General features: G+C 47.6%; 14 protein-coding genes and 2 long non-coding RNA genes across 42 annotated transcripts in view; 6 read left to right on the top strand and 10 right to left on the bottom strand.

Annotated features, from left to right (window-relative positions):
* spata20 (spermatogenesis associated 20) overlaps positions 1–8923 on the bottom strand; it is a 20172-nt gene extending 11249 nt beyond the window's left edge. For 2 of the 5 annotated variants that reach the window (XM_037277575.1, XM_037277579.1), the window contains exons 1-14: positions 8660–8923; positions 7614–7724; positions 7477–7541; positions 7110–7264; positions 6900–7043; positions 6638–6839; positions 6425–6555; positions 6260–6364; positions 5861–5935; positions 5243–5455; positions 4933–5158; positions 4289–4457; positions 2659–2867; positions 639–838 (exon numbers count right to left, since the gene is read on the bottom strand). In XM_037277575.1, coding sequence (XP_037133470.1) covers positions 639–838; positions 2659–2867; positions 4289–4457; positions 4933–5158; positions 5243–5455; positions 5861–5935; positions 6260–6364; positions 6425–6555; positions 6638–6839; positions 6900–7043; positions 7110–7264; positions 7477–7541; positions 7614–7724; positions 8660–8856 — 2202 coding nt within the window. In that variant the 5' untranslated portion in view covers positions 8857–8923. The remainder of the gene's footprint in view (positions 1–638; positions 839–2658; positions 2868–4288; positions 4458–4932; positions 5159–5242; positions 5456–5860; positions 5936–6259; positions 6365–6424; positions 6556–6637; positions 6840–6899; positions 7044–7109; positions 7265–7476; positions 7542–7613; positions 7725–8659) is intronic. The other 3 variants (XM_037277578.1, XM_037277577.1, XM_037277580.1) reach the window with 3 other exon arrangements.
* Positions 8924–9379: 456 nt separating this feature from the next.
* pkd1b (polycystic kidney disease 1b) lies at positions 9380–23532 on the bottom strand. Of its 2 annotated transcripts, none has more exons than XM_037277689.1 (34): positions 23361–23532; positions 22923–23053; positions 19963–22859; positions 19715–19849; positions 19468–19581; positions 18358–18640; positions 18186–18282; positions 17901–18029; positions 17693–17834; positions 17448–17585; positions 17219–17369; positions 16424–17080; positions 15832–15970; positions 15496–15748; positions 15158–15353; positions 14925–15092; positions 14714–14854; positions 14432–14642; positions 14228–14351; positions 14015–14158; positions 13636–13942; positions 13451–13571; positions 13139–13353; positions 12871–13073; positions 12615–12812; positions 12373–12527; positions 12102–12299; positions 11851–12019; positions 11590–11772; positions 11380–11484; positions 11180–11314; positions 10908–11113; positions 10696–10807; positions 9380–10515 (listed from the first exon to the last, which is right to left on the bottom strand). In XM_037277689.1, the coding sequence occupies exons 1-34, from the start codon at positions 23474–23476 to the stop codon at positions 9685–9687; spliced, it is 9504 nt and encodes a 3167-aa protein (XP_037133584.1). In that variant the 5' UTR covers positions 23477–23532; the 3' UTR covers positions 9380–9684. The 2 variants fall into 2 exon arrangements, with proteins under 2 accessions (XP_037133584.1, XP_037133585.1); XM_037277690.1 differs by having other exon boundaries at positions 12373–12473.
* On the top strand, positions 15917–16304 carry LOC119138020. The gene is made up of 2 exons (XR_005101069.1): positions 15917–15996; positions 16220–16304. It is a non-coding gene; the product is annotated as an uncharacterized LOC119138020 (long non-coding RNA).
* Positions 23533–25651, bottom strand: LOC119138429. The gene is made up of 8 exons (XM_037278438.1): positions 25575–25651; positions 25331–25508; positions 25055–25266; positions 24871–24989; positions 24664–24811; positions 24324–24592; positions 23786–24220; positions 23533–23727 (listed from the first exon to the last, which is right to left on the bottom strand). Exons 1-8 carry the CDS (start codon positions 25612–25614, stop codon positions 23533–23535), a joined length of 1596 nt encoding a protein of 531 aa, XP_037134333.1. The 5' UTR covers positions 25615–25651.
* Positions 25652–26771: 1120 nt separating this feature from the next.
* Positions 26772–28410, top strand: LOC119137971 (ankyrin repeat and SOCS box protein 12-like). 2 transcript variants are annotated; one of them, XM_037277554.1, is made up of 3 exons: positions 26772–26879; positions 27268–28036; positions 28169–28410. In XM_037277554.1, the coding sequence occupies exons 2-3, from the start codon at positions 27277–27279 to the stop codon at positions 28318–28320; spliced, it is 912 nt and encodes a 303-aa protein (XP_037133449.1). In that variant the 5' UTR covers positions 26772–26879; positions 27268–27276; the 3' UTR covers positions 28321–28410. The 2 variants fall into 2 exon arrangements, with proteins under 2 accessions (XP_037133449.1, XP_037133448.1); XM_037277553.1 differs by having other exon boundaries at positions 26783–26888; positions 27272–28036.
* A 170-nt stretch (positions 28411–28580) lies between these two features.
* slc39a11 (solute carrier family 39, member 11) lies at positions 28581–44133 on the bottom strand. Of its 3 annotated transcripts, none has more exons than XM_037277549.1 (10): positions 44033–44133; positions 43292–43409; positions 43182–43220; positions 40294–40452; positions 36138–36270; positions 32441–32599; positions 30680–30749; positions 29997–30095; positions 29766–29924; positions 28581–29566 (listed from the first exon to the last, which is right to left on the bottom strand). In XM_037277549.1, exons 2-10 carry the CDS (start codon positions 43397–43399, stop codon positions 29488–29490), a joined length of 1005 nt encoding a protein of 334 aa, XP_037133444.1. In that variant the 5' UTR covers positions 43400–43409; positions 44033–44133; the 3' UTR covers positions 28581–29487. The 3 variants fall into 3 exon arrangements, with proteins under 3 accessions (XP_037133444.1, XP_037133443.1, XP_037133445.1); XM_037277548.1 differs by lacking the exon at positions 44033–44133 and adding an exon at positions 43834–43980; XM_037277550.1 differs by lacking the exon at positions 44033–44133 and adding an exon at positions 43834–43979 and having other exon boundaries at positions 36159–36270.
* A 2677-nt stretch (positions 44134–46810) lies between these two features.
* LOC119137970 (somatostatin receptor type 5) lies at positions 46811–48168 on the top strand. Of its 2 annotated transcripts, none has more exons than XM_037277551.1 (2): positions 46811–47763; positions 47794–48168. In XM_037277551.1, exons 1-2 carry the CDS (start codon positions 47114–47116, stop codon positions 48149–48151), a joined length of 1008 nt encoding a protein of 335 aa, XP_037133446.1. In that variant the 5' UTR covers positions 46811–47113; the 3' UTR covers positions 48152–48168. The 2 variants fall into 2 exon arrangements, with proteins under 2 accessions (XP_037133446.1, XP_037133447.1); XM_037277552.1 differs by having other exon boundaries at positions 46868–47760; positions 47791–48168.
* Positions 48169–57979: 9811 nt separating this feature from the next.
* Positions 57980–62068, top strand: sstr2a (somatostatin receptor 2a). Of its 3 annotated transcripts, none has more exons than XM_037278400.1 (5): positions 57980–58330; positions 59026–59135; positions 59466–59923; positions 60622–60947; positions 61223–62067. In XM_037278400.1, the coding sequence occupies exons 3-5, from the start codon at positions 59533–59535 to the stop codon at positions 61667–61669; spliced, it is 1164 nt and encodes a 387-aa protein (XP_037134295.1). In that variant the 5' UTR covers positions 57980–58330; positions 59026–59135; positions 59466–59532; the 3' UTR covers positions 61670–62067. The 3 variants fall into 3 exon arrangements, with proteins under 3 accessions (XP_037134295.1, XP_037134296.1, XP_037134297.1); XM_037278401.1 differs by having other exon boundaries at positions 58973–59135; XM_037278402.1 differs by lacking the exon at positions 59026–59135 and having other exon boundaries at positions 61223–62068.
* Positions 62069–69503: 7435 nt separating this feature from the next.
* usp22 (ubiquitin specific peptidase 22) lies at positions 69504–76841 on the bottom strand. 2 transcript variants are annotated; one of them, XM_037277555.1, is made up of 13 exons: positions 76656–76841; positions 75679–75811; positions 73130–73243; positions 72850–72951; positions 71922–72088; positions 71672–71819; positions 71405–71507; positions 71040–71201; positions 70830–70956; positions 70637–70728; positions 70504–70566; positions 70019–70168; positions 69504–69930 (listed from the first exon to the last, which is right to left on the bottom strand). In XM_037277555.1, the coding sequence occupies exons 1-13, from the start codon at positions 76773–76775 to the stop codon at positions 69888–69890; spliced, it is 1524 nt and encodes a 507-aa protein (XP_037133450.1). In that variant the 5' UTR covers positions 76776–76841; the 3' UTR covers positions 69504–69887. The 2 variants fall into 2 exon arrangements, with proteins under 2 accessions (XP_037133450.1, XP_037133451.1); XM_037277556.1 differs by lacking the exons at positions 72850–72951; positions 73130–73243.
* An 810-nt stretch (positions 76842–77651) lies between these two features.
* On the bottom strand, positions 77652–81982 carry cops3 (COP9 signalosome subunit 3). 2 transcript variants are annotated; one of them, XM_037277559.1, is made up of 12 exons: positions 81909–81982; positions 80729–80858; positions 80338–80450; positions 80033–80082; positions 79718–79810; positions 79359–79538; positions 79085–79225; positions 78831–79004; positions 78626–78712; positions 78412–78525; positions 78253–78333; positions 77652–78092 (listed from the first exon to the last, which is right to left on the bottom strand). In XM_037277559.1, the coding sequence occupies exons 2-12, from the start codon at positions 80851–80853 to the stop codon at positions 78039–78041; spliced, it is 1212 nt and encodes a 403-aa protein (XP_037133454.1). In that variant the 5' UTR covers positions 80854–80858; positions 81909–81982; the 3' UTR covers positions 77652–78038. The 2 variants fall into 2 exon arrangements, with proteins under 2 accessions (XP_037133454.1, XP_037133452.1); XM_037277557.1 differs by lacking the exon at positions 81909–81982 and adding an exon at positions 81565–81766.
* A 468-nt stretch (positions 81983–82450) lies between these two features.
* LOC119137982 (5'(3')-deoxyribonucleotidase, mitochondrial-like) lies at positions 82451–85315 on the top strand. The gene is made up of 6 exons (XM_037277570.1): positions 82451–83119; positions 83628–83728; positions 83891–83951; positions 84028–84142; positions 84227–84404; positions 84557–85315. Exons 1-5 carry the CDS (start codon positions 82814–82816, stop codon positions 84364–84366), a joined length of 723 nt encoding a protein of 240 aa, XP_037133465.1. The 5' UTR covers positions 82451–82813; the 3' UTR covers positions 84367–84404; positions 84557–85315.
* Positions 84411–96426, bottom strand: rasd1 (RAS, dexamethasone-induced 1). Of its 4 annotated transcripts, none has more exons than XM_037277562.1 (4): positions 96067–96423; positions 95414–95973; positions 87859–87861; positions 84414–84434 (listed from the first exon to the last, which is right to left on the bottom strand). In XM_037277562.1, exons 1-2 carry the CDS (start codon positions 96335–96337, stop codon positions 95432–95434), a joined length of 813 nt encoding a protein of 270 aa, XP_037133457.1. In that variant the 5' UTR covers positions 96338–96423; the 3' UTR covers positions 84414–84434; positions 87859–87861; positions 95414–95431. The 4 variants fall into 4 exon arrangements, with proteins under 4 accessions (XP_037133458.1, XP_037133457.1, XP_037133456.1 ...); XM_037277561.1 differs by lacking the exon at positions 84414–84434 and adding an exon at positions 84488–84511; XM_037277563.1 differs by lacking the exon at positions 87859–87861 and having other exon boundaries at positions 84411–84435; positions 95417–95973.
* Positions 92936–110218, bottom strand: pemt (phosphatidylethanolamine N-methyltransferase). 4 transcript variants are annotated; one of them, XM_037277568.1, is made up of 7 exons: positions 109786–110218; positions 109275–109382; positions 105957–106072; positions 102294–102439; positions 101217–101328; positions 99021–99095; positions 92936–93015 (listed from the first exon to the last, which is right to left on the bottom strand). In XM_037277568.1, exons 1-7 carry the CDS (start codon positions 109885–109887, stop codon positions 93006–93008), a joined length of 669 nt encoding a protein of 222 aa, XP_037133463.1. In that variant the 5' UTR covers positions 109888–110218; the 3' UTR covers positions 92936–93005. The 4 variants fall into 4 exon arrangements, with proteins under 4 accessions (XP_037133463.1, XP_037133461.1, XP_037133462.1 ...); XM_037277566.1 differs by lacking the exon at positions 92936–93015 and adding an exon at positions 93720–93792; XM_037277567.1 differs by lacking the exon at positions 92936–93015 and adding an exon at positions 98024–98304.
* Positions 110219–111810: 1592 nt separating this feature from the next.
* On the bottom strand, positions 111811–112959 carry LOC119138750. Of its 2 annotated transcripts, none has more exons than XR_005101201.1 (2): positions 112706–112959; positions 111811–112507 (listed from the first exon to the last, which is right to left on the bottom strand). It is a non-coding gene; the product is annotated as an uncharacterized LOC119138750 (long non-coding RNA). The 2 variants fall into 2 exon arrangements; XR_005101202.1 differs by having other exon boundaries at positions 111811–112484.
* Positions 112960–112973: 14 nt separating this feature from the next.
* LOC119138579 (transcription factor COE1-like) lies at positions 112974–131176 on the bottom strand. 4 transcript variants are annotated; one of them, XR_005101166.1, is made up of 22 exons: positions 131094–131176; positions 129143–129234; positions 128778–129053; positions 127422–127578; positions 127280–127343; positions 127158–127213; positions 126893–126966; positions 126743–126811; positions 126582–126663; positions 126306–126423; positions 125814–125947; positions 125621–125747; positions 125466–125554; positions 125188–125253; positions 124974–125118; positions 124723–124890; positions 124474–124647; positions 119404–119534; positions 119181–119297; positions 115672–115721; positions 113826–114000; positions 112974–113582 (listed from the first exon to the last, which is right to left on the bottom strand). XR_005101166.1 is itself a non-coding variant. In XM_037278810.1 (19 exons), the coding sequence occupies exons 2-19, from the start codon at positions 129232–129234 to the stop codon at positions 124241–124243; spliced, it is 2034 nt and encodes a 677-aa protein (XP_037134705.1). In that variant the 5' UTR covers positions 131094–131176; the 3' UTR covers positions 123882–124240. The 4 variants fall into 4 exon arrangements, 1 of the variants encoding a protein (XP_037134705.1); XR_005101167.1 differs by lacking the exons at positions 129143–129234; positions 131094–131176 and adding an exon at positions 127725–127972 and having other exon boundaries at positions 128778–128794; XR_005101168.1 differs by lacking the exons at positions 129143–129234; positions 131094–131176 and having other exon boundaries at positions 128279–128909.
* Positions 129266–133641, top strand: LOC119138559 (rho GTPase-activating protein SYDE1). Of its 4 annotated transcripts, none has more exons than XM_037278762.1 (13): positions 129266–129730; positions 130019–130182; positions 130240–130525; positions 130608–130850; positions 131070–131205; positions 131279–131523; positions 131598–131686; positions 131772–131909; positions 131979–132105; positions 132173–132336; positions 132461–132689; positions 132753–133027; positions 133129–133641. In XM_037278762.1, exons 1-13 carry the CDS (start codon positions 129646–129648, stop codon positions 133264–133266), a joined length of 2319 nt encoding a protein of 772 aa, XP_037134657.1. In that variant the 5' UTR covers positions 129266–129645; the 3' UTR covers positions 133267–133641. The 4 variants fall into 4 exon arrangements, with proteins under 4 accessions (XP_037134657.1, XP_037134656.1, XP_037134655.1 ...); XM_037278761.1 differs by having other exon boundaries at positions 132753–133033; XM_037278760.1 differs by having other exon boundaries at positions 129271–129730; positions 130611–130850; positions 132753–132998.
* The last annotated feature ends 601 nt before the right edge of the window (positions 133642–134242 follow it).

Raw genomic sequence — 134242 nt, 5'->3', positions numbered from 1 at the left:
GTGGCCTAGTGGTAGAGTGTCCGCCCTGAGACTGGAAGGTTGTGGGTTCAAACCCCGGCCGGGTCATACCAAAGACTATAAAAATGGGACCCATTGCGTCCCTGCTTGGCACTCAGCATTAAGGGTTGGAATTGGGGGGTTAGATCACCAACTGATTCCCGAGCCCGGCGGCACCGCTGCTGCTCACTGCTCCCCTCTCCCTCAGGGGATGGATTAAAATCACACGGGGATGGGTTAAATGCAGAGGACAAATTTCACCACACCCAGGTGTGTGTGTGACGATCATTGGGACTTTAACTTTAACTTTAAATTTCGTTATTCTACTCTAATTTCTACATTTTTCAACCGATTCAACTCGTTTCAACATCATTCTTCAGCATTCCCCAAGTATTTATTCAACTTCTTCACCTTCACACGCAATTTCTTCAGGAATTGCAAATTCTAGTTATTATTATTATTATTATTATTATTATATGTTGAACAGAGGGTGTGTTTTACCGAAGTCAAATTCCTTGTTTGGCACGCTCAAACATGGCGAATAAAAACTCTTGAATCTTGAATCTTGAAATGACTTTTTGAAAAGCATTTTGGGGGGCGACAAAACTTCTTGTGTGTGTGCGCGCTTTTGTGAAACCAACCTGCTGAAGCATGTGATGCTGTGCCATAAGGGCCCGGACCATCTCGGGTAGAGCGATGGGGAGCTTGGTAAGACGCTCAGAGAAGGCTGCCAGTAGCTTTTGGCACCGCTGGAGCCATTCCTGCCTTCCCGTATACTGGGACAGACGCAACACATTCCAGGCTGACACCGAGTTAGCGCTGGGCTCAGCTCCATCCTGATCTGAAAGACACAAAAGGAAATAAGATAAGATACATACGTACATGATATTGCATCCTGCTGTGGGTGGGCGGCAAAATTCAAATGCTTTCAATCGTGATCGGTTCTTCTCTTTTATCAGTCAGTGTCCAAAGACAGCGGCTTTTAAAAACGGACTGCCCAAACTTGACATTGAAAGGTCAAAGAAAAGCAAAGAGTGGAGCGGAGAAAAGGAGTGGTGTCAATTGCGGCTGGCAAAGAGGCAATCCGTCTTGCAGAGACAGGCAGGCGACGCAGGCGGGCAGACGCAGGCGGGCAGACGCAGGCGGGCAGACGCAGGCGGGCAGACGCAGGCTATTGGGCTCGACGCAGGCGGGCAGACGCAGGCGGGCAGACGCAGGCGGGCAGACGCAGGCGGGCAGACGCAGGCGGGCAGACGCAGGCTATTGGGCTCGACGCAGGCGGGCAGACGCAGGCTATTGGGCTCGACGCAGGCGGGCAGACGCAGGCGGGCAGACGCAGGCGGGCAGACGCGCAGACGCAGGCTATTGGGCTCAACGCAGGTGGGCAGACGCAGGCTATTGGGCTCGACGCAGGCGGGCAGACGCAGGCTATTGGGCTCGACGCAGGCGGGCAGACGCAGGCTATGGGGCTCGACGCAGGCGGGCAGACGCAGGCTATGGGGCTCGACGCAGGCGGGCAGACGCAGGCTATGGGGCTCGACGCAGGCGGGCAGACGCAGGCTATTGGGCTCGACGCAGGCGGGCAGACGCAGGCGGGCAGACGCAGGCGGGCAGACGCAGGCGGGCAGACGCAGGCTATTGGGCTCGACGCAGGCGGGCAGACGCAGGCGGGCAGACGCAGGCGGGCAGACGCAGGCGGGCAGACGCAGGCTATTGGGCTCGACGCAGGCTATTGGGCTCGACGCAGGCGGGCAGACGCAGGCTATTGGGCTCGACGCAGGCGGGCAGACGCAGGCTATTGGGCTCGACGCAGGCGGGCAGACGCAGGCTATTGGGCTCGACGCAGGCGGGCAGACGCAGGCGGGCAGACGCAGGCGGGCAGACGCAGGCGGGCAGACGCAGGCGGGCAGACGCAGGCGGGCAGACGCTGCCGTAGCCTCACCGATGGACTCCAGCGCATTCCGGTACGGTCACATTCAATTCTTTCAGATGTCCACTTCAATCCATAACACAGACATGCAGGTGTTACTGACAGGCATGGGAACCCCGAGCGACACGCGCGCAAGCACAATTCCATCACTGGTCTGACAGCAGTTCACAACCTTTTTTGAACCATCAGCTTTTCCCCATTTTTCAGTGGAGATTAGACCCCTCCACCACCAACTATAGCTAAAAAGCTGCTGTAAGAAAAATGTTTGGCTCGATAGAAATATAAAGGTCATTTGAAATGGCTCATGTAAATCTTCTAATGTAGTAAAAGTAACCCGACATGGCTTTAAAACTTTGCTAAAACCACAAAGCATTATTTTACATTTAATGGAAAATGAATGTGTATTTCATGACGTTAGCCTCTCCGTTTATTAATGACTATTTTGTTTGCCAGTTAATTATTGAAAGAAAATATGTGCACAAAAGGTTTTCATCAAAAGTGACTCACTCCAGCACCCTTGCAGGCATTTCCTCAAACAGTCATTCAATTTGTCACGTCACAGCCACCAACAGCATTGATTTTTTTTTTTTTTTTTTAGAAAACCATTTGCTTTGTTTGGCAACTCCAACTGGCAATGCATAAAACATTTCAACTGAGCTAGTATATGATGAAAGCCTTTACGTTTGAATGATTTGATTTCACCCGAGTGTCAGTGTTATACTCCTTCTCACCTTCTTTGAGTTGCAGTAGAACAGTGGTGTCACTTGGATCACAAGAAAAGTAGCCTCCGCCCGCCGAATCCCAGAAGAGCACATCCTGTCTGAGCTGAAGCTCCTCGGCCCATTGCAGCCACTCGATCTGCAGCGTGGCCTCGTAGAGATCCAGCAAGCCGCAAACGATGAACGCGTAATCGTCCAGGAAGCCGGAAATCGGCGTAGATCTGTAAAACGGGAATTTGGATGGATGAATTGTCATGCATTTTAAAATGGGTCCTGACTAATTGCCGTCCTCCCTCAGTGACACCATGTGTGGGTGAGTGCAAACAGATGGACAATGACAAGGGGGTCAAGATAGCGTTGTGTTGGGAAAGATATTGCATCCACATTTGGAATAAATGTACAACATTGGACTAAAAGGACTACAGTGCAGGGTGGCCTCGTATAAAGCCACACAATGATCCTGAAAATGACCCCACATTATCAGAGCGACATAAAAGCGACCACGTCACAATGGCAGTTTGCCTCAGATAATCAGGTCTCCTTCACACAAAGGCCCGTCAGTTGGTCGAGGTGACCAGTTAAATGGACGACGGGCCCTTAAGAGATTAAAGCGGGATGGAAACATTCAAGGGGCTGGCTGGGCTTTTTATTGGCAGGCACCCTTCTACTTGAAAGCAGAATTTGGAAAACAAACGAAGAGGAACAGGACAGTCAGTTGTGTTGCTTCTCTCTACTTAAACACTTGAGTGATACTCACACACAAAGCGATAGATAAGAAGGTACTCCTCATCTCCCCCTTGTTGGCCAAATATACTGTCAAACCTCCAGAACCAGGAAATGTGAGGTCCTTACAAAATCGAGAGCATCAGCTCATCAAACTACATATTAACCCAGGTGGCCATGGTAGCAACCATTGCTCCTGCTAAATTAGTACGTGCCTCATATAGAAAAGCTCCATGGAGCCATGATGGCCACGATAAGCTGCATTCTCCGTGCTGACACACAAGCAAGCCAAGATGACAATTACGAATGAGTGGGTCGGGATTCAAGGCCAGAGTGTTGCGGTGCTCGCGTGCGTGCGTGCTCGCGTGCGTGTAGCTCTTCATGTGTGTTTAAAAATGAATGCGTTTCATCTTGGGCGTTGTGGGACATATTTGTTTTTCTGCTGAGGCGCTTGCTTTCTACACTCACTCAGTCATTCACATTAACTAGGGCACAGAGCTGGGCAACAGAACCAGGACACCTGCTGCGGCGGCGGCGGCGGCGGCGCTTGCCGTAGAAGAGTCACGCAAAAACGTGTTCATCTTTGCTTGCTTTGGAAAACTATGCATTGTAAGAGAAGGAAGAAGAAAAAAAAAAAGGCTCTGACCTGGAAATGTCTTGGAGATCATATTGGTGCAACAGGCTTACATAATCGGTTTAAAAAACGGGCAACCTCGTTTCAACGGTGCGGTATGACGAGACTGCCGAGCGCTAACGTCATTACGGGCTGCTCCGTGCAAATGCACAGTTGACTGTAATCAGGTTATTGTTTTTGGATTTCCCATGACTGATTTGATTTCTGCCAATATATTAGTTTCCCTTTCTCATTTATGCATAAGCTATTTCTTTTGCTGGAACCAACAGACATACACACACTTACATCTGCTGCACCTCCATCTGGTCTCCACGGTAACAAGATCGCAGAAGGGTCTGCCTCTCCGCATCCCACAGGTGTTCCTTGAGGAAGTGGCCAGCCCGCAGCGCCCTCTCCAGCAGGGACTCGTCCCCAAGCGCGGCTCCGACACGGGCGTAGGCCGACACCATCAGACCTGCCACCGTGATGAAAAGCATGCTCAGAATAGCACGTGCTCAACACTAGGTCTTTTCAACCACTTATTATTCGGATTATACTCTTCCGATTTTTCTTTCCCTTTCATGCAAGTGTATCAAAGCCGAGGGAGGGCGGGAGGGAAAGCACAGTCTGCTCTCCAAAGTGTTGCAGTCGAGGACAGGTGACTAATGGGGGGGGGGGGGGGGGGGGGCGTCTTCATTAGAGAAGATGGGGGGGTAAGTATTCCGTCTAATTGGAACATTCCGAGGAATGCAAGGCTCACTATTACAATCTGTCCTGTGATAGATACTGAGTGGGAGGCAACAATAGAAATGAGTCTTACGCAACTTTGTCCCACCACCAAGCAATCCATGTACGTATTTAGTATGGCAAAATATGGAACAATGATAAGGTATTTGACTTTTTGAAAAACGGCTACGCAGTTGGGATACACGTATGTATGATGTGGTCACCGTTCCAGGAGGCCAGCATCTTGGTGTCCAGATGCGGGCGTGGCCGAAGCTTCCTCACTTCTGCCATTTTGGCTAGTGTCCCAGCCAAAAGCTCATTGAGCGTCTCCACGCTAATGCCAAAGCGCGCAGCTGTTAACTCTGCGGAGTAGCGCACAATCAGCACATTTTGGCCCCGCAGCTCCCCGTGAGGGTCCTGGCAAAAGACACCCACCGCAGTTAAGACCGACTGCTCATGTCATTTTCATTCAAAGGTTGGCACAAGGGGCGCTTGAAATGTCAAAAGAAGATGAGCAATTGGAAATAGCGTCACCTGTTCAGGGGCAACATTGCCTTGCTCCTTCACTCCATAATGGTGCATGAAAACCTCTGCTAGCGTGGCGGAGCCACTCGCACCCACTGCCACATCACCCAGCAGTCGTTCAACCTCCGAGGCCGTCCACACGCAAAAAGCTCCCTCGCGTTTTTCAGCGCCGCCTGATGTCGGGACAGAGTCGGCATCCTCGGCACTGTAAAAGCCGCCGGACTGTTGAAAGAGGTCAAAGTCAACCGCCGACTAAATCATAGCCAGTCATAAACGCCAGCAAAAAGCAATCGACGTGTTGTGCGTTTGATTCATCATTAATATTGGCCAACCTAATCAGTGCAGCGGGTGTGGGCTTCATCTCCTGGCCTATTTGTTGTAAACTCATTCATCAAGAAGAGAGGAAGGGGAAAAAAAAAAAAAAAAAAAGCTTGACCCCTTCCTTTATGAGGATATTTGTATGGTCACATAGTTTGTATGCGACTCCTTGTGGGATGATTTGGTAGCTTAATCAGCAGAAGGCATTGCTCTATTTTTACAAAAAGAAATGATTTGGCGCAAAGCATGTTACGTAACACGCATACTTTATAAGCCCCCTGAGAATGAGAAGAACGAGCCATGATTCACCTTGTCGCTCAAGTCTCTGGAGACATAAAGCAGTATGTCCTTGGCCACATCGGCAAAGATCTGCTCACCTGATACCTGCGGAGAAAGAAAGGGAAAGGAAAAAAAAAAAAAAGCAAACAGATGCTCAGAGTGGTGATTCGGCATTAAGGTAACCTTCCAGCTGCTGTCAGGTGATTCATAGGCGCTGGCAATGCTGAGCTGGCAGCTAGAGCCTCATTATATGGACACGGCGGCCATGTGTGAGTCGCTTCATATACGTGTGCCCTAATTCACTTTTGATTTGCACGCTGGGGAAATGAGGGCAAAGCAGCTACGGTGTCAAAACAATGGGATGACTTCTCTTTTTGAAATCAATTTCCACCATTGCCACAAGGATTCTGGACAAAAATGGTCACACACCTGAAAGGCAGTTACGTAGGCCACGGCAAGCTGGGCCTGGTCGTAGAGCATTTTCTCAAAATGCGGAAGGTGCCAAGAAGAATCAGTGGAGTAGCGATGAAAGCCCTGCTTTCAAACGTCAGTCAGTGTTTCTCAAGCGTTTTCAAAGCTTTCAAGTGATCAAACCTGGCCAACGTGGTCGTGGATGCCACCGCGCGCCATCATGCGCAGCGTATGCAAAGCCATTCGCAGAGCCTCCAGACCCTCCGAGGTGGAGCCATTCACAGACCAGTAAGACATGAGGAACATCAGATTCACTGGAAGAAGAAGAAGAAGCAGCAGCAGGTGAGAGCAAATAAGAACAAACACGACTCCGCGTCATAGGTGGTGGGTGGTTACCCGGTGTGGGGAACTTGGGCGCCTCCCTGAAGCCTCCATACTCTTCCTCATAAGACTGGGCCAGCTCTTGAAAACAGCGTTGAGCCACACTTGGAGCCAGAGGAGGACTCGCTCCTGCTTTCCCAGCCACAGCGCTGCCTTTTTTCAGCGCCTCCAGAATCCTGTTCCCGCTTGACTCCAAGTTGGAACGGTTATTCTGCCACTGAGAACAACAAGCGACATGGCAGCAGGTTGAGCGTTGGAAATGGATGACCTACCGCACCTGCTGCGTGATTCGGCCGAGGATTGTTTTGAAGCCAGGTCGTCTCCCTTGGTCTCTGGGTGGGAAGTAGGTGCCACCGATGAAAGGGCGGAGATCAGGAGTTAACCACACACTCATCGGCCATCCTCCACCTCCGCTTGTTGCCTGGAGGCAGCGGAACCCCGTCAACAGCGTTTACAAGAAGACAAACCTGTCCGTGTGTTGGGATACCTGCACAAAGGCCATGTATACTTGATCCACATCCGGTCTCTCTTCTCGGTCGACTTTAACGCAGACAAAGTTGACATTGAGCAGTTGGGCAATTTCCTCGTCCTCAAACGACTCCCTCTCCATGACATGGCACCAGTGACATGTTGAGTAGCCCACTGATGGGAAAAAGGTTCCCGATATTTGGATTTTCAAAACAGACTTTATGATTTGTGCAGAAGAATAAAAAAAAAAAAAAACAACAACCAATCATTGATGTGGGATAGTGGGAACGTAATTTCGATTTCTTTGTGTCTTGGCATGTGAAGAAATTGACAATAAAGCTGACTTTGACTTGACTCGATTTTCTTTGAAGTTAAAAACAACCCACCTGATAAAAATATAGGTTTGTCCTGAATCCGTGCTTGGTCGAAGGCATCTTGTCCCCACGGATACCTGAGACGAGCGAGTCCGTCTTAAAAAGCCATCCCAACTGGTGGTGGTGGTGGTGAAAGTGCACGCACTTACCAGTCAACGGGGTTGTGTGCATGTTGTAGCAGGTAGGGTGACCTTTCCTTGGCTAGCCTGTTGCTGTGTCTGGGAGGTGTCGCTGGTGGCCCTTCTCCCCCTGATGCCATGCTGGGAAAAGGAATTGCTCACCATTTCTCCATTTTCTCGAGCACACAGGCACAACTCGCAAGGAAACTGCCTTGAAGTCAAGGAAATCTCGGATCTAGCAATCAGTCTTCAACGCAGCCCAAAGTGAGCAGCGTAACGCCATCAAGAAACTGATGTGGCGGTACACCGGATTTCCATGGAGTCATTGGCCATATTAGAATCCTTCTTCCTTCACACAGTGAACGATGATTTCAACGCCCAAATTGGATGATTGCGCTTCCGATCGTTCCTCTTCATTCGGCCACTGTCAGGCTTCGGAGTGGAGAAATGGAGCAGGACGACCAAATGCAGATTGGACCAGGGTGTATTGCAGCAAACGCAAAGGACTCGGCAAACTGACGTGACTAAACAACAAACTAACAGGACTAACCGACCAAAACGTGAACCAAAAGACAGGAACCAAACAAACCGCATGACAGTGAGACATGCATTGTCCACATCTCATGCAATGCTCCGACGGCGAGTGACACACAAACAGAACTTAAATACAACACAGGTAACGAGAGGCAGGTGCGTGTGATTGCACTGCTCATGGGTACACAGGAAGGGAGGGAGGGGCGAGCACACAGACACACTGCCAAACTATGGACATGATCAGGGACACATAGCAAAAGGGGGGACGAGACATGACAGAACCCCAACAGAAACCATGGCAACCTGAACACCTAACAAAACTGGGGACGAGACATGACAGCCACATTTCAACTCATGTTGTTATTGTTTTGGGGCTTTGCAACAGCGGTCCCGTCACCATGACTTGGCATATCTTGACGACAACAAGCCAATCATGCAACACACTCGATTTCGGTTGGTTGTTCATGACAATGCAATTATTATTATATATTATAAGGCACTGAGATGAAAGCTGAACGTGTTACGCGTCGTTTTTCTTTTACCTGAGGAAGCAGCACGGTGTTGACCTGACGTTTGGTGGGGGCGGCGGCGGCGGCGACGGCAACGGCGGCTTGTGGTGTCCGAAGGACTTTTGTCTCTTGTTGTGAGGAGGAGGCGGGACTGTGCACTTGAACGCTGCTGCAGTGACAAGACGCGCTTGCTCCACGGGCTTAGATTTGCACGCCAGTCTGAGCAACATCGTCCGGCGGCCACAATGTGTGTGCGTGTGTGTGTGTGTGGCAAGCTAGCCGTTCAATGTTGTTGTAATACCGTCAACGGACACGGGGTGTCGCGCGCGCAATAGCGCTCAACGCAAATGAGCATTCAAAAAGACTGAGCGTGCAACGTCAACATTTTGTTTACCTTTTAAAAGTAAAACATGTTTTGACATTTTATGGAAGTAATAATAACTTGGAACACTTTTGTCTTAAGCTGTTATTGAAAATTCAACATTTAAAAAAACTATCAACGTGTTCATATTATTTGGCAACAAAAACGATATACACATTTTCACATGTATTACTTCACCACATGTCAAATTATTTCCATTTAAAAGCACTGAAATATAATCAATCAAAATCGTAACTCTCCCGAGATATTACAGGGTTTTTGAATGTTTAGAAAAAAAAGGTCAAAAAAAAAAAAAGTTCGACACTACTTTTTTGAATGAAAAGAAGAACATCTACATTTTGAATATAAAATAACAACAAAGCAATAATAGTTCAGTATTGCTCCATGTCATCTTTTAATATTGTCTGACTAAGTGAATGCTAGCAAAAATGAGCAAATATGCGTTAAGCAAGCTACTGAAGAAGGGAAAAAAATTCCCGCAAAAATATAAGCTACTAATTTGAGACCCTGTTATCTCTCGTCTTTTCTCAGCATGAATTTGTATGCAACGCCATGGAATCTTAGCGTGTTTGACTTCTCCAAACATGAAATGCACTCCACCCTCTTGAAAATGGTGGACTATAAAGGCATTAGATATGTTCAAAGAAAGACCCAGGTCATTTGAAAGTACAAATGTTTACAAAGGTCCCTCAGAGATCCAAGCCTTCCTTTTTTTCGGCGCCCCTACACTAATACGTCTCCCGCCCTCTTCGCTATTTGGTCTGACGAAAGCGCGAAAGGCAGAATTCCCATATGGTGCAACTCCACCTTGTTTTAGCCACAGTCTTTGAGCTGCATCGGCCGAGTGTGAACTTCCAGAGTGCCACGCTCTCCTCTTGGGAAAACCAGAGGAATTTATGGGATGCAAACTGGAGCTTCCTGTCGCCGCCGCTTCAGTTGCGTCACGAGGCATATGCGACAGTGGATATAGCCACCCGGATTCTGAGTAGGAGCTCCGTGTACGTGGGAAGAGGTGGACCGGTGCCGCTGGGGGCCGCTGAATTGTGGAAGGAGTGAAAGGGAACATTGGCGAAATGGATCTTGGCGGATTGGTGTAAAGCAGACCTGTCCTCCTGCGTCTAGTTCTCCCATCAGGCTCCTGATTTGATGATTTGGGCAATCTGTCCTCACATTTTTCCTTGTTACTGATTTGACTTTTCTTTCGCCTGGACACAATGTCTTCAAGTTCAATCTCCAGGCGCTCGGAATCCTCACTTATCTGAGTGAGCCGATCGAATTGAGAAAGCAACGCGTTCACGCACGGCAGCAGGTGCTCCAGGAAGGGCCGGACGTCAAATCCCGGTTCGGAAAGCGTCGAGTCCTCCGATAGAACAGACAAAGGGCGTGGAGATGGAATGGTGGACGGTGAATGAGAAGATGGAAGGGAGGAAAAGAGAGTGGAAAGGCGGGATTCCTGGGAGGCTCTGGAAGGAACGTCCATGCCGTCGAACTTCACCCTGTGCCTGAACTAGAACACAAATGCATTGGTTACACAAAATCACAACTTTTTTTTTTTTTTTTTTTACACATATATAAACAAGTTCTATTGGGAAAAAAATTCTCCAATCATTTCCCATCAATCACACAAGCATGGGCAGATAAGCCGCTAAGCGCTAACACACAGTGCTAATCCTTATCCAATCCTCACTTCTTTCGCCTTGGTGAGTCCAATCCATAACTTGAGTCTCTTGATGAAGAAGTCCACCATCTCATAATCTTGAGGTTCTGTGGTTGGACGATAAATGTCTGCTTTCTCAGCCCTTCAAATTTTGCAAGGGGGGGGGGGGGGGGGGGGGGCAATCAATCATTTTTCGTTCACGGTTGATAAAACACACGAAAGCAAAGAGAACTAGTATGCACCTGTAGGCACGGATGAGGACGGCCCCAAAGAGTTTGGCCAAAAGCCAGACACTCGCCCCCATCAGCAGTATTCCGTACAAAGGGCCGAGGACAGGGTGGACCCTGCGTAGTCTTTGCAGACCGATGCGGCCGCCGCGCACAACGGACATCAGCGAGGGCAAAATCTCACGCGTGGACAAAAAGCCTTCCACTGACTGCGAGAAAAGCTGAAACCAGAGCAGAGATGTCAAATCCAATTTGTTTGGATGGTGGATTCTCATTTCCTTTTGTACCGTATTCCCGAGATGAGTCATGAACAAAAGCAGGAGCAGCGAGAGGAAACTTAAGGTCCACAACTCCTTCCGAGCTCTGTTCAGCACTCTGATGATCACAACCCATCTGCGTACAAATCGTAATGTTCCCAACAGCTGCAAACCAAAGCAAAAGAAGGTTTAGTGGAATGCAAAAGCACAGGCCGGTTGGATGAGGTTACCTTTAGGACCAGTAAAGTGAGTAACACAGCGGCACATTGAGAAGACCTTTGAGTCAGTTCAGCACAGCCGTGGAAGTTGATGAATCGGTCAGCTTGGGATTTCAGCTAAATCACATTGAATGACATCAAGTATCATCATATGCATATCAATAGAGAAGTCCAAGTCATAGTCCGAATTGCCTTCTGGTCATTGTTTGCCCCATATTGTACCTGGGAAACACAGGAAGTGGCCTGGGAGCGAAACGAGAGGTGAAGCACGCTCGCCGCCAACGACAACGCAACCGACAGGAGCTGGAGCCAGTGTTTGCCTCCACACACGTACCCCGCACGCTCGTTCGCCATCGAGCGCAATTCCCCAATCAATATGAGCAGAGCACAGGCCAAAAGGAAAAGCTGTCAAATCAAGAAGACACCGTGTTCTTGTACTGACATCCGTCCGTTAGCCGTGACGAAGGTAAGGCTCGCTTTTACCATGAGGACCAGATGGAGGTCCAAGCCGTCGTGCCGTGATGGAATGAGGAGCGGGTAGATGGAGAGGAATGAAGTGAACCGTTGGGTCCAATCGAGTCGGATGGAGAGACAGAGAAATAAACCAGACTCTCTGTGGTACTGTGTCGAATCCACAAAGAGTGTTTGGAACCTAACGGAGGAAAAAATGACATTGAGCACAATTCGAATCAAAGGAGAGAGATGGCTTTCTATTTTGCAGGAAAGGATCTTACCGATGAATGCAAAAGCCTCCCGTACGAAGGTCGGCCAGGACTTGATGTGTCGTCATGCTAGAGTTTCCCAGAATGACCTCCCCCCGACCCCCTGAGTGTGCGTAGAGGAGCCGCGGTGAGCCCGCGAGATGGAGTAGAGCGTTTCGGTGCAGGTAGGTCACCAAGGTGCCGTTCATCCATCGCTCGGCATCCAAGCAGCTGTGAACGATGACAGCCGTAGGTCTTTGGCCGGGCCAAGCTATGACACAAACATTTGCAATTGCGTGCTCACTTTCGGATGGATGTTAAGCTCGGGCCCACCAAGGGAGCAGTGTGAAGCTGGCGTCGGACAGCAGAGTGCAAAAGCCTTCCTTGGCTTTTTTCCACACTGTCCTGGTAGTTCACCATGAGCACCAGCAACAGAAAGAGCAGCTGTGACACGCAATGCTGCTTCCAAAAGAGAGAGAGAGAGAGAGCGAGAGAGAGACGTCCTTAGTACAAAGACAAACGAGCTGCAAGCTTTTGTTTTCTTACCCTCATAAGCGAGCCGAGTGCACGGACTTTCCGAGCTTCCTCTTTAGCCCGCAGCAGTCCGTAGCCGCACGGAGGTCGAACCTTCCCGCCGTGTTCTCCAAATGCTCTCGTGGTGGTGGTCCCCAGGCCTAGTTGGTCCTCCACTTCCGGATCCACGGGCCGCCAAACGACAGTGTAGATCAAGGCTTGAAGGCACACCTAACGGAATAGAAGATCGACTCAAGTTCAAAAAGGCCATGACGGTGAGGAAACTGACCTTGAGAGGTTCCAGCAGGAGAAGGGAAGTGAGAAAGGCGGACAGTGTGGAGATGAGCCACATGAGGACGACTGTTCTGGAGAAGAAGCGGCCGTAGATTGCGACAAGAGCAAGACATGCTCCCATCAACGTGGCCACCAGAGGGTAGATCACGCAAAACATCCAGGGAGGAAAAAGCCAGCCGGGCCGACCTCGAGCGATGCCTAAAGACAAGGACGTAAGTAGGCTAAAAATGCTTTCAAACACATTTCAATGGATTTTTTTCTACCAATGCGTGTGGTGGAGGAACAGCTCGTCAAGTCGGGAGAAGGACTCGGCAGGAAGGTGCTGGCCACCGAGTCCACGGAAAGTACAGATGGACATCTGAAGAGTTGTGTCTGGCATTGGGAAGGAGCTGAATGTGCCTCCAATTGAAGGCGCTCTGCCTCATGGAGGTATTTATCATCCGAGTTATCTGACCAACTGCTGCAGGAGGTGCTCTGGCTAAGAAAACACCCAAAAGAAATCCTTCCAAAAAGAAGAAAGAAAGAAATCCAAGAATCCAATAAAAATCTTCACTCAAGTCAGATGTAGGCCTTACGTGTTTGAGAATGACGAGTTTGTCGTAGGCGAGTCCCGACCGCTGTCGGAGTTGTTTTTGGCCAAACGCAAAGTGTCGTCTGTTGCTGCTGCTTCTTCTATTGACATCAGGAGATTCTCCTCTGAAAGCCACAGTGACATTCATTGACTTGCTCACTCTTCTCAAATACGTATGTTCTGACTTACCAGACAGAGTCAAACAGGTTTTCATATTGGGCTTGTGCTTCGCACTTTCTTGATCCTTTTGGCCAGCGGGGGTCAGGTGGAGCTGCATGGGAGCTTTTTTCCTCCTCAGCTGGCCTGTTGCGCACAAAGCAAGCGAGGCCTCACATTGGTCCAAATCCTCGGGCTCTGTGAGCAGACTGTCGCACGAAGCCCAGGAAGCCGCCGCAGTCTCCTCCTGGCACGTGTCGTCCTCATTGGTCTGGGGCGCCAAACCAGAGGCGGCCCAGAAGTCCACCATGCTAGAGTCAAAAGCTTTGCTCTCCAATAACTAACACAAGAATATGCGATCGATCATTAATAACACGTCACGCGACCTCAAAGCGTGCTTGTGTATTCTCACGGATGAGGGACTATCTCCAAGTCGGCTGGAGGCTCCAAATAAGGATAAGAAAGATGGCCCGGAAAGTTCCGATTGGCCCAGGTAGACGTCCATCTCCACGGAGTAACAAACCGGTGAAGAAGGAAGTGACGTGTCCACGATTACCTGGATCGCAAACCGCATTGAATCCACAAGGAAGACCGTTGCAGAAGAAAGAGGGAGCAATCATCTGACCTGATTGTGGCTTTTTCCAAACAAAAAGCAGATGAAACACTGGAGCGGAAACAGCACAAGTGCAACCACCATTCCCACAGCAAGCGTTTCCATAGTGACCGGCAGTTTGGCTGACACTGGCCCACTTGCAGGAGGAACACATCAAATGCTTGAGCGAATGCTGTTCCGGAATTGAAACTTTGAAGCGTTGGTGCTTTTACGTACCTGCGCCCCTGGGAAGCCACAGCCCCGTACCACAGCGCGCCCGATGCCAGATAGAGATGCAGCATCAGAGCGCTGCAGGTAACTCTCTGCGCTCGAGTAAAAAGACTATGGATGGGGCGTTGCCATAGCGACAGCCACAGGTGGCGCTCCACCATTCCAAAAAGCAACTGCGAGCACAGGATTCGCCCAAATTGGGAAAGCTCTTCAGGACCTGGCAGGAAGGAGTCGCACTTGACTTGATGTTATTCTGTCGCTAGGCGGAAGGAAGTCAAATCAGCTTACATGAGGCCAGGATTTCTTTCTCCACTGTCCCATTCTTTGGATTTTCCACAGAGAGCCAGTCATCGACTAAGAAGAAGAACATGTGGTCTGTTACGGGGTCCCAGACAACCACGTGTTGAACATACCAGGATGGATCCGAGCCTTCAAATGAAAAAAGAAATGTCAAAAATATCGGCAAAGAAGCTCAAGATGCAAAATCCATCCATTCAACCTGTGTTGTCATGCCAGATCCGAATTTTCCAAAGTTCCCCTAAGCTGACGTCCGTTTCCAAGTGAAAGTGGTCCAGGCTGCCACGTTGAAAAGCGCCAGGCCTTTGCAGATGACGAGAGCCGCTCTTGTTGACGCCGTACAAACTGATGGCGACGTGCGCCGTGGTGCCTGATGGAATAAAGCTCTGTCTGCATTGGAATTGGCCATCCAGACTTGTGATCCATTTTGCTCACCTGCTCCATGCCTCCAGCCCGTCTTGACCAGCACTCTGTATTGATAGAGTCCGGCTGGACCGCACAGGGGCACTTGGCTCACTCTCAGGCTGTCCAGGTGGTCCATTTTATGGCCAATGAGTCCCACCAGCAGGTGAAGCAGGAGCAGAGCAACACATACAATCCCCACCACCGCATTAAGGCTGGGACCAGTTGCCTGGAAAGAGTAGACGTCATTCCAAAGGCTTCTCTTGAGTCAGTGATCGACTTGCGCGTGCGTGCGTGAGTGAGTGCCTGAGTGTGAGTGCCTGAGTGTGAGTGCCTGAGTGTGTGCCTGAGTGAGTGCGCTGACCACGTACAGGCGGCAGTAGCACAACGGCCCCGGGATGAAGAAACAAAGAGGCCCCAAACATGGTAAGGTGGTGCGTCAGGCAATGCACCGTTTGGAGTGTGGTGCCCTCCAGTGACTTGAGACCCTCACTACTCCAAGTCATCTCCTTGAGGCTGAAGTACTGGCACAGAGAGCTGAACACACATAATGACACTGCAACGGGAGCGCCTTCCACAAATGAGCTCAGACTGACACACAGAGTCTTTGCTGTGTCATTGAAACTGTCACGGAGAGAGAGAAGGAGAAAATCAATCAAGTCCATTTAAGACAGGAATGCATGATGTCAGAGGAGGAGCGTACTCACAGCGGCGAAAGAAATACCGTTTTCTCAGTGAAGGTATTCAAAGCCGAATGATTGATAAGCCACTCTTTAGTGAAGGAATCCTGAAATCCATTTGTTATTTCCATTTGAACACGGCCCACAGTCTCGGGAGGAGTAACTCCTAGAGGTAGGTGCATGATTCAGACAGTAGATCAGGGGTCTCAAAGTCCAGTCCTCGGGGGGGGGCCGCATCCCTACATGTTTTCCAAGTTTCCCTGGTTCAGCACACCTGATTCAAATGATCAGGTGTGCTGAACCTCACGTTCTGCAGGAGCCTGATCATTGAATCAGGTGTGTTGAACGAGGGAATCTTGGAAAACATGTAGGAATGCGGCCCCCTCCCGAGGACTGGACTTTGAGACCCCTGCAGTAGATGTACCAGGAGTACTCAAACGGTGACTCGAGTCACTGATAGCGCTGGTCATTTCTACAGAAAATGTCCCCGTCATTTTGAAGTTTAACCTACACAGTATATTGGCTGTATCCATTTTCTTTCAAATGACATCCAATTATTGATGACTTACTTGATCATTATGAGTCTGAGAATGACCACAAAAGGTACACGTCGATTTACCTGCTAACAGGCTGAAGTTGAAGGAGATGTATAAACCTGCATTTTCATCCAGGCCAGCCACACTTTGTATTGTAAAGTTCAGACGTCCCTCGAGCGGAAGCGTAACGGTCGGACATGTACCGTTAGCGTGTCCGTCCGCGCTCTCGTCCGAACGTCTCATCTCGGCGGGTAGCCTGCCATTGCTACGCAGGGTGACTCGAATCGCCTGCTCCGGCTCCAGATCCTGGATGGCTAGCGGCTCGCCCTGAGGGGTGCTGATCTCCATGGCGACCAGAGTGGTGGAAATTGGAGGGTCAGCTGCAGCTAGCAGAGAATGAGATCCATCCAGAGCTAAAAGCACCTGCACCAGCTCTGAACGTTGACTCTTAAGGCGAGTGCTGAGTGAGGTTGGAATTTGAAACGGGCATGGCGGCGGAGTTGAAGGAACCGTGGAAGGTTGCTTGGACCGCACGGAGCAGAGAAGCTCGGCGGGGTCGCCGTAGAAACCGGTTGTACTGATATAAGGTGTGACCAACGAAAGGGGCATCTCCCAAGGATCGGGGGAGCGCATCAGGGAGCGCATTAAGGCTCCTGCTTGGCTAAGTGCCGAGAGGAACTGCTGAGTTGTGGAGTCGTCGTGTTGGGAGGCTGAGGCTGAGGAAGAAGCCAGAGAGCTACCTGTAAATAATCACAAAATGTTGATTATGATGTCTGTATCCAACACGTCCCGTCCCGTTCCTGTCAGGAAATGTACATACAAACGTTTGATGAAGTAAGGCAAAGACGATTTGGCGTAGCATTTGCAACCCTACCTACCTACAACGCTAAGGATGTTCTTCCCTGTGTCAAATGCTGAAACTCGGCCACCACCAGAACGTTTGTGATCCTCCAGTATACGAATCATCTTCTCAGCAGCTTCCAGAACCTTCTCCTGACACTTTGCACAGGTGAACTCATCAGGAAAAGCCTGGGGAATGGAATAAAAAGAGTGGTTAGAAACTGGCAAATGATTGATGAAATGAATGATGCAATGCTGCATTCTTACAGTGGACTGGGCTAGAGCTGAGCTGATTTGATCAACATCCATCATGGAGGAAATGGGAAGGGAGACCAAAGCTTTGGTAACATTTTCTCTTATCTCCTTCTTCATTGGGAGCTCTCTGGTATTTGGTCCCGACTCCATCTGTGGCTCAAAGGATGAAAAAGATGTGGTGAGATGGGTTGGTTTATTTGATGGGATTGGATTGGATTGGACTGAGGAAGCCTTTCTCACACAATCCTGGATTTTACCTGGTTGAGCTGACTGGTGAGCGCAATGGAATATGGGATGATTTCCTGAGGGTTGCCATGTTGGACTAAGGCCCACATATCTTTCTGGCTCTTTGTTCCGAGCCACTCGCTGGTGTTGACATGAGACTGGACACTCAGAGTTCTGAAAAGTAAGGGAAAGTCGGAATACGGATACGACAATGGAAATGTAACTCGTGCTGGCTTTCACCTGTTAAGAGCAACGACACTTGAGCCCAAATTGTCTTCGATGAGCAAAGTAACTGTGATCAGTGACTTGTTTTGTCCTCGCACGGGACTCCCCGCTGGAACCAGGCTGCCAAAAGTGGCTCGAGTGCCCCTTGAGAAGGAAAGAAGGAAAGAAGGAAAGAAAAAGCCCTCACAAAGTGCACAGACAAGCTCCATATATTTTTCACAGCTCCCCCACCTGTGACGATATACTATCAAATGGATGGATGGATGGATGGAAATGTTCTCTTTGTGACCTTCAACTTACCGGTAAAGAGTTAGAAGAGGGCACATGACGGGATGGCACGGTGCAACCTGGAAGGTATAGATGAGCTCAGAGGATGTGTTGCCTTCATCCCGCCATCCTGAACATCCAAGTGCATATGTGATGAAAACGTCATCAATAATAGAAGCGCGACAGTGTTGCGTGCGTTGATTACCCGAGCAGTTGAAGTGAACCACCGTCCCCAGCGGATGGATGTGGGACTCGGGCTCCAGTTGGCACAAACCCCCAGAAGGGGCTTGATTGAGTACAAGCGTCTGACTGGCACTGCCCCACCTTCCAGCCACACTCACATTAAGAGTGAAGGTATAAATGTTCCCCGGAAGAAGAGCATGCGAACGCAACACCAATCTGGATGTGGAGCGTCTTCCTGTAGAGATGGCGGCCTGGAGCAGGTCGAGTGTCGCGCCTGACTCGGCATCCTGGGCGCTCCAAGTGTGCTGTGGTGACATTAGCAACAGTTAGCTCAGTGGCCTAGTGGTAGAGCAGGGGTGCTCAATACGTCGATCGCGATCGACCGGTCGATCGCCAAGCCACTATTGGTCGATCGCGTGATATTAAAATGTTTTGGGGTTTTTTCGCACTTGACGCGTGTACAAACAACGGCGCTAACAACACAACACAAACACGCTAGCTCGCAAGTTCCCTCCAATTGTCAGAACCCTGTTTTTTCTCTTAAACTTAAGAAAGGGTATAAAAATGAGTGGGGCAGCTGGCCAAAGTAAGAAGTATCACTTTGATAGGGAATGGAAGTAGGACTTTTTTTCACGATGACATATATAAATATATATATATATATATATATATATATATATATATATATATATATATATATAAACATTTTTTTTTTTTTTAGTGGGTAGATCTTTGTGACTTGGTCATTTCAAAAGTAGCTCGCGAGCTGAGAAAGTTTGGGCACCCCTGTGGTAGAGTGTCGGCCCTGAGACTGGAAGGTTGTGGGTTCAAACCCACTTGTTTGCCGGCCGGCCAAAGACTATAAAAATGGGAGCCATTGCCTCCCTGCTTGGCACTCAGCATTAAGGGTTGGAATTGGGGTGTTCGATCACCAAATGATTCCCGAGCGCGGCGGCACCGCTGCTGCTCACTGCTCCCCCAAATCACATGGGGATGGGTTCAATGCAGAGGACCAATTTCACCACAGCCAGATGTGTGTGTGACCATCATTGGGACTTTAACTTTAGTTCCGTACAAAATTCAAGGGGAGACTACAGTCAATTGAAGATGCTCTTCCGACATCGACTCTTACCTGAGCTCGCTCATCGCACTCTCCACAATGCCCGGACAGGATGAGGGGGGCGTGGCCTGGACAGGAAACACACTCCACAAATACGGGAAGTTGGGCTGCTTCGCACACACTTACCTAAACAAAGGGTGGAAGAAAGTGCTGCTACACTTCAAATCAAATCATCATCATCAAGGGTTAAATACAGGTAGTCGGAAAGCGACCGTATGAAATGGGAAATACAAATGACATTCGTAGAGTGAAAACTGACTGTCTGCGTGAAGGATACGGGTGTCCTTCCCGCCTTAGTTACGGTGAGGGTGAAAGTATAAAGGGTGTCTGGATGTAACTGTTTGCTGGCTATGGTCACAATACTGCTGTTGCTCTCAATGGGGATGGTGGAATTCTGCAAAGCACAGAGGAAGGGAGGGAGGGAGGCAAAGGAGTAAGAGCAAAGTCCAATACTCATTTTGCAATCCAATAACCCCATGAATAATGCTCGGATCGAGAGGTACACACCTTTATCGTGAAGGTCCATTGATACCGTAGCGCATCCTCGCCTTGCTTCGCATCAGGATCTCGTGACCCCCTTCCGTCCAGAACCAGGTCACGGGTGCTTGGCCACAGTCTATGCGAGCCTCCCTTGATGACAGCCACCAACGGGGAGCAGACCACCGTAACTTTGGTTTTTCGTCGCACCCACAGGGGTGTCCCTTGGAGCGAAACGCTAAACCAAAGGCAGTAGCGTCCCACATCCAGAGAGTTCTTTGGTAGATGGAGAAAAGGTGATGTCGTTCCATTGAGAAGGACTCCGTTCCCGCTCTCGTGGGTACAATCCAGCGCTCGGAACATCTCCCACCGATACGTCGTCTCGTAGGCAGAGCAGTTCAGATCCACGCGCGCTTCAAAGAAATTGGCCCGAGATCGGAAGATAGTCGGCTGGCTCTGGATGAGTGAGGCTTGCGGCTCGGCGCACTCCAACTCCAACACGTCCACGCGTAGTTGCGCGGACGTGTGGCTGACATGGTTGGACACGTTGACCGTAACCAGGTATTCGCCGGCCCTACCAAACGTATGATTAACCCAAGTGACGTGCGTAGGCCATTTCTTGAGGGAGTTTCCAAATGTCCACACATATTTCAAGTTGCTCAATTCAATAGTCGTAGCGGAAAAGAACGCAGCATGTCCAGCAAATATGGCTTCTGACTGACAGATGAGCTGGACCTCCTGAACGGGCCATTCCACCGTCAGAGTCTTGTTTAGCATCTCGGAGCAGACGCCGTTGTTTGCTAGCGCGGTCAACGACAAGGAACCGTTTGTGGGTGGAGTGAAGATGACTTCCTTCCCTTTCAGCCACAAAGGTTGAGCATCCTCAAAGTGAAAAATCCAAGTGTAGTTGACTGCAAACTCATTTTGCTCATCCACCTCAAAACGAATCTCCTTCAGAGCTTCGACGGCATGATGGCTAGGGCTCAACAATCGGATGCCTTGGATCTTCTCCAAGATCTGAACTTGGGTTGACATCTGTGCACTGCTCACCTGATTCCAAGCTTTCAGTTGAACTTTGTGCAGTCCCGCTGGAAGCTTGGACGTGCTAAACGATCCCTCAAGCACATCCTGACTATGCATCCGGCCTTGAGTTTCAAACATCAAAACAAAAGTGGCATTGGTTCCTTTGGTGATTGTTGGCACGAAGGTAACTTCCTCCTCAGTACAGAGCCAATCTTTGCTCATGTTTAGAGCGAGGCCTTCGATTGGATCCTGGATGACCACGTCGTGTGTGACTTCCTGCCACGTAATTGCATTGGAGACATTCAAAGACACGCTGTAAATCCCTTCAAGGGGAAAAGTGTAGGCAAGGGCGTGGTGACTTTGGCAAAATAGCTTGGCGGCATCACTCATTTTCCACTCCCAGTGGAGATCACTGCCTTTGCGGACAAAGCCTTGGAATGACACAAGAGTATTGGTGCTCATATCAAACGGAAACATCTTGCCAGCGATTGTAAAATCCGCCTCTTCTACTTCCTCTTGGACGCTCACATTTTTATTGTCATCACTTTGGCTGATGGCGTTGTGGACAACAACTTGAACGAGAAAATTCCCAGACTTTGTGAAGTTGTGAAGAATAAAAGGGGCATCTGTTTGGACCAGATTGCTATCCACGTGCCAGATGTAGTTCAAGTCAGAACCAGTCAGGACCGAGACGGAAAGATTGCAAGACTTCCCCGCTGGCAGGATTTGCCTCGGCGTGGTTATTTGTGCACCACTCACACGTTCCAAAGCCACAACGGAAACAAGGCTCGTGCGTTCACCCAACTTGTTTGAAGCATTGACTCGAATTGTAAAACCAGCAGGAGACTCAACTCCAAAGTGCAAACGTTCTCCATCTGCCTCAACCTGATGTTTGATGTTATTTGGCGCGACAAGCCACTCATACGTCACGTTGGAGCCTTTCGCCATGGATGCCACAAACACCACGTCTTCACGGGTGGGCAAGTAGGTCCTATTGATCAAGCTGGGAGAATCAATGCGAAGCGCCTCCATTGGCTCAAAGACTTCCACTAAAATCAAAGCTTCTCTTCTGCTCTCCAAGTGGCGGGCTGTACTTCGGACTTGATACTGTCCCGCTTTTGGAAAAATGAAGATCAACTGGCGACTTCCCTTTTGTGTTGGAAGCAAACCATCCACTGTCCAATAGTAGGTGGCGTTCAAGTCCTCGCTGCTAACTGCCGTGAATTTGGTTTCTTCTCCGACAACAGCGAACGGCTGCTCGCTTTGAAGGCTAAAGTCGGAAACGGGATCGGAGACGTTCACCTTGACGCTGACAGATTCTCGACTTATTGCGTTAAATGCGGTGGCTGTGAATTCACCAACTTGGGTAAAAACGTGCGACACCTTTTCTTTGGGCTCTACCGGGGAGCCATCGCCAAAATCCCAAATCACAGACACGTTGCTGCCAGTGCCACTCGCCGCCCAAAATGATGCTGACGTATTGACAGTGACACTTTGGAAGCGGCACGCCAAAGAGAGATTGTTGACGGGTTGGAGTCCATTGCAACTGACACTCAGTCCGCTCATTTTCTCCACAACTTGCACCAGCAGCCAAGTGCGAAGTATAGAAAGAGTGTTGTCGGCACACAATGTGACGTTGTAATCTCCCACCGACGTAAAGGCGCGTTCAACTTTTTGCTCCGCACCTTGGACGGCTTTGGATTCATCCCCGAAATTCCAAGTGTAGATGACGCCGTCAGTGGCAGGATCAGTGAAGGCTTCCAGAGGATACGCTTGATGAACAACGGCCACCAGAGCGGAGGAATTGACGAAGAGACGTTTTAACACATGACGGACGCTTATCTTGATAGATTTGTCCATTTGTTCAAACTGGTTGGAAACTCCCACTTGAAGATGATAGTTCCCTGCAGTAAACAAAAAAAGATCCATTTCAAAATATTCTCGCATTAAAAGATGCAAGGGTTTACCAGGTGATGTGTAGGTCATGTTGACAGAATGCTCCACGAACATTTGTGTCCCTCCATTTTCTGCCTCCATAGTGTCACATGGAGCGGGAAGAGTCTGAGTAACAGGACTGCTGCCATCGCCAAAATCCCATCTAGATGACATACGTACGTGTATGGATAGACAATTTAGGTCACATGCATTGACCTGAATGGATCGCATTGGGTTTTGCCTGGATATTGTCATTCTGTTTATAATACAACAAATACGTACGTATATGCTTGGACTCACTCACCAGGTGCCAGGCCAGATAAAAGACTTTTGTCTATATTTGATTGATTGACTCGAAAAAAACAACAACCCGCTTTTCACTGTGAGATCTCATCCTTGGCCACTCCACACAAATAAAAAGGTCTGTCCAGCATATACTATAGTGCAAGCGTTTCTAATATTTCTGATACCTGAAGGTGGTTGTCAGGGCGCCGTCCACTTTGACCCCGATGGTAAAGAGGTGTGTAGCACCCACGGCTACAAGCTGCTGGCCAGACATGAACTCGGGTTCACCCAGTGGGTTCATTTTGTCGACAGTCAGGAGAAGCTGCTTGCTCTGGGAGCTCACCGGGTTAGACGCGGTTACCTGTTGTTGTTGTTTCCATCAATGATTAAAAGAGTACAATTCAAATATTTGCCACTTCCCTTTAGTTTGTGCTCGGCAGGTTTCTCGAAGACGACACTGTAGGATTCTCCTTCGTATGCAAATGCGTCCAGGTTGTCCATCACCCATGAGAATGTCACAGATGAGCCACGTTCCACTTGGGCTGTAAATGACTGTGAATGCAATGTGAGGAGAAGATGCAAAGGAATTTGTCATTGTTTGTACTCCAACCTGAGGAACGTCCACGAGCATCCTGCGGCGTCCGCGCGGCTCCACGTCCAGTCCCGCCACTGCCTCGTAGCCACACGGTGTCAGTGTAGAGGCGGCACTTGGAGATGGGGACTTGATGCCGGAGGCTGCGGTTGTTTCGAGCAGCCGCGCTTGCTCGGTAGCGCCACGAGGAGTGGGGTCTTCATAAAGCAATCGCAGATCACACACCACCTCGTCCACCCAGTGCTCGCCTTGGGGTGGCGGAAAAGCGAGGCCGCCTTCCCACCAGCCCCCCCACTTTGTACTACCCTGAAGAGACAAATAACTCTGTCGCCACGGAGAATTGAGAGCAGCTTCGCTGGCGAGGCAGCGCAGAAAAGCTCCGGGGTCGCGAGTGTGTTGGATGGCAACGACGTCGTCGGGGTACACGGTAATGGCTTCTTCTGGGAGAAGAACCTAAAAAGTGTCACTTATTAAAAAAACATCCAAATAGACAGGCTCCAATTGTAAGCCAAAATGCCACGACGCGCTCATCAATGCATTCACTTTGGCTACTCACGCTGAACGTTTGCATTTGTGAGCTGGGGCTGATTTCCAGCGGGAGGTCAGCAACCAAGTGGTAAAAAGGCGCTCTGGCGGCCGGGGGGGATCTGGGTGGTAACGCAAAGCCACCTCCCGCCGCCGAGGTGTAAGGTGAGCAGGGGAGGTGGTTGGAAAGGCAGGCTTCCAGAATATGACACCAGTACCGGCCCGTGCCGCATCCCCCTGTCGTGTTGCACAGTGCAACTGTGGAGCAGCAGCTGAATGGATTCATCAGAGAAGGGCAACCTCAAGAAGCAAAGACATTGCCATTGGGATACGGACATACATACGTAGGAGAGCAAAAAGATGCATTGTACCTGGAGGTACTAGGTGGTAATTGGGGCTGCAGTAGGGTCGAAGGATTTGAAAGCGGGCCAGACAAGGGCTCATGCTGGGTTGGACCACCGCTTCCAGTGATGTCACTCTGCCTGCGTGACTGAACCACAGGCCAGGGAACAACTGCATCTGGGGACAACAAACAGTTGAATGAGAATCCCAAATATTGGACTGACTGACTGACTGACCTCCACCGCTAGTTGCTCAACATCAGGGACACTCGCTAAGGGCTCTATCTGAACCAGTCGGTAGATGCCCGTCATCAGAACCACTCCCACCACATAAGTGTCCGGCGCTGGTAAAGACTCTGAAGGAAGCGGCAAAATATGAGTCCAAATATGGATGATGACATACTCAAGCTTCAACTCTTACCATTTAAGCTATTTTGACATATAAAGTGGTACGGTTTAACACAGGGGGTGCTCCTCCATTGTCCAGGCGTCCCCAAAGCCATCTGAGTGCACACTTCTCCTTTGTCGTCGCTGCCTCCGTCTCGCCACGGATGACTCGCTGACTCCGAAAAGTCAATCTTGTCTGCATTCTCTTCATTTGCTCCATGAATCCAAACCCACAAAGTACTTTTCCTAGAGCCCAAAAAACCTATGACAGCAAGTGGCATACGAGTGTGGATTTGCTTGATCAACTCACACTGGGAAGGAGCGGCGAAGGAAGTTTTGCAGCTCGGCGGTGCCAGCAGCCGCAACGCGTCCTCCGTCATTCCGCTGACAGGAAGCTGAAGCCTCAGACCACGTGGACGTCTTCTCAGAAAGCCAGAAGCATCGCAGGCTGGCCAGGTGGACGTGAGCGCCGTCTGGACAGGAGCTCACTTCCGCAGAGCCAGTGACAAATCCAAGGTTAAAAATGAAAAGCAGCTTCAATTCCAACTTCTCACCTGATGTGCTGATCAAAAGCATGAAAAGAATCGGTCTCATCTTAAGAAGCAGTCTCCACTTCCATCAGTGCCATTTTAGAGGAACAATGTCTGCCCAATGATGTTGCTAACGTGCTGTGCTGTGCTCCCTCCCACAGCCAGCGCACAATAAGTGCCGTTGGTGTGTCTGTGTGTTCAAAAGGCCTCTTGGCCTCTGTCTTTGAGCGCCAGGGTGACTAGAACTTTGTCTCTCGGCAACAGCTCGAGAAAAAAGCGGCGTGGACAGACGAGGAGGCCCACACGGCTCATCGGCAACTTGTAAATCCTCATGGGCAATGTGGGGCGGCACAAAGAGGGGGGAATGTCAGGGATCGGAGTGTAGATGGAGCGAGGACGACCAAATGCAGCTTGGACCAGGGTTTATTGCAGCAAACTCAAAGGACCCGGCAAACTGACGTGACTAAACAACGAAACCAATAGGACTGATCGCCAAAACGTGAACCAAAAGACAGGAACCAAACAAACCGCGTGACAGTGAGACATGCATTGTCCACATCTCTCAGGTAATGCTCCGACGGCGAGTGACACGCAAACAGAACTTAAGACACAGGTAACGAGAGGCAGGTGCGTGTGATCGCACTGATCATGGGCACACAGGAAGGGAGGGAGGGAGGGGCGAGCACACACACAGAAACGATGACACATCACAAAACTGTGGACGAGGCATGACAGGGAAATAAACATCAAGCTTTTCATATAGCATTGAATTAGACATATTCTAAAAACGCACTGAGATCCATTGATTTGACAAGAGCATTGTGTCTGATATTGCAGTCGGTGGTCATTTGGAACTTGAACAAAGACATTGTGACGCACATGCATGGGAATGCTTTGAAAAAGAAAGAATGCCATCCCTGTTGCTGGGAGAGAGAAGGCATCAAGTTGAAGGGGGTGATGGCGCAAACCGAAGCTGGGATGTTTCAGTTCATCGTCATGGAAACAATTGTTTGGGGGGGGGGGGTTCTTTTGATGCAAGGAATCCTTCATTAAATTTGTATCGCGCTTTTCAAAAACCCAAAGACGCTTTAGATATTTGCCATTCTCCTTCAAATTCGTGGGGGGCCCAAAGGGAGGCGTGAAGAGTCTTACACTTTATCCAGGTGGTTTGCGTTTTCTTTGGAAAAATAAGATCAAGGAAGATGTCATGGTACATGGAGACACGGAGGGGGCAGTCACGTGCATTTGAAACGGAATTTGTCCGTCAAGGCAATCACGACGAAGAATTAACCAGGAAACGGACGGCCCGTAGATAAACATCGCATCGCATCGCAGCAGGTAAAACAAATCTTTTGCCGATGAATGACCGACCGCATGTTGTCGAAAAGTAATAGTTTGTATTTGTGACAGCTGCGGTTGTTATTTCGGCCGCAAATCGAAGCCGTGCGGATTAGCGTGATGATGGGTGGGCTGCTTTCCTCTCCTCCGCCCCCCCGCCTATGTTTACTTGGAGCTGCCAAGCTTCCCTTTCTTTTCAGATCATTTCCGATATCATCGATCCAAGTCAATAACGTTGAACTGAAGTTTCAATTGAACAGGACAAGCGGTGTTGGAAATAAACGGCACACATTTGTTTGGACGATTTGATCCGCTATTGATTGGAATACGTCGTGTCTGTCTGTCTGCCTGTCTATATGAAGATGTGGACATGATCTGTGCAGGTTCTATGCTCCAATTCAGGACCGCAGAAGAGGAAAGCAATTGTGAGATCTCCCAGCTCCGACAAGCAGTGCTGCAAAACAATGAAAGACTCCTGGATGAGATGCTGTCCCAGGAAATCTACCAGAAGGTCATCAACTACCGAGGCGGCTGGGGCATCGCCGGCACCCCTCTCCACGCTGCCGTGTCCAAGGGCCACCTCAGCTGCCTGCAGGTGCTGCTGACTCACGGTGCCCTGGTGGATTGTGTCGACGTCAAAGCCCAGACGCCCCTTTTCGCCGCTGTGCGCGGGAAGTACCTGGAATGCGTGGTAGCCCTCCTCCGCTCCGGCGCCGACCCCAACGGAAGCTCCTACAACATCTGCTCGCCTGTCCTGACGGCCGCTCGCGAAGGTGACGTCCAGATACTCCGGGAACTCCTTGAACACGGCGCAGAGGCCAACTCGCGCTCCAAAGTCCTGCTGTGGACCTCAAGCGCCAGAGTGTCGAGCGGCCCGCTGTATCTGGCGGCCGTGTACGGGCACCTGGAGTGCTTCAAACTGCTCCTCCTTTATGGCGCCGATCCGGATTACAACTGTGCCTACGCCAGACTGCTCAGCTCCATCAAGCGCCCCAAAACGGTCCTGGAGATGTGTCTGAGGCACGGCTGCGGCGTGGACTACGTCCGGCTCCTCATCGACTTTGGCGCAAACGTCTACCTTCCCACGCTCATCATCGAGAAGTCCACCAAGCAGAATGAGGCCGTGGAGCTGCTTCTGCAGGAGAGAGGTGTCCGTTGAGCAGCGGGCTCTGGCTTTCCAATGAGCTCGTTGGCCGGCCGGCCGGCCGCCGATATGCAAATGACGCGCATGCTACTTACAAAGAATAATTGCCGTCGTTTGCTCTCCTGTTACTTCTCAGGAACTCCCAAGGCCTTGACTTCACTGTGCCGACTGGCGGTGCGGAGATACCTCAAGAAGATCGACAAGATCCGTTGCGTCGAGCAGCTGGACATGCCAACAAGTGTCATTCGCTTCTTGCAGTACAAGCCGCTCCCACTTCTGATTGTCTAGCAAAAGAAGTCTGCTTTTTGGAACCGACCCCATTGTACTTGTGCTTTGTGATCGAAAAGGTAACACTGTCTATTAAACGTATTGATGTGTCAAAAAGGTCAATGACTAGAATTGTTCTTGTCAAAGAAGGATTTAGAATGAAAGGCCATTTGCATTCAAAACAGAAGCTATCAAATTGACAATAAACGGTGAATGCTTCAAATACAGACTGTACATTATACATGAATCGTGTACATTAAATCGCATACGTAAATCACTCCTATTGAAACCGGCTGTTTATTGAAAGAAACAATTCACATGTAAATCAGTATCAACCGTTGGCAATTTTGGCCAGCAGGTGGCAGTAGACGACCGGAAAAGAAGGCACGACGACTGAACTGGCCTTTTCAAATGGTTTTCATCAGCAGCATCACAGCAGACAGACAATTGTTGGACGTTAGTTACCCTCACATTTCAATTGGCATATTTCAGCATACTGTAAAAAGGAGATTGACAGCGTGTTTGGAGACTTTTGAAAGAAAGAATCAGCTGCTTCTTTACAGGCCTGACGCAGAAAAATGAAGAAAATCCAATAGGTCACAGAGTTCAAGTCATGCCGCCGCCATGAGGCAATCACAACGAAATTGGAAGCTCAAACTAAAACAAACCAAAGTTGAGAGAAATTTCACTTTCAAGACTGGACCGTTTCTTGACCGAAAAAGTGAGTTTAAAAAGCTGGAATATTACAAGCCACTGGAAGTTATATCTTGATGTATTTGGACAGCCATAGAGGCTTTCTGATTTCGGCAAGTTTGGAAAAGTGGCGCTGACGCAATCCATTTGTGAGGAGTCCAGATCTACAACCTCTACTTCACAGCAAGATAAAGAATCACCCGAAATATGCAACTTGAGAGGTAACTTCACGTCCAAAAGCCAACATTAAAAAGGCAACGATCAATTTGCCTGCTTTTAAAACATAACAAGAGTGTGACATTTAGGATGACGTCCCATTTTCGAGTTCTATGGCAACGAGTTGCACTGCGGGAGACTAATGATTGACATTTCAACAAAATATGCGACGCCTACGGTCCCCCTTCTTTGACACTGAGGTCTGGCATGTAATGACGGACGGACGGACGGACGGCTACGGAGGCTGTTTGTTGACGTGCTCCCGCTCGCCACGGTTTTTCAGCCCAGTCCCACGTCTAGCGACATCATCACGGTAAAGCCCAAGATTGCCGTCCAGGAGGCCAGCTTTCCGTTACCGCTATGGGCGACAAGGGTGGAAAGTGAGTTGCGTCGCTTCCCCCCCCGTCGGACCGCATTTGCAAAATGATTGGGACGGCTCCTCCTCCGTTTTGATTCTTGTCCTTTTGACTCTTCATCTGCCTTTGCTTTCTGTCCAGTCACGCGTTTCTAATTGGAGAGCGATTGGGACGGACGGAACGGCATCCTCCTCGACTCACCTGACTTGAGCCTCGGGTATGATGTCATCCACCACCACGTAAACCATGGCCCCGGCGGCAAACGCCAACGCGTACGGCAGCAGAGGTTCGGCCGACACCACGGCGACGGCGCCCAGCGTTCCGGCGATGGGCTCCACCATGCCGCTGAGCTGGCCGTACCTGCAGATTGCCATGACTCATGATTGACTTCATCTGAGTGATGGACGCCTGAAGATGGCAATTTGCTTTTACCAGAAGGCTGTCCACGTCGAGACGCCTGCGCCGCGAAGTGGCAAGCTTACCGCGAGGCCTTCTGGGAAATTCTGGATGCCGATACCAATGGCCAAATTCCTGCAAGGGATTATGACAACGTAGACTAGAAGAGATTTTCTTTCCAGCGGTAATTGGTCTCCTACTACGGGATGCCAAAGCGCTTTCTTTTGCCACCGAGCGAGCGAGACGCAGCTGAACAAGCACAGAACATCAAGGTCCAGATGGCAAGATTAGGAAGATGTTGATGGAGAGTTAAGAGAGCTCGATGCGTGTATTCAGAAGGATAATAGAAAAGAAACTCGACAAGTGCAGTAGAATTAACGGCGCTTTGCAGTACCACGTCCGTGCACAAGGTGGCGCCAAGAAACAAGTAGACAGCTGGGGATTTTTCCAACAGACTTTTTAACCAAGACCAGTATCTTGAAAACTTGGTTACACAAAAACAATGATGAAAAAAATCTTTCTTAATACAAAAGCAAAAAAAAGTCAAATCAGCCAATAACGATTGGAAAAAATACAACGATGATTTTTTTAATGGCTCCGACTAAGAAACTACCAGAATATTATTTTCATGATTTCTTCCCCCCAATGTTGAGAGTTATATTGGTCAATGTTGGCAGAAGTGAGATGTTGCTGACTTGACCCAATTTAAGTGGCCCTACCTGGCACTCTCAAGCGTTGCGGACGAAGTCTTCCCGATGGCCCCAAATCCAACTCCCACAGCCAAGCCCTCTGCACAAAGAAGTATGACATCTTTCCCTTTTAAACTCATGCCAATTTCCAAAAGTGTGGCAAGACAAATTATTCAAAGAATCAGACAAATAGAAGCAGACAGCAGGAGGGCAATTTACAAAAGGAACCAAAATGTGCAAATGAGCTAGGAATTATTCAAGCCATGTTCATGGATGGCTTCATCCAGGGGTGTCAAACTCATTTTTGTTGCGGGTCGCATTGTAGTCATAGTTTCCTTTGGAGGGCCATTATGACTGTCAATGCCTTATATCAGGGGTCTTAAAGTCCAGTCCTCGGGGGGGGGGGGGGGGGGGGGGGCGCATTCCTACATGTTTTCCAAGTTTCCCTGGTTCAACACACCTGATTCAAATGATCAGTTCATCCTCACGTTCTGCAGGAGCCTGATCATTGAATCAGGTGTGTTGAACCAGGGAAACTTGGAAAACATGTAGGATTGTCCACGCACAATTTGTCTTTGCGGGCCACATAAAACCATGTGGCGGGCCCCCGGCCGGCCGGCCGGGCCTTGCGTTTGACACCGATGGCTCAATCCATGCTTTGGAGCTAAACGATTTTGATAGAGCAATTCCCCCGTTGGCATTCATGACGCAAACATATGCCTAATTAGAAGGATAACACGTGTTCATTTGAGTCGCTGTAGCGGTGTCACCCGCAGGCTGTTAAGTCACCAGCTTCAGACAATATCAAATGTGCTGCATGAGGAGCACTAATGCCAAGGAGCCTTTTTACCTTTTCAGTTCACGGAAGCAATGCGAGCTCAAATGTCAGCGCCGTGGCGTGGCATGCCTTGCCTTTTGACTTCGCTTGGAGTGGGAGGCACTAAACACCGACTGGAACACTTTGACACGGACTTGCTTGGAGTGATTTTCAGTGACTCAAGTCATCATATAAGATAGATGTCACATGTAGCATCGAGGCTGCTTCGGGCAAGTGCAGGCACGGCAGACTCGACAGTCTTCCTGACATATAACGCCCCCTTTTGTTCTTGCCGACATGTTCCTGCGGTTACCGATGACACGTGGCGGCAGCCGGCTGGAAGCGGTCGATAATCTATTTAGGGGATTGGACATTGACGAGGAATGGGACCACCGACCGAGCAAAATGGAGCAACTAGCAAGTTACTGAACAAATAGCATCTTAAATGAAGGCAGGCACATGAAATTTGTCAAGGGCGACAAATGGAAGCATCCAACAGGATCCAAATTTCACAAGGGACCTCTTCATCATCATCATCTAAGTCCCGTCATTACTTCGAATAACGACGAGCCATTCCCCGCTGTCCGTCCAGGCTGACATCATGAAGCACCTTGATGTGTGTGCGTGCGTGGCGCTCTGCTCTTCCCTTGCGCTCGATTCTCTGGATGGCTCCGAAATGCCACAGGGCCCTGGAAACTCCATTTGCACTTCCACACTAAGTTTCACTCTACATGAAGAAGCTTTAGAGTCTGGCTTTTGCTTCATTTTGCCCTCACATGGCTGGACATTCTTTGTCATACACTAGAAAGTGAACTTGAGTGCATTCTAATCATATTTTCAGCGGACTTTTTTGGGGGGTGCAGTTTTAAGAGACTTCCGCTTTAGTGAAGGCAATAGCAGTCAGATGAATAGCATAACTGCAGAGCCAATCACATAAGAAGCAGTGTAAATGGACAGAAATCACATCTTCCCACCTGGAATGTTGTGGATGGTGATGGCGAGGATGAGGAGAAGGATGCGTCTCCAGCTGCTTCCTGAATGGCTCCTCACTTCCACATGTATGTTTTCACTTTCTTCATCATTTGAGTTACCCCAATGAGATACTCTTTTCCGGGGGAGTTGAAGGCCCTCCTCTGTTTCGGGAAACAAAAACATATAGCGGGCTCTGATTGGAATATCACAATGATCCAAATAGGTGACATAGATTATGAAATAAAATATGAAATAAAGAAAAGTCTTAATGCGCTCATAATCAGGGGTTTTGGCCAACCCAACGGAGCACCATTATAACCAAGAAGCAAGTCCACTGCTTTGGTGGAATATGATTTCATTTGGGATCCAAGGGGGATCGACCTATACAGGCTATCTGTCATTATTTACAAAATTAGCTGGAAAAGATATCAAGTCGAAATTCTAAATCCATTTTATTTTTAAAAACGTTGACATTATTTTCCATTTCGCGGACCACCTGCAATACCGCCACGGACCACTAGAGGGCCGCGGACCACCGGTTGACAATCGCTCCAGTAGCTACAAGAAGTTTAGACAAGAGCTAGCTTTAAACGATACAAGATGCTTTTTGAAGTCTTGACGTAAAATTAACAAGAGACTTGTTCAGTTTCCGGTATCCATTCTGCTACCGTCAAAGTATCTGCATGCAAGCTCATTTTGTTGGAATCAATGTCCGTCCTCCCTCCCTCCCTCCCTCCCATGTGAGGCGGGCGCTGCTGCTGCTACTCTTATACTGTGTGTGCCTGAAAGATTTGTAGTTCCATTTTCTCAACATCCATAATGCACGATAATAAACAGCGCTGGCTGATCCATTCTCACTCAGTTGCTTCCAAGGTGTGGCCAACAACAAGCTCAACTTGCAGCTCAAAGTTCCAAATGATGGTGATCCATGCGAGAGAGGTGGGACACGGCACGGCACGGCACGGCACGGCAGGGCACGGAAAGAAGGCCAGCCGGACAACAAATCAAATCATATCGTATCAATCCTTCAAAAGCCTGACTGTATTGGCTAGAGTGCCATCTCATTTGCTCCCGAGAAAAGAGCCTTGACAATGAAAGTAAATGCACAGACATGCGTCCCTTGCTTTGACTCAAACACTTCACTTAAAATGTTTGCTTGAGTCACGCTGCCAGACAAACGACAAGCGTTTGTGGGAATCAGTCTGCCGCCCCCTCGAGAATAAAACCCATTCGATGAAGCAAATAGTGGCGAGCACTTTGTATCCAATCTCTTTTGGATGGACGTGCGTTTGCTCTTCGCAATCTGGCCTGCCAAAGACTTCATCTTGGAAGTCGCACACCTTCTTGTGGACGCAATTACCAATCCAGCTCTTGTTGGGTTCAATACGATCAATGGATCTAATCGCAACGGAGCAAAATAAGCCTCCATTTTCTTTTCAGTGAGAAATAATCTCAGCATGGGTGAAAACATTGCCATCCAATTCATCAATCAAGGCTACTTCTTTCAACGCTTGTGGCACAAATAATCACATTTTAGCAACTCAAATCTACTTGATGACCTTTTCGATTGTCACCCAGCATGACTCGTGTCAAAAGAGGGGGAATTTGTATCATGTCAAAACCAACCGAATCAATCCAAATTGGACGAGCAAGTAGTTTGACTTTCTGCGATCAATTGCTTTCCTTCTCTTTCTTCCCCCGATTCATCCAGAAGAACGTGGAGCACAGGGCATGTGAAACTAGGAGGATGGATGCCTTAAGAGTGAGTCAACGTCTCGTCCCAGTGAAGGTGGACCTTGTATTGTTCACCATGGGACTGTGGTGTTCCCCAAAAAAAAAAAAAAAAAAACGTTCTCACAGCGATGCGAACTGTCTAAAACGCCTCTGTGAGCTGAAGAAATAAGATATAGGGGGGAAACTAATGAAACAAACCCCAGTAACGCTACGGTGATAAATACGGGAAGGAGACAAAAGGATCGGGAGATGAGCCAACGCTGAGCTGACTTTCTGATCAACTGTCCGAGAGCAAAGGCGCAAAGTCATCCGTCGCTCGGACGCAAATTGAAGCAAGGATGTGAACCTCACTCAGCTGGGTAAAGCTTGCTCCAGTCCAGGCTGGAACTGAAGGCTCATTTCTTTCACCCTAACCCTTCACCTCAAGTGAATTGTTGAACTCTCCCAATAATGCCGAGCAAAATGACACATCAGCTGCTTTGGTGACAGACAGACAGACAGACAAGTATTAGAGGAGAGCTAATGGTGCCACTAAATCACCTATACTCCCTCCGTGTGCTTTTCCACCAATGTTGCCAGGCAACGAAGCAGTGAGATACAGTCAATGTACAAAACGGGGAAAGGAAAGAAAGAAAAAAAGAAGAAGAATTAGGGTTATTCATATGCTGCACTGTCTTGTTCTATAGTAACCCTTTTCATATGCAGAAGCAAGTAACGCATATTTTGCCATGGCATGTCATTGGATGGTGCAGCAGCACCACTTGGGAAGTTGTAAACTCCTATTTTCCCCACAGGAAATAACACATTTCAGGGGCAAACGGTTGGCATCGTAAAAGCGTTATTACTCGGAGGGTCACTCCAGTGAAAGAGGAAAAGTCATAAAAAGGCAATCCAAACCATCCACATTCATATAGCACACATTGGATAAGAAAATGACCGCGTATTTGGTTATTCTTCTGTGATGGCTGGGGAAAAAAAGCAGAGTTAAGACGAGAATACTACGAGGTTAAAAATACAGCCAAGGTCAGAAGTGGTGAAATGAGGCGGCACCCACCAGCAACCATCTCGCCAGAATTCAAACGCAACAAAGAAGCGCTTGAGCAGAAGAAATGGATGAGTACAAGTTTAGGAGGATTTGAAAGCAATGGAAGAGCAAGAGCGAGAGAGAGAACGAGAGAGAGAGAGCGCGAGAGAGAGGAAAAAAAAAATGGAGCCCTTCATAAACCAAAGCGTATAGAACATAACACATATAGAGGAGGCAGTGTTTTGCTTCGGGCATGAATATGTGAATTTATGAAATGATCGTTTGAAAACCACTCGAATTGATGATGCATCGTACATGTTATTTTTAACTCAAACAAAATTCACTCGTGCATTGTTCTCATCTTTCCAGCAGCAGAACTAAGCTCATTCTGGGAAGTGCAAGAACTGATTAAAATGGTATCCTCTCGCGATGACTGGCTTCCTTCCCCAAGTGTGCGAACCAAATGGATGGTTGTTGACAATGTGAGCCCTGAAGGTGTGTGTCTAATGAGCCCTTCTTCTTGTGGCTGTCAGCATATAAGACGACATCGCCGCTGAGCTAGAAAACACCTCGTCTGTCTACCGCCATCCCAATTGTGTTTACGGCAAAGGGAATCATCAGCGCAGCGCAGCGCAGCGCAGCGCAGCGCAGCGCTGGCTTGGCTGGCCTGCCGCTTGGCTTGATTTTGCAGCGCGGGTGGCAACTCAGTGAGGGAGGGATGGAGGGAGGACTTCAAGTCCAGCTTTCAAACAGCCCACCCAGTCTGTACGCAATTCAGAACATGTAGCGGATGTTAGGACACACAATCAGCATGGGACAAAGATTTCAAAAGTTACGACGAGATGAAAGGAAAGAAGCCATCACAGAAGCATGCTCGTGAAGATGAGGCTTTTTTTTTTTGGAAGATGGTGGCTATATGAAGGAAGGGTGGGTGGGCTTGCCTGTAAGAAGTCCAGCTCTACCTAACTTGATGGCGGCTTGAGATTCGGAAAATGGAGAAACCTCCTCCTTCTCTTTTCCAATCTTGGATTCCGACGCAAGAGCCAAGGCCATGTTGGGGTCGGCAGACACACCCTGTGGAGGGGGATCAAAGTGTACATGAAGGACAAAACAGCCTCATACATTATAAAAGCAACATTTCATCTCATCTCCAAATTTTCTGAAAACAGCAATCCAATGGAAGGAAGAGGAACACGCTGTTTCCTTTAGCAAATGATTAGTTACGCGGTCGGTCGGTCGGTCGGTCCTCTTGGTAAACGACTAAGAGTGACTCAATCGTTAAAAACAGTTCATGGCCTTGCAAAAGCTTATGATGACACATGAATGCAACTCAACTGCCTTTCTTCTTTCCCTGGGTTCAAAGTTACAATACAATAGAAAAGAGGCAATTCAAAGATTGCAAATGAAACATTTCAACTTGTCATCTGTTTCTCTTTTCTGTACTTTTGATTGAAGAGCCCATGTGTCATTTTTGTCATCAATCATTTAAGATGGCCTCATCATAGATGACAGCACCAGTCCGCGTGGCGTGGCCATGGCAAATGCTAATGCAAATGGCGCCCTCCCTGCCAGGTATTCAAACATGCCACTCTCCTAATTAATGAGCTTTTAAATGGACACAGATGAATTTGGAATGCGCGGCCGAGCACACCGCATTATATATATATATATATGTGTGTGTGTGTGTGTGTGTGTGTGTAATAGGGCGGAAGTCCCGTTGACATCAATATTGGGGATAATTAGGATGGAGCAGGATCCTGAAAAGTGGCCCATCGTAAAATATGACAAAAAAGAATCATTACAAAGCTTGAGCATGTTTTTGAAGGAAAAGTTTAAGGACAAACACGTGAGGCTGAAATAAGCACGTGCAAATGAATTGAGGCAAACGCACAAAGGCGGGCGAGGTTAATGAGTGAGATACCATCTGGAATAAATGATTCACTATAAAGCATCAGCTATTTTGCCCTTTTTTTTCTTTAAAAAAAAAAAGCAATTAGCCACCTCTGTTAATTACAAGGTGGAGACGCTCACTAGATGAACGTGCGTTGCGTTATGAGACGTTCCTTCAAGCCCCCATAAAAAGTCAAGCGATGTTTCTATTGCCAGGGGAAGATGGGAGGCGTGTTGACACTGACAGATGCCCTGCCTGACCTGATCGCGTTTTGTCAAAGCACTCACTTGATTTCCTCCGCTCGTGTCCGTCAGTCAGACGAAGAAGAATATTGAACCGTACAGAAATGAGCAGTCAACAGCATTGATGTCAATGTAGGACGCGCAAAACATTAAGAGTCTTTTTCTGCTTTCTATTTGTTACGCAATGTCAGGTGATTATTACCAAAAATTGATTTGAAATAGATGTAGTATATTCTCACCCCACTAAAGTCCAAATAATGATGGCGTCTTTGGCTCCAACAGCCATGAAAAGGTGATTTCCATGCACCAGTCGCTTCTCAAAACAGTCTTGTGCCAATGATAGGGGCAAAGGCTAAGTACCCCGTGAGGGGAAAAAAAAGAGCCGCAAGGACAACTTTCATCTCAATATGGAGCCATCAAAGCTGTGCTCAGGGCTTTGACTCCGCTAAGCTATGCAAGCGTCTGGCTGAAAAGTGGAAAGCAATTGTGAATACATTTCCATCCAGGTTAAAAAGGATACTTTTGAAATGATAACGCAGGTTTTGAAAAGCCTTTTTTTGGGGGCTCGGAAATATGAATGTTACCCGCTGGGTGTCAAACACACGGCCCACCGCATCATTTGATGTGGCCCGCAAAGACAAATTCTGCATTGAGTTCATGTGTCAATACTAAAATGTCACTTTGAAAAACGACAGATATCGCTAGCAATCTTTACGCCTCATTTTCAAATATTTGAACAGTTTGGACTCGTCTCAAAAATGAGTTTGACACCCATGTGGCGTGACTAAAAGACACATGCAGAATCCCTGCAGAATTTCCATTGTGTCTCTGAAGGCCACCGAGTTTGCACGTTGACATTTCAGACAACAATGATTATTCAACAAAGGCAGACGACAGACAGCCAGTGCGATAGGGAAAAACACAGCGAGCGCACACATGCTGTCTTTTGTAAAGCGATATTCAATATGGAGCGTGAGCTCTGTGTCCATGTTGTGAATAAATGAGGTGGAGAAAGACTGCCGGCTGCATGAATCATAGGGAGGCTTATACCAGACGGACTGCCACTACCTGGAAGCTCTGCTCTGTTCTGCTCTGTTCTGCTCTGCTCTGCTCTGCTCTGCTCTGCTCTGCTCTGCTGGCTTAAGTAGCGTGACGAAAGTGTGTCTTTAAATCGAAGCATTCATGCTGTGGGACAGGAAGTCCCGAGCATCGATTGTATTAATTTGCTGCTCCAGCTGTTAATTGGACTGCAAGCGTGACATCAATCATGTGCAAAGATTGCACAAAACTTCCTTTTGTTACACAGCGTCAACTTTGAGCCTGAGTAACCATGGCCAAATCTTGAATTTGCTCACTCTGGAATAAAACAACTCAGACGCAGCAACCACTGCTCGCTCATTGGTCATTCTGTGCAGTTGGCCAAATGACATCATGCTCCATTTGGTGAGCAAAGTTCTTGTAGGGTGAAATACAAAGGACAGCGATGCATGAAAATAATTTGAATTTTCTGTACGGCAGGAGATGGACAAGGAAGAGGGAGGTACGACAAAGTGCAGCTAAGCGGAAGTCATCAACCAATCCATCCATCCATCCATCCATCCATCACGCCCTCACCTTTTCACCCCCAACTCCTAAGCTTATGGACGATCGATCTTTTTCTCCTTTTCATCCGTCTTTGGTGTTTGTGGAGGAAGCGTTAAAAAAAGAGGCCACCGGCAGCTGTCCAAACACCATTTGCCCGTCCCCCCCCAATGATTTCATGCTTGCTATTAGCGCAGCTCAACATTGCCCTTACAGTCGCCATGGAACCAGATCAAGAAAGGGCAGACGGAAGAGAAAAAGAAGAATACCGAGAGGACTGCGGCTCATGATGTAACGAGGAGAAAGCATCCGTCAAGAAGAGTTCCAAGGAGTCTATGGCAGCAGAAAGGCATTTACTAAGAAGCAACTCCAAGCAACCTCAAGTCAACCAAATCTCAACGAAAAGCCCCCATTTCTATTCAATGAGATCCATTCGGAGTCCACACAATAGAGTAGCATTCAGTTCCATCTGCAATTTGCTTCAAGCATAAGCAGCTCCCACGTAGCGCGCGAGACGTCTCGTCCTTCCTTCCTTCTACGCAGACTCCATAATTCAACTAACAGCATGGCACCGACGGGTCTTGATCCATTCAATGGCCAGTGTCAATGACATTGAACGGAACATATTACGGAAATTGGAAAACGACGTGCGGCCTGCTTGCCTGCCTGGCTGGCGCCGGTGAATTTGAAGGTTATTAATGAGACTTTCTGGGACCAGAGGAACCGATTTCAAACGACCAGAGGGATGCCGAGCGAGCTCATTTGTGGTACCGCACGCACACCTGCAAGTGCGTGTCAAAACAAACAAAGAAAGAAAGAGAAGTAAGCATACATAGCGAGGGAGGGCAAGAATGGTTCTGCAATGTATAAGCAACGGGATTTTCCTCCCTCCCTCCCTCCCTCCGCCAGCCAGCCAGCCAGCCAGCCAGTGTCCTTTGGTGAAGCGTTTGCGTGTGCTGTGTGGACTTGAGTGTGCGTCATATTTCATAAAAGTGCGTGACAAGTGACGTGTCAGACACTCCTTCATATACAATTTGTGTCATTGCTTGTGTCCTAATGTGACCAGAGAAGCTCAAGGCAACAGCTGTTCTCCGCTACATGCACATTTTTTATTTTGGGGAAGCCCGGTCTTGTGTATAAGCTGCAAAAGTCACAGTCTGAAATTCAAAAACAATACTGGTTTGTAAACAAGTCACTCAAAAGATTTTTTGGAAGTAGATACTTTTATGAAAAGATGTCTTTTTTTTATAATAAACGTCATTTATAATCAATCGATTTGCAGTGCTTTCGTTTTGTTTTATGTACCTTTCCGTTCAAGTTGTACTTTTATTTGAAGCTAAACGCAGTCCATGCATCAGTTATGAGAGGAGATGAGATTCTTACCAAGAAGGGCAAGGCCACATCAGCCAAGTAAACAAAAGCCGCCCCGAGTGTGAAGCCAACGGCCACGGGCAGAAAAGCAAATGAGCCGTACTTCCCAGAATCCTCGGCCATGTCGATTGCCGGCGCCAGCAATGACCAATAGGAAGCGGCCAACATCACCTGGGCAATGACAAAAAAGGTCAAGTCAAAAGGATTCAGGTTTTGGGTTGGGTTTTTTTTGCCACCAATCACTGATGGGCTTGGATGGTGAATCGCAGCACTGAGCATTGCGCAATCCATCTTGCATCTGCGTCTGTCTGTCTGTCTCTCTCTCTCTCCTCCAAGTGTACGTACGGATCACGGTAGCATGTGATGCCAATCATTTCCAACAACAATGGATGGATACAAACTAAAATGTTGTCAGTGCACTTCATCTTGACCTGGAACGTACAACGGCACCATTCAAGCTGGATGTTCTCTTTGCACCTTTCATCTTAAACGCAGTCATTTCTTCCTAATAGCTTGGTGTTGTTTTTGCATAAAAATGCTTTTTTCACGATACATACTGATCCTGACAAGAGTTTTTCAGATCAAGAGGAGCCCAAATCAAAATGACATGATGCTCTGAATGGCCCAGCCCAGACGTTCATTTTTCTCTCTCCACCAATTCCTTTCCCTGAGCAAATAAAGTCTTGCGCTTGACCTCGTGACGGATTGAGTCAACGCAAATACCAACGGACTCATTTATTCATCCAATCTTCTGCTTGGTGTTCCTTTTCCTTCCTCAGTTCTCTGTCAAGATCATTTACATTGCGCTCAGGGCCCTCTAACCTCGGGAGAATGGCACACTTCAACTGTTCCATCTTTCTTCAAAAGCTCAAAGAGTCAATGGCAAAAGTGACTCGATTATCGAATTCTAATTGCCAATCTTTGGAAGTCTGCATTGATTGCAATGTGCACGCTCCCCAAACACCACCTTGAACAGGAGAACAAAGATTGATTCGTGCTCACTCAGTTGTACAAGTTGGACTTCATTCCTCGATAAGCAAGTTGGTTCGAATCGAAATGAACGGTCGACAGAGAAGCACTCGGACCATGACAAGTGGCAATTAAATTGATGGATTCAACCAAATGACAACATATTGCTCAACTCGGAAGTGGCAATTCATTCAGTCAAACGTTCTCTCAGAAGACAATTTGCTTTCCTTTCCTGCTTATCTTGAACTACCGCAGAGACTAAATGTTTCCCGTATCCCCAGAGGAGTCCGTAAGAACACGTTTGATTCCGATCCAGTCCGCCCTACTATATATGTTGAAGAAAGAAGTAGAAGGGGGGGAAAAAAAAAAGGTACGAATGATATCTGATGTCTAGAAATTGTGGAAATTCATTATCGTATAATTCCTAAATCCATCTCTTGAACTCGAACACATACATAAAAGAGCCCACTTACCAATTGCATAGCGTGTTCAGGGGGACAGAACACGTCTCTCTCGCTCTCTCTTACGCAACATGAAGTGATATAAACCGATATGCCACCATGGGCAATGTAGGTTCATTAAACACATTTATTAGCTTAAGTGTGAGATGCCAGGGAATGCAATACTTTGCGACTGTTAGAAGCTCAACGGAATCAAAACTGAAGTGATTTCAATATGCATGTGACATCCTAAAAGAAGAAAATGCAAGGGACCATGGGGGGGGGGGGGGAAATAATGGTTCCTTCTAAAAAATATTCACAACAGTTGAGTTTGTCACTTTGAATAAATCACGCCATTCAAGTTTGAACTCTCTTTCAAATGTGATGAGACTTCATATTCTTCTGACATACATGGATGTGTATTGAACAAGATGTACTCAGAAGTAAAGTGGTCATTATTTTAATTAAGGTTTGACTAAGAGCTACTCTCTGAACGTCATTATCATTCAATTACCGGTAATCAGGGCCAATATTCAAAAATCAGGATAATTACTGCACATCAGATCCAGAGGAAGCAATTGCAATCTGAGATTCCCCACAACACTGTTAATACAAACTCTTTAAAGAGGTTCGATGCAAATGACATCATCTCCGGAGGGAAACCTCAAGAAGCTCAAGCGACCAGTGGCCGCTTGACAGGAACAAAACAGATACTTGTTGGAAAAAAACAGCAACAATTCTGGAGGGAGGGGCAAAACATTTTGGGGGAAATAGACACGTGTGGAGACAGCTTTTCGACAACATTCACTTGCTTGTCTTCATTTCGCACTTCATGAGTAAGCAAGCCCTGCAGTGAGATCACATTTGATGACTGAGCAAGCAAGCCCTGGAATGATTATTCTTTGTATACAAAGCAATTCAAAAGTCATTTTCCCCTTTTCATCCATCACCGCTCTAACAATGAATGACCTATCACCAATGCATGACTGAGCTAACCCGATGAAAGATGCAACATCTGCTGAGGTGTCCTTGCGGTTATGGGGACCGACTCCGCACGATTGCTCTTTAGCTCGGAAAAAGTCCCCGTTGGTTTCACTACGTCTGCAGAGAAAATAGAAGAAGCGCAAAGCTTCAAATATTTCCTCTGCTCCCGTTAAATGGGACCAAAGGGCTTGAAAGGGAGCACCACACCAATATTAGCCTGGGTCTTCTACTTTGGATGCTAATCATAGTTGCATTCTGACTTCATTAAACAACTATGTGGTAATTATATAGTGGTTTATATTAATGACTTGAATGATCCTTTTTTTTACATTTTGATTTATTCCAAATAGGATATTCCTGCACATCTCTAAAAATACAACTTTGTTATAGTCAGACACTGAAGTTCAAACACAGAGTGGAAAACTGGTTCATGAAGCCATATTTGAAGCTTCGTTTTCCCACCAATATTAAAGAGAAGAGAAGAGAAGAGAAAAGAAAGCCACTCACCCCTGCTGCAAATCCTAAACTTCCATCCAAGATGTGCTTCTGTACAAGGCAGAGGAGTGGCATTGAAATCAAGTTTATTCGCAGAAAGGGCTTCCTTCCACTGAACAAACCTGTCGAGCGGAGAAAACAAACACCATGGCAGCCCCGGCAGCCGTTAGACCCCAGGTCAAAAGAGTCCCCATCAGCGCCTGGGCCACAGGGGAGTAGCCTTCAATCATTGTGCCGCACCTGGACCCATACACAAAAAGGTCATGAATTGAAGCAACTTTGCAGACTTCAGCACTGAGAAGCACAGAGACAACAAACCTGGGAAGATGTCAGCCCCTTAAATCAACAGACGTACTTGGAAAGCTTCGGCCTACTTGTCTGTCTGCCTGTCTGTTTGTGCACACAGCACAACTAAAGGCTGTCGAACCAACCCCGTTTGCCTTCGATTCGAATTTCTTTGTCCATTTGCATTTGTGTGACTCAGAAAACGCACCTCAACCAGCAGAAGTGTCAAATATGCAAAGGCTATTCTATCTCCACATTTCTTTCAGTAGCTTGCACAGTACGTTAGGGTATTTCATTCATACTCTTGCAAAGTAAACAACACGTACGCTTTTACACTGCAGTCCTTTGCAAATGGCTTAATCAGTAACGTATTTCTTGCCTTTTCAACATGGCTCCTGGCTCGTAAGTCAACTTGTATACAGCATTACTGCATAGCTTCAACGGTCACAACTCGACTTCCTCATACTCTTCCTAGTAGGTCTTTATACCGAAACGCATGCAATAGCTTTAAATTTACATGACTGCTTTTTTTTTTTTTTTTTTGTCTTAAATGACAATATGATATGACCATATCTCACCTACTGGCCTCCGATTTGACTTGATCTCCCCTGTACTGTATTTACTTCCTACTTCCCGGTACACGTGTCTACGACAATTTAGCCCCGCCTCTTAATGCATTTGATTCGCCAGAGGCATGTGACGTCATCGCTAATGCCTTCACCATTTTTAAAGGGAAAGCGACACTGATGTAGTAACTACATCGACGTATGGATGGATGGATGGATGGACGGACGGACGGACGGACGGACGGACGGACGGAGGGAGGGAGGGAGGGATGGATGGATGTAAATGAAGTGCTTTCTACGTAAGCTCTGCTTTATCCAACCCCAGTTTAAATTGTCTGTCTGTGACCACTTGACTGAGTGAGATCTGTTCACCACTATCACAAAGTCAGATGCATCTTGTCGAGAAATGCGTCTTTGCACAAAACAGTATATATATATATATATATATATATATATATATATATATATATATATATATATATGTTGCTACTTGTTACTCAGAATGATACAGTGTCGTTATTAGTGTGATGCTTGGGAGCTTAAGATCAGGGGATGCTTTGAGAATAATTGTCAATTTTTGTCTATGTGAAGCCCTTTGAGACTGCTTGTGATTTAGGGCTATACAAATCAACTTGACTTGACTTGACATGCAACCCTGACGGAATTGTTACTGTAGACATAAATCAACATTTATTGCAGTGTGCCTTGGTCTTCATCATTTCATTTGTTCCGTAGATTGTCTGTTTGGAACATAATTCATAAAGTGCAATGTCAATGTTTACATTTTGATGGGGAATGGAAGACTCCACAAGGAGCTGGCAAATAAATGACATTTAACATCTAGCAACCTCTTGTGTTTCTTTTACTGCAGTCACACTAGCAACATACTGAATTTTGGTTTGGCATCGTCTTGAAGCAAACACATTTCTCCTTCAGTTAACTAATGGACTAAAATAATGCACGTTAAAAACAATGGTTGTTTGTGGTAATTTCATCGAATTGTTGTTTTAGCGTGAGGATAAGAAGGAAGACATTGTTCCTGTCTGTCGGATATTGCATTATCAATCTTCTGGGAGACAAAACAAGATGTCTGTAGTTGTTGGGGGATGCCAGGTGCATCATGAGACAAAACTGCATGTCTCCTTTCATTGCATTATATCCCTTCTTTATTTCTCCTATAGGTTTCAAATGTTCCCCTTGGGACATATTGCATTAGCCAGTCAATTCAATTGGGCAAAACATAAGATGGACTTTGGTGTGGATGCTTTTTGCACATTAGCCAAGAAAGCAAACAATGAAAAGCACCAAAGATGAAGTTGGCTTTGAGAAAAGAGGAGGATGTCCAGTAGGAGACCTTTGAGAGGGTGGGACTGGGCGTGTTGGAAGGTTAATCAAGCCCTGCGCTTTTTATCCGCCTGTCGTCTTTCACACAGAGCCCAGCCAAGCGCGACATTGCTGTGTCTTTGTGTTATATCAGACGGTGACGCAGATTCCCCGCCAACTCGTTAATGAGACGCATGACGACGTCACTGTCTGCATCATCCATGACGGAACGTAGTATCAAATACTTGTCTGGCGACAACGAGTGTTTTCCAATACAAAAGAGAGCTGGAGAAGTCAGTCTCGCCTGTTAACCTTCCCAAAATTGCCTGCCGCTTCTACTGAATGCTCGTTTGGGCTTGATAAATGAGCTCATCTGTCATTTTATGCATCGAAAGGACTAGTGGTATATCGCTACTTGCTATCGGAAATGGTGACTACTCGACAATTGAGCACTAGTACGGTCATGTAAAACAAGTTGTATTCTTTGGTGCTCTCTCCAAAAGGTTGCTTTTCCATCATCTCTTTCCATAGAGAAACACACTTATTTCATTCACGATTGACTCATCTGTTTAGGATTCCGAGACGTCGCAACAATGGAAAGCAGGGAAGGAAGGAAGGAAGGAAGGAAGGAAGGAAGGAAGGATTTTTGTCCTTTGATGAATAATACAGACTTTATCTTACCGTTTGCTTCTTTGCGGCAGACTGTTCTGAAAGTGAATGCCAAAATGACACCAAAGTGAAATATGAAGCAACTCCACGGATGATTAATAGAGGGAAGTCGAGGTGGGCCATGTTGTATGTATGAAGTGTTGGCAGCAAAGCCACAGCCTAATCAGCATCCCCCCCTGGAACGTGTTGCCGGATTGGAAATATTCCCCCATAAATCTTGCGATGAATGAGCCCCGAGACGATTCAGAGAAGTGTTAAGTATCTTTGGAATGGCATCACGTTCTGGATAAACACTTACGGCATGGGAAATAATGGTGGACTTGAAAGGGGCTGGACACTCTAGGGGTATTCCAGCTATGCGTGTCAGAGTGGCAACAGGATGGAGGTCATCGCTCATCCGTGGTCCTGAAGCGTCCCATGAGCCTTTACTTCCTCTGCTTGTGCCATCCTGCTTCATTTTCATACACCCCCCACCCCACCCCAAGCAAAACAGAATCCCATGTCAAATGTCGCAACAACAGAATCCTGAGAAAACAGACGTGCGTGGGGATTTGTGTGACCCCCTGGCTTGAGGGGTGGGGAAGAAGGGAGGCTATGTGTGAAGTCAACAGAAGCGGAGGGAGGGAGGGAGGGAGGGAGGGGAGGGGAGGGGAGGGGGAAAGTTATGAAAACAAGTGTATGGGAGCAGATTGGGTTTACCTTGGAAACAAGCAGAGAACCTTTGACGACTCAGGAGGGGCGTTAGCCAAGCTGGACTATCAGAGCCAGCCTCTGGAGACTGATGAACTAGGGGGTGGTGGACACACACCAGCGAGCGCTCGCTCGCTCGCTCGTCACACACCGCGGGGGGAAGATATATAAAAAGGGCTCCCAGGGAGAAAGAATCCGTGGCGTTCATTTCAAGGGTGTTCGTTGACGGCGCAAAGGCCCGCCCATGGGTGCCGGAGAGGACAATCGACTTTAAAAGCAAAGCATTGAGCGCTTGAAGAGTAGCCCAAATTCTTCTTTTCTTTTCACCTTCCCACCGAGCGTGGTCTCGTTTGAGAAGCCAGTCAAACGGTAGCGCCGAGCGAGCGAGTTGTTTTTTGGGTTTGGCGCAGGATGGACGTGGATCTGGACAACTGGACTTTTGCCGATGAACACTTTGACTTCAAGGAGCACGTGGATGGTTTGGGCGTCCTCGTGGCCGTCCTCTACCTCGCCGTGTGCGTCGTGGGACTCGCCGGGAACTCTCTGGTCATGGTGGCCGTTTTGAAAGTGGACAAAATGTCATCGGCCACCACGGTGTATATTTTCAACCTGGCGCTGGCCGACGGACTCTTCATGGTGGGGCTCCCGTTCATCGCCAGTCAGAACTTGCTGAAGCGTTGGTGGTTTGGCGACGCGGCCTGCAAAGCGGTCATGGTGTTGGACGGCATCAACCAGTTCACCAGCGTCTTCTGTCTGACGGCCATGAGCGTGGACCGTTATATGGCGCTGGCCGAGCCGCTGAGGTTCGCCTCCTGGAGGACGCCGCGCTGCGCCAAGATAGTTTCGGCCTTCCTCTGGCTTTTTTCCATCCTGACTATCCTTCCCATGGCACTTCACTTCTCGGCCGACGGCGGCCAGTGCATACCCGACCTGCTTTCGGAAATGTGGTGGCTGGGCGTCCTGTCTTACACCTTTGTCTTGGGTTTCGCCTTGCCGTTTGTCATCATGACCTCCTCGTACACGGCGTTGCTGCTCACCCTGAGGCGGCGGCGGCGGCGGCAACAGCGGCAGCAGCAGCGGCAGCAGCAGCAGCAGCAGCGACTCCAATCTAGCGAGAACCAGCGTCCGGAGCGGCAGGTCACCAAAATGGTGGTGGCCGTGGTGGTGGTGTTTGGTGTTTGCTGGCTGCCGTTTTACACCGTCAACTTCTGCTCCACATTTCACGCCAACCTCACCTTGGCCCGGGTCTTTGAGTTGTCGGTTTTGCTGTCGTACTCGTGGAGCTGCGCCAACCCCATCCTCTACGCCTGCCTCTCGGACACCTTCAGGAGGCACTTCCGGTCCCTCCTGTGTTCAGCTGCCGCCGCCGCCGCCAAGTCTTCGGGCAGCGTGCGATGCGACACCGAGCGGTATGTGACAGGAGTGCAGGATGTCACCATTCTGGCATAGAGAGACCAAGAGCTCGAATTCGATCATACACACGAGGATCAGAGATGATTTGCTTGTTCATTTGATTTGTTGCCAAGTTTTGAACGACCAGCAGTACGATTTATTTCTCGAGTAGTCACCGGTACCGATAGCACGACTGTTTTTGAGACGCGCCAAAACAAGAACAGATCCATTTTTAAATCAACCTTAATATCGCAAATAGGAATTCTAGGGCTTGGCTTACACAGCAAACAAAATAATCAGCAGGATGTACATATTCTTGGAATATTTCTACTCATGTACATGACACTTTGTTACAATACAATTGAGAAAAATGCAGCATACGTCAAACTGCGTCCCAATTTGACTTCTGAATTCCTAACCCTTTTATCTGTACACGTAATGCCTCCCTCCTTGAGCTCTGTTGAACTTGTATAATATAGACTTGCTAAATATTCTTCTGATAATTCCATCCACCGCGGGCAGCGCTTTGGGCTACGTCTCGTGTAATGCTGCATTTGTGGCCGACAGCTGGTGTGTGAACAAATCAATGTGACCCAGTTGCTCTACGCTAAAGCAGCGCAAGAACAAGAGTGGAGAAGTGTGACTCGTCTCGCATACGTTCCACACGCATGCACGTCTCATTGGGACAAACAAAGTGAAATCGACATTTAGACGTTTTAGCCCAAGCATGTAGGTCATTATACGAATGAAAAGAAATGTGGGTGACAATCTGTAGCAATCGAATGATGAGACCGTTGTAAGAATGTTTGCTGTGGATATCAGATGAAATTTGATTCAGATGTGCAGAAATATATGCAGGATTTCTATTCATCAGATATTTCACGCAATGATTTCTTTTCCTGCCTGCCATTGTGTTTTTAAATGTTCTGTAAATAAAGATCGTTTCTTGTAAAGCAGACATTGGTCTGCCTGCCTGCCTTACCCATACAAAGGTCAAAGAAAAGAAAAAGAGCAAAGGCAAAATTACAAGTCAGTTTGATTCCATCAAGTGGTTGCGTGCAATGAGAAACACCTTTTTTTTGTTTGTGTCATTTTTAATCTGAATTCAAAAGCATTGGGTATAAATGAAGGAAAACATCAATCGTAGCCTTTCTGCCTATAGTAAGCCAATCAATCTGTTAACATGAAAAAAGAGCCTTTGGATGGAATAGATTAAATGGCATGCCCAAAGAGAAAGATTTCATTTGCCTCTTTATTCGACTCATGGTCACTAGCCGAAGGCAAAAGGTGTACCTTCATCGTGTTGTCATAAATATTCATGCATGATGTAATCGCATCATTTGGCTGGAAGAAAAGCCTCCACATACAGTAGTTGGCAGAAATGGTACTACCACACTTTGTATGAAAAAGAAAGTGTGTGTGGTCCACCACCACCACCACCACCACCACCACATGCTTGCCACATTTCACCAAAAGTGACAGACAAGGTAAAGCTACGTAACTTTGGACCTCTGACAGGATGAGTGAGCGAGTGAGCGGCTCTTGCATTGACATTCCCTCAAGTGGACTGGGGTAAATCACAGCCTCTGTTCAACATTTAGGTGACTCACAACACTCAGGACACGTGAAAAATGGCAAATATTCTCAAACATCCTCCACAATACATCCGTTTTTTTATGATCAATCACGTCACAAACTCAGGCAAGCGGAAGTGACATGAAGTGAGATGAACGGTTCATTTGATTCCACCAAAATGCCACTGACCTTACAATGCCTTTCACTCATGCTCAGCAAAAGAAACAATGAAAGAACAGATCCATCCAAAGAAATAGCAGCAGAATGATGAGTCAGCGTCACTTATCTGTCGATTACACACATACGGTCCACCCGCCAATGGAATCAATGTCAAGCCGACAGATGAAAATGCCTGTTCGAGTGGCGCTCACTCGAACTTATTTTGCAAGAACCACACGAACCAGTCCTTTGAAACACCTGCAGGTGGAGAGTCCATTGGTCGCTGTGCGTACAGCGATGATTGAATGAGCTCTGACTCTGGCCTCTTGCAAGAGCATTTCTATGAAGAGAAACAGGGTGGGTTCGGGTGAGAGTGGACTGGATGCAGGGGTCACCAACTCCGGTCCTCAAGGGCGCCAATCCAGCCTGTTTTAGATGTATCCCCCCTGCAACACACCTGATTCAAATAATCAGGATCGCTATCAGCCTTAATAGAGCTTGCTGATGAGCTGATCATTTGAATCAGGTGTGTTGTTGCAGGGCTGCACCTAAAACAGGCTGGATTGGCGCCCTTGAGGACCGGAGTTGGTGACCCCTGGGATAGAGAGAAAGCCCTTGACCTCGAGTCAAAACATAGCAGGGGGGGGTTTACGACGTTGTGTAGGATGATGGGACAAGCTCGGTTATTTATTACAGGTTACATTCCAACATAAGCATACCATCAAGATAACCTGGAAAACCCTGACAATGGCATTTTCTGATAGTGAATGGTGCTAACTATCTCGCTCGCTCTCTTGCACCAGAGCCAAGCTCTTTCAGCGTGAGGCAGAAACTATCCAATTGAGCAATATAAAACGGTGCTTTCTGTCAGGCTTCGGGGTGGAGTAATGGAGTAGGGCGACCAAGTGCAGCTTGGACCAGGGTTTATTGCAGGAAACTCAAAAGACAGACCCGGCAAACTGACGTGACTAAACAACAAAACCAAAAAGACTGACCGCCAAAGCCGTGAAACAAAAGACAGGAACCAAACAACCTCATGACAGTGCCACGTGCATTGTCCGCACATCTCCTGCAATGCTCCGACGGCGAGTGACACGCAAACAGAACTTAAATACAACACAGGTAACGAGAGGCAGGTGCGTGTGATTACACTAATCAAGGGCACACAGGAAGGGAGGGGCGAGCACACAGACAGAAACTATGACAACCTATACACATCACAAAACTGGGGACGAGACATGACAGCTTTCATGTGAAAGGAAAAAAACACACGTGCTATTGTTAAGGATGAAATAGTCGACCGATAGACTTTGATCCTCTGTTGTTGGCGCTTTCATTATCTTTCACAAGTGTTAATTGCTTCTTTTGGCTTTCTGATACAATGTGTGCTGCATGGCAATCAGAACAAGCACAAAGATGACCGACCAGGCCAGATGTGTGGCTGTCTTTTACGTGATTCCAAATAATGACGTATAGGTCCTGTCAGACAAACGAAAGGACATTAATCACTGTATGTGAGGATTCGATTTACAAGCATGATGAATCACAGGAGACAGAATAAATCAAGAAATCATGGCACTCACTGGTGAAAAGTGACTGACTAGCAGCCAACAAAGTTCAGTAAACAAGGTGTTTCATCTCCTGGCAGAAAAAAAAAAAAAAGCACAACCTTGGATCAACTCGGATGAAACATCCGGGAGCCGTCATGGATTGCCCCACTGCAGAGCTTCGAACGGATCCTAATTACGGCTATGGATTCCGTCGTGGCTGTATTCTGCACACGCTTTGGGGAAGAAGAACCTGGTGGGTGGAATGTATCCGAGTGGGTGGGTCCTCCCTCAATCAAGGAAATTGATGAGGCGCATGACAGGGTGACATAGTAAGATGCGTCTAGTAGCGTGTAGAAATGTCTTTAGTTGCCCATAACATGATTAGCGGCACAGCATTAAAGGTCATGATCCTCTAGTGTTGAGCCTTTCCTCCAGTTAGTGGTTCAATTTCCTCCTCCCTTTTTTTTCTTCCCAAACCCCCCCAAAAAAAAAAAAATCAACATTCCCATTGTGCAATGTGCCGCCGCCGCCGACAGCTGGCCCCATCATAACATTTCCAAGGTCTGGCTCGCCGTTGCATTGTTATAGAGGATGAGAATAAATGATAATGCCGGGACGAAGAATCCAGTTCATCATTTGTAATTTGATTGCTTTGTCAGCTGCTTTATGGAAAAGATCTTTTTGTGTTTATGTACGTGACGATAAAACACGACTTCAAATTTGATTGCGTAATATTAAGGACAACTATGGCTTTCATTGGAATGTTGAATATGACAAACATCAGCGCCCTTGAGCCTTTATTTTGTATTGAGTTCTTTTTCTTGTTTATCTTACTGCACAATGACTTCAATATGGGGAACTTAAGAAAAGAAATGCTACTGCTGCAACATTAAAATAGCTGTAAGAAAAAAAAAAAAAAAAATCATTAATCAATACAATCAAGCTGAGGGGGAATTTCCAGTATACTGTATTATTCTTATATAACTGGGGTTGTGTCGAGTTCATGCTGTATATGGAAAAGATAGTCCGGATGTCAACCAAATCCCAGATGGTTTATTTTAGCCAATGTGTTTCACAAAAAAAAAAAAATCCCAAAGAATTTGTTCTCATTACAATTTAGGGTATACTGAGATCAACAAGACTCATTTTGTAATTTGTGTTGCCCAAAGCATCATGTCAGGAAAAGGCTGAGTCTATCAAATTATTTTAAACATCATTAATAAGTGCAGCAGCACCTCATCTGTAATTCGTCTCACACGGATAATAATATTGAACGATGTAACGTTTGAAATGAATGATCTCAAATGGTTTACAAGCAAAACAGGAAGAGATCTTTTCTTTTTTGCCTGCAGCCACAAAAAAGAAATTTGTTTCTTTTGCTCATGTGCCCTCAGTCCACAAGCCTCCTGTGATGCACTGTTCTCGTGAGAATCAACTGGTGATTAACACCCAAAGGCAACAAAAAAGAAAGAAAGAGGAAAAAAAAGGCTTGATCTTACACAGATGTCAGTGTGATGAAATAATGCGTAAAAGGCTGCTGTGAATCATCCAATGGAGATATTTTCATCTGTCAGCCAAAATGGCTGGGGCCGTTTTTCTTTCCATTTTTTTTAGTGCTAGCCAAGTATTTTGCTCATTATTCAACGGTATGCTGGGACTGTTGACTTTACGTTTGGACTTTAGGTTTAGTATAGCATAGTTGCATGGTGGTGCTCTGAACATTTGTAATGTGCTCTGCTCTGCAATACAGACAATCGGTTTTTGTTTCCTTTGCAAAACGTGACTCGACGGATGCACAATATTCTTGGAAATTTGAATTGCACCAAAGTACATCGTAAAAGTTGGGTTCATTTCATTTCTGTTGTCATTTACAACGGGGATGAAATAAACCCAAAAAAGAAATGAAATGAAATCAAATCATCAGAGATCACGCGTTTATTTGTGTTTGCGGCTGGAGCTTTACGTCAATGAATTATATCTGAAGATAAATCCACATTGGGGCTTAAATTAGAAGAGTTGGAACCAGACAAGTACCTGAAGGTAATGAGTTCATTTGACTGTCATAACATAAAGACAATTGAAGAGAAAGCTAGTTGACTTGTCAAGTTAAGATTTACTAACCAAATGTTTTTGTCAGGATCGGGGTGCAGGATGGAGCGAGGACGACCAAATGCAGCTTGGACCTGGGTTTCTTGCAGGAACTCAAATGACAGACCCGGCAAACTGAAACTAAACAACGAAACCAATAGGACTGATCGCCAAAACGTGAAACAAAAGACAGGAACCAAACAAACCGCGTGACAGTGAGACATGCATTGTCCACATCTCGTGCAATGCTCCGACGGCGAGTGACACGCAAACAGAACTTAAATACGACACAGGTAATGAGAGGCAGGTGCGTGTGATCGCACCAATCAAGGGCACACAGGGAGGGAGGGAGGGGCGAGCACACAGACACAGAACTGGGGACGAGACATGACAGCACCATCGTCAATATGAAGTGTTTGTTTGTTACAATTTGCTACAATTGATCAATTCGTATCTCGCTTTGATTCACATCTTCCATTTGACAACTGACTCATTTCAATTCTGTCTTCATTCACATCATTTGCCTTTTTTACTACTCGTCAAAGGTTTCCAATGTGTTTTGAATTTTCAGACATTCCAAAAAGTGTCAATGCCTCAAGAGGAGCGTAATCCCATCATCATGTGTATTTGCCTCAGGCTGGTTCTGAATCTGAAGGTCATATTTGGCGCTCAAGGTTCATTTGAACCAACTGAGGCGCAGCAAAAGAACATTTCGCCATTTGATATCACCCAGAAGCGGTGGTGCGCCTTATCTATCGTAGGTTGGAAAAAGACGTGCCGAGCATCAAGTGATTTCTTTTGTTGTTTTTTTTACGAGCCAATAAGACTTATTGTGCCATCATCTGGCGCAAAGGTGATAAACTGGAGATAAATCATCCCAGTCAGCTCTCTCTCTCTCTCTCTCTCTCTCTCTGTCTGGCACGCTCCACAACAATCATCGTGTGAATGTCTTGCAGGAGCAGCAGCAGCAGCATCGTATCAGTCACACTATGAGCCCGCACTTGTGCTTGGTTTGCCAAGAGCCGTAAAATGTGCACAAGAGGCGGGCGGAGTCAAGGAGCTGGAGAAACAGATGCCACTCGGCACGCTGCTGCTGCTGCTGCTGCTGCTGCTGATGATGGTGATGATGATGATGATGATGATGATGATGATGATGATGATGATGATGCCGCTGCCGCTGCAAACGGAGAGCACCTTTGGCCCGACGCTCGTCCGTCGCTCCCATTCAAAGGAATGAAGATCCAAATGTCATTTGGGATTTTTTGCCATGATGCTGTCAGCATTTGGAGTTTCTGCTCGACTGTCATCTTCAAAAGGAAAGTTTGATGAAGTCAGCCTTTCATCCTGATCCCACATGGATTTTCTGACACTTTCGTGCCTTTCTTTGTATGTACTCTCATCTATCCACCCATCCATTTTCTGAACCGCTTAGTCCCCACGGGGGTCGCGGGAGTGCTGGAGCCTATCCCAGCCGTCAACGGGCAGTAGGCGGGGGACACCCTGAACCGGTTGCCAGCCGATCGCAGGGCACACAGAGACAAACAACCATTTGCACTCGCACTCACACCTAGGGACAATTTGGAGTCTTCAATCGGCCTACCAAGCATGTTTTTGGGATGTGGGAGGAAACCGGAGTGCCCGGAGAAAACCCACGCGGGCCCGGGGAGAACATGCAAACTCCACACAGGGAGGGCCGGAGGTGGAATCGAACCCGCACCCTCCTAACTGTGAGGCGGACGTGCTACCCAGTGCGCCACCGAGCCGCCTACTCTCATCTAATTCTTTCGAAAAGTCCACGGCCAAATTTGGGCCGAGAAGAAAGTGTCAGAGTCATCCCGCTGAGCGTGTCACTTTTAAAACACATCATCGAGACAGCTTGCTTTTACCTAACTTCTCTTTTCATGGCCTCTGTCAGCAGGCTGGACTATAAATGTTGCTAGCATGCTGTGTTTGTTATCCATCTTGGTTATTTTGATTGAAATGTTTGCCTCTTGGTCATGGGCGGAGCTAGAGGCGGCGGGTGGGTGGGGGTACGGGGTGCCAGGCCAAATAATTCCCTTTTTTTTTTCCTCCTCAATATTTCCTCCACCCACCCCCTGTAGGGAACATATCATGAAACTTAATCAGCATTTTCTGAAGATTTCTAGGCTTTATAATTGTTGTTTTTTGCAGACCCCCGGCCGGCCGTGTGCTTTTGATGTGCTTTTCCATTCACGCGCGAGCTTAAGAAAGATAAGTGGCATAGAAAATCAACGGATGGCCCATTTGCTTGGAATAAAAACAAGTCTAGTGCACTGCAAAAATGACACTTGGTATCACATCATGATGCTTGATGATGGCTGACTTATGGAGATGATTTTTCCAGTAAAAACAACTCATGCCGTAAGGTAGCTAAAAATACACCGTTACTGTGAGAAAATGTGCGAGACGTGACGAGAAAGAAAAAAAAAAACTCACACATTTAACAATAACGCCAAATCTTTTTGCAGTCAAGTCATCCGATGACGCGTTCCTTTTTTCCCAGTCAAAGCATTTATTTCCAGTTATACGTGACAGTCAAACCATTTGTACGGAGCACATGCTGTACGTACGGTCGTATTTGGATGCCAAAAGTCCTAATAGCGTTCACCACCGAAGGAAATGACAAGTAAGCACCTCTAGGTCGCAGCAGTGACAGCCCACACTTGTCAACCTGCTGATGCATCCAACAGAACTCGTCGTAAATGAAATCAATAGAAACACGAGGACACCTGATTCGTAAGGCTCGAGAAACTTTGCTTGTTGCTGAATGTTTTTGCCTGAACTTCAATCAATTTGGATCTGCACGTGGAAAAGCTGAAAGGCAAGAAAATAATAGTGAGAAGTCACAAATCCTCCTGTTTTATGAAAAGCTTTGAACTGCAAGGGAATAAAAAAAAAACAAGACTTTTTCAAGCCTCTGAGACCAAGTAGAATGAAGCAGGTGACTCTTTGATGGCATGTCACTTTGTTTTTCAAAATGAGGACCACCACTGCTACTGCAAGTAGCGAATGTGCGCCCGGGAGTCGGAAGATACTTCAATCAAAGGTGAACGGTTGCAGCTTGTTGGCTGTTTCTCCGATGACCTCGCTTGACCCAGAACTAATAACCCTCACAAAGTGGCTACTGATTTACAGTGCTCACTAGCAGAACCCTTCAACATCTCCTACCTTTTGTATGGGGTGACGATTGGCAGTCCCCAGTGGATTGAAATCAATTCATATCCAGCATAAATAAAGCATGCCACTTGGATAGAAGGTTAAAAATAGCAGCACTTAAGCAAGACAAGATTTTCTCATGCAGCTTTAGTCGTAGAAGACACCCTTGAAATGCATTTCCTCTTGGGAAAAGATCTTTTGTGAACACATTGATTGTGATGCGCTTGTCCCGTATCTCCTTGAAAGTGTCCATTTGTCTTGCAATGCAATGCCATTCTTCTGCTACCTTCTGCTAGGAAAGTGCTTACGCAGAACAGTAATAATAATAATAATAATTCATTCAATTTATATAGCGCTTTTCAATAACCCAAAGACGCTTTACATGGAATAAAAAAAGAGTGGGGGGGGGGGGGGGGGGAGAGAGACAGTAGGTTATAGTTAACAAGACATCGGTCAGCAGTGCGAAGGAGATGGATGGAGGACCTGTTGAGGAAAAATGCCTACGCACCTTTTCTTATTTTTCTCCCACATGGCTTGTTTGGGCTCGACCGCAGAAAAACAAATCGGTACGTACGTTGGTCACTGGGGGCGACAAGCCGAAACATTTATTGGCTCGAAAACAAAAAGATCAATAAATTGTCAAAAGTGACAATAGGAATGCGGTCATGACGCGATGGCATATCCTCCCTCCCTCCCTCCCCCCATCACCCACGAGACAAGGTAGCCATCGAATCAGATTGCTTTGGCATTTTTTACCAAGGCCCCGCCGTCTCCCACCTTATAAGACGCCCAGATGGCAATCAATCACAATCGCAACCGCCGTTGACTTTGCCTCTCTCTACGTCCGGCTTCAAATAGCGTGGCTCTTTTGACAAAGGAGGAAGAAAAACACGTTTGTTTTTAGATGTAGGGAGCAAAATAAGGGTCAAATCGTAGGCGACTCATTGGGTATTGGAACCACAATCATCACAAGTCAAGAGCCAAATTATGACTCAATAGTCTGGAAATGATGGTAATGAGGGAACTTGTATTTCATTTGTTTTCATTTATCATATATATTGAATTCAACGTTTGCTAATGAATTCAACTTGCAAATCAAGGTGTCAGGACTGAAATTGGATTGGAGTAAGTCCATCATAACGCATGCACGTACAGTTAAGAAGGTTTTTCTCATGGCAATTTGACCCGAGATGAAATGATCTCCATTTTATTCCTATGGGGAATGTCTCTCTCTCTCTCTCTCGCGCGCTCTCTCTCTTTCTCCCCCCTCCCTCTCTCTCTCTCTCTCTCTCTCTCCCTCTCTCCCTCTCTCTCTCCCTCCCTCCCTCTCACCCTCTCTCTCCCTCAGTCGCAGTCTCAAGCGCACCCAGTCAACGTGACGCACTCGTCGCCGACACTTTGCTCACTTTGGTTTATTTTGCCATACAGAAAACATTTGCAGCAGCCGCTAACCAAACAAACAAAAAAAAAAAGACCTGAGCTACTGCTGCTGGCACGGGCCGTGACGAGGGTGCGTGGTGCCTGAACCGCTGGAGCTGCGCGTAACTGAGACGGAGCAGGTGGATGGGTGGATGGATGGATGGAGGGACGCACGGAAGGAAGGCTAGATGGACGCGCGCACTCTGTAAAGACATCTTGGCAATTGGCACGATGGATTTGATACAAGGAGGACATTTTCTATTTAAAAGTAAGTCTTCAAATGCGCAAGTACAAAATAGGGTTAAAAAGTCTTTTTAGTTGAAATGGACAGATTTTCATGGACATTTACATGGACTCAAATGTGACACAATTCCAATGATTAGATGCCTTGTGGGATGCAAATAACATTATGGCTTGACTGTTAATTTAATGATGTCGAAGGAATGGTCTGAGGTCCCAGTTACAGCGCACTACCACTGGCTGGCATTGATTGCTTTGGAGGGAGAAGATATAGAAGCACAAATTTCATATACAATGTACTATGAGCTAAAAAAGGGGATCATTGAAATGTCCTCCTAAATTTGTGTGAAGAATCTTAATTCGATTCATGTCTGCCAAGGTGAGGTTGAGTCATGTTATGTCACATTGCACATTCCCACATGCTTTTATTTTGCAACTCTACTTTTACCTTCTCACAAATGGAGTTCATTATTGACATGAAAAAAATATATCTATACAGATAGATAGATATTCTCAAACAGCTGTAGGTCATGATGTTTTGAACTGAGCTGTCCATCAATATGAAATCTGTTATAAATGAGTTAACCAAAGGTGATCTGACTATTTAATAGATGTGAGCAAAATTGGGACTTGTCCCTCAACTCAAATGACAGATCCTCCCTCCCGACAGCGTCCGAGCTGTTTGTTCCCAAGATCGATTGAATAAACATTTGTCTCCGCTAGCGGCACAATGCCCTCCCTCGATCATCTCTCGAACCTGGCTTATTGCATGTATGCACACGACGGACGACATGGAGCCAGCCCTCCCCGCCTAGATCATTTGACCCACGGTGGTGAGTTTATGCTTTTGGTTGGTTGGTTGGTTGGTTGGTTGGATGGATGGATGGATGGATGGATGGACGGACGGACGGACGGACGGACGGACGGACGGACGGACGGACGGACCGACGGACGGACGGACGGACGTCAAGAACATTGACGGCGGAAAGAAATCAATCAATGATTTGGGACATACCTAAGTGGTTGGAAAATGACACCAAATGGCAGCTCCAATGTTCACCGAGATCTGACCTTAGCCCTGAAAGTAGTAGTTACGATATCCGCTAACTGTTGCCATGGCGTCACTCATAATAGCCTTCTCTCCCTTTGTCATGTCCTCCTAGATGCGTTCTTGTGGTCATCTGCGATGTGATGCCAACACCCATTTGAGCTAACTTTGACTCTGTGACGATGGCGCTGGATCAATGGTCATTCCTCTCGCCTCCACCAAACATGACTATCCCCGAGCCGCTCCTATACGACAGCTACCTCCAAGGGAACGAGTCGGACCTGGACCTGAACCTGACGGGAGAAAGCAAGGAACCCCACCAGGACAAGACCAGCTCAGTGGTTATCACTTTGATTTACTTCATGGTGTGCGCGGTGGGGCTCTGCGGCAACGCCCTGGTCATTTACGTCATCTTACGCTACGCCAAAATGAAGACGGTGACCAACATATACATCCTCAACCTGGCCGTGGCCGACGTGCTGTGCATGATGAGCCTGCCCTTCATCGCCTTACAGCTGGCATTGGTGCATTGGCCCTTTGGCGAGGCGCTGTGCAAAGTCATTTTGACTGTGGGTAGGTAGACAACGGAGCACGCTGAGTGAGCACTGCATACCAATGCATACTTGCTTTCAGCACTTTGGGGCTCCACTAGAGGCCAAAGCATGACAGCAAATGGCAGAGCTGGGGGGGGAGTCGGCTCGTCAAAGACTGCGACATTTAGAAGAATGGTCATAACCTGGCACTGACTGAGCTAGGCTAGGATTTGGGCATATCTCAGGGTGTCCGCAAAACATTCTCACGTGTGTGTGTGTGAGATCATCATATGGTTTAAAGCAGGGGTCACCAACTCCGGTCCTCAAGGGCGCCAATCCAGCCTGTTTTAGATGTATCCCCCCTGCAACACACCTGATTCAAATAATCAGGATCGCTATCAGCCTTAATAGAGCTTGCTGATGAGCTGATCATTTGAATCAGGTGTGTTGTTGCAGGGCCGCACCTAAAACAGGCTGGATTGGCACCCTTGAGGACCGGAGTTGGTGACCCCTGCTTTAAAGTCATGGATTGTGCTTCAGCAATCCATCCAGACTCAAAAATCATTTCTAGTATGTTAAGTACAGAAAGCCAAATACATAGCAATTGCTTGAATTTGAGCTCCGACTCAGAGTCATGATCTGCCATCTCTAATTTGTAGAATCACTTGATCAAAAGCAACTCCTGACTATCTGCTTCTCTCCCCCCCCACTCTATCTGCTTCTCCCCCCCCCCTCCAGACTCTCTCAATCAGTTCACCAGCATATTTTGCCTCACGGTGATGAGCATCGATCGCTACCTGGCCGTGGTTCACCCTATTAAGTCGACAAAATGGCGGAAGCCCCGGGTTGCCAAGTTCATCAACTTGACAGTGTGGGGCGTGTCGCTGTTAGTCATCCTACCTACGATGATCTTCAGCGGTCTGGACAAGGTACCGGTCTGCGGGATCGTTTGGCCCGAGCCCCAGGACGCCTATTACACCGCCTTCATCTTTTACACCTTCTTCATTGGATTCTTCCTTCCCCTGGCCGTCATATGCCTGTGTTACCTGTTCATCATAGTCAAGGTAAGAAGCGGCTTACCGGACGAGCAGTCCAATTCTGCTTTGCTCGTAAACTTGTAGTCAGGAATAGGAACTATTGCGCCGGCTGTTGTCGGTCACTCATCGAACGATGCGATTGAGCCGCCTCGTTGCGTCTGCGGTGGAGAATACATTGCATGACATCAGACGCAATGTAGAATTTCAGCTTGATCAAATGAGTCTCGTCCAAATAGAAGTCAGTCAAGATCATCCATCCACTGACGGAGATGAACGATTTGAAGCAAGTGGCCTTTTTGCAGGTCAAATCCTCAGGCATGCGAGTGGGCTCGACCAAACGCAAACGATCGGAACGTAAAGTGACCCGCATGGTCTCCATCGTGGTGGCCGTCTTCGTCCTCTGCTGGCTGCCCTTCTACATTTTCAACGTCACCTCGGTCACCGGCTCCATCAACCCGACGTCGGCGGTGAAAAGCACCTTTGACTTTGTGGTGGTGCTGGGCTACGCCAACAGCTGCGCTAACCCCATTCTCTACGCCTTCCTGTCGGACAACTTCAAGAAGAGTTTCCAGAAGGTGCTGTGTCTCAAAAAGGTGACCGGCCTGGATGAAATGGATCGCAGTGACAGCAGGGTGGACAGGAGCAGGGTGGACAGGAGCAGGATGGTCAATCACGCGCTCGTCATCAACGCCAACTTGGAGGCGCATAATGCGGCGCTGCTCAACGGAGAGCTGCAGACCAGCATTTGAGGGAGGGAGGGAGGGAGGACTGGCTGAGGAACACAAGTGAACCAAGCAACTGTTGGCTACGGGGCGGGGGGGACTGATGCAATAGCCCACCCGCCGTTCTATGGACTCCGCTCGATGAAGTAAGCCAGTCGGAGCAGTTTCACAACAGAGATGGTAGGTACATTGACCCAACTGTTTGAGGCAACCTGCTCTCATTGACCCTGAACACTCAATAAGCCCCCTGACTAACGGCAAACACAAGTTGGACGCTTACGTCACTAGGCCCAGTTGGGCTCGTGTTGGAGGGAGGATCTGCCGATAGAAGGGCTACGTACGTTATGTGTGAGGAAGAGACCCCATTCTTGTGGGTTAGGAAACGGGATGCCATTAGGCACTGTCTTCACGAAAGGGAAGGCAGGCAGGCAGGCAGGCAGGCAGGCAGGCAGGCAGGCAGGCAGGCAGGCAGGCAGCAGGCAAACTTTTTAGTGGAGCCAGCCACCCACCCTCAAAAGACAAAAGTCGAGCCCAGAAAAAAGAAATAAGAAGTCAGGATCCGTTCCACCACCCCTGCCTGACTTGAAAAGACGATCAGAGAAACAAATGGCACAATGACGAAGGACGCTGGCGGGTTGCCGAGGAACACCGCACTCATCCGTAAACGGTCTGATGGCCAAAGAAATTGTTGGCAAACTTGCCCCATTCAAAACAGCTCTCGTACTTGTAAATACAAAGGTGCCGCGTGTGCAAACATGGCTGCAAACACGGCCGAGTCAAATATTTTCCTGTCGTGGCATGTCTGTGGTAGCTCTCACTACGTACTTGACATTTTGCAAAATCCTGCTTCTTATCATGTGGGGGGGGGTGCACTTGTCGCATTTTTATGCAGTGCTCAGTTTTGAAATATGCCATGACAATGTAAAGGTTCCTCAACGTGGTGATGATCAGACTTTAGATTTAGCCTTTAGAAATTCATCTTGCCAATGAAGAATCAAGAGACCCCCCTCAAATTATTGGCAGAATTCCCTGTCCTCTAAAAATGTCCAAGTCTTATTTTTGAACTAGAATATTTGAACACTGCCTAATTTTCAATTCAAAGCATTCTAGAATGCGTGTTGCATTGAGAAAACGACACTATACTGAGTTCCAAACAGCATAGCTGGACTCCTACTAGCCCATTCACTGACGATTGTAATCTTAGAAAATGGATGTGGACCTTTGGCCAAACGTTATTGTTGAAGCTCATCTTTACTCAATCAAATGGGATTGCTCTTTTAGCCATCTCAAGCGGCGTGTACCGTGACCTCTTCGTTTCATGTCAATGAGTATGTTTTCTGCGGCAGCCGGCCGGCCAGCCAGCCAGCCAGCCAGCCAGCCAGCCAGCCAGCGCTGAAAAACAGGCTCATCCTGACTAGGGCAGATTGCAGCTTCAGTCAGGTGCCATCAATCGGTGGACATTGATCCACCACATTACGCCGTTGTTTTGTCTTTTTGTCGTCTCGTGGTCAATGACAAACGGGACAGATGAATGGGAGCGGCCAGATATCTTTCCTCGAAAAGTATTCTTCGCCACACCTTTGCATGAGATGTTTTGGATCTCAATTATGAATGACTTTAATTTCAGACCTCTTTCTGCTGGTTCTGAATAGGAAGTGCTTTTCCACAATGGTCCACACGCTTGCATAATAATGCTTGTAAATGATGAGAAAATGACATCGAGTCCCTGCACCCTTTTCAATCAAATCCCCAGCCTTGGTCCAGCCCTTCCTTCTCCATTTGCTTGGCAACGCACAGAGAAGTGTAAAGTGATCAACGTCTTGTTGAGAAACCACACTGAAAAGAAATATAGCAAGACTACCCGTGCTGTCGGTCGGCTCTTTGGACATCCTGTACTGACTCGATGGACCGTTGTGACTTGTGACAAGGCAGTTGGAACCAAAACGAATGTGAATGGAGCGCAATGATATACGTATGTTGCTTGTAGACAGACACCTAGGGCTTTTTTTGGGGTGAAGTGAGCTCATGCCGTTTTGCGTGCATTCCATTCCATCGACATGTGGCTGGCTCTTTTGCTCACGCTTGCACAATTCAACATCATGTCAAGGGTGTTTGTGGAGATGTCTGCTTACTGATGTACAAACGTGAGGAAAAGGCCATCTCACCTGCAATTGTTTTTTTCCTTTTCTTTAATAAAGATGATTTGTGAAGGGCTACAATGTGCACAGAGGATGCACTGTTTCATATTAAGTCTGTATTCTATGTGTGGGGGGGGGGAAATGGCTGAATCTTGCATGGGAAGGGGGAGAAGCCCTATGAGCTCAATTTCCGTAGACAGCGGCAGATTCCCATTTCGTGTCAGCGCATTGCTCGCAGTGCAGAACGGTCTCGGAGCTAGCGGACAATACGCCTGCTCACACCACACACACACACACGCGCTACTAAATATTCATATCGTTTGTGAAGATGTAAACACTGGTGATATTTGTAAATACGTTATTTTGCCATCAAACGCACATTTGTCATTGTTGTTGGTATTTCATAGAAGAAGAAGAAAAACAGCTTTGATTGGCTGTGTTTGAAGTTGACTCCCACAGCAGCCGCCGGTGCTGCGCGCACGCGCGCGCGGCGCAGCCCTTCCTATTTCTATTCCTTTGTCTGCCAAATTGGGTGTAAGCTGCCTCCACATAAAGATCCGCCACACGCTGCACAGGACTTCTAGTGCCCAATGTTTCACATGACACAAGGATACAAAACTTCTGTGGAGCTCCATTTTCAGTCTACTTCTTCATAACTCCAAGGTTATGGAGTTATTATTTTACTTTACTAACAAAAGTGATACTTTTGAGAAACGTGTGATGTTCAAACCATCATCATGCCACAAGACAAATGGAGTCAAATTTCAGCTCAGGAAAAGGCACTTGTGTTGCGTAACAATGAACGGGGTCGACCGGTGGTGATCGTTTGGATACCAGCCTCGTTCGTGTAAACAGTACAATTATTTCTCCTTCATTGATTTGCTCGTTTGGAAATGACAAAAGGTCAACCAGCGTCGCAGAACCAACGGATCAACTTTCCACCGTCATATTTACTCAACGTGCCTTGTAACTCATCCTAACGTATGCGTGTACATCAAGCAAGGGCCGGCGTGTTTCCCAACCAAAGGCCTGATGAGCAAAACATAGTTGTTCCACGTCCGCCATATGAAATTGCTTATGTTGGTGAATTCATGTCAGTATTTGTGAGAACATTGTTGCCCTAAAATATGGGAGAAAGTTATTGATTGTACGTGTTGGACAATCGAATGTCCTTTTCTGCGATTAAAAGAAGGCCATTTACTGTTCTCCTGGTGTATTTGATTGACTTGCCAGTCCATTCACGTGTCACTTGCACTATTTGAGCTGGCTACAACATGAATGAGGCTGGCAGGCTGGCTGGCTGGCTGGCTGGCTGGCTGGCTACAAACGTCTTGATTATCTTTTGAACGTGTACTTCTGAAGTGCTTTCAGTCGTCATTTATTCATGTCTGGAGGCATGAATAAATAAATCAATTCATCTTAAGGGACAAACAAATTTGCTTTCAGAACCCCTTGTAGCAGACCTTCAACTTCTGTAAGTAGTAGCACTGCCATTAATTATATGTACTAAACACACAGCTTCATGATAATAATAATAAATCAACTTAACGCACAGACATTCTTTTTTTCCAATTGAATGAAATACATTTTCTAAAATATCCTAATGACTGAAACTCACATGTCATATTATGACATTCATTTGTACAAAGTGATTCTATTGGACACCATAAGAGACACGAGATGAATGAAACGATAAACATCAGATGTTATACACGCTTTGACGCATGCACGCTTAAGATAGTCTCATCGGCCGACGTGAAGTCGAGTCGCTTTGACACTTTACATGCACGAGTGAACCTCCTTCCCTTTCCTCGCCTGCTGGGTCGCCCCGACGAGTATGACTCACGACTCTTCCTGCCGCCGAGAAAGCCAGCAAATTATGCGGTAATGCTATTCCATTGTAGCAGGTGAGTGAGTGAGTGAGTGAGTGAGTGAGTGAGTGAGTGAGTGAGTGAGTGAGTGAGTGAGTGAGTGAGTGAGTGAGTGTAGATGAGATGAAAGTGGCACATCTCACTCTATGGAAAAGCAGATATGGTTGTGCCAGCCATCATATACCGCTATGCTAGCGAGCAGATGAGCTGCAATCAATTACATAAGGCCAATGGAAGCAGACATTCACATACTAGTTGTCAGTTTGAAACGAAAATGAAATGCCACATACGTATGGATATGTGCAGGACCACAAAGGAGCTCCAAAGCTGCCTGCCCACAATGCATGGCAGGCAGGCAAACTGCGGCCTGAACAGGACTCCGCAACTACGTACTGGCCCCCACGGCCAATCATGAATACCGTGATGAATGACAAATGTCCAAAAAGCCACAACACTTGACGCAAATTGAGCTGCCGTGCCCGTGAACAGAGTGGCAATGTTGCTTTTTAGTGCCCACTCTCACTCAAAGCTACCTTTGAGTGCGCAGAACATGGACACTGTCATCAAAGTGGTCTCAGTGCTAATAAAAGTCAAATCTCGCCATCCATTTTCCGGCCGGACTGTCCAGCAGTCTAAACTTCATCCGACCGGTGATGCAATTGTCACTCTGGCTCGTCTTTGCGACTGCCATTAACCTTCAGCGTTCTCATTAGCATCAAAATAGACACTGCACTGACCAGCAACACTTATGTCGCCCACATTCGTGTCTCACTTCACTTCACATGGGAGGGAGGGAGGGAGGGTTGGGGGAGGAAAAAAAGACAAGCTGTAGTTACATAGTGGACGCACTCAAAGACTTAACGTATAGCTTGTGGCAAGCACGCAAACAAACTCCAGTTTGCCTGCATCATGGGAGAAAAGAAGCAAAGGAGACATGCGAGTGCTGAGGTCCAAAAATGAGCCTGTGGAAGGGCACGCACCACCACAGTCTGTTTGATCCAGCACAGACGCCCTTGTGCTGGGGAGGGAGAAAAGAAAAAAGAAATGCCTGCCCTGCCCTGCCCTGCCCTGCCGTGTGATCAAGAGATGCTCAGCTGCTTTGATCACACATGCGCATGCTTGACGGCAGCATTTAGAAGACACCTTTCATGCCGTCAAATGCTCCACTTCAAACCTACCTGCAATCGCCATCTCATGTGTGCACATGCCCCAATGACTGACCGTGCAATCAATTTGTGCACATGCCCCCCAAAAAGCATGTCTCCTAAAAGTACAGATGTCATGTGGGGCCGGCCGCTAGTCGTTTTCCTGCCATTTTAAAGATGTGGCAGATCTGTCTTTATATCCTGCTACACTAAACCATGAGATTGCTTGGCCACGTTCGTTCCATTTCATTGTGTTTGTTAGTAGCTCCACTAGCGGTTTAAACCACCCAAATATTTCTTTCTTGTTATGAAGTATGACCACCTCAAAAATGATTCTCATCATCACCATTGCATTGCTCGCTAAGATGATAGTACTATACATGGCATAGCAAAAAAGGATGAAGGGAAAGCAAGCCCACTATCATATTCATCATTGCTGAGCCACTCACTCCAAGACGTCTTCTAACCCTGCACGATGTTACCATCTGCTGGACAAAGTTGTGCATATTTGAGAGCGACCGTCTACCAAATCCAACCCTTTTTGTTTGACGACTCTTGGCCTCCTTTGTTTTGGAGTCTCAGGAAAGTCAACTTGACAAATCACCTGCAATTTGGCTAGTCCCAGGTTGACTGTGTTTTGCTACTATATCTGGATCTCTATTCTTTTATTTGTAAATCATATTTGGATGGCATTCAACACTAATAAAGTGTGTCAATGAAAAATGTATTGGAATGTTATCAGTTAGCTGTGAATCAACAACTCCTACTTGATTTTTTTGGGAATTGTGCAACTTTCATACCATTTTGGGTCAAAAATATTTATTAGCAGGATGGGAATATTTTGAGCAGCAACCGGCGGCAAAAATGGGCTGGAGCTAGCTTTCGATGACCTTCAGGAAAACAAGCGAATACAAAATCACTAAGACATTTGTTTACTTGTTTGAGTGCCTTGCCATCACTGCGACCTGTCCTGTCCTGTCCTGTCCTGTCCTGTCCTGCCCTGCCCTGCCCTGCCCTGCCCGTCTTTGCAGTCATTTTTGTACTCGAGGAATGACTTTGTAAGGCAAGACACCGTTTTGACTCCCGTGGCTGAATCCAGCAAAAACAATATAGACATTTCACCATTTGTCTCTTACGCACAAACTGTACATTTCTATACATGTGGAAAAGAAAAGAAAAGAAAAAGATTCAGCTTGGGCGGCATGCTGAACACAAGTACTGATTCAGTACACAAACAACATACGCACGCGCACCACACGTGCATACAAACCCAACACACACGACCACATTTTTTAAGAACCAGTTCATTTCCCCACACGGTCTTGTTTTTGTTTTTTGTTGTGACGAACACACACGCACGCACGCAGCCAACAATAATACACTGCAGAATCAACTTTGATCCGTTGTACATACTGTACTATTCATTCTGAAGATACATCCCGGATTGTTTTTTTGCATTTAAGTACAAGCACTTACCTTGAACGTGAATGAATATACAGTAAGTTTCTAAACTGCCCGAGAAAACCCATAATACCAAAACCAAGGAAACAATAAAGCTAATCTAACTAAACACTAAGCCAGGGGTCACCAACTCCGGTCCTCAAGGGCGCCAATCCAGCCTGTTTTAGGTGCAGCCCTGCAACAACACACCTGATTCAAATGATCAGCTCATCAGCAAGCTCTATTAAGGCTGATAGCGATCCTGATTATTTGAATCAGGTGTGTTGCAGGGGGGATACATCTAAAACAGGCTGGATTGGCGCCCTTGAGGACCGGAGTTGGTGACCCCTGCACTAAGCTGCCGTAGCAGCATTTTCAGGTGGCTTGGCTCTTTTTGCGCATAGAAAACAACATAGCACAATAGAACACGGACAGACGGACGGACGGACGGCGTGAGAGAGTGAATGCAAAAAAACTGTAAACCAATCCTTTTAGAATGACATTATTTCTATAAAAAGATCATATTTACTGAGTAACATCCGCCCCTGCGACAGTTGGGAGCAGCAATAGAACTATCCAGCGCACTCAGGGGAGCGCAAAAGCCAATTTTCCCATGTCGTCAAATGACAACAAACTCACCAAAAGTGACACAAATAAACAACCGTATCATATTTATCATACAACTCTCAAGGAGATGTTTGCTTCTTGACTTGCAAAAATGCATTAACAAAACAAAAATCGTACAATATTTGGTCATTTTGAGACTGTGTGTGCGTATAGGCTACGATGTGACGCATGGTGTGCTTGTGAGTTCAAATTACTTTTGTTTAAAAAGTAATAAAGAAAAAACTCGCCTTGTCTTTAGATTGAAGCTGCTTGGAGCAATTTTGAGAAGCATTTAGCACAGGGGTGGCGAATCTCTGAAAGGAACATACTATGGAATATTGACTTCTCCACAAATAGTCGGTTCTTTCTCCAGGTGCCTGCTCACCTACGAAGAAAGAAATTACAGAACCAGCAACAGGATATTCTCACACAGTAAGTGTGCGTTCATTCTTTATCTTTTGTGTGTTCTGTTAGAGGGGAGCCGTTGGTGCACTGACCCCAGACCTTTAGGTATTTTTTCCACCATTTTCACCCGTCCCCCGTAGGAACAGAAAATGAATATCACAAATTTTGGAAGATTGGGGGAAAAAACATATCCTTGGCCTCCCCCCCCCCTCATGGAAAAAAAATCTTAGCTCCAATTGGGGCTATACTAACACTGTTACAAGTTCTACAATCAAAAGTCCCTCTGACATTTCATGAGTTTTTGCATAGCAGCCCAGATCCCATCAACAATAAGTCCCCCCCCCCATCCCTGCTTCAGAATGATTTATGAATAAATGCCCCGCATACCTCTTTGCTTCTGTGTGTCTGTAAAAGAGAAAGGCAGGGAGGAGTCGAAAATGACGATGGCTACCAGTCAGTTCTAACCTCCAGCAGCATGCAGACTGGCTTGGCAGGTTTACAAGCAGCAGATTGTTGTTGTTGTTGTTGTTGTTGTTGTTGTTGTTGTTGTTGTTGTTGTGTGCGTCCTGAATTCCAGTGGAAATGTTTTGCGACTTGCAGTAGTGCGTTAGGGTTCAAATGCGTTGTGATGAGGGCTGCGCTATTCATACTCCAGGAATTGTTTGTGGTAAAACAAAAGGTACCTAGAGGGGGGAGCAGACAGACAGACAGACAGCAGCGTTGATAGAATGTTGGTTGCCATTATGATGCGGTGGATCACTGATGGCTCACCCTTCACTGTCCAGTACGGCCTCCATGCTGGCCTTGGTGATGATAGCGTCGTCACATTTGAACCACTGGTCCTTATGCTGCCTGATGAAGGTGGTGTAGTGGCCACTCTCTAGTGTTCCCTGGTGGTTAACCACAGCAAAAAGGCTGTATCTGGTTGAGATAGGAAGTGGGACAATCAGCGGCGGCGGCGGCAGCAGCAGCTTCTTAATCTTGATGAGGGGGCCATGTCACAAATAAAACAACAATAAGCCACTGCCTATCCCAGCTAACTTTCACTGGAGTGGAGTGGTGGCCACAGTCAAGAGCAGAGCACATACTGTACAAAACAGACCCTCATTAGCATTTCCATGTAAATAAGGGTCTGAATGAGATGAGCTGTGACTGACAGCCAGCCAGCCAGCCAGCCAGCATGATCTTAATGATCTTGACACTAGATGTGAATGAAGGTGAGCATATCGTTTGCAGATTGCTTGTGATGAGCCTACTTGTTGTCGTCGTTGAAGGGCTCCACAGTCTGCTGGTACTGGCCGTTCATCCGGCTCTCTTTACTGAAATGCACGACGGTGTTGTCGTGTCATAACGTGCCATTGGAACTTTTTCAAGTTGAACACTTCTCACCTGGAGGCCATAAATGGTGTCATATCCAGCTCCAAAGGGAAAGAGACATAAGTTGTTATCTTCCTCCGTAGCTTGGCAGAATGTTCAAATCGCTGACACACACACACACACACACACACACACACACACACACACACACGCCCAAAATGTAAACAGGATGGTCCAAGAGCATTGTGAAAAAGACAAATCATACTTTGAGGTGAAAGCAGGCCACGATGGGCAACTTTTTCATGGTCAGTTGCTTGGTGGACTCCTGGTAACTATGGCAACCGCTGCACTTGATCTTTGCGCTGCTGCCGAGGTGCTCCGGTCTGGTGAACCTAACCCAAGGGTGAGACGGATATTGCGCTAGCGGCCGGCCATCTCCACACTGTTTTACCGAGGTTATGTGAATGTAGGTTACCTTCGTAGGCAGTCTGTCAGTGTAGTGGCGCCAGTGGCGTGACTCTCTCCATTTAGTGTTGAGCCACCTCCGCCGCCGGGACTTAGCGGCCAGAAAGGAGTAGAGGAGCCCGGCAGGTCCAGGCTGATGTCCCAGAACGGGTCGATGGTTGTTGACACACCGCTAGGAGAAGGATGGAGATGCATTTCAACATTTATCTACTAGAGCCAATATCTAGTATATATCTAGTATACAGTATATCCACCTGGTGGTGCTACAGATCACTTTTCAAGAGTTTCATTTCTCTTGCTTCTCTTGCTGCTGCTGCTGCTGCTGCGGCTGCTGCTGCGGCTGCGTTGCAAAATGCTACACACGAGCACACTTACTGGCAGACTTGGCAGGTGACATCAGACTGCAGGCCTCCTGTGAAGATTTGGTCAATGATGCAGTTACAATGGTTTGGGTTGTTGGCTTTTTTCCCGTTGTCATCTGTATGAACACACACACGTACAAACAAACAAACAAACAAGCTGCTTATGAATTGGAATGTGGACAAAAAAATACATGTGGATGAAAAAGGCAACTTCAGAATGAAATATATATATCATATAAAAAAAAAAAAAAAAAAGGTTGTTTTAGAGAATTAGCCTGACCTTTGCAGTGCCTGTGCAGCACGTCCAGCGCAGCAATGAGGAACTCGTGTGCGTCCTGCTGCTCGTAGCCAGCCAGGTGACGGGCATGAGTCCACACCAGGTGGAGCAGCCGGAACGGGATGTGCGGTGAACGATGGCCTGAGTAGAACTGGGGTGAGGTACCGTGTACACATTTTAACAATCGCCACTTGCTCCTACACACCTCGAAATCTTTTCTTAGCTTTGGGCCAAAAAAAAAAAAAAAAGGTACCTCCTGGAAGAGCTGTGACATCTCACACACTAAGCAAGAGTTGCTCTGCATTTCACATTTGTGTCGGTCAGACAGGAAGAAGTCCCGCAGCAGCGGCGTGTGCGTTAGCGCCTGGACAATGCAGTTCATAAAGCACGTGTTGCCGAGGTTGATCAGACCGCGTAGACCTGGAAGCGGAGGAGGGACACGAAATGCGTCAGAAGCTGCAGATGACTGACAATTGTACGTACAACAGTATCCATTGTCATCTGAACTCCATTTGGGGCAACAAATGTGCTTTGTAATGGCTCAGCTAAACTAATCACATGGCAGGCAGGCAAGCAAGCCCTAGAAGTCAAATCTAGAGTCAACGGTTCCTACTTCTCAATTGTCGACTGACACTCTTGCGCTCCCCTCACCCAAAGATGATGCTCGAGGGCGCTTTACAGGGCCTGTTGGATGTGCTAATTTGCCCGAGTCACAGTGGTTTCGCAGCTTGTTAGCCTCAGGCTGCTATTTCTGGCTGCTGCCTGCCTGCCTGCCTGCCTTTGATTGTGCGTTGTTCAAGACAAGAGGATTTATTTCCCCGTTCATTTTCTGCTGTGACTAATTACAGAACCCAAAAAAAGAAATAAACCCTACCTAATTGCATGTATCCATCGGTCCTTATTGTAATGGACACCATTTCTTCCCATATTGTTTGAATTTTGTCCAATGTCAAAACGTTATTTATAGATACATTTGACGGCAATGGCCAGGTAGCATGAACTAGGTTCCTCAGTGACTGTGATTAGCATGGAGGTGATAGAATAATCTGATTGCAATGGATTCGTCAATTCTACATTTTAAAGCGATGATGCGGCATGATTAGCATTTGATCTGTGATGTAAAAAGAAACACAAGCGAGAAAGTGGGTCACAGCATACGCGCTTTGGATGGGGTGGCTAACCAATAGTACAGTTGGAGGTGATTCTCCTCCTCTTGGGATTGTGGCGGAGAAGCTCCAGCTCCCTCTTGGTGGGCTCCCATGACAAGTACTTCTCACCTACGCCTGCAAGTCATTTTCAAGGTCTCGTATCAACATGGAGCACAAGATAGAGCACACTGTCCATGTCAAAAAATAGGAAGGCGCGCAGAATTTGAATGGGAGCATTTTCTGTGCGAGAGCTTTTCAAATCAAAGGTGCTGTTAAGATGCTGTCCGTCCGTCCGACCGACCGACCGACCGACCTTGCATTTTCCAGGCTTTCCTTTGCTCCTCTTTGGCAATCTGTTCCATGTCTTTGTCGTAAATGTAGTCTTGGCACATGAAGCAGTAAATCCCCCCATAGAGCAAGTCAATAGCTGCAACGTCAAGACAAGGAGAGGGTTAGAAAAAGGAGACTTTTGGATTGAAATGCAGGGTCCACTTTGATCTATTTTGTTTGTTGCTTTGTCCAGGGCTGTGAGTCAGTCAGTGCGAGCCGCATGAGCTGCTGGATGATTCATCTCACGTCTTTCGCCATTCAGCCAATGTTGCCATGGTGTCGCAATGCCAAGTCAAATGGGCTTATCAGCTGACGTATCCGCTATCTGTCAACACCATCCGCTAATGGCGCCGCTCGGTCGGTCGGGTCGGGAGCATCCCGTGCAAAGGTGAGGACCGACCGAGGAGAGTTTGCCCGATTGTGCTTCCCATCAGTGCTACCCGTTGGCGGTCGCCGTGACAACCTGACCTTCGGCTTCCTTTGGCCGATGCCGTCATTCTTTGCAGGTGAGGATGTGTGGCCAAAAGAGCTACATACAGGAAATGGAATGTCGTTTATTGACTATCGTTTGTCATGATTGACATTTGCAGGAGCACACGACTGCACTGAATCACAGTGAGAGGGCACATATTGTTGATGAATACCTCTTCATGAAAGGAACGCCATGTGATACCGCTAATGATACAAATGAGAAGGCATCTGAAAGCCCATTGTGAATATCAAAGAGCTCTTGCAAAAAGTCTTTCCCACACCCAACAAGTCCCTACCTACCTACCTACGTCTGCAATGGAGTCAGCTGAGGCAATCGCTGCAAGGTCTCGTCAGAATTCTTTTTCAGTTTAACGTGCAGACGATGGCAGTGTCAAAACGTCTTGTTTCCCCAAATCATGAAAACTGGATGTTCAATACTACTTTTTCTTCCAAGTAAACAATAGCGCTAGTACTTCCAAGGACTTGATACCTCAATAAGTCACTTCTCACCCAAGAAATGCTCATTAAACGTGTGGGGGCACGGGTGACATTTAACCATTCCACTTTAATGGCTGTTTTAGCGCCGTGGGCGGAAACTCCAGTATCCGCAGAAAACACGACAACGTGGAGAACAGAGAGACTAAGGAGGAGGAGGGGCTTTGTGAAATGGAGGCTAATTCCACAGGGTTTGTTAAAGATGACTTAATTACCTCTTTAACAGTCTACGGAGATCTGCCCTCCTCCCACTTTCTCTGTTATACTTTTTTTTGCCACAGCTAACCGAATTAGACAGACAATTTCACTTCCCTTAATTACACAGGTGGGGGAACACACTAAGACAGGGGGGGACCTGAGCCAAACGAATGAGGAAAAAAAGAAGCTTCCAAACCGTTCTGAACATCTGCCAAAGTTTGCTTGCTTTGTCATGCACACCCGAGGTGTCTCTGCTGCGGCACCCGGACACCCCCCCCAAACACTGCAGTATGATGTTCTCCACTTAGAGCTGCAAACGTCTAATTCCATTACACAACTGGGAATACAAAATGCAGGTCAACGGGGTGACATTTTGTATGTGCTATGACACATGATCACATTCTACAGCTTACACTAAAAAAAGAATGCCCTTTTTTTCATCTGCTGCATTTCTCAGCAGGTTTCTCTTTAGCAGTGATGTATATCACATAATGTTTTGTCGACTGGCCAACAATCAAATCAAAAGTAATACATCCAATTCATGCAACACTTCCTGATTTCATTCTAAACCAGTGGTTCCCAAAGTGGGCGGTACCGCCCCCCTGGGGGCGGTGGAAAGATCTGGGGGGGCGGTGAGGAAGAAAGGGGCGGTAGGGGGGCGGCAGTCGATTTGTACACAACACGCCGCTCTGGCCCAGTCAGATCCGACAGCATAGACTACAAAAGCAAAAGCTCAGGTTTGTAATTTCAAGCTTGTAATGTTCAGAATTTTATCTTATAATAAAAACCGCATTCTGGCGGTCAACATCATCTTGAGTTCAAGTCAACATGAAATTGGGGACTCGCCAGAACGCGCCGTGTTGTGTTGTGTTGAGCTGGTTAGGGCAGTGGTCCCCAACCACCGGGCCGCGGAAAATTACTGACCGCGGGGATCTACGACTTCTTCTTAGTGAGTTCCAGCCTGATGTTGAGAAGCTTATGTCCCTGCACCAAGCACATCCATCCCATTAATATTACGTGTGAGACAATGAAGGTTACTGGTGGAATGTTTATTTACGATTCTATGTTGCTGAAACAGTTAAAACTGCTAAAAAATAAATTGGTTTACTAAATACTAAATTGGGTTTTATTTGTGAAATACACATTTGTGTTTAACCTTTCTCTTTTCGAATTGCAGCAAACCAAATATCAAGAAAGAGGTGTTTGTTTCCATATGTGCCGGGGGGGGGGCGCTAGGAATTCACTGGGGAGCCAAAGGGGGCGCCAGCCTGCAAAAGTTTGGGAACCACTGTTCTAAACCAATTGATTGCTAATCACTTCTCCTGTAGTCAGTCTGTGTGCTCCATCCAGTGTGCGTGTACACCATACCTAGGTTATGTCGTTTGCTCTTGGCATGCTCATGGATGTGTTTTTTTGCAAAGCAGGCGAAGAAAACGCAGTAGAGGCAGGAGTGGAGTCTGCTGAGGTGAGCGCCGCACATGTGGCAGATGCATGACTTGGCCTGGAAAAAGGGGCAGAGTCAAACAACAGATACGTTAGGGTGGCGGCGGGTGTACATCCTGAACTGCTTGCAAGCATATTGCAAGTCATGTCAGACTTGGAAATGGAAAAAGCTGTCGTTTCATTCCACCCCTGTCACCACCGTCCTTCTATGAAATCATGTGTGTCGCCCTTTCTGTCTGCAAGAGGCACAAGCAACACAAGATTGCCAAGCGAGTCAGTCCGCTCTGCGGGTGGGGTGCCGGCGCAAGTGAAGGAATGGGCAATTATGGAATGAAGGAGACCTTGGGGGGGGAAAAAAAAAAGATTGACTGCTTATTTTAGTATGCATGTGTGCTTCCTATTTTCTGTTTGCTCTCCAGCACCTGGGGTGTGGCAAGCATGCAAACACAGATGGATCTACATGTGTAAATCACAGATGCAAAAAAAATGGTTGCATCCAAGAGATGTGGTCATGATTTGGTAGTAGGGGGTGGGTGACTCGTTGCATGCTTTATTTCAAGCCTACAATGAGCGGCGAGGGAAGACCCATCTGTAGATGCTGTTGCGGGGAAGATGCCTTGAAGGCGCAGTGGTGAGGAAAAAAAGATGCTGTCGGCGGACATGTAGTACCATTTACGGAGGTCCGTTCTGCCACTTGTGTAACGGGTGTGTTGTTGTTGTTTTTTCCTTCATGGAAGGGGTTACTGCCCACAAACAAGCACACCCGCATGCGACCTTTCACTCACTCACTCACACACTCTCACACACACACTCACACACACACAGCACAGCACAGCACAGCACTGCACAGCACATCTCTCTTCCGTGAGGTGAGCCCACTAGGCTTCCCAGTCTCTTGTTACCTTGCGTTTCCTGGTCTCGGCCGAACCGCTCCATACGAAACACTGATAAATAGCCCTCAGGTTTTGCTTCCAGTTGTCCACTTTGAAGCAGCTGACATGGGGGCAGCCCGCGGGACTCATGATAATCACAGCATCAGGCTCGGCTGTCCACCGGGCGGCCGAGGAAACCTGTTCAAAGGCTCGCTCGCCAGCTTCGTTCTTCCACCAATTGCCGCGTTATGGCTAAGTGGGCATGTTCTGGTTGTAGTTACGGCGACACACTGGCAAAAGCATATTACCTGTCAATTGGAAGCCATTGTGGTGCCATGAATGCAGTTTAACCACATTGATGGCTAAATGACATGTTAGCAAGCTGGCTAAAGTTGGTCAGCGTTGGAATTTCAACAGTAGCTTGCTTCCACGGTGTGTGTGTGTGTGTGTGTGTGTGTGTGTGGACCTACCCCGTTCATAAGGGCGGACCAATCACGAGCGACTACTACTCGGGATTGGCGTATGCCATCTGTTGCAGAGGTTAAGTCCCGCCTCTGCAAAGCCAATCATGCGTCAGGATTGGTCCATTCTTTCCAGAGGCCACATCCGCCTGTGTGAAGGAACTCATTGGTTAGATCATAAATCACCTGCCTTGCGTGCATGCATATAGTAGTACAATCTTCCTACATTTTTATGAGACATATTTAACAGAGGCCTGAAAGCAATTCGTCAACAGTTTATTACAGTTCCACAGCTGCAAAGCTTCCAAATGACATGACGGTTTGGTTATATCCGTTGACTTGACTTCTTGTAATGACGAGCTGTCAAAACGATTTTCTGTACAGTGCTCTAGCGACCTCTAGTGGAGCCAACCTATTTAAAAAAAAAAAAAAAAAAAAAAAAAAAAAAAGAGAAAGAAAAACAATGATTATCTGCTTTCTAAACAAAAGCAAGAGGGGACCTATCATTGCAGTCGTTACAAATGTAGATTATACCGGTAGGGAGATTTATTCCTTGGCAGCCATAGATTTATTACCTTTTAATACCTTCTAGTTACATCCATCATGCAGCAGATTATTCACAAATATGCTTGGAACAAAAAAGTCCAGTTTTTATTATTGTGTTCTGTGATAACGTAGCAGTGTCACGCTAACCTCAACATTGATAAATAAAACACTGACAAAACTTTTCCAATTCCTGTAAAGATCGCTTTGTTATCCTTCAGAAACTGAGAGGAAAGAATAACCAAATTCACCACCATTTCAAACAATTAAACCTTCCTTAACCAATGTCCTTATGCAAGAGAATATTTGTTTTTCCTCTTAAAAAAAACAAAAACAAAACACAATCCAACCCATCCATGGAAGAATGTCTTGGGGGGGGCTGCAGCATTTTCTGGCAGTCTAAGGCCCCTCAGGAGTAACTTGATGTTTTGCTGCCAACATCATCCTCCTGCGTTCCCATACTCTTAAATAAACATAAAAGTCACATGTTAGATTCAAATTCTATAAATGCTTCCAAATGAACTGAAATGTTCCATTTGAATCAGAATCAGAATCAGCTTTTGAAAGGCCAATGGTGGATATTCCAACTGCAAATGTATCAAACAAACAATAATGCGTCTCACCTTCTGCACAAATTGTGGGTTAACTGTGATTTCTTGATCCATAGATTTTAGTTTCTCATCAAGTTCTATGCATTTCAACATCTGAAAATTAAAGCGCAAGAATTTTTTCATGGAGGGTCTTTGAGTATTTTTGACGGTTACACTCGTGACCTTTCTCACCTCTTGGTCAATTTTGTGTAGCATTGCTGGATTGTTGTATTTTTCAGGGTTGTCGTGGAAGCACACCATGCCGTCCTTTTGGTTAATGCTAGCGTAGATCTCACCATCTTCAATCTGCTCACAAACCCACAGCAGAATGAAAAGAAAAGAATTCAAACTTAACTGTCGCAAGTGTCTGCGTCTTGATGCTGTCGCTGCGAATGGATGACCTCACCATGTGTAAGACGTATTTCTCGGCCTCCTGAGGCCCTGAAAGCTGCACCCGACTTGCCATGTCTTGCAAAGACAATGTCAGAAAAGTCTGCAGGGAGATAGCACTCGATTTACTCTATCATATACTAAATATTAAAAAACTGATGATGCTATCTTAGACAGGTTTATCATCACATCATAGCTGCCCCCCCCCCCTCCACACACACCTTTGTTAGCCTCTGGATGTTCTTTTTGTAGAGGGAGGAGAGGCACTGCTTGACCAGGCCCGTGTTGTTATCTCTCGTGAACGTCTCGCTGTGTTTGTTGACTACGCTGCGCAATTCCGTCGGGTTGTTGGTGGTGTAAACCTGAGCTAGCTCATGGTAGGCGTTGCTCAGGGGCTGAGGAAAAGCAAAAGGAAGGGAACAAGTGTCGACTGGTCCCAACACGGACGTTGGCTTTCAATTCCAATCAGTCTTACCTTGATGAACCTCCCTACGATTTGTGAAGTGTATTTGGGCAGCTGCTGCACTTTGCCATGAAGGATGAGTGAGACCAGGATGTATTTCTTGTAGGCTTCCAACATGATGTGGCTTACGGCCATGGCTGGAGTAGTTATTGCCTCAAAGTGGTGAAAACAAATCAAATAAAAATCACTTCTTTATGACGCCTGGACCAAATCTTATTCGACATTGAAAAAGAGATGTCGCCGCAGCGCTTTGGACGGACGGAATACGGCAGCGGTCGTGTCGTACCTGTTCGTAAAAATACAGTGCTCTATCGAAATTTTTGAGGCCCATGTAGATCATGCCACCGTAGTAGTAGTAACATAAAAAGTGCTTTGCGTCGTAAGCTCCGTTCTCCTTGCAGATGTCCATCATGTCAAGCTCGAGGAAGGGCAGGGCCGGCTTGAAACACTTTGCTAACAAGCACAGCTGGAGAGAACATGGGACAAGCAAAAGGCAACTTGTTATCGAGAGAAAAAAAAAAAAAAAAGAATTGAATCTGATATGAAATTCGATTGTAAGAAAACATCTGAAAAACACACTCCACTTTGTAAAGCGTCTGCGTGCGACTTAAACCACACAATGTTATTTTGCCAGAGATGACTCACCTGACACAGGTCTGCGTGAACTGAGGTAAGTTGGTTTGTGTTCATCTGCATTTTGTCTATTGCCTGTTTTAGGATGACGACGCCCCTCAATGGCTGTCACAGGGTAGGAAAGAAAGACTGAAATATTCCAACTCAAATAAGGGCCACACTTTCAAATGTGTTCAAATATTTAGCAGAGGAGAGATGATTCTGGTTATGTAATGACTCAATGTGGAATCCAGAGCATCAACAATGCTATGATGAAAAAGGGTATTTTTGACATTATCTCTGTATAATTACCCTCGAATGTACAAAAATGTAAACGTGCAAGCTTACCTGTTTCCGCTCTACAAGGGCATTTGTCAACTGGTGGCAGAGACCAGCAACTATGCGAGGACACAAAATCAGTAACATTTGTCAGGTTCATTCAAATTGAAAGAGATCCATTTGGTCAAGCCGAGGTCAGGGACATCATGTGAATCGCTGACAAACATGAATAAACTAATTAGAGCGAGACCGATGTTTCTTTTTTTACAGGGCTGATACATTAACCATTATTAGTAGTCACGGAGGCCGTTAACTGATCATTTGAACGACTGCCAGAAGTGATGAGTGCAAAATGTTTGGTCGACAGGACTTACAAGTGTCTGTTGCATATCTGATGTGCTCGCCATTGCAAGTACTGATGAAGAGTTGGACTTGGGAAAAAAGGGTCTCAAAGTCTGGGATGTTTGGCATGGAGAACTTTACAAATCTGTAACACAGTCACAAGGACAGATCGGCAAAGCAAAACAAATCTAATGAAGAAAAAAAAAAAAAACACACACACACATACACATTCGTGATTGTTGTCTTATAATTCTTTGGCACACTGTTGACAGAATAATTCGCTTGATGAAGATAAAGGACAGGATGGAAACAGGAGCCATGACAGTCGAGCTAATACTGGACCGGTGCAATAAAACCGCAGCAGACCACTCCGGGGAATGGAATGAGTCATGACTTGCACGGACGGACGGGGGAAGCACTTACAGCACAGCCAGCACACCGAGGGAGTGCTCCTGAATGTCCAAGGCTCCCAGCACCGTGTCCAGGTGCGACAGGTTCTTGGCCAGCAACTCCCCGCTCTTGTTGATCAACTCGCACAGCTGAGTCATCTGGCCTACAGAGGAAGAAATGACAGTGACACATACATACAATCGGCACTTTCAAAACAAGAGATGCACTTTTTTTCAGACAGAGTACAACCACTGTTCTGAGCGTGTTTGTATCATTACTAGCTGCAGGCACCCATTGAGATGAAAAAGTGAGACCTGAATGAAAGCAGGGGAGAAGAACACAAGAATTCTGTGCTAACGCAATTGAGTTATCGTCATTAAAGATCACGCTAAACAACAGACGGGGAGCCAATTATTCGACTGATAAAACATTTGAAAACATTCAACTGTAGCTATCTACATTTCAACCAGTCGCTCGCTCGCTCGCTCGCTCGGTCAACCCTCCTGTCAAGGCCTTCGCAAAAGCCAGCTGCAAGAAGGCGAGAACCAATCAAATGACTTGATTCCGTTCGCCAGCCAATTACGCGAGACCAGGGTGGGACTTCCGGTGGCCAGTGCCCAGAAAATTTTTCCACACCAGACCGAGAAAGTATCATTTAAACATTTTGTTGAAATAGCTACCAAGTCCCCATGTATCCACGTTCATCATATGTAATAACACAAGCACGCATACTCCTATTGGCAGCAAGAGTCTCAATCTGGCTCTTTTAATGATAAGGTAAAGAGAAGTTGGCTAACGGCAATGCATAAGGTAGCATAAGCATGCTAACTATCTGCTACTTCCCATACGAATGAGTTGAGCGAGCCTACCTTGAGCGGAAAGCTGCCGCACATTGTTTACAAACTGCTCCAGGGCTGAAGCCATTATATAATGGATCCAATATGGGGGTAATTTCCACGGTTTTTCATTCAAACGTCAGAAACAACTCCGTCCGTACTGAGACAGGGGCCACACAGCCGCCACTCCGTATTCTCGCGATACCCAATGAAGTGAACGGACTGTGACGAGGTTTCTTAAGTACGCGATTTAAAAAAAAAAAAAAAAAATTAAAGTGCCAACCTTGGCACTTTGACGACAACAACATACGATTCACAGAAAGCACTCCTTTCTGTCGCAGGGATGCGATCAGTTAGTCTGTTAAATATTCACTTACTCAATAGCACGCATGATCTGAGGGATTATAAAAGCCTATTTCGGCTGGATTCATGTGGGTGGCTATCACTTGAAGAAAAAGGAACTGACGTCTGGACAAAGATGTTCTAAGAGAGTAGATGCTGCTGGAAATATGGTTCATCGTCCCCCCAATCGATTGAATCATTGCCCGTCAGTAATATCTTTCAGATGTAACAAATATACTGTGATGAGCTAAACTAAAAAAAGGATGCTGTTTTGGAAGAATGTAGTTTGTGGTTTTGCCGGGAAGAAATGAGTCAAATCCTAATCTTCTCATAATGTTTTCACAAGAGTAATTTGGTAGAAAGGCAAGCCACGGTTTCTAGGAGCTTCTAGGAGCGTAAAACAGAAACGACTGTGCTGATTTTTACACTTGACTTTGTTTATTCACAGTAACATATGCAAACGAACAAAAAAAATCCTCAATAACAATCAGTTACAATAATAATGATAATAATCACGTTTGTTTTGTTTCCAAGAATCAACGCGGTATCATCTCGTTTCGACAGAACATCTTTGTTCTCTGCATTCTGCAAGGCAAGCCAATGCAGAACAGTTTGTTCCGAGTTCCGTCCAACTACGGCGTTGGACCTATGAAATCATATTGTACCGCTGCTGCATGCCGAAACTGCTGTTGTCTTCCAAGCTGACAACTTGTCAGGTTATGGGGAGCCGTGGGACATTTGACAATACGTTAGCAAGCGACTCAATCCGACCCCATGCGGCAGAGGCCTGTCACGTTTGACCTGTGCGCCGCCGCAGCCGCCGTAGACTCCGCTTCAAAGCTAACGTCAAGATAGCATCCGAGCGGTGCAGATAACGTTGAAGCATTATGCGGCGGACACAAAACGTCAAGAGAAGACGAATGCAATCCATGCATCGTGCATGAAAACGGGGTCCGTCTTGGATGCGAACGAGGAGTCCATCGCAATGTTACTGTCGACCACACGTCGTCTACTGGCAAGAGGAAAAGCGCTGCTCACTCACACATTTCAAAGGAGCTGTGGAACCATGACCCATGGGAAGAGACTGCGGGTGCTGGTTGACATGGACGGCGTGCTGGCCGATTTCGAGGGGGGGTTCTTGAAGAAGTACCGGGCCAGGTACCCGAACGAGCCCTACATCACCCTGGAGGACAGGAGAGGCTTCTGGGTTTCCGCGCAGTACGGAAGACTCCGGAGTGATCTCTGTGTAAGCCAAGCGACATGCCATTGCTCAGTATCGTCAATCAATCAATCAATCAATCAATCAATCAATCAATCAATCAATCAATCCATCCATCCATCCATCAATCAATCTGCACCATTTCAAGTTTCAAAAGTCATGAGATTCACGTGACGCATGACAATTTCTTTCATTTCTACCAAATACCTCTAAATCTCTTTCTTATTGGAGCACCTAATACGTATTTAGATTGGTGTTCATACAATAGAAAATAGAATGGAAATATATGACGTAAAATAGTGAAGGAGCTAGCTAAAGTTTTTGCAGCATAAATGCAATGGATAATTGAAGATGTATTAGAGCAAAAAAAACGAAATGGAAAAGTGCAATTGGAAGACGTTATAGATATTTACTTACCACAGTAGTAATTATGCATGACAAGCACTTAAGGATCATGCTGCATGCGCAACTATTGTTATCTCTTGATAATAAACATCATGCACGTGTTTGTTTGTTGTTGTTTTTTTATCTCTAGGAAAAAGCCATTAGCATCTGGGAGTCCAAGGGCTTCTTCAGTGAGCTGGAGCCCCTTCCTGGTGGGGTGGAGGCAGTCAAGCAGATGGCCAATATGGACAAGTAGGTTCATAACGACACGCCGAGTAGCTCAATGTAAACCCCTTAACAATATCGACATCAAAATCATTGCACTTTTACTCTGTGCGCATCAGCAGCAGCTTAATATGAAATCATTCAAACGACTGTTGTTTAGTGTCATTTTGCCACCTTTCCATTCCGCAGCACAGATGTCTTTATTTGCACCAGTCCGATCAAGCGTTTCAAGCACTGCCCTTATGAGAAGGTATGCAATCCCATTTTTCCTTTATAACAGCATGGCATTTCCTCTGTTGTGTGTGTGTGTTTGTGTTCTCTTCTAGTATGCGTGGGTAGAAAAACATCTGGGTCATGACTTCCTGGAGCAGGTCATTCTAACCAGAGACAAGACGGTGGTCAGCGGAGACGTCCTCATTGACGACAAGCCTGATATTTTAGGTCAATGAGCTTGAATGTGATTGGTTGATTCTGTCCATCAATATGTCACGTCATATTTCACAAGTGTCCTGATCTGGTGCGCAGGCGTGGAGCCCAAACCCACCTGGGAGCACGTGTTGTTCAGCGCCTGCCACAACAAGCACCATCCCGCCAAGCCTTGGCAGAGACGCTTGCTGTCCTGGTCTGACGACTGGAGAGCCATCCTGGACAGCAAAAGGCACTGAGCTCCTTCAATAGGGCCCCCGACATCACCAGCAGCCTTCGTTCATTGCCTTCCTTACTTCCTTCCTTCCTTCCTTCCTTCCTTCCTTCCTTCCTTCCTTCCTTTCTTCCTTCCTTCCTAACCTTCCTTCCTTCCTTCCTTCCTTACTGACTTACTTCCTTACTCCATCTTCGTGCTAAGCAGAGTGCACACGAGTTGAGATGTCTTACCGTAGTCGACCACAGGTGGGCGCGCTAAAACTGAAACATGTTTCAATCAAGTTAAACATACAGTAAGTAAGTTAAGGAGTAAGCCGGCCGGACAGTACTGTACTGGCAGAAATACTGAAGTTAGCAGCTAAATGTCCAGGTTATGTGCTCGTGTAAGAATAATGGTTTGATAGTTAACAATTTTGCAGAGGTGCTTGAAGAAAACCATTGGTAAGACCCCATCAGTACGCGCAATCCGCAAACAGAAGCAAACCACATGCGCCTGTGTTTCTCTTTCATTTCGTGTCTAAAAACAGCTGAGAAATGATTTGTCTTTTTTTGGTGCTACTTTGCTTTTTTTAACACCTATGCATGTCATGAACAAGGCCTATTTGCTTGATTGTTGTTTTGCCTCATAATCAAGTTGAATAGCTGAACGTGAAAGGCGGCAGTGATGCATGCTGTTTAGTTTCAAATAAAAGGTCGTAAAATAGGACAGATTTTTGGAAGGATTTCACGACTAAATATGAAGAGGTGATTTCTTTTGAGAAATGATCTGTGCTTTACATTTACAGTACATGCTGAAATGTCCTGTTTTCTTTGTGTTTCACCAAAAAAAGTACTGTAACGTGTCATCATTTACAAAAAACAATTTAGGGTTGTGTTCAAACAATTTACCATTGAGTGGTAAAATACCTCCAAACAGTTGTAAATGTGTATGAACTAAAAATATCGTCTCTAATAAATCCACATTTCAAGTCTCTCTTGCAGTTTTTCTGACTTTAGTTTGAATATCTGATAAATGCAGTTTCTCATTTCATTGCTATTTTTGTTATACTTCCAAACTTTGAAAGATTTTGGGGGAGTTCAATATAAACTCGATTTATAGTTGTAGAATGTATTAGTTTGAGGGTGTGCATATTTACACACTCGTGGTACTTTTCATCTTGAATGATTAGTTTTAGTTGTATGGTGTTTCAACAGGGGTGTGTAGACTTTTTAAAAACTCGATAAAAAGCCCCCCCCCCCCAAAACAAAATAAAAAGAAACTACTGTGACTCATGGAGTCTTGCTTAGGTTCTAATGCTGCTTTTGATGCAAGATTAAGTACAGGGTGTCCTCCAATCTGAGAAGCACACGATGAAATCAATTATCAAGGCATTCGAGAGCAAAATGTGCTTTGCCTGCAGTGTGCGAGCGAGCACTTGACCTCACCTGCAGGTCATGTGTCCGCCAACAACTTGACATAGTAAATGTTTGTAGTGATTTCTTCCAAATGCTGTGCAAGAAACTATTGAAGGCAAAGTCACATTTTCTGTTATAAGTTGTGTGCAGCACAATATCTAAATCTATATTAATATCACAACAAATGACTTGCACGTTATCAATTGAGTTGCTGACCAATTACGAGCAACATTATTCTACCAAAAAATGTACAGCTTGCATAGTAGTTGAGCTCTTTGGCCAACTAGGTCAGCTGTGGAAGAAAGCGCATGGTTCCAACTGAGCGCCTTCCTGATGGCCGTGTTGACACAAGGGCCGAGCGACCGAAACGTATAGTTGTGTTGGCAGTAGTCTATAGAATCAAACAAATTGGACTTGAAACTGAATGTAGCGGTCATTTTCATTACACAATAGCGATGGAAAACATATAGACTTGGTTCCAAAGAAGAGCAAAAGGACATTTCGTATGTGTACGTAATCTATTTTTTTTCCATTTGTTTCAGGGTTTCTGATTTGTACGTCCAATGTGCCCTGCAACATGTCTGGACATGTTGTGCTGTGCTGTCCTGTCCTGTCCTGTCCTGTCCTCCTTCCAAAGCATCGTGAAGAACTCAATCAGAACAAACCGATCTGAAATGTGATTTCTGTTACTCACGCGATCGCTAGTGTTCAAGACGGGACAAGACGCACTGGCACAAGACGCGGGGAAGACGCAGGCTATATACCTACACACGCAGAAGGGGGAGGACACAGGTGCAGACAATTAGGGCCAACCACACAGGTGCACACAATTGGGATCAGGGGAGTCAAGTGCCCTGACGCACAGAGGAAGGACCCACCAACTGAAACGAGAGGAGAGTTAGTTACCAAAACAAAACAGGAAGTGACAATACGACCAACAGGACAAGACACAAACAACTCACAAAACCCGACAGCATGACAACATTACCTTATAAGAGAAAAGTTAGTCCCCACCGAAAATGGCATTTTTTGGGGGTTATTTATCTTTGTGGTAAAATTCAACAACAACAAAAATCAACGGCCATGTTTGAGTTTTGCAGTGATTTCCATGTATTGATTAAAATACTGGCAGCTCTCTAAATTGGATTACGGCAGCTTAAGTTACATAACCGTTTTAAATGTTGAATAATATTTGTCACCAAAGATTTGGAATATTAATGTCCATCATCAATTAAAATGTTTGAGAAAATTCTCTTATTTCCTGAATTAGATGAAGTGATTAAAATCCCTCTGCAGGACTATTACCTAACAAATGAATCATCTCAATGCTGTAATTGATAAGAAGATGACATCATTAGCCATTTTAATACTCACGTCTTTGCGATCAAAAGCGTCATTCGTCTGCTCAGTAGAATAGAATAGAATAGAATAGAATAGAATAGATCTTTATTGTCATTGTCAGTCACACATGTACTATGTCGTCAGTGTCAGGCCCAAATTTGGTCAATTTCATACTTTTTAGCTTTCCAAATGGATGCAATTGGTCAGTCCCTATGCGGGTTTGCTATCTGTAATCCAAAATGGCAATGAAAGATTTCGAGACGTTTTGTCGTTTGACTACATTTGTTTGCTGCGGTGACTCCTAACGAGAGCGGCCGAGAGACGAAAAATAGAGGGAGGCTTTGCTCTTTGGAAGTTGCCAGGGTGAAAACTGGATTTTTCTTTTTTGGAAAGCCTGTGTGGTCACCAATGGCATGATATTAAATGTGGCCCTCTTCAGAAGAAACATCATATCATCAACATTTCCATCACGTACGATCAGAGAAACCTGAGGAGATTTGAAGAAGACTACACACAAGCAATCTTGTTGTTGACTGCTGGCGATTACACACTGATTGGATTCATTGATGTCAACGTTTGAAATCAGGGCCCGCTTGGTTGAAATAAAGTCTTAAAGCCTCGGATCGGGAACGTTTCAAGCAGCTCTGTGCTTTTTCAACGACTGACGGAGGCTGAAGGCTATTGAATCAATAACAACAACAAAACAAGAAAAAACAGCCAAGATCGCCTTTTTTTTTTTTTTCTTTTTTCCAAGGGGACAATCTCACAGCCCGACAAACACTCTGGGCATATCACGAGGGGACAAAGAGACAGACTTGATGCCCAGATGGAGAAATCAGGTGATACAGGAACACAAAACAAAAGCCAGATCAAAACACACTTGGCCGCAAAATCATGCTAGAATAGCCAGCGCAGGATATGTTCCAGACAAGCAGATGACTGGCGCGGTGTTATGTGACAAGCCACCGGGCCGGGCCGCCGGGCCGAGCCGGGCCTCCCTCCCATCCTCCCTCCCTCCCTCCCTCCGCTGAAACGAGGAGCGGGATTGAGAAGACCAGGTGCAGACAAAAGACATGACACAGAAGAAGCAAAAAGAAGAAATGCAGCAAGGCAAAACCACAATGCAAACAAATGTCAGCGTTGCACATAATAGAAGAGCAAACATGATGCTACTTTTTCCTCTTGACTTTGTGTTCCTTTCCTTTCCTTTGCCCGCAGCCCTGTCTGTTTATAGACTTCCCCATCTAATTGCTTTATGGCAGCAATGGAAAGACACACACGGAGCGTGTTGTAATCTCATTTTCACACATGCTCATTAGAACATCAAAACAGAGATGGCATTTTTGCAGCTTTCCAGGAAGTTCCCGGGCTATATTATGAGTTAGACCAAGCAACGGAAGCAACAGAAACAATGGAGGTGGTGAGCTACGTTACGTACTCGGTGTTTTTAGCAAAGAGTCCATGAAACTATCAAAATGGATGCTTACAGAGCACTACAAGGTATTGGGAAAAACATCATCTCGATTTAAAGGTAGCTAGCGCAATATTAGGACCACTGTTATTTTCTTTGCAAAGGTAGTATTTCAATGCTGCTATCAAAAACATTTCAACTCATCATGTATTGCAGCTGGATAGAAATACGGATTTGATTATGGGTAGCATGCATTGGCAATGTGCATGGACTCCACTGGGTCCCTGTCCAATGCTGAATGCATCCAATAGAACTTGAGCAAGTTACGTTTGAATCCTTCAGTCATGACAGAAAAACAACAACATTCACATGATCCTCTTGTCTACATCCCGCCAAAATGATAACCGCATGCTGTGGAGTGAATGATTTTTTTGTTTTTTTAAACTAAAGACTAGCCAGATGGCTGCGTGGAGAAACTTAATACAGAAGATGTTGCAGGGAGCACGTACCAACTAACTGGTGAAGTAAGGCTGTTTGTTTCTCCTCGGTAAATAGCGGAAAAATGAGAAAAAGGATACGCTCGTAAAATGAATTGAAATGTAGTGATATTCCATCAATCCGTTCCAACTCGACATAATCGGTATGTACTATCTTGTAATTCATGAGCCAATTATTACGAATCGCGTCCTTTCTGTCTGGGATTGCCGACAAGTGCACGTGCATGTTGACTTGTTGGATCTGAGTTTGCAGAGTGCCATTGTTGCAGCAGCAGATGAGTCACATTTGGCTCAGGCCGTCGGCCTGGCTCGGTGCCGCTTGGGCCGACCGACTATGTTTCCTTTCTTTTCCTGCATGTGTGCGCATGCAGGAACAGGACACCGTGTGTGTTTTTGCAGAGCTCGGGTTGGGCGGGCGTTGTGGGTGGAAGTCAACACACAGAAAGTAATTAGTGAACAAACACCTAGGCTCGTTGCCGACAGTATCGTACACTGATAAGCCGCCTGTCATTCATTTGAATGCTTCTCATTTCATTCATATTTGATCCTTCGAATCCTTTTTGTATAATTCTACGTCGAGAACACTAGAGCATGGAGATGAGGCAACTTTGGTATGGATGCTACGTACACTACCGTTCAAAAGTTTGGGGTCACAAAATTGTTTGGGTGACCCCAAACTTTTGAACGGTAGTGTAAATATTATTATAATAAAATATTATGAATTAAATATTATATCTTATATTTGTATAAGATTATAAAAAATCTATGAATATAAGTATACATATATATTATAAGATTTTTTACACAAGATTAAATATATAATCTATAAATAATTATCTAAATAAATATATACACTACCGTTCAAAAGTTTGGGGTCACCCAAACAATTTTGTGACCCCAAACGTTTGAACGGTAGTGTATGTGTCTTTCAAAAAGGTCGATTGGAAAAACGTTGAGGAGAAAAAAGGTCTTAGGTTGCTTTTGGAAAGCTCTGTCTGTATTAACACTTGTAATCATGATCAATTGTGCTCATGGTTGCTTGCTTGAAAATGTGCTGAGAATCCTTGGAAAGGTCATTCCCTTCCCTTCCCTTCCCTTCCCTTCCCTTCCCTTCCCTTCCCTTCCCTTCCCTTCCCTTCCCTTCCCTTCCCTTCCTGGTCCGGCTTGATGCTTCCTGCAGATGAGGGATGTGAGGGAGAACTTGAGGAATGATTTCATTGGAATGTTTGGATTTATGATTCTTTTTACACCCAGTTGGGAAAGAACAAAGAGGGAAGACGCTGTAAACTAGCGCAAGCTGTTTGTCTGGCTTGTTCACCAATCATTTCCAATCTATTGTGCAACGGGAAAGAAGAGCACACGCTGTTTGTTTGTCTTTCACCTGCTAGGTGCGGCGCGCCAAGACCACCATCTTGAATGAAAAGGCATCGATTGATTGCCGGCCGTGAAACTCACGTGGAACATCTTCGCGTTAGACTCGCTGACGTCTCGTCTTTCCCTTGAGAAGATGGTTCATGAGAAGAAGGCACTAATTGCGTTTGACCTGACACACAAGCACAAAGAATGTGTCTTTTATTCTTCCACATGCCGGCCGTTTGCTCACATTAAACCATTCAGCTGCAACAATGCTTTGGTTGTCCATCTGGAAATATTCCGACTGATGTTGCCACACCAATAGATTGGAGTTTTCAAGTTGAACTTTGATGAGGTGAACTACAAACCAATGGCCACGGTGGGAGCCGTAGGACCATTCCATCAAAGCAGTCATTCGTGTGCTCAATGTCAAATCAAATCAAAGCAATTGAATCTTTCACAAGACATGTGTCACGGTTGGGGGTGGTGGAAATGGAGCAGGGCGACCAAGTGCAGCTTGGACCAGGGCTTATTGAAGCAAACTCAAACTAACAGACTCGGTACACTGAGATAACTGACTAACAAAACCAACAACAGGAACCGAACAGGGACGTGAGACAAAAGACAGGAACCAAACATACCTCATGACAGCAACCAACATCATCGACATCAACAATGCTCCGACAGGGAGTGACACACAAACAGAACTTAAATACAAGACAGGCAACAAGAGGCAGGTGAGCACGATCACACTAATCATGGGCACACAGGGAGGGAGGGAGGGAGGGAGGGGCGAGCACACAGACATGATCGGGGATGAGTCGTGACAACATGTTGGAATGTTGACACAAATAGAAGGAGAGATCTTTTCATCAGTTAGCCTGAAATGTGCAAAATAGACTAGGATTTTCAAGACAGCATGTGTTTCTTTTTTTTTTTGTTGATGCTATCAGAGACTGTCCATTTTGTACCATGACTACTCAGGCGAATCATACAAAAGCGCTGACCGAGCTACAGGTGGACACTGAAGCAGGCGCTAGGCCAGACTTTGCGTCAGGTCACCTTTTTTCGGTTTTTTTTCTTTACAACAAATGAGCTCGAGGGCTTCGCGTCTCCGCTAGTAAACATGCACGCACTGAGCGATGGATGGATGGAAAATGTCGGCTTGATCATTTCAACAACAGTGCCAGATGAATAGTAAGTGTAGAAAGGAAGGAAGGAAGGATACATATTGAATCATAAAAGGCCTCATTATCAAATTTGGTTTCAAGCCTCCGACGCCTAGAGAGGCCTCTGGAAGAAATCAGCCAGCGTGTCGACTTCATCACGAGCGCTGCTCTCTCTCGAGTGACATCACCCGGTCGCCGTGCATCGAACCCATAAAGAGACCTGGACACGTCGGAAGCATGCCTGCTTGTTTTGATTGGGTGATGTCGTGCGTCAGTGGCTCTCTTGCGCTTGCAGCGGGAATTTGGATCAAAGCACCTTATGTCGCCCAGTCATTTCATCGTTGCGCTCACATCGGTCTTATCTCCGCTTTGATACGGGTCGCGTTCATTGTTGTTGTCGTCGTTATTACCGCTGCTCCGCTTGCTGTCAAATGCAGCGTGTATATATGCCAGCGTTTGGGCTCGCTTAGAAATGTTCTTATTTTCAAAATCAAATGGCTATTTTTCAATGAGGAGAACATGAAACTCATCAGAAAAACATTGTTATGGTGGCTGCATATCTACTTGGGCCCATTTCCAGCAACCATCCCTCCAGTGGTCATTGAAAAGCTTGAAGAAAAAAAATCAAGTCATCTGAGACATACCTCATGAGATCTGCTTTGTGCTGTTGAATAGACTCTTTATGAAATCGCCAATCAGTCACTAAATACAATGCCCTTGACTAAATAGCAAGACTCTCGAATCAAAGGTAGTACGCATTGCTGACATCAGAAGGCTAAATTTAGAGGGCAGATGTAGTCACAAGTCCGCAGGAAGAGCTAAACAAGAGTGCATGTGGGTGAAGGGATGCAAAATGTTGCTGCTCTCAAGTCCTCATGGCACCCAGACACAATTGTGAAGCTGCTTACACGGCACCTTTGGCGCCTCAAATGTGTGACTCTTTAAGTCACATCTGCAGTTAGAAGAGGGGGTGCACACTTATGCAAGCACATTTGGGGGGGGGGGGAAATGACTTCATGGGAACTCTTTCTTCAATGACACAAAATGTGAACACAGGGTGTACAGACTTCCTGAAGGCTCAGAGTGGCCGTTGTCAAATTGAAAAGTCAATGTATGACTATCACTGCAAATGACTTCCTGTGGCTCGGTTAAACCTTAGCCGGCCGGAGTCAAGTCCGTGATGAGATGCAGAGGATGTGAAAGGAAACCAGTGGGTTACTCAGTTACTTTGAAATGTGTGTACACATCACACATCACTTCCAAGTCTCCTATTCATTTCCTGTGCCTTGGCATTATTTGGACATCTAATTTGCAAATGAAGCGCAATCAATGAAATATTCATCATCATCATGGAGATTTTTCTCATCATTGCTTTTGCCAAAGCGCTTGAAATGGAAGCTGCAGTTACGGCTTATGTCACTCACTGTGTAATCCCGTCCGCCGCCGCCGGTGTATCGGTTATATCACAAGTGTCTGGGCAAGGTCTGACTCTGCCGTCATGCTTGGCTGCAACATCAATCAATACCTGACACATCAAGACAGACACGACTAACCAGGAGACGCGTCTTGCCAATGAGTTGTTTGTTTGAGGAGGCCCACCTGCTCTAGAAGAACATGAAAAAAAAGAAATATTCCCTGCAGCTGAATCTCTAATTAGCACAACTAATTGTTCATTGGGACTGTTTGGGCAATGTTCCCAGCTCGTCATCGTTTTTTTCTAACTGCGGCTTTTCTGTTAGATCTTGATGGCCAATTCATTCATTCAGACGTGTGCTCCAACACTACGGTTGAGACTACGGTGCACGGCAAAGGGAACGAGATCAATCGCTCTGATTGGCCAAGACTGCGGTCGGTTGTCCACTCCCACGACGGCGCAGACTCTTTTACATCTGCTAGTCTGTGTTGTCTGAGTTTCAATGTAAAAGTGACTTCAAGCAAAAGAAAAGAAAACACTTTCACTCAGGGGTGACTCATTTTTGTTGCCATCGGCTGCACACAGAGCAAATTGGACTATTACTGCAAATACTCCATTGCAACTGTAAACCTGATGCTATGTCAAAGCTACTAGACAAGGGCTACGTTTACATGGCAACGAATTTCTTTTGAAGAAGTTTCACGTACAGACACTAATGTTCGCACGAAGCTACAAAAACAAACATTGATAGATAAAGTGCCAGTACAAACACAGCATCCTTGAATTGTACCATGACTGTGACTCCCAGTACTCACATGGTGCCAGAAGAATTGCACGCACATTCCTCCTGTTTTGAATCCATTTTCACACTGGAAAAAAGCCAAAACAAAAGCAGTCATTTTCATATGTACATTTGAAAAGGGTTTTTTTTGCCCCCCAAATTCACTTTGCATTTCATGAAAAGCCTCACATACTGCAAACAACGTTCACATGGACCTGCAAAAATCAATCATGTGATGCCTGGCCTGCAGTTGCCATGCCAGCACAAACCTAATATCCTTGTGTTCAACCAATGGTGTGACATACTGCAACTGAAGGAAGAAAGAAAGAAAGAAATTCAGTCCCTCAGCTTTCATTCCACATAGACACGGTTGAAGGCTTTGCAAATGTTGCTTTTTCTCCTCCTTTCCAATGCACTTGTCATTTGAATCCTACGCTGACATGACCAAGAAAAATGCGTGCGAGGAACGCTAAATCAAGAAAGAAATATATACTACATAAACGACCACCGAGTTTGTCCACCGATGACATGAAGTTGGGCGAAGATCCAGCGCTACTTTAGAGTGACTGCCGTCGTCATGGTCAAAGCATGAGCATGATTCTCTGATTCAAAATTGATGGTCTTCAGCCATATGCAAATGAGAGCGATAAGAGTTTGTCTTATTATGAATGTAACAAGGAGTCAGGCACACAGTGTTACCGACCGATGGATTAGTAGCTGTCCGTCCGTCCGTCTGTCTCGTTGGTACACGCGCGCGCACACACACATAGCCTGCAGACTTATTGCTGATAGCAACGCTGGACTGTGGGGCGCCGGCTCATCTGTGGACAATTGCCCCCTGCAGCAATTGTCACAAACTCTGAACAGACTCAAGGAGATCAACCGGAGAGCGCGATGGAAGTGAATGAAAACAAAAGATTCAGAGAGAAGGAAAATCCATCCAAATCAAAGACAATCCATTTGGCCTGAATTGAATGAAAAGATTGGTCTGCAACATTCGGAGCAGTTTCTCAAATGTCAACATGTTTGAGTGCATTTGCATACGGTTTGATCAATATTTCACTTTGTAACTTTGGGGTAGATGTTTGGGACCGCTTTCTGAAATCCAAAGTGAGCATCATCATCAGACTTTTAAATACGGCGAGCATAGTGTTTGTAATTTTGCTACCTGGACATTCATTACCTGACGGCTGGATTGTATTTGTCACGTAAACATCAATCATCACATTCCCCCAGAATCTGGAATGTCATGTTAAGCAACAGAATTGTTGGTGCAAAGGGCTACCTGGAAAGAGAAATAGAAGAATCCAACGTAGAGGTGTAGGTAGTTTTGTTTTTATTATTGTCATGTTTTTTGCAAAAAGTCACAATAAATATACAGTACATCAAAATAGTGCCGATTGCAAATGAACATTCGAGTGCGGTTACGTCAACCCAAAAATGTAAACATTGCTCTTGCTCCTGCTGCTGCGGCGGCGGCGGCTCCGGTCGAGGATGACGTCGACCAGCGCATTTTTTCAAAGGCGTGACGCGCACAAAGTACTGTCACACGGTTGGACAGAACAAGGGAGCATTCTTTCAATGCGTGTGGGAGGGCAGTGAGTGGAACCCTGTCCGTATCCATGGTGACAGACAGCAGGTGGCAAAAAGTCCCAAACCTGATTGCCTTTCCACGTTTTGCTTTGTCTTCCTTCCAACGGTTTTCTTACTACGTGGAGTCCTCCCTCTTAACTGATAAGGCACCTTTCTTTCTCTTTGGCTTGTCCTCCACCGACCGCCTTCTCTTTAATGTACATGAGGTCGCTGTGCACGCTGGGTCTTCGTGCGTACGGCGTGACCATGCCGTACGCCTCGCCGACGTCCTTCATCTTCTTGTTCTTCACGGACTTTCTGTGCAGCATGTGGCAGTATTGCAGCGACACCTTTCTGTGCAGGTCGGGGCTCATCTCGTGGGGCAGCTTTGCCAAGGCGAACAAGGCCTGGAACATTTGGTCGACGTTCTCGTTGCGCTTGGCGGAGATCTCGAAATAGGCGCACTTGTCGTCGTCGCCGCCGCCGCCGTCCACCAGTTGCTGGATGTCGGCTCGCTGCACCTGGCGGTAGAATTCGCGGTCACCCTTGTTGCCGCATATGACCAGAGGCACGTCGAGGTTCTCTTTCATTTTGTTTTTGAGGCACGACTTGGTCTCGTAGATTTGACGCTTGAGGCGTTGCACCTCGTTGAAGGAGTCTCTGTTGTCCAAGCTGAAGACCAGGATGAAAACGTCGCCTGTGAGGGACAAAAGGAGCAAGTGTTTTGCAAGATGTGTGCAGGGAACAAAGTCAGACTGCAAAAGAGCAGTGACGCGCGTCAAATGAGTACCTGTCAGGATGGAGAGCCTGCGCATGGCTGGGAAGGGATGGTTGCCAGACGTATCCAGGATGTCAAGCTGGTAAACGTCCCCCTTGATGCTGTAGACTTTCCGATGAAAGTCCTCTATCGTCGGCGTGTACTGCTCGTCGAACTTCCCGTTGAGGAAGCGGGACACGATTGCCGTTTTGCCCACTTTGGTGGAGCCCAGAATCACCATCCTGTAGCAGTTCTTGGCCGGGATGTCAAAGTCGCTTTCCGAGGGGGACATTTTCTTGATCATAGTGTCCTCCTTGGATGTGCACAGACTTTGAGCTGCTTTCTTGAGGCGCCTGTGCCTTTCTGTCTGTCAGCTTGAGCGTGGGAGCTGGATTTAAGCGCGCGGGTGGGTGGGTGGTTGGCCCGCTCCTCCCATCCTTCCCTCCCTCCCTCCCTCCCGTAGACGTCAGCACTCGGTGAGATGAGAGGGCGGTCCGTCCGTCCGGCCGTCCGTAGAGCGCAGTAAAAAGCTGAGCCAAACTCCCACTGGTGCGTCAATCTTCCAATTCCCTAAATGTCACTGGAATCAAGTTTTCGGAATCTGCACGGACAGGGAGTCCTTTTCTTCGAGATCCCTTTTAGCCAGTCTAACCCTCCTCTATAATCTTTGTCCTTACTGGACAATTTGGTCCACTGGTATATGCACCAAATAAATAAATACAGTAAATGATTCAATTTCAATCAAAACGTACGTAGCTGGATCAATGAACTATGCCGAGTGGCGTTTTGCATCATTAGTAACACACAGGAGTGGAATGGTTTCAAGGAAAAACTATGGAGCTGACTCTCTCCATGACTCTGTTGAACGCCAACAATGGCTGCAGTTAACCCACTGGCCATATGGGAGCGCTAAAAGCACAATGTTAAGCAGATGTGTGCAGCTGTCACACATCTGTTTGCTACTAAATGAGAGTCAAATGAAGTTGGCTTGATGGACCTGCTTATGGTTGCATGTTTCATCCTCTGAATTGTATCATATTGAGAGGTGAGCCACATTTAGCCTGTCTTGGACGGACGGACTGAGCAAATTCAACTGGTCAAACTGGGTTCAGAGACTATTTTTAAAATAACGTCAAATAAAGAAATAGATGGATCGGATAAGACTCACCACGAGATGACTTGGCAATGTGAGAAGTGACAGTGACCAAGACAAAAGAAAATGAACCAACAAGCAGACTGATGAGATGAGGAACACCTGAACAAAGACTGAGGGAGCTGATTGGAGGACACAAGGGACTGGACAGACAAGCACAGGTGGAAAAAAGACAAAAAAATGTTCCGACAAGACAACATGAGACAAAACCAAATCCATCCATTTTTGGAACTGCTGATTTGGCATTAGATAGGGTGACCTAGTTCATAGATAACCGAAAGAAGGAGGGAAAAAAAGGGTAGGCTACACACAGTCATGAAATACTACCATGGACTCAGTTAGATCACTCCATCATGATCACGAGAAGGAAATGAGATTTTTGCCGATCAGGTCAGGGCGTGCGCATGTTGTGACCGAGCGAGTGCCCACGGTGACCTTTGTCAAGGACTGTTCGGTACGACAGACGCTCTCGTCATTCCCCGTCTCTCCATTTTTTGAAGCGGGATCGCCCTGCCCTATTGATTCCCTCCAAGTTCTGCGTGAGCAGTAAATCTTATTGCGGATGATCAATGCCTTCCAAAAGTACTCACGTTTCTTCACCTATCGTGCGTGATCTTACAATCAGCAACTTGTACAAAAATATGGGCCAAATCAACGGCACCCATACATTCACCGATTGTCGTGTGAGCCAAAGAATTGCTGAGCACTTTTCAAGTCTCAGCTGTCCTCCAAAGCTTTCTTTCCGATTTCCTGAGCTTTGTTTTGCTCAGATAACACAGTCACATCCGCCCGAGTCGCAACCTCAGCTTTTGAACAAATGTACTCACTCTTACGGAGTACGTGAGGCCAGCATTGCGGCAAACGAGCGAGCTCCTTGTTAATGAGGGAGAAGCAGAATTTTTATTTCCATTTTCCTAATGCTTTGATAGTTAGGTAGAAAAGATTGTAGCATTCATTTTCCCTGGAATTCTCTTGTTAATCAATAACGCCCGCCATCTCACAATCTTCTGGATGAGAGTGAAAGAAAGAAAGAAATCCTCCCACAGCCCAACAGAACAGGATGATGCCATTATTCACGTTTGCGCGTCCTCTGCCCATAGCGGTGCTCGGTGAAAGCTCTGCAAATGGAGCAAAACAAACAAAGCTGGTGACACCGCACCGTACCGTACTGTACCAGGATCCGGGAAATGAAGCGTGACTTGACTGTCTGGCCATCGAAGAAGGCTGGGAAGTACGATTTGAACAACTATCAAATGGTGAGGATTGGGAAACATTCAACCCGGACCTGATTTCGAGGAATTGTTTGTCTGATGATTCTCATGATCGATTCTTCTTCGGAAAAGAGAAAAAAAAAAAAAAGTCTCTCTTTGACCAGGGCTCACCCACAAGTGAGGCAAGCCGCTTAACGTTTTCCACCGCCGTTGGGCCGAGAAAACTTTGCTCTTCTGTGGCTTTGAAGTGAAAGGGTCTCGCTTCATTTCGGATCCAGTCGAATATAAAAGCAGCACTGTAAATATTTCCCAGCGATTGGAAGAAAGCCAACACATTTGTAGCTAGTGATTACCCTCACTCAATGAGAATGAATGACAGTCTCACAATCTGCAAGGGAGGCAAAAGTGACAACATCTGATGTGTTCATGGGGAGATGGCAGCCATTGCGAAGCCTTGACATGCTCTGGCATTTCAGGATCATGGCAGCAAAAATTCAAAAGCCATGCCACATCACTCATGCACGCCTACAATGGCGTCAGGAGGGCATCTCCCACAACACGCCAATGTTGGCCTCAAACACCTTTTTCCATCGATAGCCATCACACGGAGAACATGGACTTACCCTTCAAATCGTATGGCTATCTTGTAGACCAAGGCGACAATTGCAGTCAAGACGAGACCGGCTGGACTTGCACCTCTGGGAAGAGGAAAACAAAGCAGAGAGAAAAGAAGTGTCTTATGAGTCAGGACAAGTGCATATTCAACTTGATTGTAAAGGGCCTCTCGGACGGGTTGGGGGAAAGAGAAAAACCCTTTCACCCTCGGACTGATGACATTCCATGCGTGAAATTCATGTCCGTACATTTCTCATAGAGCCAAGCTGTATGAAATGATCATAGAAATGCATTTATGTAACAAATTGAACCTGGGCTTTAAAAGTGAAAGTCCCAATGATGGTCACACACACATCTGGGTGGGGTGAAATTTGTCCTCTGCATTTAACCCATCCTCGTGTTTACATGTCATTCCAAGGAGATCAAGTCACTGTAGGCTGCACCTTGACATCAGCCGGTCAGTATCACATTTATTTCCAATGACGTGTCCTATCACAGCTACGGATGAAAGGAACACACAGCACAATAAAGTGACCCACATATTTTGTTTGGAAAGTGGACTACTGACACACATTTCAATGAAATAAGTCATACTGAAGGCTCGCTAGGGTTTGAAAGGAAGGTAGAAAAGGACACAGAGGTCAATGAAAAAGCAGAAGAAAAAAAAAAGGCATTTGGCTGGACTAGGAATAGTCGAGTTGTATCGCGTCACAAACCATGAAATCTTGAAAGAAAATAGTGCCATTCATTGGTCTGTCAGTCAGTCAGTCAGTCAGTCCCAACACCAATGTTGTCGTCATAAGAAAATGCACAGATGACATTCAATGGTGGAGGGGCATTGAGCTGAATTGCTGATGAAGCTTACAGAAGTGACCCACCCAATGATGGTGACAAACAGCACGCTTGCAATGACTCCATGCCCGTATCGTATGCCATTCTTGACTAATTGCAGGCCCAACTCAAGGGCCGCTTTTGTGTCAAGCATTTCATGTTACATTTGATAGAAGCCTTTTGATGGCCAGTAATAATCCTACGAAACCATTTGGGGGGGGCTATCCAAATATCAGTGTTTGATGATTTGCAAAAGTCAAGAGATAGCCATGTTCCAAAAAAGGTGTCAGGTTATTGGGGAAAAAAACAAGCTGTAATTTACGTATGTCACAAAATGTCATCCCATCTGGTGTGCTAATTTACAATGGTATTTTTTTTTCTCCATCTGTGCTCCCAAACGACAGGGCTCGCTCAAGAATAAGCATCGCAGGTTTGCGCACCTCCATATGGGACTTCAAGATGCCTGTATGATGACGATGATAATGAGAGATAATGTATCAATTAATGCTACGAGTCGCGCATTCTCTGAATTCAATGGACATTTTCTGGAGAGATGCTTGTCAAAGATTGTCTATTGTCCCTGTGATTGACTGGCAACCACTCGCCTGAGGTCAAATGGGAAAGACTTCAACTCAGCCATGACAAGAACACATTATGTTCAAGTTTAGGACAAGGTGGGAAAAAAATGGATAGCGCTTCTTTTCTTTCTTCCCCCTCTCTCATCTCTCTTCCTTTGCATCTGGTAAGGTGATAGTCAGGACGTTTTTCTCTCATGCTGTTTTACTCGATGGTTTGATGCCATTCTGTTCATGAAAAATGGCAAGTAAAGGTCAGATTTTTGGGGGGGTTTCAGGAGCTGTAGTTCCATCGATCATTCTTGCCAACATTTAGCAGAGCTCAAATCCATTTTTTATTTACAACCAAATCGAAAGTGCAAGGTGGCTTTTACTATATAAGACACCCTTGACCGTATTGTCAAAGTGGCGCCTTGAGCTAATATGGGGCGCTGAGAGAAGGAACGGCGGCGGCAGCTCTAGGCGGCGGCAGCAGCTCTAGGCAGCAGCTCTAGGCAGCAGCTCTAGGCAGCAGCTCTAGGCAGCAGCTTAACACCCGAGCAAGCACTTGCCTTAACTACACAGGCCGAGCCGAGGTGGTGGAGTGCTCTCCGTTTCCTTGGCAACATACGTATTTCCACGCCATCTCCAGAAGGAGGTCAATTGAAGAAAGCATGGATTCATTTGCAGACTTTTATGTGGCCCACTTCCTTGATTCAGAATGCAATTTCACGCAAATGAATGAGCCACGCACTTAATTGTTTGTTGTGATGAGGCCAAAATAACAAGTTGCTTCATGATGTTACACAGTGTACTCACATAAGTGCGAAGCCAAGGTAGTTCGCCGTGCTGCCCCAGTACATTGGATTTGCTGTGAGACTGAAGGGAAAGCCTGTCACCTTCTCATCCATCACAATGCCAAAGTAGTCCCCTGCAGAGCACATTGTTCCAAAGTTAAATAGATGATCTCAAAAAATGATATCGATATACATATATGATATAAAAGATGGTATCTTTGACGGTCATTTGGTAAGCGCTCACCTGTAGCGCAGGGATGTGAACTCGGTCGGCCCCTGTTTATTGTAAACTGAGCAGCATACAATTGATTTGCCCGATATGCACAATTTGACCGAGTTCCAGCCAATATAAGAGGGCAAACCGAAAGAAAAGAAAAAAAACGTCCTGTGGCTTCCAAGTTAGTATTTAAGCGTTGCAATGGTCCAAAGACCCTGCAAGTTGGAGGAAATTGCTTTTGAATGGAGAAGATCGAACAAGTTGCGGCACAACATTATGTTAACGGTTAACATAATGTTGAATTTTTGACAACATTCAAAGGCAAACAAAAGCTGCTGTTTTTTTTCTGGTGTCACCATTGTTTGGTATTATGACGATGGAAAAAAGGGTGACCTGGTTTCTCTCAAGTGTGAAGTAGCCATAAATTGGACAAGTTTGACCGCAATGGCCGAGTTGCCATGCCAGGTGGCTGACACATCAGCGACCTGTGTATATGTTTGATTCTCCTTTTTTCTGCTCCGTCACCTTGACTCATCAGGTCACGGTGACTCAAGGCGGCTTAATATAGAGCACAGAGGACACATGGAATCAACGCAGGCTTTACCCTCAAAGGCGCGTGTGGGTTGGAGGAGCTTACATTTGGGGGTTTTCCCCCTTGCTCCTCTGTAAATTCAATTCCAATTACAAATAGTATGGCTTCTAAATCTGCCAACGAGTGACTGAGTGGCTGGCTGCGTGATGACATCACGCCGCCGCAGCGGGATTCAAATTCATGTAGGTACGTGTATTTGAATTGCGCAAACATAACCTCATTGAGGGCTGAGCCATTTCCATTGTCATTTCAGTACCACTGGAGTTAAGACAGAAACCATTTGGACTTACCAAGGAACGTTCCAGTGAATCCCAAAGCGAGAAAGCTGCTGACGACAAGGAGAGAGCCCACCGCCACCAGAAGTACGCCCATGTGAAAGACTTCATTGCTGTCTAGTAGCTCCCACTTGGCCTGGCTCTTCATTACTATGGCCATGCTGCAAGGAAAGCAGATGACACAGATGACGCATGTTAGCTCAAGTAACAACATTTCAACTGAATACAAAGTTACATTTAGCAACTAGTAATAAATGCACCCATCCGTCTGTCCGTCTATTCAAAGAAAAGAGAGCCAAGTGTGAGACTGATATTCAACCTAGTACTCCAAGCTTCTTAGAAAGCGTATTGGAGTGTAGATGGAGCGAGGACGACCAAATGCAGCTTGGACCAGGGTTTCTTGCAGGAACTCAAGACAGACCCGGCAAACTGACGTGACTAAACAACAAACTAACAGGACTGCTCGCCAAAACGTGAAACAAAAGACAGGAACCAAACAAACCGAGTGACAGTGAGACATGCATTGTCCACATCCCGTGCAATACTCCGACATTGAGTGGCACACAAACACAATTTAAATACAACACAGTTAACGAGGCAGGTGCGTGTGATCACACTAATCAGGTGCGTGTGATTACACTAATCAAGGGCACACAGGAAGGGAGGGGCGAGCACACAGACACGATGACAACCTATACATAGCAGAACTGGGAACGAGGCATGACACGTATTACTCTTTCAGTCGAGTCTAGTGGCCTAGCTTCACTTTATTTTGAAGAGTCACACTTGGAATGAGCTATTCAAATACATGAACATTTGTCATAGAATCCATCCATGCATCCATCCATCTGGTTATCTAACAATAAAAAGAATAGATTGTGATGGAAGAGATTCAAGAGTGTTTATTCGCCATGTTTGAGCGTGCCAAACAAGGAATTTGACGCACTCCACATTTGTACCTATGGACAATTTCAAGTCTCTCGATGCATCACTGCCAGTGAAGCAGAGGCTTTTTTTGGGGGGGGGGGTCTTTTCTTAAATCTTCGAAGGTCCTCGTAATGATCAATGGTCTTGTTATGAATGTAATTGTTTGACGTCATCCAGCGGCATTCAGCAAAATGTCTCAGCCACAGCAATCTGACATTGCAGCATGAGAGGAAGTCTTCTCGATCATTTCATTCGTCTTCTTTGTTGACTGACTATTCGACACGGTAGAAGGCATAAGAATGGTACGGAAAGAGTAGTAGAGTTTGGAAGCCAAGCATAAGCGATTGCAGCTGAAAACAAAAATGTGTCAAAACGATTTGCCGTTGCGTAAGTGTGCGCCTCATAAAGAGTCCGTCCGGCAAAGCACCTTTTCATGACAGCATTGTTTGAATGTGGGTCGCTCACATTGTCAAGCTAGACTGAAAAGACTTGACTGGAAAGCATTGTGATGAAAGTACAAGTACACACGACTGGATAAAGCAAATAGAGAATCAATCAATCAACTTTGACAAAGGAAGCAGGATCATCTCTGGCAAGATTGCTAGGACTTTGGATGATTGGAATGTTTTCTGTAGTAATGTCAGCCGTGATTACGATTTGAAATGATTTTGGAAGGCAAAAGTAGGATGGCAAGCTCCTCTATGAAGTAACATGCCACCCACCCGTGTGCCTGAAGTTTTTGAAAGATGCTCCCTTTTGGTGCTGTCATTACGAGCTCTGATCTGTCTGCTGATGATGGTGGTGGTGGTGGTCGAAATCACATATTGCTATGCGATCGAATGACTGAGCTACTTCACAGCATCACCAGATCGGGATAATGAAGCAGCAACACCAGCAGCTTCAAAAGCTGTTCAAAGAAACAAGCCACTTTCCAGAAAGGTGTCTTTCTCATTTGTATTTTGGACCTCATTTTGGGAGCGCTCGCTCGCTCGCCACTCGCTCGCCACTCGGCTACTCTTCTCCAATGTGCGACAGGCAGACATTACCTCCTGAAGGATGGAGATTGAGGTGGGGGAGCAGACATGCTTCCTTCTTTCTGCAGGGGCTTTGAAATCAAATCATGACTTTCTGAAATTGAATGTACCTGGCTGGGGTCCAGCAGATCAAAATGGTCCCAAATCCAAACCAGCTTTAATAAGTGGATTAGGGCTTCTGTGTTCTGTGGCTCGCTCTTATGAAGATGCAATGTGTTGTTGCATCACGTCAGTCAAAAAGAACTGCTGCTGCTGCTGCTGCTGCTGCTGCTGCTGCTGCTGCTGCTGCTGCTGCTGCTGCTGCTGCTGCTGCTGCTGCTGCTGCTGCTGCTGCTGCTGCTGCTGCTGCTGCTGCTGCTGCTGCTGCTGCTGCTGCTGCTGCTGCTGCTGCTGCTGCTGCTGCTGCTGCTGCTGCTGCTGCTGCTGCTGATGCTGATGCTGCTGCTGCTGATGCTGGGTGAAGCGAAATAGAGCCATGCGACGGACCGAAGAAACGCTAAATGGGGCATGGCCAACATTTTAGTTTGGCCGGCCTGCATTTTCTCCACAAGTCAAAACAGATGAGAGCTTTAGCGATATCGTGAGCCAACGATACAAATCATTTGTCATCCTTTGCCCCACACACACACACACACACATCTGTCACAGCAAGGCTTGCGCTAACATCAATAAATAATCATACTAATAAGCGCACATTCGATGAGTCGACGCACCGACAGTTGCAAAATGTCCAAAACGGCATGATTAGCTGTCGCTCATTCATTATGAACTCGATAAGAAGTCCTATTTGAATTTGTCTTTTGTTGCTGTTTGCAGCACATTTGACTTGATTTTTTCAATCCAATTGTAACCCTTGTTTACATCCAGCAAAACTACACCCATCACTTTGTGAGCACAATTCACAGGCTGTGTGTGTGTGTGTGTGTTCCCAGCTGGAAATGGGCAATTTCTCTTTTTCTTTCTTTTCCAGTAAATCTGCTCGTTACATACGTCAAAACAATACAGATGAGTCCACCCATCAGTGATGAAGGCGATTTAGCAGCATGGCAGGTGTTGATTTCCTGGTCACTAGATTGGTGGTGAATTTGCGCATAGGGAAAAGAATGAGTGAGCAATAGAATATCAAGTCTAATACTAACACACTAATACTATGAAACTTGTTTCACATGAGTCAGTGAGACACTGACACACAAAAACTGACCTTTAACACAATTTGATGAGGTCCAATACAAGACATGTACATGAAATATTGGAGAGGTTTTGATTGAGAGAACTTGAATCAATTGCCATAACAAGAGCTAGAATCACACTCATATGAGAGACTATTGGAAGCACTTGACGTTGCTGTCTGCGAGCAAAAGTGCTGTTCCCAGGCAACACAAAGGAAGCAGAAAGTCTCTCAAAAGAGCCATAGTGGGAGGCGTGGGAGGATGCACGGTCAAGAACAAAATGGCATCCAAAAGTGCAAGAAAGAAATGATACGGAAGGAAGGAAGAAAGAAAGAAAGAAAGAAAGAAGGAAAGACAGAAAGAAAGCCCAGCCGCTTGGTGCCCTCCCTCGCCTTGTGGTTACCGCTTGTGTCTCGTTGTTGCGAGATTCCAGCTTGACTGAATGATGTTGATAAGTCTGCATGGATGTGAATGGCAGGTGTGTTCTATGCTGACTCCAAATTTCAAGGCAATGTGAAATTGGCCTTTTTCTTTTTTTTACATTGTACCTGTGGCTGCGATACACATTGAGGAGGAGGATAACAGAGCCCAGGAAATAACAGGCAAGGTAGGGGCTTCCAAACATCTCGGACAGTTTGTGTGTCCGGTGCTCCCATCTTGCTACCTGAAATAGCAAAGGAGATGAAAACATCAGGTTGAGAAATGGCCATTTTCTTGACCTGCTTTTGAATCCGAATCAATTCTATTTATATTGCACTGCAGAGAATCTCAACGTGCTTATACCTGAATGAATGCACAGCGGCAATCTAAAGAAATCCTTTGAAAGGACTACTGCATGGATATGGCTTCGCTGCCAAACTCCAAATAACACTCTGTGGGTTGAGGAAGTGTGTGCGTGCGCGCGTGCGTGCGTAGATAGATGACTTGATGGGCAGAAAGAGCCAGAAGGTTGCCATGGCAACTTGTTATACAGTTGTTGTTGTTGTTTGTAGGGAAGAAAAGCTTAAAGGGGGGGGAAAAAGAAAAAAAAAGGATCAAGGAAAATTTGAACGGAAATAGACTTCATGTGGTGATCAAAGACAGTCTGGGTTTGCTCAGGTGCGGAATAAACTCAACTGAGATTCTATTAGGACAGTGCTGATGAAGAAGGATTACATATTGTTATATATATATATATTTTTTTTTAAACACATGTTCAGAGCATGATTGTGGACAGCCATTGTTATTATTTATGCCCTAGTGACCAAATTCTAGATCTCGACATAGATCATTTTATATTCCGGCAATGACTCATATTCCAATATGTTTTAAAAGGGTTAGGGTTAATTAATGCCATTTTTTCCTTGATTGAGTTCTAAAATATAGTTTGATTTAGCCCCCGAAAAAAAAGCTTTCCCTGGTCAATGCATGCTGTACTCTTCATTTCCGGCAATGACACATATTCCAATAGGTTTTAAAAGGGTTAGTGTTAATTAATGCCATTTTTTCCTTGATTGAGTTCTAAAATATAGTTTGATTTAGCCCCCGAAAAAAAAGCTTTCCCTGGTCAATGCATGCTGTACTCTTCATTTCCGGCAATGACACATATTCCAATAGGTTTTAAAAGGGTTAGTGTTAATTAATGCCATTTTTTCCTTGATTGAGTTCTAAAATATAGTTTGATTTAGCCCCCGAAAAAAAAGCTTTCCCTGGTCAATGCATGCTGTACTATTCATTTCATCTTTATATCAACAGAGTACCTACACCGCGGTGCACGAAACCAGGGCCATTATCCAGCAGACACATTAGCAGGCCCGTTCCTTTATGGAACGGGAATTCAATGGGCCTAAGTGATTTACAGACTCACTCTCCAGTGAATAATAGCTAGCGCAGGCTAAAAATACTGTTGTGCTGCTGAGAGACAACTGATGCTGTACTTCTGTCATCAATCAAAGACACACGTAAGAAGCAGCTTTGCGGCTCGACCAGACCGATTCAACGAAGACCAAGGTAACTGGGTTCTTCTGCCGGAGCGCTTGGTTTTGATGTAAAAAACAAAAAACAAACACAACTCCTCAGAACAGACCCAACAGGACAATCGATTGAAATGAGCAGGGATAGATGTGGCTGCTTGTTCCCTCCGTCTGTCCATTGGGTTTATTTTGCACAGCCCTGTTGAACGCACAAGTGAATGCGAACACACGCCCTGCTCTGCTCTGCTCTGCTCTGCTCTGCTCTGCTGCTCTGGCCTGCCATGTATTCATGGATTCGTATGCGGATGTGTCTGGATCCATGCCAGACTGGGAACAAAAACATTGATCACATGCGCACTCTGATCAAATTTGAGCACTGAGCGAATATTCAAACATTTGGTTGGGGAGACATGAATGTTTTGGGAGCAAACAAGCTGTGGTCATCAAAACTACAGAGCACTTTTCAATACAGATATGTACTTTTTTGGATATCACCACTAGATGGCACTGTACCTTGAAGGAATATTCGTACGTATATTGGAATTGAGAATATATTGTTACTGGGATATGACATTGCCAAATCCATCCATTTTCTGTACCGCTTAGTCCCCACGGGGGTCGCGGGAGTGCTGGAGCCTACCCCAGCCGTCATCGGGCAGGAGGCGGGGGACACCCTGAACCGGTCGCCAGCCGATCGCAGGGCACACAGAGACAAACAACCATTTGCACTCGCACTTAGGGACAATTTGGAGTCTTCAATTGGCCTACCAAGCATGTTTTTGGGATGTGGGAGGAAACCGGAGTGCCCGGAGAAAACCCACGCGGGCCCGGGGAGAACATGCAAACTCCGCACAGGGAGGGCCGGAGGTGGAATCGAACCCGCACCCTCCTAACTGCGAGGCGGACGTGCTACCCAGCGCCCCACCGAGCCGCCTACATTACATTGCCAAATCATCAACTAAAATCGTGCCTCTATCACACAATCTTTTAAAGCTCTATTGATGGTTCCGATATGAAGCGAGAAAGAACAGACTGACCACTCAGCTACTGCTATCTTATGTCAGCTTGACATCCTTCCAGGGCTTGCCGCCAAGCTAATGACTTGGAGTTGATTCGAGATATGCCAGGTCTTATTTAGGTGTCAGCGGTTACATTTTGTGCGAGTGAAGAAAATGAAGTTAGGAGCTGAATGAAGCCAACACATCGAAGAAAGTTGGACATGAAGGTGACTTTTCATCAGCCAACCCACACGTCTGTTTCCAGGAAACTATATCCAGTCATTTTTAAAAGATGAAATATGCATGAATATGAATGGATCCTTGAATTGACATCAAAAAGTGCCAGGATCTACATTTGGTGCCTGAGCGTTTCCATTTGCTTTTAATCAGACAATTCCAAGTAAGGAAGCGGTCTGAGTGTCGAATTATTTCATCTGTAACTTGTCTCAAATCATTCAAATGTACAATTTTCGAACGAAGCGAGGCTCAACAGTCAAAAACATCATTTAGACAAGTGATCCATTTTAATGATCATTTCATTCCCCAATCAGCCATTTCTTACGGGAACGCCGCACGTTATCCTTCAGACAAAATGTTGTCATGAAAATGAGAAGAGTTTCAACTTCCCAATTGTTATTCTATTTTATTTCTGCTGTACCTCACTCCAATTTAAAAAACATTTGTCAACCAATGAGTCGACGAGTGGCAAACCAAAGCTCCAGTCAATTGGCGTGGCTGGCGCCAATTGACAAGGCAGTCGGCATCAGTTAGTTACCTGAGGGCAAGTGTGCACGTGTGACACCATTAGAAGTGACACAAAGAAGAAAACTTCAAGTACAGGCAGAGCTTGACAAAATGTCATTTTTAACGTGTGCCCACTACAAGACTGCAAATCCAAAACAGACACAGCACTTACCAGATTCCAGAAAAGTGGGTTGAAAATGATTGCAATCACAGCAATGTGGAAGTTGGGGTCGTGGACGTTGATATGTTTTAAGACTTGGTCAAACACCTTCAAGTCCATCTGAAAGGAGCAAAATAAAGTTGGATAAATTCTCTTTTATTTGTGTCCCGTAAGACTCGTTGAGCATTGACTGGGTTCTACATGTTTGTGTTGAATATCAAAACCTCTTTTTTTTTTTTCTTTCGATCATTCTATCATCTAACAAATGTAACGTACATACATTAAGTGTACATATCGCCAAATGTATTTGATGTTGGAAAATTGATACTTTTATTTTGACACGTGAAAACATACCGGATGTTTTCTGGCTGTCAAGCCACGTACGTAACAGTGAAAGATGGCCTTCAGCTTTTCGGGGGATTTTCACTGCTACCATTTGAAGTATTTAGTCGAAATCAGGGGTCTCAAAGGGTCTAAAATTTAGACTCTAAATGATGCGCGCATGTGTTTGACATTTATTTACCTTGGAGTAGTCGATGTTGCCGAGACCTCCACAACAGTCCAGCAGGGAATGTTTGTTTTCCGGAAGATTGTTGCTAACTCCGCCGGCTGGTTTGCAGCTCATGGACACTCAGCTAACAATAAAGCACACCAGTGCACATGTATGCAAAGTATCAAAATAGCTTGAGCAAAAGCTCAAGTGCAATCGAAGTTCAAGGAGAAGCATTCACTCAGTGCTCAACATGGCCAGTTAGCTTTTGGTGCAGCTGCTGTTGCATTATGGGAAATGAAGTTGATTTGTCTTACACTTGCTTGAGTCAACATTTGTCATTCAACCAATGGGGGATTGTTTTGTTTTAAAATGCGTTAAATAACCCGAAGATCAACTGAACAAATGAACCTCATTAGTATGTCATAAGTAAATGCCATTTCGAAATTTATTGTCATTTGTGATGATGTAAACCAGCCGTGCGTGGCCAACCCGCATGCGGCTCTTTGGCTAGTTTCATGCGGCTCTTTTACGTTCATATCAACATTTGTGTTTATTTTTCGTGCGTATTTGCTTCGCTTGCGTTCAATATGGTATTTTGGTCAACCGCGCATGCGCGTGAGGTGAAATCCCGCAAAGGAGGAGGGACAAACAGAGCGATATGTTTTGCTGGCTTTTTAATGAATGGCGACTGTGACTACGGGGGCCCATTAGGTCCAGAAACGCTGACAAGACGCTTGCCAAAATGGCAAGGAAAAAATGCACAGCTAAACGAATATATGACGATGAACACAGGACGTTTTTAACAGAGTTAAAGTTGTTTTTTGTTGAACGCTATGGCAAGCCATTCTGCCTGATATGTCGGACGTCATTGGCGCATTTAAAAGCTTCAAATGGTCAGCGCCACTTCAGCTCACTTCATGCCAATATCGATAAGGACTTTGCAAAAGGGACTGAATTTCGCAAGCACAAGTTTGGAGACTTTGAAAAGTCAGGCAGAAAAATAGGTACAGTTTTTCAAAAAAATGACGAAGCACTCAGAGACTGTCACACTTGCATTGTTTCAACTGGCTTGGAACATTGCACGGGCTAAAAAGCCATACAATGAAGTGGAGTTCGCTCTTTGCGATGACACAGTAAAAAATGTGGCTCTTAGTCTCTGACTGGTTGGCCACCCCTGATGTAAACACTTCAAAAACATGATCGCAAAGGAACATTGCAGGTACGATTACAAAATACATTATATATGAAGCGGTTCGTGTAATGACGCCAAGCTACCACAAGATGGCAGTGCCCCCATTCACTTGTATGTAAAGCGTAAAATGACATGTCAATTTTTCCTGACCAGACGTCCGCTATGTACAATACACTACCCAAAAGAAAAGCCGGACGTCACGCCCAAAATGGCACAATGGTTTATAACTTTAGCCGGTGATCGGGAGACTATGGTTCGAGCCCCACACGAAGCATTCTTTAAGCTAAGGTTTGCATAGTGTGAGACTCGAACTCGGTTCCCCCGAATGCAAGGCAAAAGCTTTCATCACTGCACCACAGAGTGCTCTGCAATGTAGCAGTAATTTAGTAATTTTATCTATTTCGTGAGACATATCCTATGAATACATAAGAAAACTCGGGAACTTTCAAGGTGAAAATGGCTGGATGGTTTTTGACTTGAGTTGGTGTCCAGCAGCCTTGGGTTCGAGACCCGCTCTGAGAATCGTTATCAAATACATCGAGCGACATGTAAGATTCGAACCCGCCTCTCCTGAACCAAAGGTAAAAGCTTTAACCAATCGGCCATTCGAGCTCTTACAAAACTGGGTTGAGTGTTTGTATTTGAAGGATACTCTAAACTTTTCCCGAGGATACCTTCATGATTTGTGATAATACAAGCAAATCTCTCCACTTGAAACAACAGGCAATGGTCGAGGGGGTGACACCTTTGCCTCCGAAGATTGCAATGCTGGTTCGAGACCCGAACCCTCCAAAGACTCCACTTCGCGGTTTCTCGCTCGCTTTTCGGTTGAGCGCCTGCGTTTGAAAGTGTTTTTTTTTTTCTTCTTCTTTTAATGACGTCATCACAAAAAGAGTATAAAAGGCGTCAAGAACGCGCCGATCAGTCTTTCACTCTCCTCTGACAGCGAGCGCCACGCTGCTCTGGTCCACCTGCTGCGCCAGCCGCACTCCATTCCACAACTGACAAGGTGGATGTTCAATATTTGTTCATCTTTTTAAACTAACTGCTTTTTCTCTCTTTCAGCGTCAAGTTGCACTTTGGGAGTGTTTCCATCTTGCAAGCTAAAAAGTTTGCAGAAGCTAGCGTTAGCAGTTAGCGTCTTCAACGACCACCAAAAGGCATTTCTTTGGCGTGCATTTTGGTGCAACGATATAACTCAAGCTTTTAACGGTGGGTAAGTACATGTACATTTAGAAAACTCAAGCACGCACCGTGTGGAAAGATGACTAACACAATTTTTGCACAAACATTTAGCAACGTCTGGACGACAGCGTCGTTTGGCCGAAGGTAAGTAGACGTAGCAGCGTTTGCATAAATCCACCAGAGAATGACTGAAACAGGTATTTCGATGCATTCGTGTTAATTTTCTACTTTCTGTCTGCAGGTGCAAACCCTCAAAACGAGCCCGTCATGGCCGACTGACTTTGTGAGTTTTAAAGTCAACTCGTTCAATCGACTGCTTTTAATTGTCTTATTTCTGTCCACAGGCCTGCATCTGGAACAGAGGAAGCAGATTGACTGCGAAATGGCAAAGAAAATTTTTATTAGCAAGGCATCTTGTCAAATTGATTAAAGCAAACATTTGTTCTTTTGTCTGCAGGGTCCAAAATGGCCACCTTGCAGTCCTCGCATGGCTTCAGAGACACTTGCAGGTCTACTCTTGCTCAATTTGCTTGTTAGGCTGAAAATGTAAAAGCAGAATGGTTGTAACGTTACCGTGTCTTTCAGACCAGCGAGCTGTGGTTGGAGAGACGTCCGGCGCTGCCCTCCATTCCTCACTGGTGAAACATGCACGCGTCGAAAGCTTGTTCTTTCTTTTGTCCACCAGGTGGTGCCAAAGGACCTAGTTTCCGCAGCATGGATCTGCTGGTGTGGATCTGCAAGGCTTTGAACCTGTGGAATCAACCTCTTGTCTGACCTGCTGATAGGTGACAACTTACTACAAACTTGGCATTATTTAAAAGCACTTGGGTGCTTTTTTTTTTTATGCCTCCCTCTTCCTGCAGAGCACTTTCCAGTAAGGATGCAGTTAGAAAATCTGTCACCTGCTGGCCAAAGGTAAAAGCCCTCAAAACCATGCAGAGGTTCCTCAAGAATGCCTCCAATTTCAGAGTTGACGCACATATAAAATGTACTAAATAGCAGCTTGATGGGTCCCTTGTTTGTCTTGTGTGCAGGTGTCCACCCTGGAGAGTATGAACATTTTAGCAACTCTGCCTGTGCACCAGCAAACGGCTGCTTCCAGTCTACAATTAAAAATAAAACCAGTAAACTTAAATGGAATTGTTGTCAATGTTCCTTTTTCTTTCCAGGCAGAGGTGACAAATCCTGGTCTACAAAGTGCCAAGGCTGCCACAGTTTTTCAACCACAACTACTCTGAGCTCGTTCACCTGGATCCGTGCTGCCTGAAGAGCCTGCTGCTGGTAAGAGAAGGAAAGTAAATGACACTTTAGCCAACATGTTTCAAAATTTGAATCAGTTATTTTTGTGTCCCGTGTGGAGCACCAAGTACCTGCTTGCAGTGGAAGCTGAGGACCAGAAGAAAGCTGCAGACCAGCAGCACTTCAATTTCCTTGTTACTGCCTCAGCAACCTGAGAAGTGAGGCACTTTAAATGCTCCTCATTGCACACTAACTTTTATTCCACTAATTTTTTTTCTCCTATTTCTGACCGGAAGCAAGGAACAAAATCAACTTCCTGGGTCATGCAGCAAGGAACAAAATCGGCTTCCTGGTCATGCGGCTTGCAAAACTCGTCATGAACTCTACTTGTACACTGGTATGTTTCATGTCAAACCCTTTTCTGCACAAAACGTTGACTTAGCTTTTTACTTACCCATCTCTTTTTGTCTCGGTCCAGGCATGGAGTAACACTCATCCCACTGGCAGACTACTTCACTGCTCGTCCTTCTGGCCTACCACGCCACCGCTCGTCCCTCTGGCCAACCACTTCACCACTCGGCAATGAGCAGATTGCTATCCAACTTGTTACTTTGTTGTGATTGTTTACTCTGCAAAAGAATAAAACTTTATTACAAACACAAACTTTCAACTCATTTTCAAACATCACATCTTAAACTTTAAAAGTAAACTAAAAACAATTTTCTTTCCAACATTTCTATTTTCATTTTATTTTTATTCCCCCCCACCCAGAAAACTTCCGGATTTTGAGAAAAGGGGCGGAATATGACTAGAATACTGCTTCATGATTGGCTGAAAGCTCCAAAACCGGGTGGAGCTAGGAGAATAAGAGGCTGTGGTTGGTTGAAAAGTGGGGTTGGATTAGAAGTGGGCGTGGTTTCATACAAATGAAGCAATCTGATTGGTCGGATGTGCAAATGCCGATTGGCTGTCAGAAAGTGGGCTTGGCTATGCAAATTTGGAGCCGAGCCGTGATTGGCTGGGCAGAGTTAGGAGGCGGGCAAAGTGGCACTGTGATTGGTTGGATTTGAAAAGGGCGTGGTTTCCTAAAAATGAAGCAATCCGATTGGTCAGATGTGCAGATGCTGCGTTCTGATTGGCTGTCAGAAAGTGGGCGTGGCAATGCAAATTTGGAGCCGAGCCGTGATTGGCCAGGCTGAATTTGGGCAGAGCTAGGAGGCGGGCAAAGTGGCACTTCGGTTTTGGAAGGCTCTTTTCAGCTTGGAGTTGAGTGTTTGCCTTCAGCCACTGAACAGAGCCAAGTGTTTGACTGCTTCTCTCTGTCTCCACATGACTCAAAGTGACTGCAACTGTACAATTGCATCACTTTGACTCATGTGGAGACAGAGAGAAGCAGCAAAGACTTGGCTCTGTTGCAGTGACACTCACCTCAAGGCTGAAAACTTGTGTTTTCAAACAGTACTTTGCCAATGCAGTGACCACCAAGCACGAAAGACTTCAAATGAGCAAATTTGCTCAGAAATCACAAAGACTCGCATTCCACTTGAACAATTCATTGAATAGAAAAGCAGTTTGAAAAGGCCCTGCCTGCATGGAAACAGATTAAGTGGTTGATGAGCTCAGGTATGATGTCACTTACTTCTCGTGGCAGGCACTAGGGGGAAGGTGAGCACATGCAAACAGTGCAAACGTCTCTCACTGGGACAAAACCAAAGTGCCAGGTCCTCCACAGTACCACCACCACTCACTTTTGGACAAGTTTTTCCATGACACTGACGCAAACCAAGTTAGTTAAATATATGTTTCTGACTAACTTGGTTTGCATCAATGTCATCAAAAAACACATCCAGACGAGTGTGGTGATGATATTGTGCAGGACCTGGCACTTTGGTTTTGTGAGAGATGTCAGCTGCTTGCATGTGCTCCCCTTCTCCCTGGTGTGCCATGACAATATGACATCGCACATCAGCTCCTCAAGCACATAACACTACCAACTAACATAACTTACACACAATTTTTTTTTTAGATTTATATATTTTTTTAATTTCAAGTCATTATTTGAAGAACAAAGTGGTACGCTTTCACTTTTCACGTGTGCCAACTATGATCAAAAATATACTTTTTAAGTTAAAATGCACGTACATTTTTCAAAACTATACTTCTTACGTATTGACATGTAACTTTAACGATTGTAGAACAATTATTTTGTTTCTTTTAACTGTGGCCCAAATAATCAACAGGACAAGGTCCACCTTGCTAGTTACCAGAGGCATAATGCTACATGGAAAATGGGGAAGTACCTTTCGAGATATGCAGATAGACGACCAGCAGCCGACGTGGAGCCTCCAGTCTTCAAGGTTGGACGTGGCAAAACAGAAAAACCAACGTTCAAATCAAACGCTTTCCTTGATAATCCATTGATTGACAGCCGAGTGAGTGCTGCTTGTGGGCGTGCTAGCTAACGCTCCACCTCTTGTTTCACGAGAGCTAGCGAGTTCCACTGACCTAACAACTAACAAATATTCTCCTTTCATGTCATTGTTTACATGTATGCATTTACATACATACAGCAAATCGAGAGCTTGGAAAAAGTTGACATGACTCATTCGAAACCCCAAAAGGTAACAACCGGAAGAGCTAGCTGCTCACTGAAGCGGAAGTGTACGGTAGCCGAGAAAGTTCAAATCAAGTCACCAAAAAGCGCGTCTTTGGCAACCTGCACAAAAGACACGCCCACATCATGCATACAACACTAGTTCGGATAAAATAGTAAACACGCATAAAAGACGCTCAAAATCTAGTTAAAAAGACCAGCCTTGTCAAAATATAATATTCTGTCGTATTGTTTGACTTTCATACAAATTTGTGTTGTACCTTTGATCAAGTTTGACAGTGATCGTAAATTATTTACAATAATTTATATAGAGCCACTAGCAAAGCCCACTTTGACCATTAACCATTGGGAGCCAAACGGAACCGAGGGACGCCCCTTACTGACTACTACGGTGCCGGACTGCGCCTTCCGTGCTTGCACAACCCTGGTAAGCGCAATAACTTCAATTTTCCTTTTTGCAGAAACACACATTCTCTGTTTAAATGATGAATTATGGCTTTCGGTTGTCATGCGATCGTGGCAAGTTAACGACGCCCTCACGTCGATACTGCTAGATCGAACGAGTGAAATGTGTTTTCATTTGCAGTTGATATTATTCGGAGCAGTTTTGTAATGGAGATTTCATTTGAAGGCGAACGCGCTCTGGTCACCGGGGCAGGAAAAAGTAAACACAATAGCAAAAAGACTGCTATTATTATCATTATTATTATTATTATTATTTTGCGCCATATACTGACTGTCCGCTGTATGCACAATTGCTCCATTTCGACCATGTTGCACTTATTTATTTATTTATTTATTTATTTTACTATTATTTATTCACTGCTCTTATTTATTCATTGTATGTGCCTTCTTGTTTTTACTTTTTGTATTGTTTACTTGAATGTTTTGTTTGTCCGTGGACAAATATATCTATATCTATATATATATATATATAGATATATATAATATGTAATATGTCTTGTCACTGTGGGATAATAGGAAACGCAATTTCGATCTCTTTGTGTGTCTTGATATGTGAAGAAATTGACAATAAAACGGACTTTGACTTTGATGATTATTATTATTTTCATTGAATATTATATTATAATTTTATATAATTTTAATTAATAATGGGCTTTTGCCTGTCCTTAATACAGCGGTTCATGTAATGACGCTAACCTACCACAAGATAGCAGTGCCCCCATCCACTTGTATGTAACCCAGCGTCAAATGAACATGTCCATTTCCTTTTCTTCATTGCTCTTTCTTGAATGTAAATATAATTTGGTTGTTAGAACTTAAACATGAGTATTTCACTGTCCATTTGTTTAGTTTAAAATATCATCACATGAGCAGAATTAAATAAATACCTAGGTCATACGATATGAAACATACAGGCTTTTGACTCGATAGTTTATGAAGCGGTTCATGTAATGACGCCAGGCTACCACAAGACGGCAGTGCCCCCATTCACTTGCATGGAACCCAGCGTCAAATGAACATGTCAATTTCCTTTTCGTCATTGCTCTTCCTTGAATGTAAATATAGGTTGGTGACCAGACTTCCTTTTTACCCCGGACATGTCCTACTTTTGAGCCTTAAAAAAACGTCTAGGGGGGATTTTCTTTGGAGGGAAAAAAATGACCACGGAGAGTAAGAGATTTTTGGGGGGGTAAAATAATGACCACATATATATTAAGGCTTTTTTGGAAGGAAAAAAAAAAAAAAAGACCATCTAAAGTAAGGGGTTTTTTTTGTTTGTTTTTCAAGTGCATTGTGAGTCATTGAGTGCCCTACATTTATGCTCCCTGGATACATTCGGACACCTCTCCAGAATCAGAATGGCTTAAACCTTTAATAGCGCACAAAATAGGGAACAGTTTGCGCATTCAGACACAGCCTCAGACAAAAAGGGGGGAAAAGTATATATATATATATATATATAAGAATGAATATGAAAAGTTTTAGCTCCTGCGGAACGTGAAAGTGACCAAAAACCTTTCACGCAGGTGCGCTTAACGAGGAAATCACATGGACACTCACTCACTCATAGTATTACTGCGGATAGTGAGGGGTGAAAGTGGTGAAGGGTCTCACTTGAAGTCCACTGTCATCTTCACGGTCTTGAGCGGGTTCAGCTCCAGGTGGTTTTGGCTGCACCAGTGGACCAGCCGCTCTACCTCCTGTCTGTACGCAGTCTCATCACCGTCCCGGATCAGTCCGATGAGAGTGGTGTCGTCTGCATACTTCAGGAGCTTCACAGGAGAGTCACCTGAGGAGAAATCGTTGGTGTAGAGAGAGAAGAGCATTGGGGAGAGGACGCACCCCTGAGGGGCGCCAGTATTGGTGGTCCGGGTGTCGGTCGGATTTGGATGGACGGACGGAACGTGCCAAGTCCGCCTTTGTTTTTTTTAAAGAAATCCTGGAGCTGCTTCAGGCTAAAGGTTTGAGGCCTTCTTGACGTGTAAATGTGACCTACTTCCCCCCCCCCTTCTACACGCACGCGCTCAATCAAATACTACAAAGGACGGACGGTCATGCTAAAAGTTGAAACATTTCAAGGTCAACGGTGAAACGGGAACACCAGACGCTCCTGGAAGCGAAGCAAAGCAAGGGAAAGAACAGAAGGCACGAGAGAGACAGTTGCTGGAAACCCATGGCACGGTGAAGCCGATTCGAACCCTCTGTGGGAATTCTGCTAGTCGAAGATGATCCACTTGCTGCCTGTGTCACACGCCAGCTGGACGCTCAACAGTCTCTTTTTTTTCTCCCCCTCGTGCCGTCAGGGGGCTTGATGGGCCAGCAGCGTGCGGGTGGTCTGGATGAGACCCATCGGGCTGCCAATTGCTCGATGAGCAGAAATGGTGTTTTTCACTCACCTGACGTTCGCTGAAACTTCTTGTCAGTCGTTTGTCCTAAAGGTCAACAGTCGCACACTCCCTGAAACCTAACGACTGCGTGCGCGTGTGTGATGTCATTAGCGGGTCCCTAAAAACTTTAACGAGAGCCATAAAATGAAAAAATGAGACTTTTAATGTCGTGCCCGAACAGCTGCTCTGTCTATGTATGTGCGCGCGCGCCCGCGCGTGTGAAAGATGGTCAGTTTGTCTCTTTAATGACCCTGCCGCCTTTAATGAGCTAACGAGCTAATAAGGGAGCTCGTCAAGCAGACAGACGGACTTGACTCAATAAAAGTGAAGAAAATGAGCTCACCTGCAGTAACCATGGCAGCCGGGTAGGGGGGCGGGGAAAGGTGCGTCCCGGGGCATAAGCGCGTCATTTCGCCATGCAGGCGCGCTCGTAAAAAGGACGGAGATCGGCGGGAGGGCGCGCGCGCGATGCCATGCCATGCGATGCGATGCCATGCGATGCGATGCGATGCGATGAGGCCTGGGAGGTTGGCAGCGTGCAATGCGATGCGATGCGATGCGATGAGGCCTGGGAGGTTGGCAGCGTGCATCCGGGACATGTTGCGTCCAAGTCTTGGTTGAGCAGCGCTAGCATGTTCGTCTGAGGTTCATCGCGATGGAGACGCGAGCGCCTTGCTTGAATGTGCCATTTGGACGCCTGAAAACAAATCATGGAAATCCTCTTTCAAACTGTTCCCACACGCGTGAACATATCGCGTACACGCACACGCGTGCATGGACCATGGGTCCAACACGTCACACCGAAAGACTCGTCAACACACACACACACGCACGCACACACGCACGCACGCACGGCAGCGACCTGCTATTAGCAAGCTTTTCTGCTTCACTGCCACCTGGTAATGACGCTCAGCCGTGCACGCCCGCTCGTGCGTATGTGTCGTGGTTTGTTGGTTGAGTAAGTGAGTGATGGATGAGTGCGTGTGTGTGATTGGGCAGAGGGGTGGCGGGGTCCTGTCTGAGGCAGGCACAATGGCACAAGTGAAGGAACAAAAATGGAGAAATGACAGAAACGGAAAGTGTGTGCGCTGACCCTTTAAGAGTTCACGAGCGCACTGACTGACACCCAATCAAACGGCTGGCTCTGCATGGCTCGCGCGCACGCACACAACCTGACGGGCCCCGCTCCCTCCTCCAAAGTGAGCCGAAAGCGCTCTCGCTGGCAAGAACACACACACTCAGCACACTTTTAATTAGTGCTGCAGTTTTAGTTGAGTGATCACGCGTGCGGGTGCGCACACTCACACGCGCGCACTCACGCTGAGCTGAGGGGAAGTCAATTTGCACTTGTGCTTAGTGAATGGAGGGGGGGGAAAAAAAAAAAAAAAAGTGTCGCTGGATGCGGCCACACAACGAACTTCAAGTGCGATCACTGTTGTTCGCCTTGCTTCTTTTCTAGGCGGGCCGTGTCCCACTTTGTGCGCTTTGCTTTCGTATAGGCCGCAAGGCTCGACCCGTCTTGCAGCTTGTTGGCGCCTTGCACTTCGTCTCTCTCTCTCTCTCTCTCTGTCTGTCTCTGTCTGTCTGCACATGCAGTGTCGTCTCGAATGAGCTGCTCCGCTCGCTCTCCAACTTTTCCGTCTTTGTGTCTTTCTGCCGCGGCGCATCAGTCCACATTATGTGCGGCTGCGTCGTCTATTAGCTCGGCGGCCGCTCCATTAGTAACACCTGATTCCTTCTATTAGATTGAGGAAGTGGGCCTCATAAATTGGGCGAGCGGAGTGCGCCAGCGCCGGCTCAGTCTTTTTGATAATGAAAGGAAGTGGCTTTAAATTCACATTACCTTTGTAATGTACTTCATGCTTGATCATATCAGCCGCTGCGATTTTATTAAGGTGCGCTCGCCGCGCGTCCATCTCCGTCTGTCGCCGCCCAAAACGCATTTCCTCCAACGAGCGCCTTGTCCTCCGGGCCGTCGCTCAAGGTCGAGTCGAGCTCTCGGCCCTCTTTTGTCTCGGCCAACCTGCGCCTGTCACTTTGCGGCCTGCATGCGCGTGCGCGCGCGCGCGCGCGCGCTGTAGCTAGCACACGTGACGCAGATTCTGCATCCGAGCAACTGAGCGACTTTCATCATGAGCTCCAACATGTTGCGGACACACCGGCGTAGAGCCCGCAACTACTTTGGGCTCAGGATAACCGACTGTGCAGCAGTTTAGTGTGCGGGTGGGTGCTAAAAGTGTGGATCTTCAATAAAAGGTCAAATTGGTTGGGGTGGGGGTATTTTATGGCTTCAACAAAATGCCAGCAACGAGATGTCCCTCGGGGGCGCCGTTTAAAAAGCACATTTTGTGCTGACGCCACAAATGAGACTTCATTCCAATCTGCATGCGCGAGTCTGCATGTGCGAGCGAGCGAGCGCGCGCGCGCGCGCGTCCGCCCGCCCGCTCAACGTCATTCAAATCACGACTGCTTGAGCGCAAGAGTTGGGCTCGATTGCAAATGTTGACTTTGGCCTCAAATTGTGTTCCAGCTTGTTTAAACAATCAATAATTCCCTTGTAGTCACGGCAACCAAGAAATAAATCGACGCAAACGTACCACCTGACACGACTCGTGGAGACTTTGGCGCAGAAATGGGAGGGCCGTCCGTCAAGGTAGAGATTTCGTCAAAAAGCCACGCCCACTTGGGTTCGAGGAGCAAACAGGAAGTGCAAACGTTGACCAAAAAGCGCTCTCAATAGGGTTAGGGTTCTTGACAAACGAGGGAGGGCTACGAAGACTATCAGCACAAATTTGCTCACCATGGGGCTTGTGGCGAAAGAGAAGGAAACGTCAACCCAAGCGGCTTACTGGGCGCCAAAGCAAGGCTTCTTTTCTTCCAGAGCTGTGGACGCGTCGCTGACGGCCTGCAGGGAAACACTTGCTCGCGCGGACGATTTCACACATGAGGGCGGTCAATGGGGGGGGGGAACACAATTAGGAATCAGGGCGGGGACAAGAGAGGAAGAGCAAGTCAACTGGAATGAGGGGAAACGGCATTTCAAAACAAAACAGCAAATGACAAGACGAAAACAATCCTGAGCCCAGCGCGCGTTCACACAAATTGAAAAGTTGAAACGAGGATTTGTTTTGGAAGCAAACTTTTTTTTGTCAGACAGCGTCAATTCACACATGTAAGCCTGGACGCAAATTGAACTCGTTTCATTTCCTCCTCGCTCGCTCGCGCAACCTTCACCTCTCCCGCTACGTGCAAGTGCACGTGCACCCATTGTGTGAGTGGGTGCGCGCGCGCGTGTGTAAACGTGCTGTCAAACGGGCGTCACAGTAAAACGTGACATTGACAACTTTTTTTCTCAGTTCAGACGTGATCTAAAAGATCAATTAGCGGCATATCATTAACACCTTTTGATTTTAATGAGCAAATGTATTAAAGAGCAGCTGTTGTCACTTCCTGTCTGTTGACGCCCCCCCTCCCCCCTCGAAGCTTTCAACGATTAACTGCATGCTGCTCATGTCAAGACGCAAGAAATGCCGCAGGCCAACCGGCGCTAACGAGGGCTACGAGCCAGCCAGGGGATGGGAGCAAAGACTCCAAACGTAGGCCGCTCGGCCGTGAATGGGAGGCGCGCCCCCGCCCGACAGCGTCAACGTCCGCCGCAGCCGTTTGCTTTCGCCGGCCAGCCCGTGCGTGTCCAGCCGTGTGTTTTCCCGACCCTCGATTGAGGCAGGCAGGGGGGCAGGCAGGGGGGCAGGCAGGCGGGCGGGCTGCCACCGTTGGACTGTTGGGAAATCTCGTGGCAGGTCACCAAAGCTAAATGGACAAAGGAGGAGAGATGCATGCTCGAGTGGCGCAAAGCAGCTATAAGCCGAGTTTTTCTCTTGCTTGCCTCGGGGGACCAAAAGATGAGCGATGGGGCATTTGTCTGGCGAGGGTTCTTGCCCTCCAGGCAACAAGAACAAATTGAGCAAGAGAGGCCAGAGTCGAGCCGAGCCGTTTCCTTTCCTTTCCTTTCCTTTCCTTTCCTTTCCTTTCCTTTCCTTTCCTTTCCTTTCGTCTGGGCCCTTTAACCTCTCGCTCCCTTTGACATTTCCGCTTCAGCGGTGCCATGCACTTGCACCATCGGGGCGAGCGTAGCACAAGCGAGGATGATAGTCATCCTCCTCCTCATCTTCGTCCTTAGCGGGTCATTTGTCATGAAGGAAATCACAGCTCAAATCTTCCTGAGCAGTAATATCTCTGTCACTCAACGCCCCCCCCCCACCTTCCCACGAGTGTGTGCGCCACCGTGGCCAACGAGGGGGGAGGGGCAAACTGAGTGACAGCCAATCAGAGTGCATGCTGATAAAAGTACTTGTAATGTAACAAAGATGATAAGAAATAATGGACTTTATTTTGGCCCGGGTGGAATGCGGCAGCGACATCCATCACAGACAACTTTTCCAAGAGAAATAATAACACTTTTTTTTTCTTTTTTATCGAGATCAAGCATTAACAAGTGCCTTTTTCCTTCCCTCTTTCAGTCAGTGCTGGTGCGTGCGCGCGCCCTCCCTCGGATGAGCGTCGACCCCGTTAAGCCTCGTTAGCTCACTAAGCCGCGAGTTCGCCGTCGGCTTTGTTTGCAGGTAATTCGTTTGTTTTGTCTCTGTTTGTCTTCTTTCACTCGAGTCAACAAACACACCCGCCTGCCCGCCCTCGGGCTTCGGGGTGGCGACGCTGCGCCGCCGGCCGGCCGGCTATCACGGCAACAAGAAGCACCTCGCCGATTGGTTCGATCGATCGCCGAGGAAACTACAAGTGACTCGCCAAGATCCTAAAAATGCTTAACCACGCTTCCACTCGGCGTGCGTGACCTCGAGCGCTTTGTCCGAGGACATTGGCACGAAGGAGGAGGTCAGATGCTGCCGCCGCCAGCGTCACCGAGGGGGCCTCCGAGTGAGGCGCGTTCGAAGCGAGCAAATCTCATCTTGTCTGATTGGCGGCGCAACCTTCGAGACATGGCGCATAAATCCAAAGATGCTTTGGACGCGACACGTGAACAAGATTGTTTCAATGTCAAATAAGGAACTTTTATTCTGCATAAGGAAAAACATCACCAATGGTTCAATGAGGCACAGTTGTACACATTTCTTTTTTTGTCTGGATGGAAAACAACAGACAGAAAGAGCACGGGCAGGCTACCAAGCTGCTTAGAAAAACACGATGAATGAGAAAAGGTGCGAGAGGAGGAAGTTGATGGGAGGGAGAGAGAGGCTTGTCAAGACAAGCTGGTCAAAAACGGTCGCCCTGCCTCGTTGGCATGCCGACGTGACACGGGCGCTCGCTCCGCCGGCCCGGACAAGCGCACGGCGCTGCCGCTTCCGCTCACTGGCTTGTACGCCCGCCTGCCCGCCCGCCGTCCTCCTTCTACATGGGCGGCACCACCAGGCCCGACATGGCTGCGTGATCACAAGCGCAAATTGACGGCCAAAGACGCGTGACGAGCGATATCAAAAAGGAAACCATTTGGCTGCTTTGCCATCGTATGCAAGGCAAACCCAAAAAGGAGTCGTCGTCATCACGTGCGTGTCACACGTGTAAGCGGAAGAGAGCACGTGACATCGTCCACGCCCGCCCAGTATTCTCGTGTGCGTGCTTACCTTGCAGTCCGGCGTTGAGTCCGCAGTTGTTGGTCGGCGGCAGGGGCGGGGTGGCTCCTGCTGCGGCGGGCCTCACCACGGGGGCAAAGGCGCTCTTGGTTTTGACGCTGGCAGAGAAGGCAAAGACGCCGTGGGCGGAGCTACAGCCGGACACGGTGGGACTGGTCGCCACGACTGAAAGGGCCACGCACGAGGCAAAGTCAGCAGAGGAGGAGGACCGAGGCGGCCCGACCCGCGGCGTCCACTTACTGCCGTAGGGCGTGTTGGCGGAGGATCCGTTGAGGAAGTTGGGTGAAGACGCCAGCCCGAGGTTGGGCATGCTGCTGTTGCCGTAGGCGCCGTAGTTGCTCTGCTGGCCGGGGGGGCTGGGGGCATACCCTCTGGGGGACGGCTGGCCGCTGCCGGGAGCGTAGCCGCCTGCCAACAGGAGAAGAAGGAAGGTCTCAGCATCCAGGCAGGGTGGGCTGCCGGCCCGGCCCGGCCCGCCGGCCCGCTTTGACCTTGAGCAGCGTCGTTGAGGTCGAGCCCCAGCTGGGCGCCGCCAAAGGAGCCAACTCCCATCATGGCGTGAGGGGGGGCCACGTGGCTGCGCGGGACGCTGTAGAGGGCCTCGGCCACGTCCGCCGCTCGCTTCAGGATGGTCTCCTGCGCCGCCAAATGCCTCGCAAATAAGGGCGCCCGTCCTGACGCGCAGCGCCGGCGCGGGCGAGTCACCTGGTTGCCGGGCGGCGCCGCGTACAAGGCCTCTGCCATGTCGGCCGCTCGCTTCAGGAGCACTTCCTGCCGAGCAGTGGCAAAAACAATTGAAGAGCAGCGAAGTGGGACACCTTAGCGCATGCGGGCAGGCCAATCTCCTTTCTCGCCACAGCGCTTCCCTGATTTGACGCTTTTGAAATTTGGCCAAGCGCCCAACAGGCTCTTCAATGGCCGCTGAGCCTCGCACAGCGCATCGGAAAGGCAAAAGTAAGCGCGCCACACACGCCATCGCTTACCTTGGGAAGCCTCTCAGGGTCTCCGGGGTGACGAGGAATGACCTTCTGTAGCCTCTGGAAGCCGTAATCGATGGTGGGCTCGTTCAAGGCTGGCGGAGGAGAACAAGTTTGAGGAGCCGCTGCCGCCGCACGGTCCTTCCTCCCTCCCTCCCTACCTGTGTAGATGAAGCGTCCAGGCGCCCCTTTGCAAAAGTGCTTGGACTTGTAGGACAAGGTGACCTCCACCACTCCGGGGATGTGGCGCGGGGGGGTTTGCACACGGATGGCGTGCGGTGTGATGAGCTGGAGCGGCGAGCGCTCGTTAGCCGGGATGCGAGGTGGTGCGCCCGCCAAGGGCCGCCCGCTTACCTCGCTCCACACCAGCATGCTCCCGAAGACCACCTGAAGGCCGTCAAAGAAGTTCTCTCCAATGAGGATGACGGTGGCGCCCCCCGTGGTCCATCCCTCACTGGGGCTGACGGCCTTGATGCACGGACACGCTGCTGGGGGGGGGGGGGCAAAAAGCGGAACTCCTTCAAAGAAGCTGACTGCCATTTTGTTCGTTGCTCTTGCGTTCTGCGCTGGCCGATGCGTGGAACCTGTCGTGATACGAGCGTGCCGGCGACTTTCCGTCCTCCCAAAGGAAGGAGGAAAGTGCACTCATGCGGCGGGTGGTTTGTCTCCGTGGTTACCGAATTTAATTAGGAGACTCAACTCTTCAGGAGGGAGGCTCCGGCTCGGCTCGGCGCGCCTAAGCCACAACGCGCCAGCCGCTGTGATTTTGCTTTGCTTGCACGTGCGCTATCGGACGGGACGCTAACGCGAGCCGACCGTACTCGCTGGTTCTCGGCTTTGGAGTACCTTCAGACGGGTCCAGTCTCCGAGCTCGGCGGCCGTGTTTGGAGTTGTTGTGCACAAACATGTTGTCGGAGACAGCCAGGACGTGCCCGTCCACGTTGAGCGTTGTGCACACCGCCACCTGCAATCACAAACAGCCGGCGAGCGGCGGCCGGGCTACGTCTGGATCTGCAAACAACGCGTTGAACGCAAATGGGATCCCGGCAAACATCCGGACGGAGGGTGAAAGATGAGCCCGACAAGATGACGGTGTGGGCGGGGCTGAGCCGTGTGCGTCACCTGAAACCTCCTCATGTCTCTGGGGTTTCCGGCGTTTTTCAGACAATTTTGGTTACACTTGAGGAAGAACTTGAGGAAGAACCTGCAAGCATAATCAAGTGGCGACTTGAAGAGAAGAGCCGGCCGACCGACCGAGCGAGACGCCTTGCAAAGCGGCCTACCTGTCGATGACGACCGGGTCGGAGGGCGTCTCGTTTCTGTTTCCGCAGCTTTTCTTATCGCAGCAGCGGCTGGCGCACAGACACAATAGGTCGCTCGCCCGCCGGCCCGCCCGCCCGCAAGCGCTTCAACCGGAGCGGCCGCCGACCTACCTGCACATGATCTCGTGCGTCAGCAGAACTCGGCACATCTCCGGATTCTTGTCCTGACCCTCGTAGATGATGGCCTGCCACGCACACGCACGCAACTTTGTCAGGCCACGTTTGCGCTCCGTTTCCAGCGGACAACGCAGGACCGGGTCGCAAAGCCGGCCCAACTGCCACCGGCGCCTCAAATTGATTCTCATGGACGTGAAATGGCGCCAAAGTTTGCTCATCACCAAAGAGTCCAATATTTGCAATGTTGAGTCTGGCTCACCTGTTTGCTCACGGAGTCAATGAGTCGCACGTAGAGGTCCTGCTCTCCTCGCGCGCCTGCACGGAGCACAGAGTGTTGAGCGAGCCGCGGGCAAGCGGCGAAAGCGGGCAAACGGGACGCACCGTTGGCGTAGAGCAGCTGCAGCTTGTAATGAATGCCGTTGTTGGTTTTTTCTGCCGTGGGTTCCTGAAAGCGGCGTCGAGAGAAGCGGCACGCTCAAGGAGACGGGCGGCGGCGGCGGCGCGACCGGCCAAAGCGCCTCACCTTCTCCTTCTCCACAAAGTCCACGTAGGCGGCCCGCTCCATTTCCACCGGCTGGCCCCGCCGGTCGTACAGCGCCAAGACAAAGTGGAAGAAGTTGGACTTCCTCAGGTTGGACGGCGGCTGCTTCTCAAAGTGGGCTCGCGCTAAGCCCGCCCCACTGGCGTCAAAAGCAAGCACAAGCAAATTCAGAGCAAATTCACGCCGGGATGAGAGGAGATGTGCAAAGTGGGAAGGGAGCAAGCGAGCGAGCAAGCAAGCAAGCAAGGAAGAAAGGATGGGGCCTGCCTGCCTGCAAGCTTTTACCTCTGCATGGCGTCCAGCATGCCGCTCGAATGCATCCAGGAGCGAGCTGCCAAGGGCTCCTCCTTCAGGCTCGGCGCTGAGCCGCGCGCCAGCCCGTCCTGAAGCCCAAACATCGCGCCCGAGAGGCGGCAAGAAGAATGTCCGTCGGCTGTGATTTTTTCTTTTGCAAGTGGCAAAGGTGTCCCGGCCGCAAAAATGTTTGGCCGCTGGCCGGGATTGGGCTGTTGCGATTTCACGTTTCAAAGGTGCTGGTGGCGGCGGCGAGGAAAAATTTCATTGGGGAATTCAGGAGCCAGATGAAAAAAAAATGAAGCGGAAAGCAAAGAGTCCCCCCGCCCCCCCAAAGACCAGGCGAGGAAGAGGACGGAGCGATGACAAGAAGGCAAAGAACTCTGAGCCCCGTGGCCCCGCAGGACCCGGCGCCAAAACCCCAAAAGCCCACGGCCGTGACGTGGCGGCAAAGGGGGCGGGGCCTGCCTGCCCTTATAAGGACAGCCCAAGTGATGGAGAGCGAGAGAGAGAGAGCCAGAGCCAGAGCCAGAGTGAGGCACGACCTTGATTGGTCCGGATCTTGCTCTGGATCAGCCATCAACCGCAAGAAGACGAGAAGTGGAGCGAGCGCCCGAGACGAGACGAAAGAAAAAAAAAAAAAAAAGAAGACATTTCCAGACTCAATACATTTTTGTCATTGCGAGCTTGCCATCACTATCATCCATCTCACAATGATGCCTTGATGAGGGAGGGAGGGAGGAGGGAGAGAGAGGGAGGGAGGGAGGGAGGCCTTCTTTTACATCGAATGGGTGGTCAATTTTGCACGGTGCCGCCGTGTGCACAAATTCAAATCTTATCAAATACATTTACAAGAATTACAAGAAAGAACACTAATCCCATCAGACACAACGATTGCATAAGAAATCGCAGGTGACCGGCAAAAAGATGATTTGGGCTTTTCAAGGCAAACGGACCAAACACAGCAAGCGCATGCTTACGCACGTGAAACGCTCAGTCCCACTTTGCTTTGGCGAAAAAGGGACTGAGCGTCTGTGCACTTACCCGTGGCCAGGCCAGGCCAAGCTTTCGCTCGCCTTCATGTGGCCGAGGCGGGAACACAGGGAGGGGGCGGCTGCGAGCGCGGCTCCGGGAGATGACTCTGAGCGCGGCTCCGGGTGATGACTCTGAGCGCGGCTCCGGGTGATGACTCTGAGCGCGGCTCCGGGTGATGACTCTGAGCGCGGCTCCGGGTGATGACTCTGAGCGTGGCTCCGGGGGACGACTCTGAGCGCGGCTCCTGGGGACAACTCTGAGCGCGGCTCCGAGGGCCAATGCTTTCTACAAAACCAAAGAAAAAAGTCAAGCGTGTCGGCCCTTCTAAGTGACTCAGCCCAAAGTTGCAACGTCTTCCGAGCGGGGTTTCGCACCTTTCCACCAGAATCAGGACTCGGCCCCTCCTTGGCCACCGGCTCGGATTGAAGCCTTCACTCAGCCTCTGCTCTGCGGACTCTGTCGCCATCTAACGGACAAAAAGAGAATGACATCACCAAAGAAAAACGCTCGTCTCGATGTCCGTTCTTTACGTTTGAGAGAGTAAAGATGGACTTTTGTTGTCGTCCAAATAAATGAGACGCCAGAAAAAGGCGCCCTCACTTCAAACCTTCACCATACAGCACGTGCGCACATGGCACCAGCTCGCTGTGACTTGTGACTGGACTGCAATTCCCATGAGCGTGCCTCCATCAGGAGCCAACACAACAACCCCCCCCCCGCCACAGCTGGGAGTGGGAGGAGGAAATTGAAGCGGAGGGGGAGTTTGGGAAAGAATGCCTGGAATTCATTTCCTGTTCTGCAGCAGCGAGGAAACATGAAGGGCTGAAGGAAGGCCCAAAGAATCTGTCCAAAAGAGCCAAAAGCGGGAGCCTGCGGCATGGCCCAGCCTCTGCTCAAGAGAACTTTCTCCCGGCTGCGAGGCAAGAACCGATCCCGCAGGAAGACGGAGCCTCAAGTCAACGGTGAGCACGCCGGCCGTTCCAGGACAGATGAGCTCGCTCGGCCAAGCTCGCGCTGGCTGTGTGTGGGGGGGGGGGGGGGCTGTGTGTCAGCTGAATGCAACAGAGCAGCCTTCATTTACACACACTGTGATGTGTCAGCTGAATGCAACAGAGCAGCCTTCATTTACACACACACTGTGAGCTCGCACAAAGCCATTCTTGTCCAGGACGAGAGCGACGCGCACGTACATGCGAGCGCTGGCGTGTTAGCAAGCGTGTCCGTGAGCGTTCCCCGTCTCTGGGCCGCAGATGCCACAGCGCAGTCCCACGTCACGCCGCGCAACTCTGGTGCGTCCGGGGGGGAGGCGGCGGTAGCGGGGCCCCGGTCTCCTCCCCTCGGCCGCTTAGCCGTGCCGTGGGCTCGGCGAGGAGCGGCCCCTGTGTGCGCAAAGTCGGAGTGTGCGCAGGACAAGGTAAGTGGCGCCGAGGAGTGTCTGAAAAAGCATAGACCTCTGTATTTGGCCTCCCAGCCAGCGGGCGGCGCAACAACTCATCCAAAGACAGCGGCCGCCGTCGCCAACGAGCTGCCCGGCAGGCGGGCCTACCTGCAGAGCTTGGAGCGCAGCAGTCGTGACTGGGTGCTGTCCTCGGCGCCGGACGAGGCCGGCGGCTCGCAAAGCGCCACCACCGACATTTGGTACAACCCCATCCCGGAGGAGGAGCGGGCCAGGCTGGAGACGACGGGCGGCCCAGCGCAGGGAGGGAAGGAGGCGCTTTCCGCCGCCGCCGTGGGCTGCTCCAGCTCAGACAGCGCAGGTAAAGACTCGCCTTCCGTCAAGTCTTTCCATGGCGGGCACAGAATTGACAGGGCGGCGGTGGCGCCCGCCCGGCTCCTCAGAAGGAGCGGACCCTCGGCCCGCCCTGCCCAGGAAAGGGGGAGTGATGGACAGGCTGATGTCTCCCGGCGCCGTGCGCAAACTCTCCCTGAAGATGAGGAAGCTTCCGGAGCTCCGGCGCAAGATCAGTCTCCGCTCCTCCCGGGTGGGACAGGGAGGCGGCGACGGGAATGCCTCCGACGTCCTGAGTCGATATCATCTGGACAGCTCAGCCCCGCCCGCAGCGCGCTCCGCCACTAAAGGAGGTGAGGGGCTCGCTCGCTCGCTCGCTCGGTCGGCCGGCCGGGCCTCGCCCCGGCTCGGCCGACTCCTCCTTCGCCTCGCCCCGGCTCGGCCGACTCCTCCTTCGCCTCGCCCCGACTCCTCCTTCGCCTCGCCCCGGCTCGGCCGACTCCTCCTTCGCCTCGCCCCGGCTCGGCCGACTCCTCCTTCGCCTCGCCGTGACCGACGTGTTCTCTCGCCAGGCTATCTCAGCGACGGGGACTCACCTGAAGCGTCGCCGCGGCAACCAAGCCACCCGGCCTCCTTCCGCCACGTAGTGAGCGGCATGCTGAGCGTTCACCTTCTGGCTCTGGACCTGGAGCGGACAAAGACAAAAGAGTGAGCAGAAAAGCACAGGCCAGGTGCCAACCTCCAGTGTGAGCATTTGTGTCTCCGCCTCCTCTTTTTCCAGGTCGGACGAGAGCCGGGACATTTTTCTGGCAATCCAGATTGACGGAATGGCTCGAGCCAGGACTTCCCTCCTTCGCCCGCGAGGTCACTCCCTTCCTTTGGACCACACCTTCCGCCTGGAGCTGGAGCGAGCGCGTCGACTCGGAGTGGCGGTGCTTAGTCCCGCCGCTCGCTTTGACCGAGCGGCTCGGCCGGGCAACGTGGTTTGCTGTCTGGGGGGCGTGGCCCTGCCGCCGCTCTTCAAAGGTGCAGTACGGCTCCGTCGCCGCCGCATCTGCGTCGGACGCTGGTGACCACCCACCGACGTGCGCCCATATCAGGAAGTGGCGCTCGGCAGCTCAGCGTCAAGCTGGAACCCCAAGGCCGTCTGGACATCAAAGTGTCGTTGCAGGAGCGACGAGACGCGCAGGTAGAAGCCGGCCGACGCGGCACCGAGCGACCGACCGACCGACCGACAAACGTGAGCGACCCGTCTCCGTTTGGGCTCTTTTCAGGGGGCCGCTAACCCGAGCGGACCCGCTCGTGTCTTCGGGGTGGAACTGCGTCGGCTGCTGGAGGAAGAAAGATCGGCCGGCGGCGTGCCATTGCTGGTCCAGAAGACGGTGGCGGAGATCGAACGGCGAGGACTGAAGGTAGGGCCCGGAAACGCTCCGTCCCAGAGACGACTCGTGACGCCTGCCACCGTCGTCGTGGTCCTTCAGGCCGTGGGTCTCTACCGACTGTGCGGCTCGGCCGCAGTCAAGAAGCAGCTGAGGGACGGCTTCGAGAGCGACAGCTCGGCCGTCTGGCTCGGAGAGGACCTCTACCCCGACGTCAACGTCCTGACGGGTGAGGATGTCAGCCGTTGCAAAAGAGAAAGGTCCCGGGCCAGAGCGCGCTCTTCTTGGCTGGGCAGGAATCCTCAAAGACTTCCTGCGCGAGCTGCCGTCTTCGCTCATCACGGCCGCCTTGTACGAGGTGGTGAGGGAAGCCATGACCCGGCGGCCCGCCCCGCCGCCGAGCCCGGACGTCCGCTGGGCCACGGTGGAGCTGCTCTCGTGTCTGCCGGTGCCGGAGAGGGTGAGACGGCCGGGCCAGGCCGAGGCAGGCTGGGCCGGGCCAGGGCAGGCTAGGCTGGGCCGGGCCAGGTCGGGCCGGGCCGCCTTTGCCCGCTGAGCGTTGGCCGCCTTCTCTCCTCTTGCAGGCCACTTTGACTCTGCTGCTGGACCATCTCAGCCTGGTGGCCCACTTCAGCCCTCGCAACAGGATGACGCACCGAAACCTGGCCGTCTGCTTCGGCCCGGTGCTGCTCAAACGCGCGGCGGAGGCAAAAGGGGGGCCGGGAGGGGGGGAGGCGTCGGGGGATTCGGCCCGCGCCGTCGACTTCAAGCTTCACATCGAGGCCTTGCACTACCTGCTGCGGCTGTGGCCCGGTAAGAGGAGAGCGCCCGCCTTGCCCTGCAGCACAATTTGATGGCCGCGCCTTTCCTCCGCAGTGCCGACCCACCGAATCCCAGCAGACGACGACGACGACGTCTGCCCCGCTCCTCGGCCCAAGCCGACCTGCCAGAGGCCAGACGGCGGAGCTTCGGAAGCGGTGTGGCGCCGGGGCCGGGGCGCCGTGGCCCGCTTGGACAGTCCGCCGCCAGCCAACCGCTACGCCGGTGACTGGAGCGGGCAGCGGCTCGCGCCCGGACGGGACGCCGAGTACGACGAGGTGGCGAGGAGCGAAAGCGACCCAGGTCACGTTTTACTTTGCCACGTCTTGAAGGTTCAGGTGGAGGTCACGTTTTCGTTTGAAGGTTCTCTTGTGACAAAAGGCCATCTCGTGCGCGTTTGGATTGTTGTGCCGCCCGTGTTATTTGATTGCAGGTGGCGAAGATGATGACGACGACGACGGCGGCGGCGGCGGGGGAGAAGCGTGGCGCTCGGGAGCCCGCCGAGCGCCACGCTGCTGCGCCGAGGACCTGCTGGACTTTGATGCTCCGTTTAACTGCCGACTCAGCCTGAAGGACTTTGACGGCCTGATTAACGACCTGGACCGAGAGCTGGCCAAACGCGTCAACATTTGCACGTAGATACCGACAGAGGAGGAGCGAGGCCGATTGGGCGACCGGGCTCGATGAAGAAGTCCTTTGGGAAGGCTTGGCCGCTCGCCTCGCCGCGTCTCCCAGCCTCACTGGCGTCTCAGTATTGAAGTCGACTCATGCGTAACATGATTCAGGGTACGAACAAGTTGACGGAGGCTGTTCACCGTCGATGGTACCGAGCGTGGGACGACGGCTGACGTACTAGGCAGTATTCTTTCATTTTGTACTATGCACTTGGTCTTGTAAGCAAGCGGCCCGCCCAAAATAAAACTCGCGCGCCATGCACAACATTTGACCAGTTCGTCAAAGATTGGGATGCTCGCGATACGTTGCCCAACTATTGAACGAACAGGTGGCTGCCTGGCTGGAGCCGGCCAAAAGTTTCACTTTCAACTTGGTTCAATGGGTTACCTTAAGCAGAATCCGGGTAGCCATTGTGACCAAGGGTAAAGTCCAATCCAAGGAGCTCGCATTCGGCTCTTTTTCTTCATTATTTCACGTCGTCTCCCAAATCGGCGGCGTCCGCTTCCGCCTTCTCGCTCTTCTTTGTGGCTCATTTGCGGATGTCAGCTCTCGGTTGCCACCTAGTGTTCAGGAAGCACGTGTGGCAATGAAGCACACGCAGCTGACTTTGCACGCTTGCGTTTTCGCCCCCGCCCATCTCGGCGGATTTGATTTTGGCTTAACAAAGACGAGACGAAGCACATCTCAAATTCCAACAATTACTAGCTCAGTGGCCTAGTGGTAGAGTGTCCGCCCTGAGACTGGAAGGTTGTGGGTTCAAACCCCGGCCGGCCGGGTCATACCAAAGACTATAAAAATGGGAGCCATTGCCTCCCTGCTTGGCACTCAGCATTAAGGGTTGGAATTGGGGGGTTAGATCACCAACTGATTCC

Source organism: Syngnathus acus, chromosome 19, assembly GCF_901709675.1.
Source record: "Syngnathus acus chromosome 19, fSynAcu1.2, whole genome shotgun sequence".
NCBI classification, from domain to species: domain Eukaryota; kingdom Metazoa; phylum Chordata; class Actinopteri; order Syngnathiformes; family Syngnathidae; genus Syngnathus; species Syngnathus acus.
The sequence above is the reverse complement of the archived record's forward strand: the minus strand, read 5'-3'. Positions and strand labels throughout refer to the sequence as shown.

What these genes read in the sequence shown, in the direction of transcription:
- pkd1b (XM_037277689.1), bottom strand. Translation starts at nt 23,476, where the DNA reads ATGAACCCACTGGGTGAACCCGAGTTCATGTCTGGCCAGCAGCTTGTA. An exon ending in CATGACCTACACATCACCTG is followed by an intron (nt 22,860 to 22,922) that starts GTAAACCCTTGC and finishes TGTTTACTGCAG; the next exon opens with GGAACTATCATCTTCAAGTG. An exon ending in CACTCGGCTCGCTTATGAGG is followed by an intron (nt 12,528 to 12,614) that starts GTAAGAAAACAA and finishes TTTTGGAAGCAG; the next exon opens with CATTGCGTGTCACAGCTGCT.
- LOC119138429 (XM_037278438.1), bottom strand. Translation starts at nt 25,614, where the DNA reads ATGAGACCGATTCTTTTCATGCTTTTGATCAGCACATCAG. An exon ending in ATGTCAAAATAGCTTAAATG is followed by an intron (nt 24,990 to 25,054) that starts GTAAGAGTTGAA and finishes CGCTTCCTTCAG; the next exon opens with AGTCTTTACCAGCGCCGGAC. An exon ending in TTGAGCAACTAGCGGTGGAG is followed by an intron (nt 24,812 to 24,870) that starts GTCAGTCAGTCA and finishes TGTTGTCCCCAG; the next exon opens with ATGCAGTTGTTCCCTGGCCT.
- LOC119137971 (XM_037277554.1), top strand. Translation starts at nt 27,277, where the DNA reads ATGCTCCAATTCAGGACCGCAGAAGAGGAAAGCAATTGTGAGATCTCC. An exon ending in GCTGCTTCTGCAGGAGAGAG is followed by an intron (nt 28,037 to 28,168) that starts GTGTCCGTTGAG and finishes GTTACTTCTCAG; the next exon opens with GAACTCCCAAGGCCTTGACT.
- slc39a11 (XM_037277548.1), bottom strand. An exon ending in CACCATCCACAACATTCCAG is followed by an intron (nt 30,750 to 32,440) that starts GTGGGAAGATGT and finishes TTCTTTGTGCAG; the next exon opens with AGGGCTTGGCTGTGGGAGTT. An exon ending in GCAACGCTTGAGAGTGCCAG is followed by an intron (nt 30,096 to 30,679) that starts GTAGGGCCACTT and finishes AATCCCTTGCAG; the next exon opens with GAATTTGGCCATTGGTATCG.
- LOC119137970 (XM_037277551.1), top strand. Translation starts at nt 47,114, where the DNA reads ATGGACGTGGATCTGGACAACTGGACTTTTGCCGATGAACACTTTGAC. An exon ending in AGGCGGCGGCGGCGGCGGCA is followed by an intron (nt 47,764 to 47,793) that starts ACAGCGGCAGCA and finishes GCAGCAGCAGCA; the next exon opens with GCAGCAGCGACTCCAATCTA.
- sstr2a (XM_037278402.1), top strand. Translation starts at nt 59,533, where the DNA reads ATGGCGCTGGATCAATGGTCATTCCTCTCGCCTCCACCAAACATGACT. An exon ending in CAAAGTCATTTTGACTGTGG is followed by an intron (nt 59,924 to 60,621) that starts GTAGGTAGACAA and finishes CCCCCCCTCCAG; the next exon opens with ACTCTCTCAATCAGTTCACC. An exon ending in ACCTGTTCATCATAGTCAAG is followed by an intron (nt 60,948 to 61,222) that starts GTAAGAAGCGGC and finishes GCCTTTTTGCAG; the next exon opens with GTCAAATCCTCAGGCATGCG.
- usp22 (XM_037277555.1), bottom strand. Translation starts at nt 76,775, where the DNA reads ATGAGTCCCGCGGGCTGCCCCCATGTCAGCTGCTTCAAAGTGGACAAC. An exon ending in GAGCAAACGACATAACCTAG is followed by an intron (nt 73,244 to 75,678) that starts GTATGGTGTACA and finishes TTGACGTTGCAG; the next exon opens with CTATTGACTTGCTCTATGGG. An exon ending in CACCTCCAACTGTACTATTG is followed by an intron (nt 72,089 to 72,849) that starts GTTAGCCACCCC and finishes CTCCGCTTCCAG; the next exon opens with GTCTACGCGGTCTGATCAAC.
- cops3 (XM_037277557.1), bottom strand. Translation starts at nt 81,619, where the DNA reads ATGGCTTCAGCCCTGGAGCAGTTTGTAAACAATGTGCGGCAGCTTTCC. An exon ending in TTCACGCAGACCTGTGTCAG is followed by an intron (nt 79,539 to 79,717) that starts GTGAGTCATCTC and finishes TGTTCTCTCCAG; the next exon opens with CTGTGCTTGTTAGCAAAGTG. An exon ending in AGAAATACGTCTTACACATG is followed by an intron (nt 78,526 to 78,625) that starts GTGAGGTCATCC and finishes GTTTGTGAGCAG; the next exon opens with ATTGAAGATGGTGAGATCTA.
- LOC119137982 (XM_037277570.1), top strand. Translation starts at nt 82,814, where the DNA reads ATGAAAACGGGGTCCGTCTTGGATGCGAACGAGGAGTCCATCGCAATG. An exon ending in GACTCCGGAGTGATCTCTGT is followed by an intron (nt 83,120 to 83,627) that starts GTAAGCCAAGCG and finishes TTTTATCTCTAG; the next exon opens with GAAAAAGCCATTAGCATCTG. An exon ending in AGCACTGCCCTTATGAGAAG is followed by an intron (nt 83,952 to 84,027) that starts GTATGCAATCCC and finishes GTTCTCTTCTAG; the next exon opens with TATGCGTGGGTAGAAAAACA.
- rasd1 (XM_037277563.1), bottom strand. Translation starts at nt 96,337, where the DNA reads ATGATCAAGAAAATGTCCCCCTCGGAAAGCGACTTTGACATCCCGGCC. An exon ending in CAGGCTCTCCATCCTGACAG is followed by an intron (nt 95,974 to 96,066) that starts GTACTCATTTGA and finishes TGTCCCTCACAG; the next exon opens with GCGACGTTTTCATCCTGGTC.
- pemt (XM_037277565.1), bottom strand. Translation starts at nt 109,887, where the DNA reads ATGAGCTGCAAACCAGCCGGCGGAGTTAGCAACAATCTTCCGGAAAAC. An exon ending in GCAACATCGACTACTCCAAG is followed by an intron (nt 109,383 to 109,785) that starts GTAAATAAATGT and finishes TGCTCCTTTCAG; the next exon opens with ATGGACTTGAAGGTGTTTGA. An exon ending in TACCTTGGCTTCGCACTTAT is followed by an intron (nt 99,096 to 101,216) that starts GTGAGTACACTG and finishes TCCTCTTCCCAG; the next exon opens with AGGTGCAAGTCCAGCCGGTC.
- LOC119138579 (XM_037278810.1), bottom strand. Translation starts at nt 129,234, where the DNA reads ATGGCGACAGAGTCCGCAGAGCAGAGGCTGAGTGAAGGCTTCAATCCG. An exon ending in GAGACATGAGGAGGTTTCAG is followed by an intron (nt 126,424 to 126,581) that starts GTGACGCACACG and finishes TTGTGATTGCAG; the next exon opens with GTGGCGGTGTGCACAACGCT. An exon ending in CCTCAACGACGCTGCTCAAG is followed by an intron (nt 124,891 to 124,973) that starts GTCAAAGCGGGC and finishes TCCTGTTGGCAG; the next exon opens with GCGGCTACGCTCCCGGCAGC.
- LOC119138559 (XM_037278759.1), top strand. Translation starts at nt 129,646, where the DNA reads ATGGCCCAGCCTCTGCTCAAGAGAACTTTCTCCCGGCTGCGAGGCAAG. An exon ending in CGACGTCAACGTCCTGACGG is followed by an intron (nt 132,106 to 132,172) that starts GTGAGGATGTCA and finishes TTGGCTGGGCAG; the next exon opens with GAATCCTCAAAGACTTCCTG. An exon ending in GTCTGCCGGTGCCGGAGAGG is followed by an intron (nt 132,337 to 132,460) that starts GTGAGACGGCCG and finishes CTCCTCTTGCAG; the next exon opens with GCCACTTTGACTCTGCTGCT.